The sequence below is a fragment of the Thermobia domestica genome, chromosome 7 (assembly GCF_964235325.1).
Source record: "Thermobia domestica chromosome 7, izTheDome1.hap1.1, whole genome shotgun sequence".
Taxonomy (NCBI): Eukaryota; Metazoa; Arthropoda; class Insecta; order Zygentoma; family Lepismatidae; genus Thermobia; species Thermobia domestica.
Window position 1 is genome coordinate 276344084 of NC_137460.1, and position 144179 is coordinate 276488262.

At 34.9% G+C, this 144179-nt stretch overlaps 2 protein-coding genes across 2 annotated transcripts; both read left to right on the forward strand.

Moving 5' to 3' along the window:
- The first annotated feature begins 26275 nt into the window (after positions 1-26275).
- Positions 26276-78255, forward strand: LOC145690945 (uncharacterized). The gene is made up of 2 exons (XM_081766405.1): positions 26276-26845; positions 74167-78255. Exons 1-2 carry the CDS (start codon positions 26481-26483, stop codon positions 75722-75724), a joined length of 1923 nt encoding a protein of 640 aa, XP_081622531.1. The 5' UTR covers positions 26276-26480; the 3' UTR covers positions 75725-78255.
- Positions 78256-78344: 89 nt separating this feature from the next.
- LOC145689739 (protein GVQW3-like) lies at positions 78345-78848 on the forward strand. Its single transcript, XM_081763941.1, has one exon. The coding sequence runs from the start codon at positions 78345-78347 to the stop codon at positions 78846-78848; it is 504 nt and encodes a 167-aa protein (XP_081620067.1).
- The last annotated feature ends 65331 nt before the right edge of the window (positions 78849-144179 follow it).

The following is a 144179-nucleotide window of genomic DNA, read 5'->3' on the forward strand; positions in this document are numbered from 1 at the left end:
TCTTTTAAGGCAAGTTCTGCATACAGAGGCCAATTAACCAGAATAAACACCTTTGTTCAGGCTTTTGATTCAAATGAAGGGAGAAGCCGCGGGTGCTCAGAGATAGAGCGTTCACCTCTGGTGAATGGGGTCCCTGGTTCGATCCCAACTTGCGCCATATGAACTTTGTGGTGGACAAACACAGTGTGCATGTTTTTCTCGGGGTTCTTCCACTTTCTTCATTCCACCATTTCATTCATTTCTCATCATCATCGTCTCCTTTAGCCTAACCGGCATAACCGTAGGACGTAAAACTCAAAGATTTCCAAATGAAGGCACTATCGAAGAAATGTGTGCACGCTTAAAACATCTAAATAGCATCTGGTCAAAGCAGGAGGAGGTGCAAGATACTATTGAGACTAATCAAATTGAACCCGAAGCAGAAGAAAACGTCCGTGCAGTGATTCAAAACACTGTATATATTGTATTTTTATTTAGAGACTCCAATACAAGCACTTGTTTCAAAGCATAAAAATAAATTCTACTGTTTTGCAAAATTTGATCCGCCATATTGGATCCACTATTTTGAAGATTTCAATTAGGATATCAAGTTCGTGATCAGTGAAGTCAAAAACCACAGCATGCCCATTTTTGCACACTCTGAAAGTGATTTTGAATTTTGGCCACGTTTTTAGCATTTCGTAGCACTGTGCGTCTTCGCAACACACAGGACAGCTCTTTAAAAACAGTACTGTATTGCGAAAATTAGTAGGTCTGGACACCCTATGCTAGTCAGACGAATTTCGTAACAGAGAATTTGATGCAATAATTGAAAATCAAATGTATAGACAATATATTCCAATTCGAGGTATAAATCAAGCAATATCTAATAGAAAGTCCTCTGTGACATTCATATGTTAACACATTTTCATTGAATATAAATTGTTCAGTTTTCCCTCATATTAGCGGTAAAAGTGTGCTGGAACACAGGAGGACGCCGTCCCCAACTTCCAAAAAATATGTACGGCGTCCCCCAAATTCATAAAAAATTACAATGGGCAAAGATAATCAGCGCTTGTCCATCACAAAGTTCACATGGCGATGGCTGGGATCGTACCAGGGACCCCAAGCTCAAGAGGTGGGGTCCGATAGTTATGCCTCTGGGCCTGTTCCATACATGACAAGTTAATTAAGGGACAATATTGACATATCTCAAAGTCGTACGAATAAATATAACTTCTAGGGCAACTACTAATACGGAGTTTTTTTAAACTGAAATTGGCCCACGACTCATTTTTGTTTGTGCTGTTTTGTATATGTAATATAATGAACCTGTTTGATACTTCATTAATAATTTCATGTTCGTATCGTATATGGTTGAAAAATATATTGTCTTCAATTGGATCCCCCTCGAACGGCGGGGTGCTACCCTGGGGAGAAGTTGCCCTCCTGTCCTCCACAAGTTAAGACCCTAATAGAATCCACTACTTATGAACATTGTTTCTAGCATTTTCATTTTATTTAGTGAAGATATATCGAACCAGAGAACTCTACCACTAAGCCACTGCGCTCCCTACAATCGTTATCGAGTTCTTGATATACATTAGCGGGTCGGTGAAAGTAAGCAGAAGGGTAACAAATAGAATCGAAGTTAATAAACAGGTTGGGCTAGGTAGTACCATTTAAATCACTTTCTTTGATGCCCCCTCCAAATTTTGCATGCCGGAGACGCCAGTGCGCGGGAACATACTATAACCGCATCTTTTTCGTGCGCAGCAACAATTAACAAATGTAACACAACATATAGAATTTATGACAATTTGAAATGTATATGAATAGTATTATATTAACTCGCCACATGTATATAGCTCTTCCACTTCTAAGGCCACGATTCTTCATGTTGCACATGGAATACTATTAGCTGGTTAATATTTAGTTTATTCGTCGTCTTCCCCACCATGGACACTTACAAATCATGTTTTCGTGATATTTGTAACTGTACTAGCAACTTGGTACAGTTGCCAATTAATGAATATTTTTATCACAAACATTTTCCCCACTTGTAAACTCACCTTCACTTGACTATAAGAATCAACGAACTTATTCCACATTGCATCACCATATGACAAATGAAGGACGCGAACCGAACATACATGCAGCGAGACCAGACTACGATTTCTCCAATGAGGCTCTTCATCGGCAAAGGTGGCTCGGCGTCTGCCCAAGCACCTTTCCAAGGTCGGTCCGTCCGCTTTTTTCAGACCTTCTTTCGACTCCGACACGTCGACAGCGTTTCGGCGCCTTTCCGACAACATTTGCCGAGATCGCCCGTCCGATGTTTGCCGTCTTATTCCAAAATGTTTGTCAAGGATCCTCTGGTACTTGTAATTTAATTTTAAAAATTTACTTCTCATATACCGTTTACGTGCAGTCCCTTTACTACATTTCTTTTCATACATTTACCTTTTTTATGGTCGGCACGCCGTCAACGTTTCGACGTCTTTACAACCATCATTTGTAGTGGTCGTTCCGTTCGCTGTATGCCGACTATCTGCAGACTCCGTTTTCACAATTCATATTTTATGGAATTAGTGCCCACTCAAGGGAAAAACCTTCGGACAGTTTCATTTTTTACTTCATCTTTAACATCTACGGACCAGCATTTTTCAGTGCTCGAAAAAATTATTTCTGAATATTTTCTAGTTAGTACACTGTATACTCAAAGCTGCCATATGATGGACCCAGAGTGCACTAAATCTATTCTCGAATGAGTACTTGAGTAGCAAAACTTGTAACGATGCAATTGACATGAAACGACATACGTTTACGTAATATTAAAATGAATGTACTCAAGTGAGCACTGGGGTCCGTAGAGGCTAAAGAAGATACAGGCTTTATTCATTTTCCAAAATTCGACTCGTTGCCACTTTTACCCGATATTGAAACATTCTCCGACGTCTATTTTTAAAAGAAATTGCCGGCAGTGCCTTTTTGCAGTCGTCATCCTACTGGCTGCCGACTGTTTCGAGAAAGCTTTATACGAGGGAAATATAAGCCCTAATTCGTATTTTAAAGCAACAAATTACCTTCTAACTCTCATTGTTTCTTTTGGTGAACGAATCTCTTTTTGCTCGTCGCGTTCGAAAATCGCGCGGAAAGACGCCCGTGTCCTCAGTAGGGACATGCAAGATTGAACTATCTTCTGTTAATTAATGTGAAATTTGGCGTAATTGTAGCAAAATACTATGTGCTTTTCAAATCTGAAATGTTATTTTGGTAATACACCGTCTTAGGGGGCGAAGCTCAGAAGATGGATCTTTATAAAAATTCAAAATTTTTCTCCCGAAATGCAAGTGAGCGTCAGATTATCCACAAATATCATATAATTAATATTTGAATTCTCTTTCCTGTGCCAGTGATTTATATGGGGCTATAGCCCCCTTTCAGAAATAAAAGAGTCACCATATATATCCTTAGTACGAACATACGAGAAGAATGTATTTCTTGTCAATTGATGTGAAATTTAGCGTCATTGTAACAAAAAGGATGTGCTTATCAAATCTTGAATGTTATGTCGGTAACGCACCGCCTTAGGGGGACACTGGGGGCGAAGCGTATGTTACTGGATCTTTATATAAAAAAATAAATTTTATTTTGGAAATCCAGTGAGTGTCAAGTTAATCAAAAATGATACGAAATTAACATTCTGATGCTCCTTGCATGTGCCAGTGACTGATATTGGGCTACAGCCCCCTTCAAAAATCACATTAAAATTCATGATAAATATCCTAAGCAGGGATATGCGCAAGAAGCTATTGGTTGTCAATTAATATGAAATTTGTCGTTATGTTAGTAAATATCTGGAATGTTATTTTGGTAACAGGGAGCACACAGTACGCAGGGTAAATTAGTAGAGATACCTTCGGCAATCACAGGGGGAGGGGAAATAAAAATTCCAAATTTTATTTTGGGAGTGCTCATGAGTTTCAAATTACTTGCAAGATGCGCAGAATTAATGATCCATACTATTTTATGTACCAATGACTAATATGGGACTACAGCCTCCTTCGAAGAGCATAATAAATTCAATATGATTGTTCTTACGCAAGGATTTACTGGCAGAAGCTAAATATTTTTTTATAGTTAATAGGAAATTTGTCATTATTTTTTAAAGAAAATGTTTATTTAGAAAAGAGTCTTAGTAACAATAGGATAATACCCCTGTGTTGTTCTCCTTTCAGGCCACGGACTCAGAATTTCTTTTGCCTAATGGGAGTGCCAATATGAAACGTTGGAAGTACTTTTCTCTAATTCAGTGGTTCTCAAACTTTCCAATAACGGGGACCCCTTTTCGTTTGGAAAGTGGTCTGTAGGTCCCCTTGCAACGCTATTTGGAATAGATGGAATTACCACTGAGAAGAAAAAGATCAAGAAAAATAATGCAATAATTAGTTTATTCTAAATATACATGATTGTTTCCTAGTTAACGAAATTTCAATTGAAAATACAGTAATCCTCAAGACTGAAAATCAGTCTTTTCTTCTTAAAGGATACCACTTCGTATACAATGTTCTCAAATGTGCGATCACTAATGTGAAGAATGATTTTTTTTTCATAATTTCGTTGAAATCTGGAATAGGTTTTATCACCATCAATCTTAGGTCCGATTCGACACCAAGACGATTTCATTTCTAAGTTTTAATACTGCAAAGAGCAGAAAATTTATGCTCACTTAAGTAAGTGGTAGGGGAAGCCATCAAATGTTGTGATGCCTTTTCATACAACTCTTTATACTCACAGCGCACAAGCAACCAAAAGTTACAAAGTTCATTTTTCAAAAGTTTATCCATTAATTCCCAAGATAGTTCCAATAGCTGTTCTTTTCTGTGTTCGAAACATTCATAATTTGTACGTCATGTATTTCTACTATCACCGACCCGAAGCTCATTTTGAAAATTTTAAAAAAGACATTTGGAAGAGACAGACATAATATCAAACTTTATTAACCAACCCTCGTATATAAAAGGAACAATCTCGAAGCTTTTTTCATCAGTTTTGTATTTCGTGCATCTGTGTTGGTAGGTCTCATTTTGATTTTTACGGTCATATATGGTCGAGGAACAAGGACTGTTCACGTGAGAGTTACATGCTTGGTAAATGTCCTTTTGGGTCTGATTTTGGGACAATCACTTTCAACCTACGCACTTTTAATACCAAAAGCTCATTGGACAATAATTCTGATCCCGACGCTAGGAGCGAAAACGGGATTTCCCCGTTTACCATATACAAGCTTTGGTTTGCTAAATAGAACTCTCACTGTGTGTTTAGTACGCGTGCCTGTTTGTTACTTCGAAGAGCACCCACCAAGGCGTGTGGGGTGCCGTGTTCTAAAGATAATACGCGCTCCCCTTGTATGGGTTGAGCTTCGCACGTTGAATCGCCGTTGGCATATGTGAGAGTTAATTTTCAGAATTTATCAACAGTGATATGTTACGCATCTGTACAAAAAAGGTCATTCTAACAGTGTGTCGAACTCTCATATAAAGTGACTCGTAATACGTGTTAACACTTTAACATTCGTTTGTGGCCTCAGCTCGGATGGTCGTTTTATTTCTGCCAGTAGGGAATTACATTGAACCTTCAAGACTAGTTGACGCAGCGCCGAGCTTATTTCGGCTCTAGTACAGGAACTTTTGTGGATCTTGTTTACATCCAGGGGATTTGACGCCAGGACCCGAGTTGTACACTCTAAATACAGTACCCACTATTTCAGAGGTACAAAACGGCCTTTCTGTACCCATGAATTTAGCAAGTACATGGTACCCAAGAAGTAGCAGGTACAATGTACGTCTGATTTCTTAGCTACAAATATTTTTCATAGGTACTAAAGCTCGTAATTTCATGGGTACAAAACCTAATTTCATGGGTACATGTATAGTCAGAAACAATATTAAGTATAGGTTGGAGCTATAATTTCATATACTTTCAACCTATACTAAAGTTAATATTGTTTCTGACTGTGCCTATTACATGGAGCTGCAGTGGCTCAGTGGTAGAGCGTTCACCTCTGGTGCATGGGGTCCCTGGTTCGACTCCAGGTCGTGCCAGGTGAACTTTGTGGTAGGCAAACACCGTGTGCGTGGGTTTCCTCGGGGTTCTACCATTTCCTCTCACTTTCTTTATTCTACAATTTCATTCATTTATCATCATTGCCGTCTTCTTTAGCCTTACTAGCATAAGCGTGGAACGTAAAACTCAAAGATTTCATTTCATTTTGTACCTGTTTTATTGATAAACATAAGTTGACTCAATCAATATCTAGAGTACAACCCTTAACAACATTTGCTATTATAGGTCGTAATCTAAGCATTTTCCAGTCAACATTAAAAGTCGCAATCACTCTGATTAACATAAATATGCTAAAAAAGAAATGTGATGGTTCTGTATAAAACTTAGGTGGGCTCGTGAAAACTTTCGTAACGTGAGTCTGTTGCCCATTTCATAAGTAGAAATATTGGTTTAATCTATTAAAAAAATAATGGAAACAAGGGTCATGTGATGCATCACCTTTAAGACTAGATTTCAATAGAAATTCAAAGGCAAAGTCAGATTTTCAGTATTTGTACCCTGCTACTTTTCAGAGATGACTTTATTAATGATATTGAAATTAGGAACAATATGAAACTTGGTTACATAAACAGTAATAATGAAAACTCATTTTTTCAATAAAGTTCTGATGATATACTATCACAAAATGAGGTGGGCTCCATTTTCAATTTAAGATTATTTTCAGACAAATTCAACAGGGCTGCCTCCAAAATGGCCTACAGAACACTTTATACTGCTAGAAATTTTCCGCATCCAACTAAACCAATTTACAATTATTCCTCTTTCACTTCAGAATATACGGTAATCAGGGTGGCTCTAACTTTGACTTACTTTGTACCGTATCATATATGAATATACCTTGTACTTTGTTGCTTATTATAAACACAAATATTTATTCGATTTGAAATGTTTGAATACATTTTATATTAATACTAAAGTACGGCCATTTGTCCTACTGGAAGGACGCGCCTCCTGATTAAAAAATGGAGAATCTGTCCTCCCGGAAGAATATAAAACTCCTATAAGAGGTATTCTGCAAAAGAACGAATATCAGTGTGATATTATCCATCAAACATTACCTTCGGAAAGCATCTCACTTTTAGTGAACGAACAATCGTAACTTTTTTTTTTTTTTTTTTTAAGATTGGATGCCATACAGAACTGAGACTTCTCTTTTTCCTTAGTGATGCTTTCTATGCTACCACAAATATACAAAGTCCTCTTAACTATGGGAAAATATTGTAGTACCTTTTGGACGTTCAGTCCTTCCTGAAGGATGTTTAAGTTACATGTTTTCTGATGAAAGTAATGAAAATACTTAAAAATACCATCGATTATATTTTCGACATCAAAGCTCTGCTTTTATTAACCCAAATAAAACAACATAACATCTGAGCAATGCAAATACCTTCCATTAAAAGCTAAGCTTTTAGCTTTTGATAAAACTTATTTTCTTTGTTCAGCTGTTATTTTATTTTACTTGGGGCAAAATGCCACATATTCTTCTTCAAGCTGTGGATTAGGAAAAAATGAAGAAAGAATATTTCAGTTTGCGTGTGCGGACTCACACCGATTAAAGCATCCCAAATTGAATAAAGCAGATCCGGAAGCTACGCGAAAAATTTGAAGAACAACCAAGGACGAGATTGTTTTGTTGAATTAGGGGAGGGGGCGCTGATAAAGCAAATTTGATGTTTTAACCTTTTGTTCACAATTTTTGCTGCTACATTATATAACCTTATTAAATAATAAATAAACATTCTTATTTTAAAATGAAGTGCTAAATATACTTGATATACAGGAACATAATTAAAGTAATACAAAACAAGTTTATTGCTATTGTATAATTGTTATTCTTGCAGTTGTTTTCGTTATAATATTTAGTATTTTATATGGTTTCTGCAGTACGCTGCGTTTAATATTTCTTTTTCACATGTCAAAATGTTTTTGCAAGTCCCAGAAATTGTCCAAAACATGTTGGGTATAATAAATTCTTAAAGTAATAAATACATAAGAGCAGCAGGGATGTCTCTTCGATATCACGGCTGTTTCTCCATTTCCTTTCCACAGCATTTTGGATTCGGCAGTATAGAATAGGGTTGGTCCTTGAGGCTTTTAAGGTTTCTGGAAACGATGCCTGTAATATATATATCCAAAGGAATGAGTTTAGATATGTTTAATAAAATATAAAGAACACAGTACATATTTAAATAAAGAAATAAAATCACGAAATAACAATGCTGTGCAAAATATGCAATAATTATCTTATCCAGTGTAGCTACATCTAAATTGAAAAGTTGTTTACATACTATCGTTATGTAGACGACACGTTAATTCTCTATAAAGACAACAAAAAAATAGAAGTACTCCTTAGATTGTTTAACAATATTAATTTTAAAAATGAAATATGTTATACTTTGGTACGTTGTTTTAGTGGTAACATACTACAAAAACTTATAACTTTACTTTGAAATTTGATTGTTCTTGGTAAAATTCTGTATTTTCGTCAGAGTTTGTCCATGTGGGCGCAGCTCAGCCAAAAAAGCTGGTTTTTTTTTCGGGTTGGAAAAACCTGAGAAAACCCACTTGGTTATTGAGCTTTTGATGAGTATATTAGTCATACAACTAAGCGGATCACATTGAAAGTGATTTTTACAAAATTTGGCCTTTTAGGCATACTACATCATTCAATATATACTAATTAAGTCTTTTCTAGGACCTTTGTAAAGTACTGAATGAATTTTTAAAAACTCAGCTTGAGATAATTATGGAATTAATTGAGATAATTATACAAATTAATGCACAGATTATGCTTATATTTGAAATAAATGAAGTCTTTGAGTTTTACGTCCCATGGGTATGGTATGGGTTATGGGCTAAAGGAGGCTGTGATGAAGAGAAATGAACGAAATGGTGAAATGAAGAAAGTGGGAGGAAACGGGAGAACCCCGAGAAACGGTGATTGTCCTCCACAAAGTCCACATGGCGCGAGCTGGGATCGAACCAGGGATCCCAAGAACCGGAGGTGAACGCTCTACCACTGAACCACCGAGCCCCCTTGTTGCAAATTATGACAATGAGAATCTTGAAATATAAATCACATTTTAACACTTTTACCCACTTACATTTAGATATTTTGAAAAATAAATTAAGTCCGAGAAAACCGATACAGACGTAAGTGGGTTGTTTTTTTAAACCCTGATTTTAGTAGCTCTCGACTTTGTCTGGGTACGATGCTATTAGCTGTTAAGTTCCTAAAATCCACAAACAACAAAGCTTCAGTGAGAATCGAACCTGGAACATTGAAGTAAGCGGAATGATACTTAAAAGCGCACGGCTACTGCGGTCAACTCTCGTTCTAATTTACAAAATCAAGTAAAAGGTGCTACAAGACTTTTTTCTGAACTGCAAAATTGGTTTCAAAGTACTTTTAAATTCTTATGTGCAATAGATGTAATCTGTTGGTCGTAGAAGGATGTCAGAAGGAAAAGAAAAAATGTATACAATTAAAATATATTAAAAAACTATAGTAATTCCGTGGGAAAAGAGCGGCAGATCGCCGAAAGATCTATGTAACTTTAGAAAAATATGGTTTCATGTGTTAAATTTAGAATATTTGAATCAATATACAATGAATTTTATGTTGAGCATTCACTGATAGAGCAATTCCAGCAATTTCATCAAAAGTGATGTGTGATTGGAAAACAAAACTAGTACACGTGATTAATGGCATTGGTACAGTAATTAAATAATTGGAAGTTTACTAAATGTAATAAATGTATACAGGTACCTATTTGGTCTAGGAATTAATTCGTGCGGTTGGTACGCACACATTGAAGCTGTAGTACAAACACAAAATACATAAATTCCTTAAGAAAAATATTGTCCATCGCTAGCCACCACTTTCGCACATCTGTCAGGCATTGTACGGATTCCGTGGCGAAAGAAGTCCTCATCCTTGGAAGCGATCCAGTCAGAGACCCATGTTGCGATATCTTCTGAAGAAGTAAACCGCTGTCCAATCAAATCGTTGTTCATGCAATCGAACAAGTAGTAGTCCGAAGGAGCAACGTCTGGTGAATACGGCGGGTGGGGTAAAACTTCCCATCCGACATTTTCTAAATAGGTTTTGACCGGTTTTGCGACATGTGGGCGAGCGTTATCATGTTGAACAATAAGTTTATCATGTCTGTTCTCCCATTCTGGTCGTGTTCTGGCCAGAGCTTGCTTCAAACGCACTAATTGTCGTCGATAACGTTCTCCATTCATAGTTTCACCCGGTTGCAGCAGTTCATAGTACACCACACCTTTCATATCCCACCATATGCACAGCATAACCTTTGCACAGTGAATATCTCGTTTTGGTTGTGATGGACCTGGTTCACCTGGTTTCACCCAGGCCTTTTTTCGTTTAGGGTTCTCGTAATGGATCCACTTCTCATCACCCGTAATAATTCGATGCAGAAACCCCTTTCTGCTCTGTCGTTGAAGCAGCAATTCGCAAATGGTTTTTCGTCTTTCAACGTCTCTGTCTTTCAATTCATGTGGAACCCAATGTGACATCTTTTGAATCATTCCCATGGCTTTCAAGCGTTTGGAGACTGTTGTTTGATCAACGACTAATGCTGCTGCAAGTTGTTCCTGCGTTTGACACGAATCCTGCTCGAGCAATGCTGTCAATTCTTCGTCTTGAAATTTTTTTGGCTGTCCAGCTCGCTCTTGGTCTGCCAAGCCGAAATCACCACTTCTAAACCGTGCAAACCACTTCTGACACGTTCGCTCAGCTACAGCATGGTCACCATACACTTCCAACAAAATACGATGACTTTCAGTCGCACTTTTCTGCATGTTAAAGTAATGCAGCAGGACACCCCGCAAAAACACTTTATCAGGCACAAATTGCGCCATGTTCACTTAACTACAAACTGGTGTTGTTGACGCTTTAATCCACTGCCCTATACTACGAACGATACGCGCTGACAGGGGTTTGCAACACATGTGTGGATACACGGAACTGTGGGACGCTCCGTTCGTTGCGCCATCCGCACAAATTAATTCCTAGACCAAATATAATTATTATTGCTCTTTAAAGATAGCAACACATTACCATTTTAATGGTAAGAGAACATTTACTTGATTTTTAAAATATCAAAGCGATTATTTATTAAAACATACTTCGATTTTGCTGCTATCTATGTCTCATAAAATAACGAATTATTTATTGAGATCACAACGCAAAGGCGAAGATTAATCAAATTGCGGTCCCAATTCCAAGCACTTCTATTCAAAAAAAAAAAAAAAAAAAATGAAGAATATTCTTCTGTATCCTACTGCCATATTACCAGATTTTACTACAATGCACGAGTATTGCATAAACAGGCTATTCAAAATTCCTTCTCCAATTTACTGTAATTACTGATGACGATCTTAAAGACATCCGAAACATTGATGTTGCGATTTCTAATAAATTTATTTTCAAAATAATAAAAAATTGCAAAAGATAAAAATAAATGGTTAAAATTTCGTACAATGCTATTACCTATGTTAAAGGGTTTAAAAAGTCGACACTGGCCGTATTTAAGGCACCATTACAGCATTTGCCTAGTACGACTGACAAGTAAGGTTTCCCAGGTGATACACGCCGATTTTAATCAAACTTCACAGATTTGTAGAACAGCAAAATATAAGCGACACGTATTTTTTTATAGCGGCCCATATGCATATTTAGGCGGTATAATAGGGCTGTCAAATTGAAACAACAAAGCATACTTTATGTAATAGCGCGAAAACGAGAAGAGATAGCCAAACGTTGTAAAGGAGCAAATTGTCATGACACGATAAGCATTTCAATAACACATACCGCTTCCACGGGGATAACACACAACATCCGCAAATGGACCAATCAGGGATGAAAAGCAATCACAGAGCTTTATCTATTACGCGGAATCCAAATAACGTAGGTAAGAATAAAGAATGAAAAAAATAAGTGATACGTTTTTTTTTCGTTTTTGCAAGATGAGACAAATAACGTAAATAGATGCATCGTTATCTCAATGTCGAAAGATTGGAGAACTGGGAATATGAAGATGTGAACGCCTGTATGAGAGGCAACCCGTCAATCAGTGTTGTAGAACTGGTTGCAGGTGACAGGTAGAATCCTGATCGAGAGATAAATACCAAACCTGGTCTTGTTGTTCAATGGTTTATATGTTATACTAGCAGCGTTCACCCCGCTTCGCTGCGGTCACCCCGGAACGCAATAAACTTTGTTACTTAGATAATTTTTACTTTTTCGCTTTCAAGTGATATATTATATCGCCTGTCATTTATGTTAACCCGCCGAGTAACACGGTCATGCGGGTTGCATATACATGCGGGTTGCATATAAATACGGTTAGATTTAGCTATGATGAGATGGACACTTGAATGGTCAATTATCTCAAGACACTGGTAATTGAAAATTAAAGTGATATGATAAAAACCATCTAGGGTCCAAATCCTAATAACCCCCCAAAAATGAATGAAATTGGTTCAGCCGTATTAGCGTGATGAGGGAACAAAGGATTTGTACGTTCTCTTTTATATATATAGAAGATATATTAGTAGTTAGTGATTGCGAACAGTTCAATGCTCATGATCAGTAATTTAAAAGCCAGCCAGCAGTAAACGAAATCACGCCCTCCCTGTAAGAATCGGCCGTATATGATAGTAATACAAACATTGATATTGTTTTGCAACAAGCCCCGTTGTAGGGATAAATTGGCCCTTTGTGGGATACTAAACAACATGTTGAACACAATTGAACAGGTTGACAAAAATAGACAATTCATAGTCACATGCATATGAACATGCATTTAAACCAAAACACATGAATATGTTACACAAGCACTATTTTCGGTAATATGCTGTATGTTGAACCATAGCCGGCTGCTATTTAACAGAATGTAGCGTAATGTCGAATATTGTATGGAACGAATATAAGCAATTGTAGTAAATATTCGTCATACAAATGATTCTTATTGAAATCGGACATGAGCCTAATAGAACTTTCTTGACATAAGCAGTATTAAAACGATATTAAATGATTCGAGGCTACATGTATTTGTTTCGAAATATACAAATATAAATATTATAAAGTATGGCACGTCAAACGAAAATGAAAAGTCCTACAACTAACTAACAAAACAGTTCGATATACATTTACGAAAACAGTACATAAATACCGTTCTTGGCCATTCAAATACGTTTGAATTTGCCACATGTCAATATTGGAAACCATTCCTCTGTTGTATTAATAGATAGAACTAAACGTAGCATTCCGAACACAAACATCTAGAAAACAGGTCTAGTGTCATTGACAAAGAACTGGGCATAACTAAAACCGAAGAACATAACCAGTGATGCAATTCATGTTGTTTAGTATCCCGCAAAGGGCCAATTTATCCCTACAACGGGGCTTGTTGCAAAACAATATCAATGTTTGTATTATTATCCTATACGGCCGATTCTTACAGGAAGGGCGTGATTTCGTTTACTGCTGGCTGGCTCTTAAATTACTGATCATGAGCATTGAACAACAAGACCAGGTTTGGTATTTATCTCTCGAGCAGGATTCTACCTGTCACCTGCAACCAGTTCTACAACACTGATTGACAGGTTGCCTCTCATACATGCGTTCACATCTTCATATTCCCAGTTCTCCAATCTTTCGACATTGAGATAACGATGCATCTATTTACGTTATTTGTCTCATCTTGCAAAAACGAAAAAACCCGTATCACTTATTTTTTATCATTCTTTATTCTTACCTACGTTATTTGGATTCCGCGTAATAGATAAAGCTCTGTGATTGCTTTTCATCCCTGATTGGTCCATTTGCGGATGTTGTGTGTTATCCCCGTGGAAGCGCTATGTGTTACTGAAATGCTTATCGTGTCATGACAACTTGCTCCTTTACAACGTTTTGCTACCTCTTCTTGTTTTCGTGCTATTACCTAAAGTATGCTTTGTTGTTTCAATTTGACAGCCTTATTATACCGCCTAAATATGCATATGGGCCGCTATAAAAAAATACGTGTCGCTTATTTTTTGCTGTTCTACAAATCTGTGAAGTTTGATTAAAATCGTCGTGTATCACCTGGGAAACCTTACTTGTGAGATAAACCAGGGATAAGCGGTTGCTGAGCGCGAACCCAGGAACTTCCTAAAACGAAGCCAGCGCTCTACTCAACTGCCCTACGGTCACTCGCTAATATAAAGCAAAACTTTAATATAATTACCCCTAACTCAAGTTCATTTGGAACGACATGGGTTTGTTGCTTCTCTTTTGACAACAGTTTTTGCTTCTTTCTTCCTCTGCCAATCTTCTTATGAAAATACCTTACGAAGAAGAAGAGGAGAGAACTGTCACTTTTATTTTACCAATAATAAACTAATTCTTAATTATAAATCAAAATAAAAGTTAGTGTGCTTTAAATATGAAGCAACACATTTGTATTATAATCGCGCTATTTATTCCTATTGCATCAGACAGCTAAACATTTTCCTAGTAATCGATGTCTACTTTCGGAAAAAGATCTTCTTTCATATCACTGTGTTGCATAAGGACGTTAAGGCCAAATAAAATTTTTTATATCCATATGTAATCTAAATAAATTAAGAAATTTATTTAATCCAAAACACCGCTTGAAAAGAAATATATATATATATATATATATATATATATATATATATATATATATATTTGGCTGACCATGTGTAGCAGACAGATACTGGCACCCAACAAAATATTTCCCACCAGCTGTATCGAGTAATATTATATGTTAGTAGCGTAAGTAATTTTGGGAGTCTTATAAATTACACACGAGTAGAATCACAGTATTTACAGACAAATTGTTGAGTGGGTCAGGAAAGTTTAACGAAATTATATTTGTCTGTTTGTTTAGTTTGAGATATTGCATTCCCTATTTGAGTTTGCGATATTGAGCAAGAAACACTGAAATTTCGAAGGAACCGTATATTTTATTTTTGTTTGGCCAAGTTTAAGCTATCACCGTTCATAAAAAAAGACAGAGAGAACTGTGTAAGTTGTAGGCCCAGTTGCTAAATTTTCCTTCGATCGCTTTTACGTTTTTTTTTCCTACGAACTCTTGTGTAATATCAGCTAGGGCCAGGTTAATTTAAGTCCTTTCAGTTTTCGTCGTTACTTTCGTGATATAGGCCTATGATGTGAAGGAAAGGATAACCCCTCCCCCATGATATTCGAGTTTTATTTGCCGCATTTTGATAAAACCGCCTTCTCCGTGTGCACATTGTGTATGTTTTTTGTCATGTACTTGTACAAAGACTTCGATGTATTCGTAGAAGGTAGAGGGGTGCAACGTTGTGACTGGTGTCCGAGGGAGAAGGGGGAATTTGTGTTATATAGAGATGTAAGAAAGCCGTTTTTTTTGAATCGATGGTTTTTTCACATAAATAGCCGGCTTTATTTGGGAAAAAACGAGAATTTTGGAAATTTTGGCTTTTTTCATTTTCATGATTTTTCTATCTAAATAGCTTTCTTATAGTATACTAACTAACTAACTAACTCTATGGCCTATGGAATCCGGAGGTTCAGTGCCGCGTTCACAAAAGCTCTCCACTGACTTCTATCCTTAGCTAATTGCATCCAGTTTCTACTTTGTATTCCTATCTCTGCGAGATCCATCTTAATATTATCCTCCCATCTGCGCCTAGGTCTTCCTAATGGTCGTTTTCCTATGGGTCTACCAGTCAAGACTTTGAAAGCGTTTCTACTTTCTTCCATTCTAGCTACATGACCTGCCCACCTAAGCCTCCTAGACTTGACGACCCTAACAATGTTGGATAAACCGTATAAACTATGTAGTTCCTCGTTATGAGCTTCCGCCATTCCCCATTCTCGTTCCTCTTGGGTCCGAATATTCTTCTCAGGATTCTGTTCTCAAATACTTTCAGTCTATGTTCTTCCCTCAGAGTAAGCGACCATGTTTCGCAACCATACAGAACAACAGGCATGATTATCGTTTTATATATTTTAATCTTCAAATTCCTCGACAGAATTCGCGACGACAAGAGATTTTGAACCGAATAGTAACACGAATTACATGCTTTTAGTTGACATTTAATTTCTTCGTGAATATGATTTTCGTCTGTTAATATTGATCCTAAATATTTGAAAGTATCTACTTTATCAAAAATATTATTTAATATTTTAACGCCTCCACAATTTGCAGTACTACAGACGCGACGCACTTCCATGTATTTAGTTTTCTCTGCATTTACTTCTAAACCCATGTCCCTGCAAGCGTTTAATAAGATCTCTGCATTTATTTCTACTGTTCTCCTATCATTCCCTATTAAATTTACACTGCCACTTCTATTCGATTGGGTTCTGGAATATACGGTTCTGCGGTGTGTATCTCCTTTTCTCCACGCACATTAGTTTTTGGCTGCGAGTTCAGCAAATCGTCAAAGAAATCTTTCCATCAATTTAAGAGGCTATCCGTATCAGCGAGAAATGTTCCGTCAGATTTCTTTAAAATATAAGCACGAGGTTGATAGCCTTTCTTAAATTCGCTTATCCCTTTATACATGTCCCGAATATTTTTATTTTTACTATTATCTTCAAGTTCCTTAATTTTAGCTTTCAAAAAATCGCGTTTCTTTGTACTAAAAGTTTTGGAAGTTTTCCGCCTGATATCTGCGAAATTTTGTGTAGTTATTTCATTCGGATTTTGTAGCCACCGTAATTTTGCCTGTTTTCTCTTCTCTGCTAGTTTAATTCATTCTTGGTCGAACCATGGTTTGTTCCTACGTATTTCCGCGTGTCTCAATTTTTCTATTGCTGAACTTTTAATGCTATCTCTAATTGCAATCCAAGTATCCTCAACACTAGTGCACTCCGAGACTTCCAAAACCGAGAATCTATTCGAAACTTCAATCTGGTATTTCTCTCTTACCTGGCTCTCTTCTAATTTCTTTAAATTAAATCTCTCCGTTTTCGGACATTGAGTATTACCTTTATTCAACGATAATCTTTCCTGTATTATCGCTGCTACCAGGTAGTGATCAATGTCACAATCAGCCCCTCTTAACGACCGGACGTCAATTATGCTAGATTGTCTTCTTCTATCTACTAAAACGTGATCAATTTGATTATGTGTTTTTCCGTCTGGTGATGTCCAAGTGTATTTATGAACGTCGCGATGTGGGAATTTTGTACTCTTCACAATTAGGTTTTTGGATGTTGCAAAGTTCACGAGTCTAACACCGTTGTCGTTACTTTCCTTATGTAAACTTTCGTTCCCTATAATCGGTTTGAAAATATCCTCTCGTCCTACCTTCGCATTGAAATCCCCTAATAGAATCTTCATATGGTATCGCGGGAGTTGGTCAAATATCCGTTCCACTTCTTCGTAAAAACTATCTTTTATATCGTCACCCTTATCTTCAGTTGGAGCATGTACATTTAATACAATAATATCACTCCACCGTCCCTTAAGAGTAATAAAAGAAAGTCTGTCAGTAACGAATTCAACCCGTTTAATTGCTGGTAATATTCGTTTGTGAACGAAAAACCCTGTTCCTAACTGGTGATTTTTATTTCCTTCCCCGCAAAATTTCCGGAATTATCAGATCCATTTCCTTCCCACCTAACTTCCTGAACTCCTACTAAGTCCATCCTGTATTTCTCTAACTCACTCGTTACAGATTTTAACGCGCTGGAGGACCACTCCTAGTCGTCTGTCCGCGACTGCTTATTCAGTATATTCGCAGCTAACCTCTATATCTAGAGGCCTTCTCCTCGATCCGCAACCTGAGGACGCGCCATGCCGTGGTCACAGGAACCCACGTTATTTCTTATAATATATTCTATAGTTAGTTAAGAATTCCATGACCTGAATGCAATATTTCGCTCTGAAATTCACCATCAAGATGGATGGAGCACATGTTTTACGAATTAAAGCTAACATGAAGAATGTAGTATTTGAGGGCAATTTTAGAGGCTATTTAACTTTATTTTAACTTTTGAGTTATCGACATCTTTTTTCTTCTCTAGATCATTTTAGTTTGTCATCCATGTTTCATTTCTAAGAGCTTAGTACTCTAGCTTCTAGCACAAAAGTTAAACTTGCCCGTTTATCTATTTATCCGTCAAAGCATACGTTTTTCAATATACCCGTCAAACCGTACTTCCACATTTCTGTTAAACTGTAGCTGTGAAGTGATTTAGCAATAATTTTCCGAACACAATCTTGAATACCAATTTATACAAATAATCAGAAGCGAATTTAGAAAAGTACTTTAGGAGGGGTTTTTCTGATTGTTTCGTTTTCTAAAAAGTCCTAATTTTATTTGGGAGGTGCTTGAAGTTTATGAGTACAGGCATAACTAATATTTCGTTTCGTTTATATGCTTAGCAATAATCTTCCGGATACAACCTTAAAAATAATTTTATACTGAGAATCAGAGGCGGACTTCGAAAAGTATTTTGGGAAGGGTTTTTCTTACTAATGTTTAGTTTTCTAAACAATCGTAATTTTTATTTGACGAGAGCTTAAAGTTTATGAGTAAAAGCATAACTAATATATATTTTGTTTGTTGCACACATTCCGTAACTTTGGGGAACGGGCTTCGGTCCGAAAGACCGCCCCCTAACCTTCGCAAAACCGTCATTGCTGATAATTAGTAATAATAACGATATATAAACAATAAGAAAGGAAGTCGGCCAACTCACGGTACACGGACTATTTCTACATTCACAGATGGAATGAAGAAAAGCATTGTCAGAATGGTCGAATGCTGGTTGAATCCCGGACTTCCCGATAGAAGCGTAAAAGTTAATCACTCAGTCATGTATGTCGTGCAGTTGTATTTAGCTTAACTTAAATATATTCCGTAGTCCTTTTTTGGGAAGGGGGGGGGTGATTCCGTAATGATATGTTGAATCCCTCTTGTTAAAAATTCAGAAAACTTGAGGATTGGGTAAACCGTGATGGTGGTTATATAAAACGTAACTGTAGAATTTCAAAAATATACAAAACCAAAATCTCTAGATGTGCAGCCTTTAAGTGTATCATATAAAACTAAGTATTTCTCTTATGTTTTATTCTAATTTTACCTTGTTTCAAAAAGAGGGTTTGGAATATTTTGAAGTAAAAACACTACATAATATTTTGCTAGTTATTTGTGTATTTTTTGTTTTTAAAAAGAAGTGTTTACTTTTAGGGTGGGCTGGTTTAACCAACTTTTTTTTAATAACTGGTTTAAACCATAAAAATAAAAAGAATGAAAAATGCGAATCGTGTGAACGTCATGGTGACCCTTCCAGATATCAAACCTCCTGCAATAGTTTTATTTCCTTTTCACCTTTTAATCAAGGTGTCTCATGATCAATTCTCGGTCGAACAAACCAAGTAGCGGTTTGGATGTCACTTTAAGCGAAAGTCTTCTCCTTGATAACCTCGGTATTACGTAAGGATGTTCAGCCTAAACGTACAAAACGATACCAAATTGTATATTTTTCCTTGCCTGAATGCCTGTTGTTTTATAAAGAATCCAAAATTGCTTAAATATATTGATAGAAATTGGCAAAATTTATCGATTGCCTACGTAGCTTCCAGCATTAGATTGGATTGCACTTTCAATGATATCTACGTATTAAATTTATAATTTAATACCTCAGTTTTAGCGTACTGATTATGATACGTTGACCTTTAAATTTTACATGCAAAGCAATAACAGGGATTTCTCGTTATTGTCTTACATTTCAAGTAATGACGGGATTTTCCCGATGGCTAGGGCGGGAGATTCTCAATTTAAGAAATTTACTGACCGGGCTTCTTTAAGCGTATGGGAGTTCTTCCGGCAAAATCTCGCTGTTGCATAATAACACAAAGGCGAAGCAAACTTATTTCTGTGAATATGTAATATAAATACATAAAGCAAAAAATCTAAATAAAAAACTGGTTTAAACCAAAAAAGCCTGGTTTAAACATCCCCCCAAAAACGGGTTTTTGGCATTTTCAAAAACAACCATGGTTCTTGTCAAGTCTGCTGACTTTTGTACATAGAAGGTTAAAAAATTCTTATTATATACATTGGTTAATCCTGTGGAATTCATAATGTAAATATGTTAAAGAAAAATTGTTTGAAATACCTTTAGAAATTCATAGTTTATTTTCGAGATTTTATATTATTATCAGCACCAACCACTAATTAAATGACTTTTTGTGTTATAGAGAAGCGAAACAGTCTCCTTTATCAATTTAAAGCAGAATTTTGAGAAAAAGCCCAAAATTTCCCAAGCAAAAAAGAGAAGCAGAAAAAACCGAGTTTTTTTCCAAAAACGCCGGTTTTTTCCGAGCCCTTGCTTCTCTAGCATTATATCGAGGACTACATGAAAACACAAAAAAGTACCAAAGTGTACCGCACTTGGTTAGATTACATTACGTTACTTGAGGCTAGGTCAGGTTCAGTTACCTTCAAAACAGAGCCATGCAAACTTTTAGGATTTACATGGCATAAAAAATTACTATTGCGTACAAAAACGGCGTACGGATGTATGCTACAGTGTTGGGTGCGTCCGGAGGAAGCAGGCGTGTCAGCGATGGTGGGTATGCGAGTTGGCAGTGAAACAAATGGTTTTTGGCAATGATACTAGCTTCAATAGGACTTCATATTAGTAAAGCTCCACTTGTAAACAGTATACTGTGTCTTTTACAGAATTTCAACAACTGACATTCGTTTTTTTTTGTGTAATTCTATAAAACGCAAACAAGGTATGTTAGAATCTTGACATATACGCGCTATTACCACACTGTCTTTTCCACCACTAAATCATATCAAGTGTACTTCTCCGACAAACAGTCACTTCCGCCTCCGCATACAATATCCCTTACAATATCAAACAGCCTACAGAAATCGCTATTCCCTTCACCTGACTTTCCCTTACTCTTCCTCTCGAACCAAAATAAATTCTCCAATTCACCCTGTAAATTTCCAAAAATTGGTCCGGCGATACAACACTTACACGGTAAAGTCCTTGCTCAAGCACAAGGTACAGGGATTTAGTAAACGTTACCTTGAACGTAAGCACCAGAAGCCATAAACACAACCTATAGAAACCAGTGTACTGCAAGGTGCACGTAACCATGTGTATGGAATACTTACCCTTGCACTTTCAATTCCATACTCTTGATTTTCCTACATACGTTAATGGCACCCACGGAACAGTCGGAATATTATTCAGATAAAGTCACGAAAATTAGCATGTTTTTTTTTTTTTTTAAAAAAAACTAGATTTAAAATGTACATTTTGTAATCAGCTTAACCATGAAAAATTGTTTCAAAGGAACTATGGCATAAATTACTGTTTGACTACTGAAATATAATATACATTTTAGACAAGCTAAATCATTTAAAATATCCAGATACAGTTATAAATACTAAATATTCCATTTACTTTTATATGTGACTCGTTTGATTGGTTGCTGGAATCTTTTCAATCTTCATTCAAATAATGCACAGACAACACATCAACCGAAAACACACAATATGGCGTATGTTCATGTTACCTTATTGTCATGGATACATTCTTCGGTACAAATTTACTGTACCCACAAATCTTCCATGTACCCACTAATTCATGGGTAAGAGGCTGAGATGCGTTGTGTACCCACTAAAGTCTTCGGTACATTGAATTCTCATAGGTACATTGGCGAAGTACCTTCTATTTCATGGGTACTTGTGCAAAATCATGAGTACTGTTTTTAGAGTGTTTCAGCAGTGGAACAACTGACCGGTCGAAGATTTATCGTGAGTAAGTGAAACATTAATTATTGGAGCCACCTAACCACTTTTTTATTGAAGGAAAGCAAAAAGAAATGAAATGAAAGGTTGAAACCATCAAATAAAATTGAACAAATCTACTTGACCGCTTGTAATCTCTTAATGTTCTCTTAATTTGTGTAATTCAGATTCAGCAACACATTCTTTGCACAGTTTAATTAGGTTTTTTTGAGTTGTATCGTAAAGTGGTTTCTTTATTATTCGTTAATATTTGTGTTGAAATTAATAATTTTCACATATTTCTATTTTACGGTCAACCGTATGTGCCCAGCTTCGGGTTTTCGATAAGATATAAGTTCGGATGTAATTGTGATTTGCCGTAGTAAAGTTGGGGTGAATGCTTAGTTTTATAGAGTTTTAACAACGAAAAAAAAACACGATTACAAACACATAGTGACCATGACAAGACAAAATCATCAATCTTCGGATGTAATTGTGCCCGAAGGTACTACTGATTTACTTGGTAAACACGAAAGTATTTAGAACAGGTATTGTAGTGTTTGCGTATAGAATCCAGAGTTTGAGTCACGTAGTATATGTAGCAAACTAGTTAAATTTAATTTCCTTGGAAATAGTTCAAACTTGTGAAAAAGGAAAGAGAAAATAATAAGCAGGCTTTAAAAACCATAAAGTAAATTTAATTACTATAGAAATATTACTAGTATAAGTTTTTCGTAAGACATTAAAATATAACATTTTTATCTTTGTTCGCAAAGTTTTCCAACCGTCAACTTCCAATATTACGCACATATGAATAAACACCAATCAGCTGATCACAGCCGAACACACACCAATATAGACATAACCTTCTGTTTGCACCTTTATTTATACTTATGCTAAGAATATTGTGAGGAAATAATTATAGGATACGTGTTAAGATATGTTAAAATAATTTAATAAGTTTTGAGAAGTGTCAAAAAAGAGAAGGTTTTGTGCAATTGAAATAATGACACATTAGTTTCAGAAAGTTGTTTGTTTACACTTTGTTGTTGAAGTTAGGCGTTCGTATTTTTCACTTTTATATTGTGAATTAGTTGTTTGTAACTTAAATAAATATAGAGAGTAGAATTACATTAGAACAAATTCAAGCATTGTTAGAGAAACAGTCTGCTAAATTAGAGCAGAAACTAGAAAATAACAGTGAACGTTTATAATATAAAATTGAAAGCAATAGAGAATGAGTAGATGAATTAACAGGCGAATGCAAACAGTCAATAACAGAATTAGCAAATGAATGTAAACAGTGCATAACCAAATTAGAGAAAGAGTGGACGTAGAATTGAGTTGAATTAAAAAGTAGACTTGATGGTTTGAGTAGTACGATTACTGATTACTGAATTCAATAATACGATTACTGAAATACGTTTGGAATTAGCTAGCCTAACCAAACGCGTTGAATCACTTAGGGAAGAATATAGGAAAAGTGTTGGGCAATTACGGGCATCCATACAAGCGGTAGAGATTGAGAGTAGAGAAACCACCGAGGCCCAACAGCGTGATATTGATACTTTGAAAGAGGAAGTGCAAGGGCTAAAAGGCCAAGTAGAGAAAATACAAGATCACCAGGTGCTCACAGACAGAAAATGCGAGATTGTTAGCTTGTGTGTGAATAGACAGGAAAGTGCCGTACGCGAATTAAAAGGATATGTAAGGGAAGTCGCGGAAAATAGAGGTGAGATAGGTGAAGAAGTACAAGGGCAACGGCAAATTCTAAAACTTAACAGTGAACGGTCAGATGGAACCGAACAAACCTTAGAAAGTTTTAGTGAACACCATAAAGCTACTGTTGAAATGATAATGGAGCATTTTGAGAAATTGCCCGCTTTTACCGTAAAATCCGAACATGATCAAAATATTACTCAGGAAATGCATAGATTAGAGAGAGTAGATCGTGAATTATTAGTACGACAGGAACATATTGATAAATTGCGACAATTGCATATTGATACACGTACGTCACCACGTAAAGAGAATCAGTTCGATCATGAGTACCACGGCTCACATTATCAAAGTGAAGGATTCAAATCCGACGGTCCCCTAGTGTATTTATGAATATGTAATATTTGGCATAACTTGAACGAAATTTGTCGTGACTAGTGATGGGCAGTGGGAATATTCCCGGTGGGAAAGAATTTAAAAATGGGAATATTCCCGGGTTTTTTCCCCTGGCCTATAAATTCCCGGGAAGGAATTTATTTCCATTTCTTTAAATTATCTTCCAAATTATAAGAACCAAATGACTAATTACTTTATTTTAATATATTATGATGTACTTCTAGGTTTTAAAGGATTTGGAGGTTAAAAAATTTAAAATTGACGGTACTTTATATAACTAATAATATGATTTTTTAAGTTCCATTTCCATTTGCAGTAAAACGTAAGGTAATTGTTTAGTATTGGGGGGGCCAAAACTTGCAAAAAGTAGGATGATTTAGGGAAGAAATGAGTTGATAGTGATGTTCAAGTAGTCAAGAGAGTATCGAACACATTTGTTTAGGGCAGTAACGGATTTATACAAAACGGAAAGGTAAGTGGAAGTGATTTATGTGAAAAAAGAAAATGAATTGTCGGTAACGAAGATAAAAAAAAAAACAACGTGCCATGGGGGGTTCTAACCCGCCTTCATTCGCTAGCGCTCGCTCTACAATGCTGTCTGAATTTAATGTTGGTAACGTAATTTAACGTATGAAACCATAAAACAACCGCATCGGAATAGAATATCGCAAAAAAGTAGGTGCATGAACTGGCTCTCAATGTTAAAGAACAGCCAAAATTAGCCAAAGTACTAATTTACAAATGAAGAAAATTAACCATTTTGTAAAATAATTTAGAATTATGTATAATTAGAGATTAAGTGCTCTTAATAAACCTTGAACCACCATTAGTAATAGACGTCGGTCTGTCTACTCTCTCTGACTCGAATTTGTGAAGAGGTAGGCTACTTGGACTTCTTTTACATGTGAATTAACGTATGGAATTTCAAGAAATAGATAGAATGAAAGGTCGTGTATGATGTCAAGTTGAGTAAATCCACTTACATATAAATTTAAACTGTTACTATATAATTTTTTCACACATATTTAATTGATAGAACGTATTGTAAATAAATATACATTTATGTGTACTGTCTAAAAGTAATCAAGTGGTAATAAGGTAACATAGTACCGTTCAGAATGTACATTTTAAAGAATCCTCTGAGGACAACAATAATAATATACTGTGATATAATAATTAATTGAACTTCGAAATCATAATATAGTAATGTAATGCAATTTTCTTTCTGATTTTACATAATCAGAAAGAAGGTGTATATATGAAGGTATACATATATATGAAGGTATATATATATATACCTTCTGCGCGTGTGTGCCCCTCCAAATATCCAGAGAAATGGGCGCCCTTGCCTAGTACTATATACCTAGGTACTTGCTAGAAATTACAGAAGGTTATTCGTTTTATACCCACCCATTTTCGGTTCGGTGCTGCCACCTGGCGTATCATACTGGAATTATGGTCACCTTACAAGGGTAGTGTTTGTCTGACCTGGAATACTAGCAGAAACAGTTAAAGATGCTTTTATCATGGAATCTGGAAAGTCCTCAAAACTTTCCCTTCTGTTCTTTGAGATATTTGTTAGAGATTTATGACCCCGTTACCTGAAAATCAACGTTGCTACTTCCCTCTATTGTCCCTTTCTTTTATCTACCATTCATTTTTTTTTATAATGCTGAATTTTGTTGTTTATGAAAGGTTACGGAAGTACGGCAACATTGAAGAGAAAGACAGCGCACGTGCTGCTTAAGATCAGCCCTGGGTTGTGTGGGGGGAAATGTGTAGTGTTTGGGGCAAGAGATCTCTAAGTTTGTCTCCAATAGTTACAGTAGGTGCGTGAGTGATGGTAGTGACTGTTATCAAATGGTACCGAAAATCAACGTCTTATTCCACGAGACGCTTACACATACACACAAAAGCCACAACCAGTTATTGTTCTCAAGTGAAAAAATTGTGTTAAAATATTAAATTGTTCGCACTAACTATCTTAAGTCGCGGCACAAGTCACAATCAAAAGTAGCATTTGAAGCAATAATAGCACGTGTATTAAATAAAATTAGTACCGGTATACGTAACGGGAGATCGACAGTCAGTCAAACCGCAATGGCATACAGAAATACAGGATTTGCTATTCCCGCTAAAACGATAAAGATGGATGGATAACTTCTGAAAGACGAGAACAGCGGTATGTGAGAGTGAGCTACACTAGCGACAAAAGATCTCACTTGAATGAAGTATGAACTAAAGATGTAAACATCCGGGTTCCTTTTCATTTTTCCGGCTGCTACAAACAAACAAACAATTGCCTAGAGAGCGATCGTGGCTAAGGAAATAAGGATCTGCAGAAGATGATTTTAAATATAAAGTTGCTTTTGTGAACGTTCTTGTAAATCATTTCATTAAGACTGGCAACATAAAATATAAGGGAAGTATAAGAACAGTGTTATATTCTTATTATATTTCAATTCGCAATGGCTGGTGAGGCGTCTGTTAAGTTGGAATTGATGTGCAAAGAAGAAATTCCTTATGACTTACCTCAGGAAGATCCACTCGAAGGGAAAGGGTGGACATACGAACTGATGACTAACAAGAAAGAGTTAATATTATCCACAACGGAAGGAGAGGAAACAATGGACAATGATACAGCTATGTGTTCTTTGGATGTGAAACTAAACGTTGATAGGGTGAAATCAGAATTAGCAGTAGAAGATGATCCTGAATTTGAAAGGAATATAGAAACGCCTAGAAAAATAGTGGTTCAGGGGACTTGCGCGTCGTACTCTAATAACTTCCAACAATTAACAACAAAAAGTTTAAATTCACTTCGCCCAGAAAGGTAATGTTCAATTTTTCATATACTAATTGGCTCAGATTGATAATACGGTTACATGCGTTCGAATAGTTTGTTGGCTAAAAGCAATACTTCACGAGAAATATTTAGATATGTGAGATATCTCGAACGTAAGTTAGTAACCTACAATTAGGAAATTGGAAGACACAGGTAGATAAGCTGTATACCTAATAAAAATAAGATCGATACGACTAATACAAATCTTATGTAGTTTAGATCTTGATAAACTAATTATTTCTTTATTATTGATCACACACTTCTCACTAATTGTTGCACATATTTAAAATATGGGTGCTCGACAATATTGTTTTATTTATATAGAGACTTATGTAAAATAACAAATCGTGAGAATGGTATATATCCTAATATTTTGCAAATTTAAACGTGGAATGTATTATATTGGAACAAGAACTATGGACGTTTGTGTTTTTACTTAGAATTTAGCTCAAATGTGTCTAGCCTCATTTTTCCGGAGGGCTTCGAAAGACATTAGTAAAATACAAGAGAAAGAATATTTTAACCATCAATGGATGTTCGTTAATTGTAGAGGTCCATACATCAAATCATTTCATAGCTGCACTCATTTCTTTCAAGGAAGTCGACTTTTTACATTCCCAGGAATCATTTCTAGAGTATGAACCTAAATTTCTCAATGTATAATCACTGTAGGGGCTTAGTGAACGTACATGATGTGTGAATTATTGTACAGACAACGCTAACCAGCATGTGCTAGATGGCCGGTAAAAATAAGATTGCTATGCAGATTAGAGCATTACGCAGAATGTTGGTAAACGAGGATAGCGCAAAATTCTGTATTTAGGATAAACTTACATGTCTTACGTGTTGAATGTGTTCTTGTACGTTCCTAAGTATTTTATAGGTAACATCTTGAAATGCTTTCTTTGCTTGTATATTTGTGTTCCAAACTAACGCAATATATTAGGGACGTAATTCCTTAGTTATATGAATTCCTTCCTTCCCAAAGGTTTTTCTAGTTTTGTGTCATGATTTGCCACATTGAATGTTGATATTTCGTTTCGCTTACAGTGGTAACTAGCTACCGTAACACGGGGTTACTTTGCACATTGGGCATTACTTCCTACAAAATATGAAAAGAGATTCAGTCATCCGTTAGTAAAACCCTGAACTGTAAACAGATTGGTGGTAGTTCATAGTTTTCTCACTGGGTGTCTGTACAGTCATATGGTACTATGTTACTGTGGCGCCACATATTCTGTCTGCTTGTATGTGTGGAATGCGGTGAGTGGGTAATTGAATTTTGGTTTCATGGCGACGATCGTGGTAACTATTCTACAACCAACTTTACTGAATAAATAACTTAGTTCTTTCATTTTTAGTAGTTAAGTTTAACAAATTTGGATTTGTGCTTTTTACAATTTAGAAATTTATAAGAACTCATCTAGGTGGCGAATACAAAGAAAGTTTGAATTCGTTCTATTTCAAGCGCTTTCCGATTCGATTTTTTTTTTCGCTGCTCTGAGCCTATCGTTGATGTATGTATTTGACATCTAGGTATTCCTAGTAGAAGTGGCAAGTAGCTCGCGAGTTTTGTTTTTTAATCAAGAAGGAAGTATTAATGTTTGTACTGACAAACAATGAAAGACATTTTGATCGTTGCTTTAAAGTTGTTTCAAACTTCGTGATGAGAACGGCTCCTACTCTGCGGATGGTATAATTTGAGAACGTTTCATTTCTTTTAGCCGAGTGAAATAAATTGAGATCTTATTTGAATATATAAAGGAAAGTAAGAATATCTCAGGTACAAAGCATGAAAAATTTCCCAACCATTCTATTTTTAACATCTTCCAAACTTTAACAGCTATTGCCAGTTATTTTGCTTCTAACTGCAGTGAATGTAATTTGAGATAACGTCTTTCTTATTAGGTGAGTTAAATAAATTTTGTTACTCTGCTTTTAGATTTTAGATAGAGTGAGAATGGCCATAGATACAAGTCCCGCAGGGTTTTGTGTTTTCTTATTTAAGAACAGTTTTGGAATAGAAGATTAAGAATAGATTTATCAATACAAAATAACTATGCAAAGTATCTCTTTTGACAAAGCAGAACCTTAATATGTTTTAAAAATGTGCCCGACGTCGGTTTCTTCTTTTTGGGTTCCCTTTAAAGGGGGGTGTTCATTATGACTACAAGTCGATTTCTAAGTAACGTTAGTTTCAATTTTTGTTATGGGGCAGCAGCATTTTATCAGATGATATTCTCGTTGTACTGTTGAAAATGGTATTTTATAAACGACTTTTCCTTCTTCTACATAGAAATGTAGAACTTCTGTACAGATCATCATTATTATTTAAATTCATTTCAGAACGATGTTAAATCAAATTTCATTGTGGGTTACTGAGATATACTCATAAAATACTAGGGAAGCGTTATTTATTTATTTATAAATTAGCCTGTTTAGAGTCCAGATTAAGAATATCATTAATACGATATTATTAAGTACATCCCCCCTTTCGAACAAAATTTCTTAGTATGATAGAAAACTATATCGTCTAAGCTGCATTTCATTCTTGAATGTAGGTTTACATTAGGAAAGCACAATGATGGTTGAGTCCAAGTTTTTGTGAGACAAAGATTTAAATTGCTTTAAGAAAAATTATTTTCCACTTTATTATATTTCTTACACGGGGGAATATATTCTATGATCCAATCGAAACTGCAGGAACGTGAGAGTAAAACTAACCAAGACAGACGAAAAGGTTATGGAGCTAATGGTTTATAGTTTACTTGTGTATCAGTTTTCTGATATATTTTGTGTTTCCACGTATTTTTCCTTTCTTTAATTTCCATTTTTCTCAATTTTTAAGATTTTTTCACACCATTTTAGACTAAATTCCACCAAGATATGAGTTTTCTATCATTTTTTCAGTACTTGTGTGAATTGATAGTTTTCCCATAGTTCATACTGCCTTTTTGGACAGGTCTATATTTTTGCTCTTAAAGTTGTAAACGCTGAGCTATTCCATATAAAATCAGGAAGTTCACGAGTGAAGCCTTAAAAATTAAAGTTAGATTTTATGTTTCAAATGAAATTGACGTTTGTTTGATTTGCACTTGCTGATGGCTCAAAGCTCATAGGATACAGGCTTGGGTGTCGTTTCTAAGCTTGTGCATCATCCTTTACAAGAATTTCCATTAACAAACCTGGATTTCTTTAATTTGTATTATTGTTTTCTTTTGAGATTTTAGCTTGCATTCTCCGTTTTTTGTTGACTATTTACATCTTTATCTCGGGCACTTGCGTAATGCTTTTTCATCCTTGTAAGTGTCTATTTCCTTTGTTTTTTTTTCTGGTTAGTTATAACTCAGTAGTTTACGAAAATGCATTTTAAATTTTGCATTGTCCCTGAATTTTAAACTCAATCTTTTATTCTCCTTCGTTTCCTTCTGCTTTTTAACCCTTAAGAGGAAATATGTGTATGTCAGACACCTATGTTTTTTCTTTGTATTACATTGGCAACACTGATTCACTCAATGTATCGGTTCTCTCAGTACCTTCCAATTATTTAGTTGTATGTGTGTCGCAGTAGTCCATTGTTGGCGTAATGTCTGAGTGAACATTTATCGATGATTTTAGAAAGAGGCACACATTTCCATTATTGTTTATATTTTTGCGTGATTATGGGACACACATTTCCTGAAGAGAGTTTTGCTTTCAAAAATTTTTGTGGTTTACTTTTATTTACCATGAAATAGAAGCTATTGAGCTCTTGAAACATACTACTTTGTTTGTGTGAGATTTTATGTATTTGCAAAATATAGACCTAGTACCTCGAGAAAGAAATTTAAGAATGAAACTGTAAGTACAGCAGATCCTTATTTCACGGGGAAAATTCCAAAAATGTTGAAAGTACAGAAGTAATTTATATTATTGTCTTCAGTAGATTCTGACTGAGACGCCTAATTTTTTCCTCAAATCAAGAATTACCTACTGAAAGTGAGGACGATACCAATTCTGATACAGTGCCAGGTGTGAGCTCAAGTAGTAACAGAACTGTCAATCTGAGCAGCCCTAGTGAAGTTTCATGTGATAACGAAGGCCTTAGATACAGAGGTAAAAACAAGTTTGTTTGGAATTGAAATGAACCTCTAAGAAACCGAAGGGTACTCATCAAAACATAGTCAGAGGGATTCCTGGCATAGTCACCCATGTAAGAAGTCTGGGAAAAAAATCCTGTCTTACTTATGTAATGATGATATAATTCAGGAGATTTCAATATAAAGTTGGAAGAAAATCGAAACAAATTTGAAGTAAATTAGAGCAAAGTCAAACTACAGATCTACTGACCTATCTGAAAATAAAGCCTTTATTGCTCTCCTAATATTGTATTCTATTTGTAAATCAGGCAACGAAGACATGTATTCACCATTTTCAAGACACTTTGGGACGACCTCTATTTAAAGCTAACATGTTCGTTAAACGTTTCCAAGCTTTTGGACAAATAGAACATTTGAACAGGGCAGCTACATGTGGACAAATAGCATATTTGCGGGGTAGTAATATGTAGAATTATACTAATTTAAAATTTTTCAGTTTTTAAATTTATATTCTATTTTTATTTAGATATTGAAATATTTTCCGAATTTATATTCCAATAAAACCGAATTAATATATGTAATTCTTGTTTATCTAATTTTGCTCGAAGTACAAAATATAAAGTTTCATTATTCTACATTACACATACGTTTTTTAAAAAAGATCTTACTTTATACATGTCCGTGTCCCAGAGACACGCATTTCTTGTAAGCGAACAAAAATAACTTTCCCTGTTAAGGGTTAAGATATTTTCTGACTTTAAAAATTACTCTAATAGAATACATTTTACAAAAATGGAGATCCTAAAAGAGCTGGGAGTGAATCAAAAAACTACTCTCTCTTCTTTGTCTTCAGTTAAATATAATGTTACTATTTGGATGAATCCTTCGCGATTAATTCCAATCAGTATTGTCCTAAAATCGATAAGATAAAGCGCAAGTAAAATGGAATTAAAACAAGAAGAAACAGCTGGCAATCAACAAGGATATCATCTTAAAGTTTCTTCTTGGCTTTCTTTTCATTCTTTCGAATATCTCTTTTCCATTTTGTCTATTGCCAAACAACATCTGGAATTACAAACATGTATTATAACGAACATTAACAAAACGGAAGTGATGTTCACCTGTTCCACGTTATTTCGAGAGAAGATAATTTTGTTTATAACAAGTTTTCGTCTTCGTTTATAAAGATTTATAATTTGTGCTGAAGGAATGTATGATTTTTTCTTGCTTTCCTTCTTTTTATCTTCTCCCGATATTCTTTACCATATATTGAGCTAAGTTCTGAAATTAATTTCCTATCTTACCATTTGATGTTATCCCATGCATCTCAATTAGCTTTTTCTAATAACTATATTGTTCTCGTTTCTACCAGGGTCATAATGGGAAGCTGTGAGGGGCGTAGACATAAAATCATAAATAAGGCGCACTGACTGTAACATAGGGACGTTATTTCATATGCGTATTTTTTATTAAACAGGCTTATCAACAGTTGCATATGCAGTATTATTACAAACTATCCTCGCAGACCGTTTAAACGCTCAAAATTGTAAATAAGTAATATGCAGCGAAATGATAACTATTTCATAATAAGTTACTAGGTTTGGAAACACCTGCTCGACACACAGGTACCGTAGTGAGTCATCAAAATTACCAGAATGCCATTTTAGAACATTTTATAACTTTTTCGTTTTTATAAAAAAGTTAAATCGAATATTTCTGGTTCAGGCTTACACATCCAGGATAACAATGCTACCAACTTGAAATGTACAAAATATAGCTAGAGGACCAAATATTTAAACATGTACAAATTTTGCCCTGTAATCCAAATTGAAAAGTTGAATATAATACAACTCAAAGATATGGTAGTCAAATAGATTGATTATTTGATCTCTGTGGATTCAAACTTCAGAAAAACGATCATATGGTATTTCACTATATTTGACCCAAAAGCCGTTGCTTGTGGGAAGCGCAAACCGTTGACCGCTAAGTTAGTCCGACGGTGATTTCTTCCGACTTTTGGTCTACCATGCAGTAACATGTTAAATCACATTAGGTATTTAATCTTCTAGTATAAGAATTACAGGAACCCTGACCTGTGAACCTTTTCAAAGTCTCTTTGTTTAATTCCCTTTTTTAATTTTATTAGTCGGTATATTTTTTTCAATTTGTCATCTCTTGGTTAATTTTTACCATGATATGCATTTTCTGTTGATGATTGCTTTTTGCTGCATATCCAAATATTTCTTAAATGTTCACTTATTTCCCTTTAATCCAATTTTTTATCACTTTTCCATGTCAGCTAACCACTAACATTTAAGGGGACTGGCGTTCTAAGAAATATTAGCTCCTTCCTCCAGTTTAATTCTTTCAGTTTATGTCTGATAGCTGGACACCGAACATGGCAACACGTATGCCCCGAAATATGACATGCCAGTATATTTCTCCAATTGGAGCAAGAAAGAGTGAATATTTCGCCATGACTTAGAGACGCACTAGATAGATTTGATAAACTACATTCACTTTGAATTCTAAGGTATGAAAATTAATGCAAGCAAAATGAATATAACAATATGCATCATGCTAAGACAGAAAGCATGGACACAACAACGAAATTTCAACTTTTAAGAATAGAAAGTCTGCATTCAAATCAGCCATAAAACTCCACACTGCCATATATTGCCCCCGGTTCCATTTCAATTTTTGGTTTATTTACAGTTTATAAATGTTTATGGGATAACATCTGGTCCCAAAAAAAATTGCATTTCTAGATCAAGGTCAGGCAAATTTAATCCACTATCTTCAGAAGTTACTGTTAAGTCTAAATATATGTAGGATCAATCGAGGATTTCCATTGAGAAAAGCTAAAATATCTAAGCTAGAAGCACTTTGAATGTGGTCTTGGCGCACAATGTTGCGTATATCATGGACCGAAAGAAAAAGAAATGAACAAGCACTAAGGGTTGCTAATGAAGAACAACAGATCATGAAAATAATAGGAAAAAGAAGAAACACTATGGTTTGCCATCTTATTCGGCACTCCGATGTGATCACCATGCTGATAGCGGGAAATGCAATAGAAATACCAGGAAGAAGAATACCAAGGATACAATATATAGACACTTACGAAGAAGAGACGTTATCAAGTTTTAAAACTGATCTCCCACGGTAGAGAAGAGTTTCAAAATTTCCATGTTGCCCACCTATCTATGGTTGGGGTGAACAGGATGGAATCGACGATTTAAAGATTGGTTTCCCTAATTTACTATATTCACACTAGCTCTTTAAGGATAATTAGAATGTTGATTTCATAAATCTACGAAGCCAGTTGTACCTCTTGAAGGAGGTGTACTCACCAATAATGCATGCGGGAATGACATTTCTTAGCTTTGTTATGTAATGTTCGGGCAGCGTAAATAAAACTTCGAAAATAATATTCGCAACCTCTCGCATGAATACGTCGGAACTAGGTCGTGTTATTTTTTTAAATAAACCGCGTTCAAGTATCGGCTGATACAAGCTATATTTTGCTCTCAAAACACATTATTTTGTTAATAATAATATGTTTTCTGCATTTCTTGTAGATATCTTAAATTTTATTGGCCAGTGGTTAGTGGAGGTTAGTGTTGGTGAAATATCTTTACACTTCTATTTCTTTCTTTTAACTGCGTGGATTATTCCAGTGGCCATGAAATCCTGTTTCCTGTCGTTGTTAGAATTTTGTAAATATATTCGGAAAGTTCATATAGATTTTCGCTTTTTTCCCAAAAGTTTACACATCTTTCTCTCTCTCTCTGTCACTTGTTTATTGCTTTTATCCCAACTTTGCTACGGCAAATCACGATTTCTTTCGTACCTACATTGTGTCATAAACCGAAGCTGGGGAGAACGGTAGACAAAACATAGATACCGTAAAAATTGAAAAGTGAACAAATGATCAAATTAAGCTCAGGTATTAACAAACTAAAATTATGATGTGCAAATCACAAAAGCTGTTTGAACTTTACACAAAATATGATAATACCAAATATAATTCAGACAAATTAAAGAACATCAAAAGGTTACAAATGATAAAGTAGCTTTTATTGTATATATTTTCGGCCGTTTTAACTTGTTTTATTTCCCCTTTTATCTTTTATTATTTTCGGTATTTTCGAAATATCTTTTTATTTTATTTTCGGGTTTGTCACACAAAACTGAGATTAGAAACGATTGTTAGGATTAAACAGTGGAGTGCATTGTTCTAAAGTAAACTCATGTTATACTCTTATGAGTGCTCCAATTGTACGGATTGAGCTTCGCAAGCTAAATCGCCGTTTGCATACGTGAGATCCAATTTTTTGTTTGTTTATCATCAGTGGTTGTACGATATTTTCATACGCCTCCGTGTAAAATAATTTTTTCAAATATTGTGCAGAAATCAGCGGTGAAGTGACTAGTACATATGTGTTAGCACCCTAACATTCGTTTGTAATCTCAGTTTTGTGACAAATTCTGGCTCCATATCATTGAAACGGAAGGAGTAATTGTGCCTGCTTGAACGATCGCTTATTACTATCTGCAGAGGACTCCAGCCGACCCTTGGGATAATACGACGTGGAACGCCTGAGATCCTATTAACTGCAACACCTCTGAAGGAGTTGGCCGGTCGAAGATTATTGTGATTAAGTGAAATCTTAATTTATCAATTGTGCCACACAGTACAGTATTAAAAGAAAATAAAATAAGATAAAAGGTGAAATAAAAAAAGTTAACACGGCCGAAAATATATACAGTAAAAGCTACTTTTTCATTTGTAACTTTTTGATGTTCTTTTAATTTGTGTAAATTACATTCAGTATTATCACATTTTCTGTACAGTTTAAACACGTTTTATGATTTCCACCAGAAGATAATTTTAGTTTGTTAATATCTAAGGTTAATTTGATCATTTGCTCACTTTTCCATTTTTACGGTATCTTTGTTTTGTCTACCGTTCTATCTAGCTTCGGTTTATAACACAACGTATGTACGGAAGAAATCGTGATTTGCCGTAGCAAAGCTGGGATGAACGCAACACACAAGTGAGAGAGAGAAAGGATGTGTAAACTTTTGGAAAAACAGCGAAAATCATTATGAACGTTACGGTTATATTTACAAGGTTCTAACAACGACATAAACCACGATTTTATGGCCACAGAAATAACCCACGAAGTAAAAAAAGGAAATAGAAGTGTAATGATATTTCACCAACACTAGCCTCCACTAAGCACTGGCCAATAAAATTTAAGATATCTACAAGAAAAGCAGAAAACAAATTATTATTAACAAAATAATGTGTTTTGAAAGTAAAATATAGCTTGTACCAGCCGATACTTGAACGCGTGTTCATGCGAGAGCTTGTAAATATTATTTTCGAAGATTTATTTACGCTGACAAAACATTACATAACGAAACTAAGAAAAGTCATTCCCGTCATGCTTTCTCTGTCTCAGCATGATGCATATTATTATATTAATTTTGTTTGTATTTATTTTCCTCTCTTAGAATTCAACGTGAATGTAGTTTATCAAATCTATCTAGTGCGTCTCTAAGTGATGGCGAAATATTCATTCTTTCTTGCTCCAATTGGAGAAATATACTAGCATGTCATATTTCGGGGCATGCGTGTTGCCATGTACGATGTCCAGCTATCAGACATAAACTGAAAGGATTCAACTGAAGGAAGGAGCTACTATTTCTTAGAACGCCAATCTCCTTAAATGTTAGTGGTTAGCTGACTAAGACAAGTAATAAAAAATTGGATTAAAAAGAAATAAGTAAACGTTTAAGAAATCTTGGAACAATTCCTATTATGTAGCTAAACGCAATCATCAAAAGAAAATGCATATCACGGTAAAAAATAATTATAAAAGGACAAATTGGAATAATATATACCGACCTTAAAATTAGGAAAGGGAAAAGAGATTTAAACAAAGAAACGATGGAAATGTTTATAGGTGATGGTTCCTATAATTCTTATACTAGAAGATTAAATACGGAATATGATTAAACATGTCACTGCATGGTAGACCAAACGCCAGAAGAAATCAGCGTCGCACTGACTTAGCGGCCAACGGTTTTCGCTTCCTACAAGCAACGGTTTTTGGGTCAAATATATGAAATGCCATATGATCGTTTTTCTGAAGTTTGAACCCACAGAGATCAAATAATCTATCTATGTGACTACTCTATCCTTGAATTTTTATTATATTCAACTTTTCAATTTAGATTTCAGGGTAAAATTTGTACATGTTTAAATATTTGGTCCTCTAGCTATATTTTGTACATTTCAAGTTGGTAGCATAGTTATCCCGGATGTGTAGGCCTGAATCAGAAATATTCGATTAAACTTTTCTTTACAAACGTAAAAGTTATAAAATGGCCTTCTGGCAATATTGATAACTCAATACGCTACCTGTGATTCGAGCAGGTGTGTTTCCAAACCTAGTAACTTATTATGGAATAGCTATCATTTCGCTGCGTTTAGTTATGGAGAAAGAAGTTAAGATCAATACTGTGTACAAGTTGTGCCGTATACTGTATGAATACTGTATAGAAGCTGTACCGTATAAGAGATGGAAAGAGTATTTACCAACCTTATCTTTTAAGATTTGTGTGTTTGTAAGATTGCTGAAGGCAATGGTTTCATGGTAAATTCAAGGTGAAAACAAATAGTGTCGGGAGAAATGTAAGATCATTATGTCGTTTCATTACGTTTCTGGTTTTAAGTTTGTTAACGTTGAGATCTGCGCTTAAATACAATTACTATTAATGCGAATACATTTTACTAATCCTCTGGACTTTCCTGACTTGGTATATACTATTAATTTCACTCCGTTTGCTTATTTGGAAATAGTTCCGCAGGTGTGAATTCGTTTTGCTAATGATTACACTAGGAAAGTAGTACCCAAATCATGTGCTGGCATGTGATGGTATTATTGCCACCTCGCATACTTCGTTTTGATATTTCGTGACTTTTCGCGTCACCCTCAGTTAAAATAGAAATTAATGTGTCTATTGAAGCTTTCCTGGCGACGTATTGTGAACAGGTCTTCTCGGGCTAGCAGCCAGGTGAATACTGTTATATCTTGCGACGTTTCGAGGGCTGACATCGTCCTCATCTTCAGGCGAATATGATTGTGCAATGGAGTGTATGAAATATATATACTCATGTATGTACGATTGGACTCTTCTGATTGGTGGTTGAAATGGCGGCTTCTGATTGGTGCTTGAGATGGCGGGATATGATTGGTGTCCATGTTTTACTCAGTTGGAATCCTGTGTCTCTGTTAAGGTTCGTTTTTTCTTGTATGATTGCAACGGCTTCTTTTATCCTCCTGTCCCAAACTCTTGAGCATTTTGCTATTATTTCGGCATCTGTGAACAAAATCTTATGTTGCTGTTTGATGCTATGTTCAGCCAATCCGGATTTTTCTGGTTGGTTTAGTCTGATGTAACTGTTGTGTTCTTTGCATCTGGCTTCAATGGTTCGTCCTGTTTGTCCAATATATGACTTACCACATTCACATGGAATGCGGTAAACTCCAGGAGTTCGGAGGTCCAGGTCGTCTTTGGTTGATCATATTAAGTTTTTTATTTTTGCTGGAGGCTTGTGTATTGTCCTGATGTTGTACCTGGCAAATAGTCTGCTGAGCTTTCCAGAAGTGTTCCCGGTGTATGGGAGGCAAATTGTGTTTTTCCGTTCTTCATTTACAGTTTCTTCTGCACTTTTGTCCTTGTTGTCACTGTCCTTCGTTCTATTCCTTTTCAGGGCCATATTTATATCTCGCATTGAGTATCCATTTTGTAGCATGGCGCTGCGAAGATGGTTAACTTCCTCTATTAAACAATCTTTGTCGGAGATGGAAAATGCTCTATGTGCTAAAGTGTTGAGAACTCCAAGCCGTTGAGCTTTGTGATGGAAACTGTTTGCGTTCAGATATAAATCTGTATGTGTTGGTTTCCTGTATACCCTATGGCCTAGGCTGCCATCCGTTCTTCTGTATATCATGATGTCAAGAAATGGTAGACGTCCATCTTGTTCAACTTCCATTGTGAATTTAATATTCGGATGCTGGTTATTAAGATGCTGCAGGAATTCCTGTAAGGAGCTGCGTCCATGTGGCCAGATGGTGAAGGTGTCATCAACATACCTATAGATATGTGTGGGTGCCAGTGGTGCTTTCTTCAGTGCTTCATGTTCAAAGTGCTCCATATAAAAATTGGCTACTGCAGGTGATAGTGGAGAGCCCATGGCGACGCCGTCTGTTTGCTCATAGTACTGACCACGGTATAGGAAGAACTTGCATCCACTGGCACCCACACATTTCTATAGGTATGTTGATGACACCTTCACCATCTGGCCACATGAACGCAGCTCCTTACAGGAATTCCTGCAGCATCTTAATAACCAGCATCCGAATATTAAATTTACAATGGAAGTTGAACAAGATGGACGTCTACCATTTCTTGACATCATGATATACAGAAGACCGGATGGCAGCCTAGGCCATAGGGTATACAGGAAACCAACACATACAGATTTATATCTGAACGCAGACAGTTTCCATCACAAAGCTCAACGGCTTGGAGTTCTCAACATTTTAGCACATAGAGCATTTTCCATTTCCGACAAAGATTGTTTAATAGAGGAAGTTAATCATCTTCGCAGCGCCATGCTACAGAATGGATACTTAATGCGAGATATAAATATGGCCCTGAAAAGGACCAGAACGAAGGATAGTGACAACAAGGACAAAAGTGCAGAAGAAACTGTGAATGAAGAACGGAAAAACACAATTTGCCTCCCATACACCGGGAACACTGCTGGAAAGCTCAGCAGACTATTTGCCAGGTACAACATCAGGACAATACACAAGCCTCCAGCAAAAATAAAAAACTTAATACGATCTACCAAAGACGACCTGGGCCTCCGAACTCCTGGAGTTTACCGCATTCCATGTGAATGTGGTAAGTCATATATTGGACAAACAGGACGAACCATTGAAGCCAGATGCAAAGAACACAACAGTTACATCAGACTAAACCAACCAGAAAAATCCGGATTGGCTGAACATAGCATCAAACAGCAACATAAGATTTTGTTCACAGATGCCGAAATAATAGCAAAATGCTCAAGAGTTTGGGACAGGAGGATAAAAGAAGCCGTTGCAATCATACAAGAAAAAACGAACCTTAACAGAGACACAGGATTCCAACTGAGTAAAACATGGACACCAATCATATCCCGCCATCTCAAGCACCAATCAGAAGCTGCCATTTCAACCACCAATCAGAAGAGTCCAATCGTACATACATGAGTATATATATTCCATACACTCCATTGCACAATCATATTCGCCTGAAGATGAGGACGATGTCAGCCCTCGAAACGTTGCAAGATATAACAGTATTCACCTGGCTGCTAGCCCGAGAAGACCTAAAAATTAATGGTTTAACAAATTCTTCATTCCCATAAACAAGTAATAAAAATATCATTTAAATTACTTTGACGATTCTCATAGTACTTAGATACCAAATTCATAATATATATGTTGCATCCGATAGTGCGCTCTACTTCTGAAACTGAGTTGTTGACCACGCGGAATTTAGGTGGCACTTCACACCAGGTGTTGACAATAAGGTAACACTGGTTAACAAAAAGAATGTCCTTGTAATCCACAAGGAGCGTAGCAGATTGGGTGTCGCGTAAACGGGAGGTTGTACGGGTAGTAGGGAGTTGGAGAGGGGTAGGTTCCGAAGAAACCAGCAGGAGGCATGCGTTTTGCTGTGATCAAACCATAGAATGTATTCGTTCGATTGTAACGTTATAATTAAATTTAATGTATTTTTCGTCACATTAGCCCAGTTCGAATACTAAGATAAGTTACTACTTTCAGGCACCCTCAATTTATACGTATATTTGTAATAACTAGTGATTGCATAAATTTCAAACTAGACACATCACATTGACTACAACTACTTTTTATTATGTAGTCTCCATAATTAAATACCAGTTGCCATAGCAAACCGAAACAAAAATTTTATTTTATTACTGTAACCACAAACAGAGACTATTTATCTGAAATCAACATATATTCTATATGTTTTTTCTTCTTCTTACACGAAAACCTTTACCACGACTTTGTGTGTTTCGATCCCAGGCGGATTTCTAATTTAAAAGACGTACTACCCTCAAATGCAATGAACAAAATCTGTGGCATAGATGAAGGGAAAACTATCGAAGAACTAAAATTTTATGCTGATATTTAGTCCAAGACATCGCAAGGAGATGTTGTGAGTGAATGTGATATTGAATATATAAGTAGTGAGTATGAAGAGGAAGCATGTTAAAGCGATATTGAACCAGGGATGTAGGAAATCAAAGTAAACTTGCAAGTCCATCCTTACGTGTGCGTTTAAAATTATATATGAATATCACATGTATGCCTTATGTTATACATACCTCTTTAAAATGTACAAGTTCCTCCTTACTATCCCTCTTACACATGCAGAAAGGAAGTTGTAAATATGCTTTTCTTGAAACTCAATATTATAAAATAAGGATTGAGAGCAAACCACGGGAAAGACAACCTTCAATCGTTTATGTTAATGCAGTATGAAAGGATATACTAAATAAAGTGAATAAAGATGTCTTAAATAATAAATTATGTCATGATAATGCAGAATTGAAAAATTTCTGATATAAGGTAAGGATGTCCTTCCTTCTTGTCATGAAAACAGATCAAAGTAATAAAAGTTAAATGCTATATATATATAATGCACTGCCACTTCATATATATATATATAATTATTGACAGTGCATCAATAGTAATTAAGCTGTCTGAAACCAAAGTGAACTATCATAACTCCATTTTCGAGCTGTCAACAAGTATGTGTAAAATTGGAAACCCTGGATGTCAAATACCACAAAAATTGTACATTGCCACATTTTTACATCACCTTTTCATGTGAGTTTATCCACCACTCTTTCCAATAAGTGATAATTTATCACAAATTATGAAAAACTACAAAGTTTAACCTGGTTGCTGATAGTTTGAAAATGCATTTAGTTCACTGTTTTCACTGTGTTCACTGTTTCAGACAGCTCAATTGAGGTCCCCATAATAAAAGGGATCCAAGTTATACATGATGTTTCCAATAAGTTTTATTTATAATCGGAAAACCACTCTGCGGATCACAATATGCAAACTTCGAAAACCTCATCACACTCAACTCGAGGGTCTACCAATGAGTGAATTGTGTCGTGGTTATCCTCCCAGCTTATATACAGATGATGATAAGAAAAATGAAAAAAACTGTTGTTGGCAGCACGTCAGATGTATTGGTTGGCAGTGATGTGGCACGTGCAGCGCCGGACCGCTGGTGGTGGTGTGTTAGGTCGGTCTCCATACTACGTCAGGCGCAGTGGAACAGCAGTGTCCAGTGGCTGCCTCAGACGGAGGTAGTGTAAAATGGGACACCTATCAGATTTTCAAAGAGGGCAAATTGTTGGTGCGCGGTTATTTGGAGTGAGTGTGACGGCAGTGGCCACTATGTTAGGTGTGTCCCGTAGGACAGTGTCGACAACACTCGGGAAAACCACATCGGGGAAGCGGAATAAAATCATGATTGAGAGGTCACGCCGGGTATTAAAGCGCATTGTCACCCAGAACCGTCGTGCCACTGCGGAGCAAGTGGTGGAGGAACTCAACCAGCACCCCCCCCCCCTGTTTCGACAATCACAGTCCGCCGCGAAATACATGACATGAACTTAAGGGGTCGTGTTGCACGTGCCAAACCGCTCATCAGGGACCATAACGCTTTCACACGCCGCAAATGGTGCCGCGACCATGCAGCTTGGACCGTTGAGGACTGGAAACGTGTGATATGGTCGCACGAGTCATTCTTCACCCTATTCCCAACCACGGGCCGTGTTTATGTGTGGAGAACACCCAAAGAAGCTTATGATCTGCAGTGTCTCCGCCCAACTGGGAAACATTTCGGCGGCTTGGTGATGCTGTGGGCCTATGGTCAAACTTAGCGGAAGAATCACTGCCAACGATTATGTCGCAATTCTGGAGACCACTTGCATCCTATGGTCCAGATGTTGTTCCCGGACAATGACGCCATCTTCCAGGATGATAAGGCACCCATTCACACAGTTGGAGTTGTTGCAGAGTGGTTTGAGGAACATCGGGATGACGTTCAACACCTTCCCTGGCCCGCCCAATCACCAGATTTCAACATAATTGAACATCTGTGGTCCGTCTTGGAAACAAGATTCCGGCGACGATTTCCACCTCCATCCTCTCTCACAGAACTGGCCGATGCCCTGCACGAGGAATGGTGTAAAATTCCACTTGCTACCATTCACGACCTCTATGCCTCCATCCCACGTCGCATCAACGCTGTTCTGAAGGCGAAAGGTGGCCCGACACCATATTAATCTGGTAAGTTGCAATTTCGTTCAGGTGTTTCCATTTTTCTGATCACCATCTGTATTTCACTATGGAGTGTCAATTTCCTAGATAAATTTATCTACTTCAAAAGTCACTTTTCTTGCCCTCTAAGGTGTTCACCTTGTGTTTGATGTAGATGTATTATTGAGTGGAATAACATTATGTGGTTTTGAAACTTACAATTTTGAGCGTTTAAACGGTGTGCGAGGATAGTTTGTAATAATACTCCACATACAACTGTTTATCAGCAAGTTAAATAAAAAATACGCATATGTTATAACGTCTGTATTTTACATTCAGTGCGCCTTATTAATGATTTTAAGTCTACACCCCTGACAGCTTCTCATTATGACTCTGGTAGATATAAGAACACTATTGATATTAGAAAAATCCAGAGGCCAGACTAATCCAGAGGCATGGGATAACATCAAGTGGTAAAATAGAAAATTAATTTAAGAACTTAGCCTAATATATAGTAAAGAATATCGCGAGAAGAAAGAACAACGAAAACAAGAGAAAAATCATACGTTACTTTAGCACAAATTATAAATATTTACAAACGAAGCCGAAAACTTGTTATAAACAAAATTAATTTCTCTCGAAATAACCTGAAACAGGCGAACATCACTTCCGTTTTGTTAATGTTCGTTATAATACATGTTTGTAATTCCAGATATTGTTTGGCAATAGACCAAATAGAAAAGAGAAACAAACCATAAAAAATGATACTCGGATAAATGAAAAGAAAGCCAAGAACAAACTTTTAGATGATATCCCTGTTGATTGCCAGCAGTTTCTTCTTGTTTCAATTCCATTTTACTCGCGCTTTATCCTATCGATTTTATGACAATACTGATGAGAATTAATCGCGAAGGATTCACCCAAATAGTAACATCATATTTAACTGAATACAAAGAAGAGAAAGTAGCTTCTTGACTGACTCCCTGCTCTTTAAGGATTTCCATTTTTGTAAGGTATTTGCTATAGAGTAGTTTTTAAATTCAGAAAATATCTTAAAAAACAGAACTAAACGAAGGAGAAAGGGATTGAGTTTAAACTTCAAAGACGATGCAATATTTAAAATGCATAATCGTAACCTACTGAGTTATATCCAACGAGAAAAGAGTGGCAACGAAAATAGACAATTACAAGGAAGAAAAAGGCATGAGACAATTGTCGTAAATAAGACTGTAAGTAGCCTACAAAAAACGGAGAATGCAGGCTATAATCTTAAAAGAAAACAATAGTACAAATTAAAGAAATCTGGTTTGATAATGGAAATTGTTGTGAAGGGTAATTCATAAGCTTAGAAACGACACCCAAGCCTGTATTCTATGAGCTTTGAGTCATCAGCCAGTTCTACTCGAACAAACGTCAATTTCATTTGAAATGAAAATCTAACTTTAATTTTTAAGGCTTCATTCGTGAACTTCCTGATTTTGTATGGAATAACTCCGCGTTTACAGCTTCAAATGCACAAAAAAAAGGACCTGTCCAAAAAGGCAGTATGAACTATGGGAAAAGCTATCAATTCACACAAGTACTGACAAAATGATAGAAAACTCATATCTTGGTGGAATTCAATCCAAAATAGTGTCTTAAAAATTGAGAAAAGTGCAAATTAAAGAAAGGGAAAAATACGTGGAAACACAAAATACACCAGAAAACTGATACACAAGTAAACTATAAACCATTAGCTCCATAACCTTTTCGTCTGTCTTGGTTCGTTGTACTCTCACGTTCCTGCACTTTCGATCGGATCATAGAATATATTCCCCCGTGTAAGAAATATAATAAAAGTGGAATATAATTTTTCTTAAAGCAGTTTAAATCTTTGTCTTATAAAAACTTGGATTCAGCCATCATCGTGCTCTACTAATGTAAACCTACATTCAGGAGTGAAATGTAGCTTAGACAGTACAGTTTTCTATCCTAGTAAGAAATTTTGTTCGAAAATCTGGATGTACTTAATAAATTCGTATTTAAGATAATATTCTTAATGTTGACTTTACAGGGCTAATTTATAAATAAATAAATAACACTTGGCTGGCATTTTATGCGTACATCTCAGTAACCCACAAAGAAATTTGACTTAACATCGGTCTGAAATGAACTTAATTAATAATGATGATCTACAGGAGTTCTATATAGAAGAACGAAAAGTCGCTTATAAAATACCCTTTCTAGAAGTACAACGAGAACATTATTTGTTAAAATGCTGCTGCCACATAACAGAAATTGAAACTAACGTTACTTAGAAATCGATTTGTAGTCATAATAACCACCCCCTTTAAAGGGAACCCAAAAGGAAGAAACCGTCGGGCACATTTTTTTAAATATATTAAGATACTATTTTGTCAAGAAAAGATACTTTGCATAGTTTTTTTGTATTGATAAATCTATTCTTAGTCTTCTATCCTAAATCTGTTCTTAAATAAAAAATACAAAATCCTGCGGAACTTGTATCTATGGCCATTCTCACTTATGTCTAAAATCTAAAAGCAGAGTAACAAAATTGATTTCACTCAACTAATAAGAAAGACGTTATCTCAGATTACATTCTCTCCAGCTAGAAGCAAAGTAACTGGCAATTGCTCTTAAAGTTCCAAACATGTTTCAAATAGAATGGTTGGGAAATGTTTCATGGTTTGTACCCGGGATATTCTTACATTCCTTTATATTCTCAAATAAGATCTCAATTCATTTCACTCGCCTAAAAGAAATGAAACGGTGTCAATTTATACCACCCGCAGAGTAGGAGCCGTTCTGATCACGAAGTTTGAAACAAGTTTAATACTACGACCAAAATTTCTTTCATTGTTTGTCAGCACTTACATTAATACTTCCTTCTTCATAAAAAAAATACTCACGAGTTACTTGCCTCTTCTACCAGGAATAGCAGGATGTCAAATATGCATACTTCTACGATAGGCTTAGAGCAGCGTAAACAAATATTCGAATTCGAAAGGGCTTAAAATAGAACGAATTGAAACTTTCTTTGTAGTTTCAAGCTAGGGATATTCTTACAAATTTCTAAATTGTTTAAAGCACAAACTCCTTATTTGTTAAACTTAACTACTAAAAATGAAAAGAAATAAGTTATTTATTCCGGAATGTTTGTTGTAGAATAGTTGCAAGTAAAGGGTAAAAATCCGATACAAGTTAGGAAAATATTTCCAATCCTTATTGTTGAAATATTATCAAACTTGTGGTTGGTAATAACTATTTTTCCGCTTCTCAACACAAAGGATATAAATTGGATTTGTCTTATCCGTAAAAAGTGAGGGGAAACACATTTGTTACTATGTGATACAATATGAAATATACAACTATGTCCGTAGATAACAAACTAAAATTATCCGTTTCTTCTATTCTTTACGTACTCTAAATTTTGGCCCCTCATTTACGCTCTCTGAGGAACTGACGTGGAAGTGTTTCACTTCAAATCACGTTATCGCTATTCGATGAGTGAAATAATTAGTTATCCATTAAAGGATAAGAATATATGGTAAGGTAATATGGTCAACCACTTGCACCTTCGTTACTTTCTGATTATTGCTAGTGCTCCTATGTTTGTGCTCTCAACATAGAATTTATCATAACCTGCTCTAATGCTAATCGCAAAAATCGAAATATATAGCCTACTAGGTTTGGAATTTTGCTTTTACAGAATTTTTGCAAACAATGCCTCTCGTGTGTTATTACCATCGCGAAACATTCTTCATTATTGTTTTTTACGCTAAAAGTAAAAAGGGCATGCGAAGATAAATACTACACTCTGAGTACCGAAAAAGTGAAGAAATATGTTATGCATCACATTCTAAAATACAGGGAGCTGAACTGTTTGAAATAAATATTTAATATTATAACACGATTGGTTCGTGTTTCTGTTCGGGAAGGTCATTCATATAACTTGGTGGGGTTCGATTCCTGCCTACCCCTATTTGGGAAGACATACTTATGGCCTTCTGGGTTCGTATCTTGTCCGGTACGCCTTACTAATGGTGGTTTTAGTGGTTAGAATTCGTACGAGGAACTGGACCTGCTCGCAACTTGAGATGAATCCGAACCAAGCTGGAATACGCGAGTACCCACCTTCAGTGACACGCCTACTTGGAGTCCACTCAAGATCTGTATTAGGGAGTACTGAATTCTTACTGTACCTGTAGTGATTGATGCGAGGAACATGGATAACAACTGAAAACAAAAATGTACACGAAATTGGTTTTATTCAAGCACAAAATAATATACATATCACATACATACTTACTTCTGTATTTTATTAATATTGACTTTATTTATACCTTTTGATGCTTTTGTATTTCAATTCTTTCCGTTCATTATTTTAGCGTACGAAATATAAGCCCATATATTAGTTAATAGGAGAATAAAAAAATAAAAAAAGAATTTTAACAGATTAACTCAAAAATATATGATATGACGACGAAGAAGCCGGCTTATTGCGTGATAAGAGAGATGATCATTTTACGCACGTTGCTCACTGAACACTAATTCACACAACACTTTAATTTTGGAGATTTTAAGAGAGAAAAAGGGAGGGGGGCATATAATTATTCCGAGTTAAGGAGTTCCTTATAAATTCATGTTTCCTCTTCAATGGTCGTATTTTAGGCTCTATCTCGGTCGCTTCTGTGTAACTTTGCGAATAGTCGAATGTATAACTGCATCTATCCTTTGTTCAAAAGTCGTGGTCGTTCGTCACTTCGAAAATAATGCGTTTCTTTTACATACGTTCATTCACTCTATGAAAATTTAATGCTTAAACTATTATTTTGATCATAATCCCTTTTTCACACAACTTTCTCCACTACACCTTTAAAGATGATTAAAGAAATTTTTGATTTTCGATGCACACAACATTTGCAAGACAGTCCATATTGCAATCCACGCCAATCACACCGCGCCTTCTTCTTTCAGCGTCTGTAAGATTGCGCTAGTCATGACAGAGAAAATATTTTAAGAATATCTATAAGAAGTGTTTTCTTACAAGGAATATATATACATATCGGAAAGTATTAAATGTATTCTTCATTAAAATACGATGATTAAAATATTAAAAATACTCAAAATATTCTTCTATTGCTTTAGATTTAATTGTACTATTTTTTTTATAAAGTCACGACCACATCACATTCCTTTGCCCGACGAACAAGAAGTTCAAATCACCACTCACAGTACGGCCAACTCATTGACAAAGATAAAACCATAACACAGTATGCGCCAACGTACAGTGCATAGAGCCTCATTCCAATTCAGGTAGAAACAACTGGAAAAATTAAGATGAAATGGGAGTGAGGAGGACCACACGCTCACAAATGGCGCGCGGAAGGGACGATGATCTTCTTTGAAGATTATCAGAATCCTGGAAACTTGGAATTTTCCTCTTCGTAAATTTATTTTTCCGGTTATTACTCCTCTTCATTCTTGCACTATTAATATTTGATTTACGATGGTTCACTAATACTTTACACAAACGTAGATGGGCTATTTTACTTTTATGGGCTATTCACTTTAAATGTTTTTATTTGTGCAAGTATAAGATTATATTGTTGTTCATAGCACAATGTTTCAATACAAATGGAATAACATGTTGATTATCTATTATATTTCCATTTTATATCGTATATATGTAGTTTTCATATTCTATTTATTCACATCACATAATATATTTCTTATACCATTACATAAATCGTAAAATTTTAACCTTTCCTTTTTTTCTTTCTTTGTAAGTATCTGACTCGTGTTGTTACATCTTACACTAAATATCCTTATTATACTAAACATATGAAATTTTCAATATTTTAAACAGAATAAAATATAAAATGCAAAGATAACTATTTTTATACGTATATGTACTTACTTATGGCTAATTTTCAAAATAACTTTTAATAATGTAATATTTTCATTATACAAACATTCAAAATACGACATTTAAACGACACTATATCAACTTATAAGTAATTTTTCAAACATAATGCAATAATACGATAACACGAATATATGACATAAATTCTCTCATTAGTAAATACTTTTTTGCAAAACATATTACACACTAAAACTTTATTTTCACACAATATTGAATAACATACGTTTTTTTCGAGATTTAATAAAATTTATCGGCGCCTTTAAGATTGACAGCTAAATTTTTACATAGTAATAATTCAGTTATGATTCTTTCTGACCACTCGACAAGGTCTGCCTGGCTAAATTTCAAAGATACCTACCCACAATGAATTATTTGTTTTCCACCCCGAGATGAGGCCGAAACATAGAACACAAGGTTAAAAATTTAAAATAATAAAGAATGGGACTTACCAAAATTGCTTACTCCGAGCGTTAAAGAAACATTACACAAAATATATAGGGGAGAACCTCATCTCAATGACTTGGCATATATTTTTGCTAATTTTTCCATTACTTTGGAAAAGAAAACATCAACGGACATCTGGAAGTCGCATAGCTGATCACAGATGCCTGCTTATATCGTATGAAAAAAAATTTTTTTTTCTACATTCCTTGAACTCTCTCATTCAATAACACATAAGGGTTTTGTAAATTTACCAATGCTAATTCCAACACATCGGATGAACACAAATTTTTACAGTACAGAAAATTCAAATATTTATCAACTTCCAACAATTTTCCCAAAATTTTGTGTATTCGTTGGTTATTACTTCTTGATTGAACCTTTTGAGATAAACACACTGGTGTTGTGGTTAATGCGTTGCAAAGAACAGTTTCAACACTAATTTCTAAATCTGAATTTTTAAATTCGCTTGAAATCACTTCATGGTATTTCTCAGAATTATGTTTCACAGCTAAATCTAATTAAATTTTACGAGTTTGTTTCGTAGGTTTCCACACCTTCAGTCGGTCTACTGAATGCGATCCAATTGATTTACCAGTTAAAGGATCTAACAATTCGAACACCTTTTCTGAATTTGATGGTTTATTAACACAAAGATAAGGTCCTTTGAACACATTAAAGAATTTTGAGATTTTCTTGTCAGTTGCAGAACTTAAGTTTGTCTGTTTCAAGGAAACCAGATCATTCACCTGTATTTTGTGTTTACTTTCCTGTTGAGAATTGTACCTCTCATTTCGCTTTCGGATCACTTCTTTTCTTTTGAAATCTGCCATTACCAATTTATTATCCCAACTTTCATTGTCATTTTCACTTGTATCATTTGTAAAAATGCCAAAATGTTCGAAGATGGGTTTTTCAGCATGAATGTTCAAATGTAAACTAGCTGGACTCGCGCCAAGACTACTTGATATCGAATAATTCAATAACACAACTTGCGGTATAAATTTCTCCCAGGAACCATGATCATCTTTACAAAATAGTCTGAACAACCTGTTCGTCTCCCGATGGATTCTCTCGACCGCGTTCGAGGCTGGATGGTACGGCGTGGAATAAAATATTTTAACACCATATTCTTCCATTTTTTGTTTGAAGTTTTTAGAAATAAAACAACTACCATTGTCCGCTAATATAGCTGAAGGTATTCCTAAGTGCACAAAGTACAATGATTCCAAACATTTAGCTACACACTTCGTAGTAGCGTTCCGGATCGGATAAACAACAAGGTAGCGAGTAAAAACATCCAAGACTGAAAGTATAAATTTACATTTTGAAGGAGATAGCACAAGAGGTCCGATGATATCAATTGAAATCAATCTCCTAGGGCCTTTCACCTGTATGGTTTCTAGAGATCTAGCTGGGGGTCGAGTATCAACTTTAGTTCGTTTACACTCGAGACAATCGTTAGTATAGTTCATCACGTCTCGTCGCATAGATTTCCAATAACAAATTTCGCTGATAAAACTTACAGTTCTTTCACATCCGAAATGTCCACGGTTGTTATTCATTTCTTCAATTACCAGATTTACTAAAGATGGTGGAATGCAAATTCTCCAGCTGTTAGGGAAATGAAAGTTCTTATACAACAAAATCCTGTTTTCCAATTTGTAGATTTTCTCTACATCTCTATTTTGCATCTTTGTATAAGGGTCGTTTGGTTTTTCTAAAAATTTTATAATTTTACTGTACTCAGGATATTCTTTTTGTTTTTCGGTTAACTCTCCTGGTGTGAGGTTTCTGAAAAATGATTAGAGGACTTCCAAATTGCTGATGTCCAAAATTTCACTAGGAGGGGCCAAAACTATCCTTGACAATGCATCACTGAAAACATTTTCACTCCCCGAAATGAGCTTTATTTCTAAGTTAAATCCCTGTAGTTCGAGACTCCACCGAGCCAAAGGAGAGTTCCAATGGCGAATTTTATTCAAAAACACTAATGAGTTATGGTCTGTATAAACTTTCACGTGATGTCCATAAAATAAATGTCCTCATTTACGTATAGCTGTAACAATTGCATACGCCTCTAATTCCGTGATAGTGAAATTTCGCTGTGCACTATTCAGCACACCGCGTCTTCTTCTTTCAGTGTCTGTAAGATTGCGCTAGTCATGACAGAGAAAATATTTTAAGAATATCTATAAGAAGTGTTTTCTTACAAGGAATATATATATATATCGAAAATTATTAAATGTGTTCTTCATTAAAATACGACGATTAAAATATTAAAAATAGTCAAAATATTCTTCGATTACTTTAGATTCAATTGGACTATTTTTTTTATAAAGTCACGACCACATCACATTCCTTTGTCCGACAAACAAGAAGTTCAAGTCACCACTCACATTACGGCCAACTCATTGACAAAGATAAAACCATAACACTGTATGCGTCAACGTACAGTGCATAGAGCCTCATTCAAATTCAGGTAGAAACAACTGGAAAAATTAAGAGGAAATGGGAGTGAGGGGGGCCACACGCTCACAATATGTGGAGCGTGTTCATGTATGTGGCATTTTATTGCGTTACGTTCATTCAAATGGGTATCATAAAGACGGGAACAGGATTAAAACTGTACTTCAAATATTATAATCTGAGTGGTCTCTCTTGTTAGAGAAAGGACAGTTGGCACACTAGCCTTTTTTACTTTTAAAAAAGTGTCGCCTGCAGCAGTGTTTTCGGAAATAAACATTCAAGAGAGAGAAGACGAACAATCTGCATACTATACTTCAGTACAAAAAATTCAACACCAACCTAATCTGGTATTAGCTCCAGAAATGGCTGAATCGATTGATATTAAATTTTATGTGTCAGCAGTTAGCCAGACATGTAACTCATTTAGAAAACTTTTTATTTTTTCTTACGTTACTCTCACTAGAATGAAGACCCTACGAGTAAAAGAACAGATTGAAATTTTACGCTAAAAATGGAGAGTGGATTATGCTTAGGAGGTTTCTTTACGCTATACCAGTGAGCAAGTGATCTACGACTTACGAGATGAAAACGGGCAAATTCCGCATATTCCGCCTCAATATGCATTTATGAATAACAGACAATGTTTTCTATATGGTACTAGTTTATATCTGTGGTTACTTTATATTGAAGCACTTCGCAAAGTGTAATCTGAGCTGTGAATAAAACAAGGATTGGTTGCTAATGGTCGTAATATCAAAATTCTTTGTGTTTCATGTTTTAAGTGCATGTTTCTTATTTTCGTATCAAACTGAGACATTTATATTTTTGTGCTTTGAAATAGTTGCTTTTAACTCATATCGATATGGAGGCTAGTGTTTTAGAACAATTTCAAGCAATGTTGACAGAGGAATTATAGAAACAATTAGAAACCATTGCTCAGAAAATGGAATTGAATATTGGACGTCTAGGACAAAAATAGATAAATCTGTAAGTGATTCAATTGTGAATAAAACCGCGGCCGCCAGAGGGTTAATGGTCTTTGTTAAGTATCACTGAGGAAATCACTATATTGTGGAACGTCCTATATATAGGTTCAATTTACTGGAAGTTCACCATGGAAAATGGTATATTGGTACCTCACTGTACAAAATGGATCACTTTTCACTTGTTAACTATAAGGTTATTCAACCTATAAGACGATAAGCCACCTGTTATATTTATAATCCCTCATTTAAGCCACCATTATACCACCATTAATAAAAATGTACATATTATTCATTTAAATTTGCAGTTTATAAGTCCTTTTCTTTCATTCACTTATTTATTTATTTATCTATTTATTTTTCAACTGTAGGTTTCTCACCATGAGTGGATGTTTCAATTGATTTTCCAGTCTTTTTCACTGAACATATAACATATTTGAAATCATAGTAAACACCTGAAACTAAATGAATATACTGGTAGACATTAACACAAAAATACTTAATTACTAAACCATAATAGAAAATGTGTATATTTCGGAAGCGTTGCCTAACAACGGTGTAAACGCTAAAGCCGAAATTCCTAATATGTGTATATAGTGTAGTGTAATGTGTGTATATGCACCTTTCTTTACAACAAACTTGTTCAACACTCAAACCTTTTTATTCAAAAATATTTTGTAATATTCAACTACTAAATATAAACACACAATGTAGCATTAAAATGATAATATAAATTAATATATATATTCATACACAAAAAACATTAATAAAACAAGACAATTTTGAAAACAAGCATTTCGCAAAATAGTTATAACATTACTTGTATATTGATTATTTAAAATACTGTATCACAACTTACTAAATAATAAAAATTCTAAAGGAATACAAAAACATTTAAAGTCTCAAGTTTCAATAATCATATTACTCATACGGCAAAACGAAAGACTCATTAAAATGTTTCAAATAAATTTAGAATAACAGGTCAACTCACAAAACAATCCCTCTTGTCTTGCTGTTATTTAAACACATATATATGAAAACTTACATTTTTTTAAATTATCGGTAGTACTCGCAAACAAACTTCTATTTTTACCAAATCATCAAATATAACAGGTACATAGGCATCAACACTCATGCACGGATCTTTACAACATTAGCAAGCACGCGATTTTTAGCTGATAGAATCATTACTTAATCTTATTTTCAACAAACATCTTATTGGCTATGGCAAAGTAAAACTCTACTAGCACATGCACAACAAACGGTTCCTACTCAATTATCATTCACAAGCTAGGCATTCGGGAAGCAAGAAGGAGTAACTATCTACGGAGTGATCCGCTCTCTAATGGCCATTGGCATCACGTTAAAATACGCATTCATTATAACTGTAAATTCATGTAAGGATGCCACTCTAAATCAGCCTTTTGGCATCTTGAAAATAGCCCTAAACCATTTATAATGCTCAATTGCCATTTAGTTGAACTCAAACGTGCACAGCTCTAAAACACTTTATATGCAATCATTTTGTTCGCTTGACGAACGTTATCAATTTTCACGTGCCTAGTTGGGTCATGCATTACTCCCTCAACATACCATGAACAACGGGAACTACCCATCACTAGATTCCTCAACGAATCAAAAAAAATTCTTATGTTGTTTTTCTAATATCAGAATTCTCCAATTCAATTTAAAATCCGTTACATAGTATTACTGTTGTGTGAATCATTCGAACCGTAATCAGTGAAAGATTTATGGGGTTTGTAATTTTCAGGCTGAAGGCCACCCAAAATTGCATGATTTCTTCTTTTTTTAAAAAAAAGGAAAATACTTAATTAGACTCAAACAGTGACTTTAGACGGTTCTTATCGTTTCAATCACTTCTCGGAACAGTTTCTGCGTGAGTCACTTGCTGGAAGCGTTCGTGCCTTTTGAGTGACGTCCTTTTTGGTAGTTCATATTTTTCTCACTATATGTCTCTGTACAGTCATATGGTAGTTTGTTACTGTGACGTCACATGTTCTTTCTGTTTGTATGTGTGGAATGCGGTGAGCGGGTAATTGAATTTTCGTATCATAGTGACAATCGAGTTAGCAATTGCGAATGAGAAACCGTAACATGAATTTATTACAAAGACTCTGAACTTGTGGTTTTTAAATAAGTTTGAATTAGATTCGGATATTAACTCATCGCTTTGCAGCATTGTGTGGTTTCATTGAGTTAGAGAAATCTTAATATGGTTGTGGTCGAAGGCTGAAGATATTTTCGACGTATGGTAAAAGTGGGTGTTAATGGTTAGTCTTGTTTGTAACAATAACAACTGTGCTCGCTTTAGTAAATCGACGTCTGTGCGGAAAGGAACATTTTTCAGTAATGTGAAATTGAGTATTGCGCATGTGTTCTTGCTATCTTATTTTTTCGTGAATCATCACTTGTGAGTTCATTATTCATGAATGTTCAGGTATGGGGAAACGGTGAGTGCTTTCGTTATTAATTGATATTAATTTTATTCTTGATTTGCTTTGCATTTGAGTTTTTAGCAAAGTATTTGTTTGGCTGCTGGTGGTTCCATTATCTTGGTGAGATGTAATTTATTTTTCCTCGTCATGCTGCACTAATTTATAATTAGTGATGATTCTTTTTTCTAAATTTTTCCTTCTTACGTCAGCTTTATAGTACTGGTTTGAATAAATATTGTTTTTTGGGATGTTTTTACGATACTTGAGTGGGGGGTTGAGGGAGCGGTAGTCCCCATTTAGATATCAACATTGATAGTCACCGCTTCACCTGGATTGATTAGGTATAGTGTTTAGTAACATTTTGGCCCTTGTATTTATAGCAACATTCTTTACATTGCACATTACTTTGACTCGGAAAGTGACTGTAACCGATTCATCTGATCCGGTTCCGGGAGCAATTGAGAAATGATTCGTAAACTGCTCTGGTAACCGGATCAGGTGAATCGCTTGCAGTCACTGTTTGACCGAAAGTAAAGATTTGCCGAAAAATCTATTGTTAGTGATTCCAACATGTATAAGGTACAAACCGACTCAAAAAATCTAGTGATTTCTAAAATAATAAGAAAAGGATTTTTGAATGAAGGTCCTGTCAAACTACTTTTCTGGATTCGCCGCTGTCCATAATTTTTTTCTAACAAGAAATTCATTCCGGCATCTACCTAAATAGGAAATTTACCTAACGTTAAAACACAGGAGGCTCCAGTGGTAATAATTTCCTATCTAAGCGTTATTTTGGACCGGTGCAAAATAACCGCGAGTATAGGCTGAAACCCCTTCTCCCAGTTTTACGTTTTTTATGACTAATACGTTAGACATTTCAATTTCAACTACTGCATCAAAGTCCCACTATACATGGTAGTGTACGAAACCAATTTAACCTTGACGAAAATTCTTATAAATGATATCTTTCAAATTTTATCAGCCTTTACAGTGACTGCTTTCAATACCTCTACAAAAATAAACTTTCCCTGTAAGTAGAACTGAATTTAACCACTAACATTACAGCCAAAATACAGTTACTTGTTCTATCTTACGGTAGAAGTTGAAACTTCCGGTTTACTGCTCATGGTTTTCTCGACAGAAAACTGTGAAACTCTTTTCGAATTTTGTGCAAAGTAACGCCTGATGTGCCAAGTAACCCCGTCTTATGGTACTTCAAAGTAGTTTTATGCAAGACATCATAGTTTTCAATAAAGAGTAGGTTATATATCATTATTTGGTTTAGCTTAACTGGGGAAAAGGAATTCCTATGATGATGTTATTAATTTATTTTTTTTTCTCTCTCTCTGTCATCACGTTAGGAATATAAAGCTCGATTCATATACTAATTTATAACAGCAAGTTAATATACATTTATAACTAACATTATGGAGAAGAGAACTATAGATTTGAAAGACCCCAAAATATTATGAAGAGTAGAGATGAGAAAATGATCAAATTGTGCCGCTATCAGTATCGAATCCATAGTCTTCTGGCGCAGTAAATGTTGCTTCTTGGTATTTATTTTGCTTAATTTTTATAATAATAGTTATTATTATAATTACGATAAGGAATTGCAAATGTACCAGTAAGGGACATTGAAATCGCAAGAATGTGTTTTTTTTATTTATTCTCATCCGTTTCTTATTTCAAAATTCTTTCTATATGCGTTTCTTTCCTAAAGCTAGTGCTATTTCGCCTGGCACCTGGTAAAATACAAGCTTGTACAGTATTATATTAAGAATTTTTACCTAATACTGCGCAAAAAATTCGTATTGTGTATCATTTGTTTAACAGCATACAAAAGATATAACTGAAAAATATATATTAATAATCAGTACCTGTTGAGTAATCGAGGAAATTACATAATGATTCCAATGATGTGTAAAAATATTTATAACAATCTTTGAAAAATTCACCACTCGAAATCGAAAATGGAATCAATAATCACTACAGTTTGGAAATATGTTTCAAATAAATAAAAAGCTAAGAAATTGTTTGTGATTCATATTTAGCCCCATTCGTTCTGTAAGATTCTCGAAAATTTTATGTCATTTCACTTGTCTTTTAAATGGTGTGATTTCAAATTATAACTCCTCTGGTGAAAAGCTGGACGCACGCCATTAATAGATGCAAATTCAAAACATGTTACAAATAAAACGATTGAGCATATTTTTATAGCTCTTACCTACGATATTTTTATCCTTTCCTAGATTGTAGAAAACAATTAATTATTTACTCATCGGATAGCGATAACGTGATCTGAAGTGAAACGCTTCTACGTCAGTTCCTCAGAGTGCTCTAATCAATGGAATAAATTTAGCTCTTAGAATAGACGTATCACGCAGCTACAGTTTCACTTGCAATCGATCAGGAAGGAGAAAATATCTGTTGAGCGGCTTTACAAAATTTCATCTGAACTGTGAACAATTCTACAGAAAGACCAGATTGAGAAATGGATGATCATTTCTTTTATCTCAAAAAATAGAAAGAAAGAATAGTGGTTTCGATTATCTAGTTTGATCTACTAATCCTCCTAAACATGATTTTTTTTACTATTAACGTTCGGAAAAAATTAACGTGCACAATGATGCATGTTCGGCTGGTATTGTATATATTGCTATTCTATCTACCTGCACAGTTAGAAGGTCAGGGCTGAAAGGGTAGAAATGGTTTTTAGCAATCAGCAAAAAGACCTTCAATAACTTACTTAGCGTGGGATGAAGGAAAGAATGTTTACATGTTATATATATATAGTTAACACTTACAGTAGAAACCGATATGTCTACTATAGGCGGGTCACGTCGCTTGCGTCAGTAATATGCATGTGAACTGTAAAACTTTCGTGAAAGGTTGGTGTACCAAAACGATAAGATAATATTATACAATACGATAAACTAAGAATGGGCTATAATAATAAAAGTTGGCATGGTTTAGTATAGTATGATATCCAGTTGAGAGGATAAATGTATGAGATGTGGGACTTCGGTTATGGTTAATTACTGATTGAATGAGTTTCGTATATTCTTGAATGTATACGAAACTTTAAAGTGAAGTATATATTTTATTTTTAAGATTTTAATATTTGCTGCTAAAATTACACAGGGAAAATTACTATGAAAACTTCAAATGAAGGTCACGTTTGTTCCAATCAATTGACTATTTCGGCCTTCATTCATAATTTCGCGAACGTATGCTCAGTACGTTGTACTTTCTTGTAACCAGCGAAACAAACATCTGATCACGAGGGTGCTACCTCTGCAAAAGAATGTGCAGAAAACCGATGCTTAATCTCAACTTTTAAATTTCACACATAGTACAGTAAATACAACCAGGACCAAGCTTATGCTTATTGTCCCAGGTTCAGGATATGCTTACGCTTATTGTCCCAGGTTCGATATTTTTCCCTAGAAGTATGTAGATATACTTCCCCATATAAGTAGATTGCTCAATATAAATAAAGAAGCACATTCGGAAGGAACAAATGCGTAGTTTGAAAGAGAAATGACGAAAATATGTTGTTTCCTAGTAAACAATCTTTAAGTCGTATACTACAAGCCTTTTTGCTGTTTTTGACGTTGCTCTTGTTAAGACATCTAAAGAAGTCTATAAGTTTATTTGAGGTTTACAGCTTAATTTCACAATATCCTCTTGAAAACGTAGTTCTTCTATAATTCTTTTTATGCCAACAAAATTGTGATCACTTGAGTGCATCAGCCAATGTGTGATGAAGTTCTGTACATTGCATATTAATGTTATATCATATGGTAAATTTATGTATTATGAAACCTGCGGAAATTGCCCGTTTTCTTTTGTAAGTCTTAGATCACTTGCCCACTGGTATAGTGTAAAGACACCTCTCAAGCAAAATCCACTCACCATTTTTAGCGTAAAATTTAAATCTGTTCTTTTACTGGTAGGATCTTCATTCTAGTGACAGTAACGTAAGAAAAGATTAAAAAAATTTCTAAATGAGTTACATGTGTGGCTAACCGCAGACATGTAAAATTTCATTTCAAACGGTTCAGCTATTTCTGTAGCTAATAGCAGATTAGGTTGATGTCAAATTTTTTGTACTTAGGTGTAGTATGCAGATTGTTCGTCTTCTGTCTCTTTGAATATTTATTTCCGAAAACTGCTGCACGTGACACTTTTTTAAAAGTAAAAAAGCTAGTGTGCCAGCTGTCCTTTCTCTAACAAGAGAAACCACTCAGATTATAATATTTGACGTAAAGTTTTAATCCTGTTCCCGTCTTTATGATACCCATTTGAATGAACGTAACTTAATAAAATGCCACTTAAATGAACACGCTCAACATATTAAATATTTATTTCAAACAGTTCAGCTCCCTGTATTTTATAATGTGATGTATAACATATTTCTTCAATTTTTCGGTATTCAGAGTCTAGCATTTATCTTCGCACTCCCATTTTACTTTTAGCATAAAAAAGCAATAATGACTAGAGTGTTTCACGATGCTAATAACACTCGAGGACATTGTTTGCAAAAGTCCTGTAACAGCAGAATTTCAAACCTATTATATATTTCGATTTTTGCTAATGGCATTGCAGCAGATTGCGATAAATTCTATGTTGAGAACACAAACATAAAAGCACTAGTAATAATGTAAAAGTAACGAAGGTGCTGTTGGGTGTCCATATTACCTTAACGTTGAATTCTGGAATCATTATATCATGTATTTCAAATAAGTACATAATAATAACAATAATTTACAAACTCTATGCTTCTCAAATGTATTTGTTTATTTAGAATGTATGAGATGTAACTACGTCGCTACATATCAATATAAACAAAATTTTACTATCTCAAGGTATCAGATTATATAAAGCGCAACCTTAAATTGGTATGCTTAATGAAATCACGTATCTTGTGCAAAATTTTAAAAGTTGTTATATCGTCCCTTTGTTTCTTTGTAATCATAGTGACAGTTTCTTGTAGCTGCAATTGCAAAAGTTTCATCCGATTTTTAAATTTTCTGACACAAAGAGTAATAATGTTAGTGACAACGGATCTCTATTTTCACTTATAAGAAACGTTTATTCCATATAGCACAAAATAAGTATTTTGGGATGTACCTCAGTTAACTCTGATATCGTATGTGTCGTGTCGGACATAAGTCTTTGACCAGGTAATGGCGACTGCTTTGAAACAAATGCAGAGTGTAAGAATTAAATCTGCCATGTCTGTAGTTTCGTGTGCAGAAGATACATACTTCTGGGTCATTATCGCAGTGGGTCATGGTGAGTGGTGAGTTGTAGTGGGTCGCGTGCTGTTGACCCAGTATCGACTGCCCCACCGACTCAATGACCAACTCCAGCTGTGGCACTTTCCAGAATATCCGTAGAGATTTTGGAAAAGTTCTAAAGGATATGTAATTGTTACTTGAATGGAATTACGATTCGCCATGACTTTTTCTACATATTGTTTTTGTGAGAAAACCTTAATTAGCAATAGAAAATACAACTGTTTTTCGATTCGGATTGGTTTGGGTTAACAGCTTGAAAATGAAATCACTTAATGTCCAACGCTTATGCCCGTTAGCCTAAGGAAAACTATGATTGAAGCAGGTGATGATGGATGAATTGTTGGAATGAGGAATTGCGAGTGTCCCGAGAAATCCCACGACCACTATTTTGTCCATCTCAACCTTACTTGCCTTGGAAACGAACCAGGCACCCCACCCATCTGATTGACTAGTAGGCGGGGTCTCACTTTCGATTCTCGATGGAAAACCTTTGAAATATACGATGCCCTTGGTGTATCCCTGCCCTTCCAGGTTATTGAAATTACCTGTAGAAGGAGAATAACCGAATAGAATAGAGACAAATTTCAGAGATGCTTTCAGTCTTTTTAAAATTTAATCTTGAATTCTCTGGACTGCACTATTTTATCATGACCAAAATTAGTGCTTCATGGTTAATAAAACATTGCATTTGTAAACGTTTGCATTTCCTACATAGACGAGTGATTCTTCACTCTTACATAAAAGAGCATTATTATGGTAGTGGCTTGAGTATTCGCTTTGTGTATTAGGGATCCGCGGTACGATTCTCCGTGGATATTCAGAAAAGAAATTATAATTTAGAATGATCATATTTCTGATTTGTAATAAAATGTAGAATTGTCGATTTCTCTCGTTCTTACAAATTAAAGTTGAAACGACTTCCTTCACAGGGAAAAAGTAATTACATTACGTCACAGCCTACAATCTCAAATTCTACTGTCTGAAAAAATCGCTTGTTTCGCAAACAATTCATGAATAGAAACGGGTCATTTTTCAGGCCTAGTTTGAGTCATAAATTTTCCTGGAACGTCATTGTGTAATTGTTACTACGTGTTCTTGCACTCTTACTTGAAATAATAATAATATTTTCGTTCGGCATTTACAAGAAGTTCCGTATATTCCTTCAAAAAAAATTGATAAATTAAAATTATTCCTTTTTATATATTTTGATAATATATCAATATTGCGCATACATAATCCAATGTCTAGTATTGTAATAACCTAACTTCTGGGCCAAAGCTCTGGCCAACCCATTTTGGAAATATCTTTTACCAGCACAGATTGAGTAGTGTGAGATTGAGCAGGTTGCTTTGCTCATATGCTTTTATGCCATTTAAAATCATAAAAAACTTACATCTAAAACTGCATTACACTAAACATAATTACATTTTTACTCTATCGCATAACGTCCTCCTGATTGTTTATAACTTCTAGACCATTTTTGGAGTATCTATAGCTTTCAGCACACCCGTTATCGCAAGGCTTTGACCAGAACATAAGAATAGCGTGAAATATTTAATAATTAGAATGCTAGCCTATGAAACCCGGAAATTCAATGCCGCGTTCACAAAAGCTCTCCACTGACTTCTATCCTTATCCAATTGGATCCAGTTTCTACTTTGCATTCCTATCTCTGCGAGATCCATCTTGATATTGTCCTCCCATCTGCGCCTAGGTCTTCCTAATAGTCGATTTTTGATTGGTCTTCCAGTCAAGACTTTGTAAGCGTTTCTAGTTTCTTCCATTCTAGCTACATGACCCGCCCACCTATGCCTTCTAGACTTGACAACCCTAACAATATTGGGTAAACCATATAACTTATGTAGTTCCTCATTATGAAGTTTCCGCCATTCCCCATACCCGTTCCTCTTGGGTCCGAATATTCGTCTAAGGATCTTGTTCTCAAATACCTTCAGTCTATGATCTTCCCTCAGAGTAAGTGACCATGTTTCGCAGCCATACAAAACAAGAGGCATAATAATCGTTTTGTATATTTTAAGCTTCAATTTCCTCGACATTTTCTTCAACAAGTTTTTATATATCTGATAAATTCACATGTTTTTCTTTTTTGGTCTGTGTGTGATGTATTATATAGATTGAATAGTCTTTATCATACTTTAGAAGTAAATGCAGAGAAAACTAAATACATGGAAGTGCGTCGGGACCGGAATACAGCAAATTATGGTTGCGTTAAAATATTAAATAATACTTTTGATAAAGTGGATAGTTTCAAATATCTAGGATCAATATTAACAGAGGAAAATCATATTCACGGAGAATTTAAATGTCGATTAAACGCAGCGAATTCGTGTTACTATTCGGTTCAAAATCTCTTGTCGCGAATTCTGTCGAGGAATTTGAAACTTAAAATATACAAAACGATAATATTGCATGTTGTTCTGTATGGCTGCGAAACATGGCCGCTTACTCTGAGGGAAGAACATAGACTGAAAGTATTTGAGAACAAGATCCTGAGACGAATATTCGGACCCAAGAGGAACGAGAATGGGGAATGCCGGAAACTTCATAACGAGGAACTACATAATTTATATGGTTTACCCAACATTGTGAGGGTTGTCAAGTCTAGGAGGCTTAGATGGGCGGGTCATGCAGCTAGAATGGAAGAAAGTAAAGACGCTTTCAAAGTCTTGACTGGAAGACCAATCGGAAAACGACCATTAGGAAAAGCTAGGCGCAGGTGGGAGGACAATATTAAGATGGATCTCCCAGAGATTGGAATACAGAGTAGAAACTGGATGCAGTTAAATAAGGATAGAAGACAGTGGAGAGCTTTTGTGAACGCAGCATTGAACCTCCTGGTTCCATAGGCCATAGAGAGAGAGAGAGAGAGAGAGAGAGAGTCTTTATCATTCGCATAGACATTTATAGAAATATTAACTAATTTTTCGACTCTTGGAATATCGCTTAGTTTTACAGGAAAATGAATATTTTTTAGTATGGATTCTAAGTTTGACAATAGTTCATCATCTTTTGGTACTCGTTCAGGATGTGAATTTGTAGGATATAAGGCACTTTATAATGAGTATAAGAAGCAATTTTCGTCTTCATTTTTACATTAATTACTGCCTTTTTGTTTGAATCTGTTTAGGTAATTCTATGTATGATGATCCTCTGTATGGTATATATTTAACGATTGCTAGTTCAAAAAAGTTAATGTTTATAAGAGCCCAGCCAGAACTTCAAGCTTGAAACTCATCCATTCTTGTTCTTAAGGCTTGTTTCATATTAGTTAGTGGTTCCTTTACATTGGTTGATTGATATATTACTCGGTTTTCAGTATTAAAATAAAACTCTTGCATTTCTTTTCCTTTCTTATATTTAGAACAAACATAGATTAATTTTCAATGAGCCATGTTTTTGTAAGCTGAGTTGAATTATTAATTTTCAATGAGCCATGTTTTTGTAAGCTGAGTTGTATTCTTCTTAATATAGCTTTAGATGTTTTAATATTATGTTCTAATGGATCTTCTGGTTTGTATTGTGTTGTGAATCTCCATGTTTCTAATTTTGATTTAAATGTAGTATTTTGACGATTTACATCGATTGGTATTGATTCAGATTTGATTTTTGGATCTTCAAATACTTCTTTTTTAAATGGAAACAGTTTTAAAGCTCTCTTCCTACCTAATTTCTTAGGTTTTGGTTTTTCCAATATGTCTTTTTTAAATGGGAAAGTTTTCCTAAACTTTAATCTGTTTTGTTCACCTTTATATTCTTTAATTCGGTCTATGAGTTCTGCTTTTCCTTAATCGGGAATAACTTTTGATCCCCTTTCCTTTACATAAGTTTTTTTTTAATTCCACTACTGTGCGCTTAATTAAATTCATAATTACTCTCTTGTTTTTATTATACAATAAATAATTTTTAATCATTTTCGTTATTTAATACAACAGCTAATATTCATGTGACGTAGGAAATCTCGATGTCTATTAGCATGTTGTATTAGAACATGGTTTTTATGGGAAAAACCCATGAAAGTTACTAATGATCTAATGAAAACTAATTCATTTTTGTTATTATTTTTTCAAATCTACCTCATCATGTTCAACACTATCATTTGTAGGCTCAAGTTCTTTGTCACTATCATTTGTGGGCTAAAGTTTTTTGTCGCTATCCCAATTTGATTCTGGTGTATATCTTTCTAATACTCCATTCTCTTTTTCTTTTAATAGCATTTCTTGTTCTTTTAATATTTGTTTTTCTAGTAGTACTGTTATGAGTTGAAGATTTTGATGAATAAGGTTAAGTTTATTCTGTATCCATTCATACTGCTTATCCATATTTATTAAATACAGAAATGAACAAAAATGAATACCTACTTTCTTATTATTATAAAAAAGGAGGTTATGGAAAGGAAAACTATCCCCCAACTTAAGCAATATTGTAGAGAGAACGGAGTACATGGTTATTCAAAGCTTAGAAAAGCAGAAATAATAGCCTTAATCAACGAGCACAGAAATAAGTCTCTAGCAACAACTGCTGCAAATTAACAACAACCAAGTAAACAAGATCAAACAATGATGAATAAAGATGAGCTTATAAAAGACACGATTCAAAGGTTAAACCCTGAGCATATTGTAAACTACTTTCAGAATCCGATTTGTAGAAATATAGTTATAAATGCACTAAGTAGTCGAAAATTCAAAGAATGGAAACAAATTTTAGAAATAAAGAACTTACCCGATAACTTTCTACATATCTTCAAAAACAAGATACATTTGTGTTCAGTTACATTAACCCATAAACTGTCACTTTCTTTTATAGAACGTTATGAAGAACACATCAATTGGGTCAGATTATTAAACAGAAGAGACTTAGATACGAAAACATTATTAATAAGTATAGTGATAAACTTTTCTGAGACAAATTGTGTGAACGAAGGTATGGTTCATGTTGTTATCATCATTTAAAACCAGATTTCGTACGAAACCATAAAGAACATACAAGACGACATATTCATTGGGAAGACTGCACGTATAAATACGCTCAACAAATGAGTGAAGATTATGTTAATGAATTTAAAGAAAAAGTTGATTGGCTCGTGTTTGGTGAAGAAAATAACTGGAGAAATATTCGCAAAAACAAGCTATTGAGGTTTGCACACAATTCCAAGAATACTTACTTTGGAGCATACTCTCTTGCAAAACAGATTTGCTTAAACTTACATTCCTAAAGACCTTTAAAGACAAACTCTGTTGGGATATAGTTTCTAAAAATTGTCGCATCTCAGGAAAAGAACTAACAGCCTTCTTGAGAGAATTTGATTCTATTATCGATTTGCACGATATTACACCACTGCTAGATGAAGCACATGTGAGAAATAAAATAAAGTTTACTGGTCAAATGTTAGTTTACACGATAAAAGCGAAAAATTCGTTCTCGAGTTCGAAAGCAAAGGTTTAGAGTAAAAACAGCATAATACGCACTTGTTGCGATAGGAAGTTCTCAGAAAACTTTCTAATGAAAATCACAGGTAAGATCGATATGTTTAAATTCTTAAGAGTAAATAAGCATGTCACGAGTCCCTCAGAAACAAACTAATGCTACTCTTAACAGGTTTACATTTAATAGAGAACTCAGAAGAATGCTCAATATGCAAAGAAACAAAAAACTGAATTATGTAAAATGACGTGTAAGCTTGTGTTCTGTGTTGAATATATGCTTACCTATTTAAGAATTAATAACACTTGTCCTTTCTGTAGAACAGTTATTATACTTAACAACAACAACAATGAATATCCTGAAGAAAATCCTGATTTTGATAATCCGTTTTTTTTTCTGTGCAAGATTGGAAATATCAACATCGAATATTTATGTTAAGTTTTTTTGAAATGATAATCATAAAAGTTATATCGAAAGTTTTTACAAAGAACTAGTTGTTAACCGATAATAGAAACAATCAATTTTTTTATTTCTTTAACCAAATCTACTTCTGATAGGGACGTCCAAAACTCATTACCCTTACCTTTACGAATATCTAATTCTTTTTGCACTAGGTTGAATAACTTAATACTTTTAGGATCTCGAAACTTTTCGTATATTATCTCATGGTCTGAATATTTTTCTTCTGCCTCATTAAGATGCTTATATAGACTTCTCTTTTGGCATCTGATAGCATAATAAGGGAAAGGATAATTAAGTTTGTTCTTCTTGTATATGATTAGGCAATTATCTTTTGAATCATCATCTGTATATGGTGCTGCTATTTTTTAAGCCCTTGTTCTGAAGACAACTTTTCCGTCTGTATTTCTATATCTTGCATTAGTGTTTGGAGTAATTCGTTGTTAATTCTATATTGCTTAAAGTCTTGGATGAAATAGTCTTCGATAATATCATAACACTTATTGTAAAAATCTTTAGATAACAAAAAGGCAACAGCTAGAAATATTTCTTGTGTACATAAGTTCCACATATGATTAAGGTTGCTTTTTTGTCTCCTCCTTTTATTAGGTATGTGGAAGAGCAATTCCTATAATTAGAGGATTTGGTTAATTCTAGCTCATAGTATCTTATTAACACTTGTGACTTTATTTTTTAACCAATTATCAAACCTCTTACCACCATCTTGACACAAGTTAGTAGCAATGAAGTATCTTGTACTCTTATCCACAATCAATTTAAAATCTCCAAAAATAGCATACCAATAAATGTCTTTAATCTGTTCGTAACAAATAACGTTTAAACTATCCATAGTACTCGTATTTATTGTTTAGAAAATATTTTTTAACATTATTTCGTTACCAGCTAGTTTTACTGTATAAGGTGAGTTTTTGAAGTGGCCCGAATTCGGTCCACTTAGTTTGCTATTGTAATATTCTAATATTCTAAAATTGCACACAATTTAGTAGCATTGAAGTAACCTGTGTTCTTATCTATAATCAGTTTAAAGTCACCAAAGATACCAATATCTTTAGTCTGTTCGTAACATATCTCATTCAAACTTTGATCCATACTAACCTATTATGGTTATTATTCTATAAAAATAATTTTTAAATTTATACTACAACATTACTTTTATCTATCCAGCTATTATGTGAATCATCAAATACTAACCATTTAACGTATGCTTTGTCACCTTTCTTTCTCAACACCTGCACTAAGTATTCATCTTTATGTTTCGTCTTTAATAGTTCTGGTTCGTAAAATCTACCTTGCACATCCTGTTTTCTTAAAGCTTTAATTCTATACGTAGGTGTATTAGATGGTATAACTTCGCTAATAACAAATACTTCTGTTGACCAATTAGGTGCATATCCCTTTTTCAAATAACCCTTTCGATTTCCTATTTGCTTATTTTTTATTCACTTCTATAGGCTTGAAACCAATGGTTCTTTGCATAGAATTCTTATACTTGTTAACTAGTGTTGGTAATATTTCTATCCATTTATAATCTCCTTGTGTTGTAAATTTTTCCACATGTTTTGTTTAAGAGTTCTATTGAATCTCTCAACAACAGAAGCTTTCTTACCCCTATAGGTTGAGTAATGATTAATCTTATTTTCCTCCATCACCTTCTTAAATTCTTTATTGTAAAACTCTTTGCCTTGATCAGTTTGTAAGTTACCAGGTTTTCCCGTTCTTAATATGGATTCAAATGCTTGTGTAACATTTTTACCGCTCTTATCTTTAACAGGAACAGCAAAAGCATATTTCGAAAACACATCTATAATCGTTAGCAAATACTTATATCCTTTGTTTAACTAGGAAATACCTTTTAACATGCCACTATGCATTTCCACAAGATCTGCTAGCCATAAATCATCTATACCTTTAACAATAACACTTAACCTAGGAAAATTCTTTCCGGAACGTTTGTGAATTTCTTCTATAATGTCTTCTGTAATACCTTTACCTTGTTCTAGTCAATCTTTCTTTTTAACGAATTGCGATTTAGTAACACCTCATACTGAACCAATACCTTTCTTTCTATATCTTCCCTTCTGTTTTTTTTCTATTCTAATAGTGTTTTTCTTCCTATCTGTTGATTTCTTACACTTAACACAATACATCTTGTTTATTATATAGGAATTTAAAATTCATCATTACCTAATACTACCCTCCTAACATTATCATTATCACTTAATTCGTTTTCGTATTCATCTTCATTCTCTTTTTCTACATACATAATAAGCATTAATGATTCGCCTTGTTTCAAATCAGAATTTTTGGATGGTCTAATTGTTAACTGATCATTTATATTAAAATGTAATGGAAAACTTTCAAATAGAATGTCATTTAAAAACGTGTCTATAAGTTATGAATTGAAACTTGATTCTGTATGCATTAACTACTTCTATAAAGAAAGTTGTAGTCAGCAGCTAAATTATATACAAAAATGACTGGTTTCTCAACATCATCTTTTGCCAATCGACATGGTAATTCTACAGTTTCTTTTTGTGTAAACCCTTCGTTTGCTTATTCAAGCTGCTCTAATGTTACAACATCTTGTTTATCGATAGCATTAGATACATTAACCAATCTTTTATTCTGAAAATCAACCCGGGATGTATAATTTGACATAAAAAATTCTTTTTTTCTTTTAATGTTAGATGTAAGTTTTAGATGTGAATATTTTACGATTTTAAATGTCATTAAAGCCTATGCGCAAAGCACCCTGCCCAATCTCACCCTACTCAATCTGTGCTGGTCAAAGATATTTCCAAAATGGGTTGGCCTAGAGTTTGGCCCAGGAGTTAGGTTATTACACTATTGTCCTTTACCCAAAGAAAAGGTGTTACTTCGAAAGGGTGTTGTGATTAAGACACATCCTACTTAGGTTCTGTTCGATTTTCAAATTATCCAGTATCTGACACCTTTTCCCTATCTTTTCTTTGCATAGTATCTGATAACTCAATTCATTCTTATATAGGGTTAAAAGAATTTATTTTCATTTCCGTAACTTGAGTATGTTTATTTACATTGCTGTAGGACGTAATATTGAGGTCTCAAATATTCAATAATAATAATAATAATAATAATAATAATAATAATAATAATATTAATAATAATAATATAGGTAACAATTTCCGTATGAGGACACATTGTATTAAAATCTGTAAAATAGACCGTAGCGTTAGCCAGAAGTTACAAAATAGTCGGGATTAGACAGAAGTGTCAGGATCAACAGGACATACCCTCACAAACATCAATACAACTAGCTAAATGTTATAACGGAAAGTTTCCCTAGTACTAGTTAAATGTGATAACGGAAAGTTTCGAGGCAAATTTCGTTTAGAAAGTATGAATTCCGAACTCACAAGAGCCGTAAGAAAATTTGTTTTTAAGTAATGGTTATGCCGGCTAAGCTACAGAACACGTCGATGATGAGAATGAAAGAAATATTGAAATAAAGAAAGTACGAGGAAGCAGAACACAGAGGAAACCTATACACACGTTGTTTGTTCAGCACAATGCATACTAGGCGGGAGCTAGGTGGAACAGGTTGTACCATTAAATTTACAACACTTCAATAATAATAATAATAATAATAATAATAATAATAATAATAATAATAGCAATGGTATTAAAAGTTTATAGTTGCACTAAAATTCGGCAAAACTTACTTAATCGTAGGGGTTTCGAGGAAGGGGTACAGCTACTCTAATGTAAACGAAAGCTTTCTACTAATATTTCGTGTAGAGAATATTCTACTTTACGTTTCCAGGAAAATAACTGTAATAGAAAGACATGAATTTAATTGAACACTAAAGCTTGTAATAAACTAACATGTGGAGTTTGCAGATGTAATTATAAAAGTCTTGCTACAAAAGTATATACACAGACCATAAATCAGTGAGCTCTGAAGTACAAAGTAGCAAAATAATATATAAGGTTCAGTCTACATAGCAATTGTTGCTTAAAGAGTGGCATATACTATTTCTAGAATCGAGATAAGACGAGAAATGTTTACGATACTTTTCGTCTCGTCTCGATTCTCATCTCCAAAGCATGACGATAGAGTGAGTTAGCCTTGTCCCGTCTGGAATTAAAATGTTAAGTCTCATCCCGATTTTGTTCGGTTTGTTTTTAGAATCGAGATGAGAAATTCGTCTTTTCATGGGCAACGTTACACAAAACCATTTTTTTTTATTTCTGCTTGTAATGGTATGACCTGAGCGATAATAAATTTTTAATTTTTAAATATTTTTCCGGATAATATTTATCACTAGTATTATTCCCGAAAATTTGATAGTTGAAGTGTTGAAACAAATGAGTATTTATTTATTTATGTATTTATGACTTCTTTTGCGTGGCGAAGTTAAGGATCTGCAGCCTTCTTCGAGCACTTAACCACGTGCATACATTATATATATTTAAAAAAACACCAATATATAGAAAATATTAACAATTACAAACGAAAAGTATTGAACCACATAAGAAAACAATATACTACTTAATTTAAAAAAAAATGGTTAAGCACTTCAAAAAACAAAAATTGAAAAATAATATTCAATAGGGGAATTAAAAATAACATGGAGAAACCAAAAATTGCATATTGCATATAGCAGTACTAGAGGTATGAATAAGCTGTACAAATTAACATAGGTTACCTATTGGTTGTGTGTTCATAAGTGGGTTATTAATAATCTGGTAAAACGAAGATGCCTCATGTGCTATCAGTGTCCTTATCTTTAATTAAGAGAAGGGAATATACCGATTTTTTTTTTAATTTGTCGACTGTGGAAACGTTGTGTATTAATTGAAGTAAACTGTTCCAGAGACGTGTATTACTTACTGTGAACGATTTTGAGTATGAATCAGAATTGTGACTGCGGTTGGAGAGGAAGAAATTTTCTTGTGATCTTGTGTTTCTAGTATGAAAATCTCATAAATATAAAAATCTACGGGCTAGATACGATGGTTCTGACGTAGTAAGTATTTTGTACAATAGGGTAAGATTATGTAAATTTCTTCTTCCGACTAACGTCAGGCATGACAGTTTTTTATAAAAAGATGTGAGATGTTCCCTGTAAGTTATATTGAAAATAATTCTAATGCAGGCATTTTGCACTCTTTGCAAGCACTTTGATTGATTTTCTGTTAGATCAGAATAGACTGAGTCGCAATAGTCAAGATGTAGGAACACCAGTACCTTGACAAGTTTGATCTTCAAAGATATTAGTAAGAAAATTCATAGTCAATTTAACGTATGTAGGGCACCAAATGCTTTCTTACAAACTCCATTTATTTGATCTGACCAGGAGAAATTTTGATTTATTATGACTCCGAAATTTTTGGCAGCTGTAGAGAATAGAATAACAGTATTGGACAATATTATATTTGGGAGCTGATAGATATTAATAGAAGAAAGAATTCTTCGGGAGCCAATTAAGATGCACTGCGATTTTGTTGCATTTAATTTTAACCCATGAGCCGTAGACCAGTCGCATATTTTGTTTAACTCAGTATTTTTTTTCTCAATCGCATTATTAATATATTGTTGGGGAAAAGAAGCATATAACTGAAAATCATCAGCATTAGTATGGTATTTACAATAGGTGAGAATTTTTGGGAGATCATTAATGTAAAGGGCAAAGAGAAGGGGACCTAGTATGCTACCCTGCGGCACTCCACTGTTGATACAATGCCATGTCGATATGTGATCCTGATTGATCACTACTCTTTGTTTACGTTCGTGAAGGTAAGAATGAAACCATTTAACCACTGATTCAGAAAAATTAAACAATAATGATAATTTCTGAACTAATATGTCAAAATCAAAAGTTTGAAATGCCTTACTATAGTCTAGTAGAGTAAGGAGCGTCAGGTTTCTGTTATAAATAGCCAACCTCATATCCTCCGTATGTTTACTAGTACAGTGCATGTGGTATGATTACTTCGAAAACCAGATTGAAATGTATCCAATAAATTATTTGTTGTTAAGTATTCCTGAATTTGATCATTTACAATATATTCAAAAACTTTTGAAAGCTCGGGAAGGACACTGATAGGACGATAGTCTGCAATATTATCAGCGTTGTTCTTTTTTGGAAGCGGGGGGACCTTAGCGAGTTTCAATACTGTGGGAAAAGTACCTGTGGCAAGAGAGTAATTAAAAATGTCAGTGATAGGATTAAGTACATGCAGTAGGATTTTCCTGATCATGGTTATTGAAATATCATCTGTACCAGTGGCTTTAGATTTAATTCTTTGGATCGCTCTTAATACATTTGCAGGCTGTACGTGAGAAGACGAGAACAGAGAGTTAATTTCCGAAGCTACAATATTATTCATTGTTTGCCTTTTCATGGAGGCTGGTACCATACAGGTTTGACAGAAAAAAGTGTTCAATTCGTCTGGCGTATAGTTAACAGCATTCTTGGCTATGTTTCTCCCAACACCTAATACTTTAGCCATTTCCAAAGAACTGCTCCATTATTTTGGAATTCAAGTATTTAATAGGCAAAGCGCAGTTTTGCCTTCCTTACTTCTTGAGTGCAATGGTTTCTTAACATCCTATTATTTCGAATTTCGTATTAGGATATTGTGCTATCACTGGAAGGATCACTATTTTTAACATGTCTCCTGTATGCTCGATAAGCTTTATCTCTCCGCGCCATTAACGAACGTAATTCATCGGCTTAGCATGGTGATTGGTGTTGCGAAACACGTTTCTTAACTACAGGGGCGTGTCTATCAGAAATTTATTATTAAAGAATTATTAAAGAAGTATTCGAATATTTGAATGTAATAAAGCGTGTGTTAGCGCTGGTCAACCGCCATCAACATTCCTAAAGTAAAAAAAAAAAAAAAAAATGCTCGACGTGTATTCGTCGAAAAAGTTTCAGATTACTCGCCAATCGCCTAGACCACTGAACTACAATCACTACGCTGTAAATGATTCGTACTGTTCGATTTAATTCTCGTACTGTGCATTTGTTTTAAAGCAGCCACGGTTAAAGACTTATGACAGCCACGGTATAAACGATGGCTCAATTTGATATATTGAAACAAACTACAGCCTCTTATTTTGAGAATAGAAAGATATGGAAACTACTCAGTGGTTCTCCATTTCATATTTGTACAATATTCCATGTAATATAAAAATTGAGTGTAATTTTATCATGAAATAAAGAAAATGATTATTTTTTTGTTGCTACTTATTCATTATCTCCATTCACATTTCCTTATTTGTTGAATTTGTTACAGGCGCGATAACGTATTACCATTCCACGGAGACGACGATACGTGTATTACTTTAAAGGAAACCATTTCTCATTCAGATGAGGAATCTCATACTTTGATGCAGTTTGGCAAGGAGTTTCATCCATCACTTTCGTCAAGGCATATTCTAGCTCAGGAGAGTGAAAAACTCTTTAGTCAAAGTTCAACTTTGCCAAGCATTAACTTAGTGCACACAGGTCAAAAATCCCACATATGCGGAGTATGTGGAATGGAATTTACTGTATGTTCATGTTTCGCTACGCACATGTTAAATCGTACAGGAGCAAGGTTACACACATGCCAAGAGTGTGGTAAGTCATTCACTCGACGTTCAAGTTTTGCTAGACACATGTTAATCCACGCTGGAGAAAGATGCTACACATGCCACGAGTGTGGTAAGCAATTTAATGATCGTTCAGCTTTGGTTAAACACGTGTTATTCCACACAGGAGAAAAACCACTTACGTGCCAAGAGTGTGGTAAGGGATTTACTCGACGTTCATATTTGGCTAGACACATGTTAATGCACACAGGAGAAAAACCTCACGCCTGCCAAGATTGTGGTAAGGGATTTAAACGACGTTCTGATTTGGCTGTACACACGTTAATCCACACAGGAAAAAAACCTCACACGTGCCAAGAGTGTGGTAAGGGATTTATACGACGTTATGATTTGGCTACACACACGTTAATTCACACAGGAAAAAAACCTCACACATGCCGAGAGTGTGGTAAGGGATTTAGTGTACGTTCACGTTTGGCTAGACACATGTTAATCCACACAGGAGAAAGACCTCACGTGTGCCAAGAATGTGGTAAGGGATTTAAACATCGTGCTCATTTGGCTACACACATGTTAATCCACACAGGAGAAAAACCACACACGTGCCAAGAGTGTGGTAAAGGATTTACTGCACGTTCAGATTTGGCTAGACACACGTTAATCCACGCAGGAGAAAGAAGCTACATATGCCACGAGTGTGGTAAGGGATTTAATCATCGTTCAGCTTTGGTTAAACACGTGTTACTCCACACAGGAGAAAGACCACACACGTGCCAAGACTGTGGTAAGGGATTTAGTGCACGTTCAGATTTGGCTACACATATGTTAATGCACACAAGAGAAAAACCTCACACGTGCGAAGAGTGTGGTAGGGGATTTAGTTTACGTTCACGTTTGGCTAGGCACATGTTAATCCACGCAGGAGAAAGAAGCTACACATGCCACGAGTGTGGTAAGGGATTTAATCATCGTTCAACTTTAGTTACTCACCTGTTAAACCACTCAGGAGAAAAACCACACACGTGCCAAGAGTGTGGTAAGTCGTTTACTCGACGTTCATATTTGGTTACACACATGTTAATCCACACAGGAGAAATCCCTTACACATGCAAAGAGTGTGGTGAGTCATTTAATCGACATTCCAGTTTGGCTTCACACATGTCAATCCACACAGTTGTAAAGCATCACAGGTCCCATAACATGACATATTTCTACGCGCGTTATGAAAATCGTACAATCCCAAGTCGAGTGCTTGATTAGAATGTTCGACAAAGGAATGTCATTTGTGCGTTGTTATCCCATGTTTACTGTAGATCCATATGTAAGCCCAAGATATATTCACCAAAAAGAAAAATTTCGTCACCTTGTGACAACATTTGGAAATGATTCGTGGCATGTTTCAACTAAATTTGAGGACTGTTCGTATATGGTCTGCAGAAACACCGGACGAAGTTTGTTTTGGATAGACTTATTTGGGCTCAAATAATTTCACACTCACGTACAAGATCATTCTGTGCTCTGCTGCCCTATTTATTTTAATACTACAAACAATCCTCCCATGTGGTTTTGCGGTCTTTTATCTATGTAGAGAATTGGTTGAGAAAAGGCATTCCACTCTTCCTTACCAATACTTTCAGACACCTTTCAATTACCACTAAACAGCATATTCCAGAAACAAACTAATATTCATACCACAGTCCGTAAAATTGATTATAATGCATTGTATATTTAGATAGTATGGTTTAAACGTGTTTTTTTCACTGTACTTTTGACCAGCATTCTTCTCTACATCACTCTCGTGACATTCATTGTTCCTAACCCTACAGTGGTAACGTGAAAGAAAATTTCATGAATGGTAGCACTTTGCTTCCTGGACCCAGGACCATTTTTGCCTGATAAGATGTGAACTAGGATTTAAATTTCTATTATATTTACAATATTAAATACAAACACCAGATAGTCGATACGCTTTAAACGAAACTGTACATTCACTTTATTGAAGCAATAGCTTTCTTGTTATAATTAAGTTCGATACCTATGTGACTATTTTATTGCTTAAATACCAGCACTCAAAATAAAATATTTATTAACTAGAAAGATGTAAACAAGGATTTCTCCTAATAGGGGTGTATTATACATAAGGAAACTCATTATGTTCACTGTTGACTCATTATGTTCCATATCGAAAAGACGAGACTTCACGAGAAACTAATCAATTTCTTTATATTCATAAACTATTACCATTTGGCAACCACACTCTTCAAAACGTTCATCTTTTGCACAACCATGAATATTACACGTTCAGCACGCAGCTCGCAACATTCTTCACTTCGATTTTCATGCCACTTACAATGGTTCGTACGTGCAATTTCATTTATCTTCACTCGAAACAAATATTTAACTTCATAGTGATCATATATACCTAGGTATTTGACTATGACTTTTATTTCTATTTCTCAACATTCTCTTCTACTTACTTCATAAACTCATATCTGAACAATTATTATACGAGGAACAATTTCACACATTGCTTATCAGTAAAACGCATCTCACCTCCAAATTTAATTGCAAATTTACCGGCTATCAACTCATTCGACACGATAAGATGCTTCCGACTCGACGCGCCACCAGCGCCGTGACAATAGTATTTTATCCTTACACATGGTATAGTATTGACTCTCCATCTAATATTCCAGAACATCTAATCATAACTATTTATTACAGATCTTTATGTGTCACAATGACAGTCATCTATGTTCGACCAGGTCGTCCTATTCCCCTCCCATTCCAATATATTTCTAATAATTTCCGACATTACCTGATCTCTTCCAATATTAACATCCATAGCCGCTCAGACCGAGAAGAAACAGCTTTTAACAATTTTATCCCTGCCTCCACTACATGCTTCATTCTCCCATTACCAAAACCAATCCGTTCCTGATCTAACACTACTCCTGACCTTGTGATCATATGGTCTCTCGCCCACAGTATTTTCATCTACATTCTAGATCCTCTGGGTAGTTAACATGTGCCCATTACACTCACTCAAAAAGTTTCCACTACTTCTTCCTCCGTCTGAGCACCTCCTCAGCTAATACTTCGCTACTAAACTTACTAAACTCATACACTGTCAGCGACCTATCCTCCTTTTACTAAAAATGAATTACACCTTTGAATACCAAAACTGGTTCAATTTGGCCCAGATGATCTTTTATAAAGAAATGCCACAATATCAAAAAGAGGTAGTGGGCCAATATTTTTGGTATTCTTCCATTAGCAACCATTATTACTTTTGGAAATCATTTTAGTAGAATTCATATTAAAAAAAAACAAATTACCCCCAAAAATGGCAGAAAGTGTAGCTAGGTCATCTTCACCCAGTTTTGGATACCTCGCGGCCCGGCCCACAAAAATATCATTTTATTATTATTATTATTATTATTATTATTATTATTTTGCCAATTGAAATGAAACCTGGAATAATCACTTCTCCGTTTTACCGAGCTTTGATTCGGGTAAGAGTAATAGTAAATATTATTTTATGAAACTTCTCTTTTCCCCACTCTTTCCCACGTCCACGCGTCACTACATATTTCCTTTTTCAGCATTTGTTATATTTTGGTTCAGTTCCCTAAAATATCTGGTGTTATTTTTAGCAAGACACGTGATTCTTCACCCCTTAAAAGTACATAGGTTGGATAAAAGTATTGGCAACCCTGCTGGCACGCGCCAGTCTAGTGACGGAGAACCGCGAGGTGGCAGCACCGAAGAAAACAATCTCAGTTGAGGAACTTAGGTGAGTGGGAACGCTGTTGAGTTAGTCAGTCAACGAGAGCAGTGGCGTCAAATTGGTATCGCGAGTTGAAGCGCTCTAAACACAATGTTCACTAAACATGAACAGCATTCGTGGATCAAAATTGAACTGGCACGTGGTCGTAGTGCACGAGAATGTTTTCAGGGACTGCGGGAAGCCTGTGGTGATGCAGCGTTGCCATACCGCACCGTAGCTCGATGGGTTAAAGTGTTTCGTGAAGGCAGACAGAACGTGGAAGACCGCCAATGTTCTGGACGACCTCCAGTGGACAGCATGACAATTCAGCTCCTTGCATCCTTGCTGGACGTGGATAGACGGTGGACTCCGCGTGAGTTATCGGCCGAGGTTGGGTTGTGCCATAAAACTGTGCTTCACATTTTGAACGACATCCTGGGTTTTCGCAAATTTGCAGCACGTTGGGTTCGACATGTCATTACCGAGGTGCAGAAATGGTACCGATATGCACTGGCACAAGAATTGCTCGACCGCCACCAGAGGAGGGTGACAATTGCTTGGGCAGGATCATTACCATTGATGAAACCTGGGTTCGATCCTACGAACCATGTTTGAAGCGCCAATCCAACGAATGGAAGCATCCCGGTTCCGCTCGGCCAAAGACTGTGCGCACTAGTCAGGGAGTAGTGAAGGTGATTTTGATAGTGGCGTATGATGTCCAAGGGGTTATCCTGCACCATGCTGTACCAGCAGGGCAGACTGTGAATGCGCCATATAATGTACGTACTTGAAAAACCATCTGCGTCCCACACTTCGGAAAAAGCGATCTGGTCTTTTGGCACGGACCCCAATCATTTAGCACGACAATGCACGCTGTCACACAGCTACCACCTTGACGGACCTTTTACGTGCCTGGAACTGGGAGATTCTGGAACTTCCACCATATTCGCCGGATATGAGTCCGTGCGATTTTATGAACTGTTTTCCAAGATGAAGCAACCACTTCGCGGACAACGATACAACACAAGACAGGCCATCCTCAGTGCCGTAGGGCGGTCGCTGCGAGACATAGCCAGAGTACAACGTGCTGACGGAGTACGGCGCCTTCCATATGTGTGGCAGAAGGTTGTGGACATGGGGGTGATTACATTGAAGGAATGTAGAACGTATTTTCCCTTCTAATACAGTCATTTGTATATTATAACAATTGTGCCATTACTTTTTATCCATCCCTTGTATGTAATCTGTCACAAGCTTGTTTGCAAAGCGCATTGCACCAGCAAACCGCTCTGCAAGGACTGTCAGGTGTAATCAAAATACAATGTGTGACAGAATTTATTCCTAACAAAGCGTATTTTTATGTATAAATTTCTAATGTTACAGTACTATATTTCAGGTATTGTTTGAAAGAATCAAAAGCCGCCACTGACAGTGTATACAGCGTATGAAATTTACTGTAAGAAGCACGAATGGGTCAAAATAACCCACGCTTAGTACTTTACCTAACATTTTAGGTTTGGTTCTCTAAGGGTTAATCCACTCTAATCTCTACCACCAATCATTCAACTCGCAATTGAGTTTTTATCCCTCAAACCGCATATATATCACCTCATCATCCTAAAATTCCTCCGCGCTACTTTCGTCTAGTTAAACATTCACGTCAAATCTATACAGAATATGTTTGCACTGGCAACCACGAAGCTGTTCAGCAACATAGAACCCTCCACCGAACAGTGTATAAATTACGACAGTGGATTAAATTCTGAAACACAATTTCTGCCTTATCACACCCTTCGCAATATTAGATGCGTTTCAACCCATTAGCTGGTAAATTTACCCAAACCTCTTATCCTCTCTTACATCACGATCAGGAATTGTACAGAGACCAAGGAAAAGCTAAAACCTTTGCTTCCAAATTATATTATATTATTTTTACACCTCTATCATTCACTTAGCATTTTAGGCCTAATTATCATCCTGTAGGCATTTCAACTTCAATTCACCACATATCCATTTTCAACCCAACACATATACTCACAAAGCACTCACTACCTTCATTTCTACCACTGAAATTACAAATTTCATCTATCATAAATGTTATAATGACCCGAAAATCAATAACATCTATCGACATGTAAGACAAAGTCCACGAATACTGCTAAATCTTACAAATCATCCAAATTTTTCTTGTTTTTTTAAAATCAACAATACCGTCCGATACAGTTCAACAGAATCTTCAACCAAATTCTAGGGAAAAATATCGTCAAATGACTTCATGCTCATGTTTCTCATTACTACCTTTACCACACCATCAAGCACGCTCCCGCCCACAAATTACCATCAACGATCAGCTTCTGTGTCTCCTCAGCTGCATCCATAAGCAGTATAATACCACCAAGTCATCCTGCCTGGTACTCTTTAATTTTGAAAAGGCATTTGATGACGTGTAGCGTTAGGGTTTGCCTTCAAACCTGCTACACTTTCGCCTTATCGCATATATCCCTTTTATTTAGAATTTCTTGTCTGGCCACAGTACTTACGAATACCTTAATCAACAGTCATATCAAATGATATTTGTGCACTCAGCCGTATTTAAGGCTCTTTACTATCACCCTTTTATATCTGTTTTATGTTGTTGACATGTCTCTTTCCCCACAAAATATTCAGTTATTTCCATACGCTGATGATACAGCTTTTTTTGCAATTTGCAGTATTATACACTAAGTAAACAACGCCTTACAACCAATAATACAGACGTTTGGTCTGTGGTGCAATAAATAGCTACTGAAATCCAATGCTGCTAAAACCCAAACTACAGCATTTCTGGCCCATAAGAAACGCTCCAGATTTCACAGTAATTCACTTTCATCACTGTTAACAACTGTTTTAGAATCTCCAAAACTGTTAATACTTAAGACTCACCATAGATAGACAACTCAGATGGAAGACTTATGTCCAGGACATCAATAGAAAGGCATACATTTGAATCAATATATTAAAACGACTTACTGATACAATCTGGAGTAGTTCTACTAACCTACTCTTAAACACTTATGTAGTCTTCCTTCGACCTGTGATTAGTTACGGCCATACCGTTAGGTCTCGGCAGCTACGCCCTTTTTTTATCAAAAACTTAAGGTTCTCGAACATCGCACACTCAGAATTCTATACCACATCAATCTCCTGAGCTCTATGCTCGCGTGACTTTTCCATACATATGGTTCCATGTAGAAAAGCTTTGCCTCAAATACTTCCGGAACGCTCCATCCTCATCGTCCACTCCTCTCTGATTCCATCAACGCTCATATTTATTTTTATATCGTTCACAGCATCAGTCATTCTACCTCTTCCTCCTCTTTACAATGTATCATTATTCCTTACCACCGAATCATCAAGATCTTCCCCTCAACAGAAAGTTTCTTCTCTATCACCCTCCGCACAATATCATACAATCATATTCTACACAATAATTCCTTTGTCACTAACAGAGCTACCCATCCCTTTGAATAATGCTTGAAGAAGTCCCCGAGGTATAAGAATATCCGTCATTTTACAATATATTATAGTTTGTCTCGTCCACACGCACCTCGTCTCATAGATTTCATTCAACAACGCAATATGATGAAATGTAAATCCAAATATTTTCATCATGATGTCCATAATTCATTGTACAATTTCCTTTCTCCACCATCATTATAATTACGATTGTAAAGATCGTAATGTCCTATTTACTCACGTTGTTTATGACAAAATTACAAAACATTTAAAATCCCTTAGACCATCTTTAACTCCTTTCTCGAAATACCCTTCACTTCTCTTTCCCCCATGGAGGGCATAACCCATGAGTGGGTGGTTATCTAAAACAAACGTGCGCCATACCTTTACGTTATAATTTCAATTATTATGTTATTTCTAAAGGGTGTCTTATAGGTAATTTATGTCTTGAAGCAAAGTAAAGTTCTTTGTTTATAACTTTATCACAAGACTGAAGTCGCTGTAAGACCGTAAGTAAAATTATGCCCAAATATGTACCCCGTTGGCACTTTCAGATAATGATTTTTTTTTTTAATTCCGTATCAGGGAGCCAACACAAATATAGGGAATAAGTGTGAGGTTTAGGACAGTTGGAGATGTGGGACAGTGATATACCTCTCTGGTGATTTGTGTTAAGCCATAGCGGTTGCTAGCAGATGTGGCGGCTACGTTTAAAGAGCATTGCTACCAGGTTCTGAACGTGCACAAGGTTTTAGAAGCAAAGACAGATTTTCCTTCACCGCTGACAACTATTATATCAGATGTATATTATAAACATATTTCACAATATGACGAGGTAGTAGAGGATTTGATATAAAAGTAGAGAGTTAGGTATTGAAAGTATATTTAGAACATTTTTGTATGATTCTAATACCAGAGTGCGGAGCTTTATAGTGACAGTAGTTAAAATGGGTATACAGGGAGGATTATAACATAATTAGTTGAGGAGGATTGGGACACTGTCCCACTCCTATCTGCTCACAAGTGTGAAAACGTTGGGTACATTTATTATAATTCCTGTGTTTCCGCTTGGCTAACGCTATATTTATTTAGTACTTTTTCTCATCAGTGTTTCAGAAAAATGCCAAGGAAGTGAAAGAAGATAAACATAGACTAAATGGAAACAGCAAACAGTGATATTCTGCAAGCCGTAAAGATAGTAGTAGAGAAAAAGAAGAGTGTTTGAGAGGTAGCAAGAGAACACAACATATTGAAAAATACAAGCAAGACTCAAATGGAGATGCTGTAATATTTCAAGGAAATCTCTTTGTGAGAAACTCTCGTTAGCGCAAGTAAGACGAACTATGGGCTTAGAACGAGGCACGGACGAACTTTGACTTACGCATATGAAAATGCCTTGAACAAGAATATGCCAGAATTTTAAACTGTGCAGAAAAGTGCGGGATATGGCTGGCTTAATGGTTTTATGGAGCATCCCCCTCAGTTATCTCTGCGATCCCTGGAATCAAAAGTTTATCAAAAAGTATCAGGTTCAATAAGCAGAACGTGGACGACTTTTTTGAACAATTTGAAATCAGCATATGAGAAATGAAACTTTACTCTGAAGTGTACTTTTAACTGTGATCAAACTGGATTTAGTACCATACACAGAACGCTACCTGTGATAGCTTCACGAGGACAGAATCAATTCGGACAGGTAACTTGAGCGGAACGTGCTGAACAAGTGAAAGTCCTATGTACCTTCAATGCAGTTAGGAATAGCATTCCTCCAGTTTTTCTATATTCGAGCGTAGGGTACAAGAATTTCTTTCTGACGAAAATACCACCTCATAGCTTTGTATTAACAAGGATCACTGCATGGAATAATGCTGAGGTATTTGATGTTTGTTTAGAACACATTAACCGAATTTCAAAATATTCGAAAGAAAATCCAATCATATTGCTCCTCGAACACCACGAAAACCTCGTAAACATCATTGTGGTAAAGAATGCTTACCAAAATGGCGTGTTATGAACATTTGAACCCGCATTGCAATCAAACTGCAACTGGTGGATGTTTCGCTTTATGGACCTCTGAAGACCCATTACAATCGTGTGTGCAATGACTGGCTGATTAATAACCAAAGAGAAACTATTTCTCCTCATTCTATGGATGATTATATAGGACGGGTATACCACAATATGACACAATAGAATATCATATCTCGATTTAAAAAGACTGTAATATACCCTTTCAACAGTGCTTCTTTTACAGAAGACTAATTTCTGATATCTTTAGTAAATGACCGTCCAAATCCCTCGTTGAACAGAAACGCACCGTTTCACCAGCAAAATCTATAGGCAACCTTACCACGCAGAATGTTGCTGTCATATCTGAGGGTATGGACCATGGTTCATCAGAGCTTCTGCCTCAAAGCTATATTAGCTATCCAAGAAACTACTTATGTTATATTTTGCAGCAATATCTTCCACTGCGTTAGTATTCACTCAGAATATCCGTCCTTATCCGAAGGCTGCCTACCCCTCTTAATAAAACCAACCGTGAGAAAAAGAGGAGTGGTCGAACAATAATACTAACAGCAACTCCAGGAAAGATGAAACCAAAGAAGAAGGCTTTGTACAGCAAAAGCGAAAGAGATGTCGGTATTAGAATTCATTTACAACAAGTAAGAGGAAGGTTGATACAAACTCAGAGTCCTCAATCGAAGACAGTATTTTCTCTCAAGAACAGTGTGTTGATATATCCTTTAGTAGTTCTGTTAGTGATGTAGGTCTATCAATGAACGAAATAGAATGGGAAAATGCTAATGTCAATGTTGAAAACAGTAATATTATACTTCTTAAATTTTACATCAATAATGCGTACAGTTTCTGCCAGGTTTTCCAGACCAATTACTAATGGTTGAGATCACTCAATGGTAATGGTTACTTCTTCTTTTCAAATTAAATAATATGTTTCAGAGTAACTTCCGAATTTCTTTTCATGAAGTGAGTAGTGTGTTTTCTTAGAATGTAAATAATTATAAAATGGAAGTTATTATGTATATTGTTGAAATTATTAATATGTCAGGCGATGTAATTGTAAACTTAATAAAAAAGATAAGAAATAGTTCAACTCTGCGCTGCACAGCATTATTAGTTTGATAGATATTATTATTATTATTATTATAGTTCGATGTGTCGAATTCTGCTCTGAGTTTATGGGAGTAGGTGATGGTGATGATGGACGACATAGTAGACTAAAGAACGTGAGATAAATCGGGTTCGGGACAAACCTCAGAAGTCACACGGATAGGATGTTTATCTACCTAAATGCCCACTTAACGAGAGCTAGGATCAAAACAGGAATCCTACATATCAGAACTGATCGGTCTACTACTGAGCCACTTCGAGAACCGGAAACATTCATGTTGGAAATGAACGTAATTCTTTCTACTCCATATCTTATCCTGAATTGCATCCAAAGCACCGAGAATTATCAAAAACCCTAAAGAAAATACACATATTTCATATTATGTGAAATCAAATGTACATTCTAATTCTTCATATTCTTCTCCACACCCACATTTCAAAAGCCTGCAATCTTTTATCGTCCCTTCTGCTTAAGTCCATGTTTCTGCCCCATTGAGAGAAAATGTATAAAGCAATCTAAACATCTGAAAAGAAAACAGGTTCGTAATTATAGTATCGGTCTCTAAACGTATGAACAAGTACTATGACTATGGGCTATCTAAAAGCAAATGTGATTAAGAGGTTTGGATAGTTTATCTATTCATGTTACAATGTTCAATATTAATGTTTACAGCGTTGAATATTAATGAAAAACGCAAGTGCACACAACATATTACAGTAATGCTTAAACACAGTTAGTGATGCCCACGAGACAAGATTTGAGAATGTCTAGTTTCAAAAAAGTTTCGAAAGTTCTGTCTCGTCTCGAAAACCGTATATATTTTCTCTTGAAATAGATCTATCTCGTCTCGAATCTTGTAACGAAAATTCTGTATCATCTCGTGCGTATCACTAAGTATAGTGTGTGAAATAACAAAAAATCAAAATCACGAACCTTGATCCTTCAATAAATCCCAAGTTTTAATTAACCTTTAGTCTAATTTTTGAATAGATTTTACAAATGTTAAAATAACTTATTCGTATGTTCAGTTTGGACCCTCAAAAGCTTTGGATCCCTTTGGAAATAAGTTCCTGCAGACGTGACTGAATATTAGATATTCATGATGTTTGTATATACATAGTTGGACTTCCGTTTTTGTTCAGTTTCATCCCTTAGTAATTATAATACTTCAATATGAACGACTCGATTATGTTATATACAGAAACAGTATCAATCAATATTGTATACGCTTAGTTAACTATCTACTCTCTGTATTTCGCGATTCATCGCCATATTTAATCTCGCTCTATTAATAGAAAAACTCCAATTTAATCTTTTCAGGTGGCTAAAGCGCGTAGCTCCATGGTAGATTCATAATAATTAGAGACTTGCTTTTCGAACTGACTGAAAATCTTACCTGGTGAGGGATAACGCGCTCTTTAGTGTCCGAATTCTCGTTTATATTCGCGAGATCAGACTAGTTAAAATTGTTTGCGGTGTTACCTCTTACGAGAAAATCTATCCAAGTAAAACTCTGACTTCGAGTCGAGACTATGGCCGTTAGATACCTTGTCCCAAAAGAAAATAACACGAAAAGGAATATTCTCGATCGCAACCATTGCGGAGATAAAACGTGAAAAGTTAGATATTGAGCTCCATACTATATATTACAAATTCGGATTCCGGGTCAAATTTTTCGGGAACGGTCCCGTAAGAAAACGTAGCCAATACATATCAAATTAGTGTTGGGAGCCCAGCACCTTTTGAATGAAAAATTTGTGTCACCGGGGCACTCGCAGGGTCCCATGCGAAGTCCAACTCAAAATTTGCTAATCGAACCTGGGGTCAAGTAGCATACTGTATGAGAGCTATTGTTAAATAAAATAAATCTCAACTCTCTACGATAACGCTGTGCAAATGGGCAAGTGGTCAAAATGTCAATACAACCTACATCAGAAAATCTATGGCCAAGCTTCTAAACCCGTTAAGTTGCGACTATAACAAAACAGAAAAATACGTTTAAAAGTGCAAGATATTGAAGTCAAACAAATTGCTGCAGTCTCTCACAGAGTTGCACAACGGACCTTATCCAGGTATAAGTGTGACTTCGAATGACCAATGGACCACAGAATGTCCATGGTCATTGGATTTCGTGTCCTAGAAAAGAATGGTTACATTGTTAACCGCAACCGTCGTGGAGGGTGAGAAGGTCAAAGCCAACGGTATATGCGTCGCACATCGGGACCCCAAATTCACAGATTCCACCGTGGAATTTCTATTGGAAGGTTGGAGAAAACTGGAATAATGGTGCAGAAATAAAATATATCGGAGGATGCTTTTGAGAGAGTTACTCTGCAGAAATTTCCTTTACTTCAATACCTTGCACTTTTAAATTTGTTTTTCTGTTTTGTTATTGTCGCAACTTAACGGATTTAGAAGCTTGGCTATAGATTTTCTGATGTAGGTTGCATTGACATTTTGACCACTTGCCCGTTTGCACAGGGTTATCGTAGAGAGTTGAGATTAGCTCTCTCTTATTTTATTTACATGTTAGGAGAATACATTGGGTGAGAGAGTTTAACTCATGAATAGTCTGCACCTTCGTTGAGTCTTGAAGTGCGTAGGTCTATATAGGTTTGCATTGAAATGAGTATTAATACACAATATCTGTTGAATATTTCGGAGGCTTGCGGACAGGTTTGCAGTGCATTTCACGGAGTTCGATATTGTAAGGATCCTAGCGAACTCCTGAGCCTTCCACACTGTACACCATAAGTTAAATTCGTGCTTAATTAAAAACTATTTGTTTAAATTTAACACTGTTAACCGTTATCACCTGTGCACTACGGGCAACAATCCGCTAGTACTTCTTCAGTTTTGTCCTTTGTTTTAGCGCCATAAATGTTTTTGTTCATAAATTTCTTTGTCTATGATTTTGCATATACGTAGCATGGGCATTATTATATTTTGACTTCTACTTCATATGCATCTAATTACAAACACACGTATAGAATGAACACAGTAAACTTGGAATATATAGTTTGTGTACAGAAAATCATACACGAGTCGCTGCACGGATGAGCAGTGTGCATATTTTTGGCAGTCAACTTCCTAAGAAATTTATAATAATTATAATAATAATAATAATAAACAGAAAACGAAACAGTTATTTACATAATTTATTTATTTAAGTATGTAAGTGCAATGTACTTAAGTTTTCTCTCTCTCTCTTTGAAGGCAAACACCCTTAGGGTTCCAAGACGTAGAAAAGGACTTGTGGCACTCACGACTATAGGGTGGTGTGTGTTTGGCACATCGGCTAATCTTTTTGTTAGTCCCATTTTTTGGACCGCATGAGTTATTCACGGTAGAATATACAAGAAAAGATACTTTTCTTTCACTTTTAAAGTAAATAAATACACTCATTCCCTCAATGTGATACTTGTTTGTTTAACTGTATACAGATAACTGATCCGTGGAAGAATCGTTGATAATAATAAATAAAATAAACTCGAAAAATATTCTTGTAAATAATAAGTAAAAGTTTGCGTTACACTGTTCATTTTGCTGGGCACGCCAATGTGCCGTGTTATCCGGTTGTGGCACACTGGAATATGGGGTATGGCTTTCTATTTTTTCCCAGCTATTTTAACTGCTTCAATTGAAATGAATCTATAATAATAAGAGAGTGAATTTAGTCTTCTTATCCTTCGATTTTAAAGTAAGGTCCACTAGAATTGTATATATAAAAATAATAATACTCAGAATTCTATACAGTAGTTTGTTTTATTTGAAATGACATACTCCCTGCAACTGTTTGGGTTCGAATTATTTGAAATCAAATCTTTAAATTTTACGACCTACGGTTATACCGGCTAGGCTAAAGGACACGGTGTCGATGAGAAATGAATGAAATGGTGGAATGAAGAAAGTGGAAGAAAACGGGAGAACCCCGAGAAAACCCTTGTTCATGGTGCTTCTCCGCCACAAAATTCACTTGGTGCGAGCTGGGGTCGAACCAAGGATCCCATGCACCAGAGATGAACGCTTTATCATTGAGCCACCGCGGCCCCTCTGAAATTATTTATAGGAGAGATGACTAGTTTATGAAAACTTGATATCGAACACATTTGTTTAAAAATACCAGCTTTTTGTAAAATATTGCTTTATATTCAAGAAAACCTAAGTCAATAATAATAATAATAACAATAATAATAATAATAATAATAATAAATTGAAAACTCTCTGGACCTAGTGCATTGGCACAATTCCAACAATTAAAAAGAATTTGTTTCCTTCTCGTGTAAGTGTACAAGGACTTGATCCCTGTTGCTTTCAATATACGAAGAAATTGTCCAACTGTCAAATGAGATGCTACATAAAATGCCCTATGCAACATAATGTAGTATAGAGCCATCATTTCAGGTTGTCTAAAGAACACTTTCGTTTTAGCAAGAAAAGATGAAAATAGGAAATACTCAGTTTTAACCTAGTAGAAAGTTTGCAGATTTAAGGGAAAATGCACAGAGTTGTTGGATATTAAATGTAGTTCGGATTGATGGAGTAAGACACCGTAAGTAGTTTATTGTTTGACATATACTGGGAGTGACCAAGCCATCACTTATGAAAATATCGAAAGAGATACGTTAATGGTGTTAGTTTCAAACTATTGTAGAAATGAAAAATTTAAGGAAATCTCTAAAACTCTGAAATCACAGATCCACATTGACTGACTGCTAAGTAAAACTGCTAAATCTGACTAAAGCCAAAGAAAAAGTCTTAATGACCTTTGTTACAGTTTCAGACATATCATTCTCATATCAAAAGTACGATAGAAGTAAACTATGAATAAAGGTGAATTTTGGGAAAACTTTTTATAAGGCTTTAGATTTTGTTTATTGGTTTGTTTGTTTATTAGCTTCCCCATGCCGTAAACGTCGCTAATACCTAGTGGCTCACTTGACGGTAAACGGCGATCGTCGATATAGCGACGCGTCGAAGGATTGCCGCTAGTGTGCCAAGAGTGGCAGGGATTCGTCGAGTCGAAGGAAATATCGGGGGTATTGAAGTACCACCATAGCGAGAACTTCATTTTGATCCGCGCTCCTTTGATTTGTCACGGAGAATGGCAAAGGGACAAACACGAACTATCGCCAGTCACGTGCATGCGGTTATTATTATATAATATTTTCCCTGACGAATTGTTATTATAAGGACAACACTTGAGCTCCGGCTGTCAAGAGTAACTCGTGCTTTTGCATCATGAAGTGAAAAATCTTGAGATGGGTGCGTATAATTGTATGAATTTGGTTGGCAACTGTCACCGATCACTAGCAAGTGAATATGGGAGAACTATGAAAAAAGTAAATAGACGCTTGTCATTTTGTTATAAAATTACGTGATGAGTGCATTTCATCTGATTCCAAACAGTTATTGTCAAATACACACGGTTAAAGGAGCACTCTGATTAGAAATATTAAAACGACTTCAACGAATTATCACTCTACAAGCTGTCTTCGTAATCGCCTCCATGGCGAATTCGGAAAAAACACGCAACTAGTAACCCTAAGGCTGGTGTTTCATGCCGAGCTCAGGGCACTTCTTTTACTTTTCTAAAAGTGTTTTTAGACTCACCTTGATGCAAAGAAATTACGCATATAGGCGATTTAACGTATTTTAGGGGAATAATTTTGTGGTTCGTTGGCGTTCCGTCGCTTCTCTGCCGGTAGTGGTATAATTTTCAAAACGGAAGTGGGACCAAATTTTGGCTGCGGGACCGCCAATTATTGCGGACGTGTCGCTAGTTGCTTATCGGTGGTCCACCGACGCTTACGGCATGGGGTTGTCCCCTCACAAGTGAGATAGATTGCAATCGACCAAAACTGTTTTGGAAAAATGGGAAACATCTTCCGACTTCGACTTCCGAATGATTCGTTTAGGATCAACTCGAATCAAGGCTGTGCCACGGGAAGGTAGAACAAGGGAGGCAATCGCTCCAAGCACTACGCTCTTGAGCCTCCGTCTCATTGAAGACTTAGACTCTTCAGGGAAAGTAACAAGTTTATTACTTTATTACTAATACTCAAGATTTTGATTTTGAGTATTAGATTCATAAAAACAGCAAATTGTCAGGAAATAATGATCCACGAAAAACAAATTACATAAACATTGTAGTCATTGCTTTTTAATGTAGAAATACTTATGCAACGATGGTATGATGTACGCTTTCTCTAGCAAATTGTTTCATTACAGGAAATTAAAATCAGAATTCAATTAATGTCCGATTGAAAAGAATTGGCAGAATTCGTTGTAAGTAAATTTGTAAGATGTTTGTGAACACAAGACACTCTTCTCGGGTATGTTAGAATTGCCAGGAATTGTGAGTCGAAGCATTACAAGCATTGCCAGTCGTCGACCACAATGAGCAAACCATTGCGTTTCCTAGACAAGAGCACACGCCTCTGACGTCATGCAGAAGCGGCAGATTCCAGGTCACAGGAAGTTCAACAAAAACGAGAGGACCAGAGGTCACTGGAGCAGTTGGACAGTCGAGATCAGATCAGTCAGGAGTGATCAGTCGAGATCAGTCGGAGACGGAGATTTGGAGAAACGGAACAACGATTAACGTCGGAGATTGACGTTAAAACTTCTAACTAGTAGAATGTCTAGAAACAGCTTTATTTAAGCTAAGCGAGTTAACGTTTCGCTAAGACGAACTCTGAAAGTTTATCATACGTTACGGAGGAGATATTATTATGCTGACCGTTCGCAAAACTTCGACGTAATCAAATCATATCGCAGCCCGTTCTTAGTTCGAACCTCCGTTCCATCCTTTGGAGTGACCGCCAGGGAGATACCATCCAGCCTGTGGTTTGACGATCGGAAGGAGCTTTTGGTGGACCAGCATTTGCAGGAGCAGCAGAACAGAACACCAAGAGGTATGTGCTACTTTGTAAACATTAGTCGAAGGCTCAATGTTTGGTATGCAGTGTTAGAACTGACAATTTCTAATTACCCGAATTCATACACGACACCTTACACGTACTTACACAAAGTAATGAAAATACAACAGTAATTCAATTATCGAAATCTGGAGTTGTTATTTAATTACAGAAATCCCCATAATAACATGAACCGAAATATTATCTCTCGCTTAGTTGTACATCATATTCCCACTCATTTCAGATAGTGAGTGGAAGGTAACTTCTCTGTGTTCACTCAAAACATCCCCAAGATTAGAAACGAACCAGGGAGGTTCACAAATTGTAATGTATTCTTGGAGTCAAAGTATTTTGCATAAAACATCGTTTTGTAAGATATGTATACGATTGTATACTATTAATTTCGAAAATTGTACTCATAATATAATTTCCCATCATGGATTTGAAAAACCAAAGTTCGAAGAAAGAAAGATCTCCGATCCACATATCTCTTCATGTTTGATATGGAAGTCTCATCTTCATTATTGACTCTCATCTTCATTATTGACTCCACCCCCTGACTACCAAAAATTATGAAGCCGCCACTGACTTTAACACAGAGGGATAACCCAAAGTGAGATTGAATATGCTTTTATGACATTTAAAATCATAAAAACTTACATCTAAAATATTACAATGGAATCCCACACAAAATATATTTATTGCATCTTAATCTCCAGTTTATAAGCTTTCATTTGACACTTGAATCATGAAAATCCGTTAGTAATTAGCTTTAAAAACTCAATAAGAAGGAATACATACAACTTCGGAACAGGTGATATATCACTGATTCATTTGAACGATTCCAGTACCAGCGCAGGACTGTCTAATCCGATTCTCTTTCCTTGTTCTCATATCAACATACATATATATGCATTAGCCTCTTCCTTCAACAGAGCTTCTAGCTAGCAGTGGACAGAGGGAGCTGTACAATGACGTAGTCTCCTTTGGGGAGAAAACGTAATACATGACGTCATTGAATCCGTGACGTAGTCTCCTTCGGGGAGAAAACGTAATACAATCCATTAGAGAGAGCATGAGTATAGAAGCGGTAAATTCAAAATATATAACAATAAGATTATCTATATCTTGGTTCCTATTGAATATTTTGGCAATCTGATTGCATTTTTGGATAGCCCATATATGTATTGCGGGTTGCATACTTATAGGGGCAATTGTTGCTGATTGCATAACTTCCGAAATTTCAGGGGCAAAACCGAAAAAATGCTTATACCATCCTTATTTGTTAACCGATTTTCAAAATTCAAACGGCAAATGAATACCAATAGCATAACCAATTTTCTAAAAGGCATAAATGGTTGCATAACCCACAGGATATGTTTCCGTTTTTCAATATCTCTACAAAATTTCAACAAATCGAAAAAACAAAAATACTACCATAATGACAATGAAATTCTAAGACTTTTTTTAAGAATAACATTTCCCCGAAAACTCAAAAATAAACCCGTAAAAAATTCCCGAAATTTCGAATTGGCTATAACTTCATCAAATATTAACCGATTTTCAAAATTCAAACGGTAATCAATAGACAATTTAATTTCCTATCTATCCTGTGTTCTGTATACCCAAAAGTCATAGTTTTTTATAGTCTGATACTATAAAAACACTTATACACTTAAAACATGCTTAAAATTACAAGTTCGGATACTGATAATGGAATATTCTGTTAACCTATAGGAAACAATGACTTCTTAAACTCTGTCCACTGATCATAATTCAAGCTGACTAGACAGCCGTTAATATCAAAAACTACTTGAACTTCGTTTTGCACATTTTTCACAATTACATTAAAATTATTAGTAAGAATGAACTTCTTTTGGGGATCCATTTCTAAACACTCCATTTTTTACTTCTGGCAACATATTTTTGTTCATTTTTATTATTTTTTGGATTCACATACAGATCTCAACAGTTGGATAGTTATCTTTTAGACCAGTGTATTTGATTTTTATTCCATCTTTAACGATCTCGTCAATCATTTTATCTGTTATGTGTTTTGTAAATCTAGGTGGAAGAAAGACCTTGAACTCCTCACACTCAACTAAAATGCTCTTTCCAAACTTAGTTTTAATCTTTTCCATTTTCACAATCTTGTATTCTGTATTTAATTCTAATTCTCTTAATCCAACAACTTGTTTCTGCTCAAGACTTCCAATTTTATTTAAAAGTTCAATATGACTCGCCAAGGTGTTTATTATATAGAAAATAAACTCTTCAATTTTTATCTTCACCAAAATATTTTATTCATTTTTATCAATTTCGTTTAATGGAAAAACTTCCATAAAACAATACAAACATACATTTAACTATCTAAAACTCCTCTACAACTTTCTCATTCTCAGGGTCATATGTAAAGTTCTTTCGTCCAATTAAAATCGCATAGCATAGTTCAATGTGAGTATCAGCAGCCACAGCTTCTGCAAAGTCTACGACAATCTTTATGTTTGTTCTCTCATTTACCGATACATTCTTCCTCTTACTACAATTAATCAATACATTGGTCTGTTGTCTATAAACTCTTTAGGATCACAGTACATTTTGGTATTGCCACATGTTATTCTCTTAAATGCAGTATAATCTTCGTACATCTTAAAATAATCCTTGTTAGCAATATCTAAGTTTCTTGATTCTTTTGGAAATACCTCATTCCTCCCATTCTTAAGATAGATATTCTTTACCTTACAATGATCAAACTTACTTGCATCTGCTGTTTGTTTACCACTTCTATCAGTTTGGAACATTACAACTACGAAATCAGGCATATCAAATTTTCTAGAATTAAATTGAGTAGTAACATCAAACTCCAAGAAAGAACCTGCAACAGTTTTTGAACACATTGATAAATATGGAATGAAAACATGATTTTAGGTTCTTTAAGAATATTCAACTTTAACTTGTTTTCATAATTAGATTCGTATTCAACAATAGGCATTATTATCTCCATACTTTTTATTGTTATTTTTCCATCATGAGGAGCTGCTCCTGATCCAGCCCATTTGTACAAGACATCGTTATTGTTGTTAGCTTTTGTAAATGTTATTCTCAATCCACCTTTCCACATAACCTCTTTATAATTACTTAAAAAGCCTGGAATTAATCTTAATCGATACAAAACGCTAAAGTCCTTTCTTAGACCAAGTTTATCATCTGTTTCAAATCCTGCTTGTTTTAGATATTTAACTTCTGGTTTGGAAATCTTTAATGTTCCGATAGCTGTAGATGTTATTCCAGGTAGTTCAATCTTATCTATAACAACTCCATACTTTCTAACCTCAATTTGAGAAAAGAAGAATGGGAAGAAGTTATCTACAAGTTTTATAGTATCATTTGCACCAAATGTTCCTCCAACTGATGCACCAACAACTTCAAAAGTCATATGGCAATCTGCTTTGTGTGGATGTATAAAGCCATCGCCCACATCGAGATCAAACTCAATATCTTTGTTAGCTTCATTCAAATTATTAAATGTTCTTGTGTTAGCTTTAAAACTCTGTAACTCGTAACTCTCAACACTATCCATTTATTATAAAGAAAATCTTGAAACAACGCTTTGATGGGATATACCCATAAAAGAATCATACATAATAACATTTAAAAACTTATAACCCCCATCCCAACTTAACCTTAGCATTCATAGCAGTACAAACTCCAAAAGCAGCTAATCGTTCACCAATTGATGCATCGCTGCTAAACGTTCTTTTCCATGCTTTAGTTTCTAGTTCCTTATCTGCAATATGTCTTGACTCTGTATCTTTATTGTCTCTGTAGTATATAACGTGTTCTTTACAAGCCTAATCTAATGGGTTAATACCTTTATCACCTCTTTCTAATCTTTCTTGTAGCTTAGTTCCCGGACCACAGTACGAAATCCTGGAATATGTAATTCAAATGGGAGTTTATTAATCAAATCATTTACTAATACTTTCCCCAGCTTCTCATCATTGCAGAATCGTGGTGGTAATGTATTTAAGATCTTAATCAAATACCCTATACCTTTTGGATCATTAGGAATAAAATGTAAAAGCTTATTATTAATCATACTCACTATACCTACTTTCTCATTGTAAGTTATTATTGCCAGCCTTTTCTTCTCCATCTATAACTATTAGCCGATCAATTAACTTACTCACATCATCCATCCATATATATTCTTTAGGTATCTCTGTATATTGTTTGATTCCTTCGCCAGTCCTTTTAGGTGTCGTGTTCTTTTTAGGAGTTGGAGGTAAAGTTGGTTTAATATAATTATCCTAAATAGGCTTGATAATATTAATGTACTTAGAACCTCTACTAGATACTACCTTTTTATCTCGATTATATTTTTGGAAGGCAGCATCTGATTCTATTATTATTTCTTTGTACTGTTCAAAATCATCATCATCATAATCTTCAATGGTTTTATTAGTATTCGTCGTTAACAATTCCCATAGACCTTCTGTTCCTTTACAAGTTTTACCATTAATTATCAAATCATCACCATTCACTTTAACTTCCAAATTTCCTATCTTATTTATTATTTTTCCATCTTCTTCTACAGTTCTTATTCCAAACACAGTATCATTTCTTTTACTATAATATTTCGTTGAAATCTTACCAAATGACTGTGCTGTTGCTAAAGGTTCTACTCCTTCCACTTTGTCTTTAATTTGTTTTCTCATTTGTTTTATTTCTCCCGTTATAGGCGTATCACTACTACTTGGAGAACTATCATAAGATATCTTTCTAGGTGTTTCTAGTAGACTAGGATCTATTGAAGCCGTCTTATGTGCAACTGGAACAAGTTCAGTTATTAGATTTTTATTTTGTTCTGCTACTTCTTTGATCTCACTTCCCAAGTTTTGAATAGCATCAATTACAGGTTGTTCTTGTGTCTTAAATTTATCGTATATACCTGCTCTTTCTTTCTTCCAAGATTTGAAGCCCTTTATCAAGAACTCCTTTAACTTGATATTCTTATTAATTTCTTTCTCATCCATTTATTGTATAGAAAACGAACAAACGTCAATAAACGTGAAAGAACGTCAATAAACGTGAAAAAACGTCAATAAACGTCAAAGAACGTCAAACGTTGAAACGTAAAACGTGAAAAAACATCAAACGTTTAAGAAGTGTTTTATCTTGTTCCTATACTTACCATTGTTTATCTTCCTTGTCATATCAATTACTATAAAACCATAATCTTCTTGCCAACATTTTGAACATATCTCTTTAAATTTATCATAAGACATATCTCCTCCAACAAACTCATTATACACATGTTTAAGATTAGTATCATCTTGCCTGAACATACATAGGAAGTTAACGTTATCTCTTATAAGCTGTTTAGGTACTTTTGAATATGTTTGTGCAAAATAGAAACAGTCTAAATGTCTATGCCTACCTCTTGTAAAGTAATTTCTAACAGTATCTTGATTCTCCAAAATGTAATCGTCAAACACAACAGAGTATTTTTCACATTCATCAATAGGTACAATAGAATCATTACCGCTTAAGAACGTTGCTATTTGCTTCTTAAACTTTAATTCTGCCTGTTCAAATCGATCTTTTAACTGCTCATACTTTGGCTGATTCATGCTTTTAGAATATATGTAGAAGTAATTATTGTTTAACCAACCTGGATGTAATAAGAAGTTAAATAACAAAAAAAGTTTTACCACACGCCGACGGACCCACTATAACACAACGAATATCATCAGGTATAAGTTCTCCATTTCTTTTCTTAGCTGTTGTTTCTTTTATAATCTCTTTTACATCCCAATTAATAGTTTTCTTACTCATTTATTATAGAGAAAATCGTTTCTTTTATGATTAGAGAGTACAGACCCGGTTCGTTGATGAAGGTTGTGTGAGGTTGTTCATTTGGAAGAGTGTCCGGATTACGGACGCCTTCTGAAGTGGTCGGGATTCAGGCCACTTCGAAGTTTGTTGTAGTAATCTAGGACGCTATTTGTAGCCTCCAGGTCTTCAAAGCTACTCTGAAACTTTGGTCTCACGTTGTCTTTAAGGACTTGACTTTTATTTACATAGCCTATCTTATATCTTTAAGTTGTTCTCTGATCTTAAGCAACGTATCTTTTATATATTCGCTATCCATTTCGCCATTTAATGTTATTATCATCTCTAACTATTCTTTAAATGAGTTAATACAAGTGACAATGGTTTTATATTCGTCTTTTCTTTTGCTTATGTTTAACTTAGAAGACAAACCTGTTATTATAGCACTTCCAGTTGCAAGAGACGTTGTTAATATCGAGTAAATTGTTACAGGTATAAAAATATTAATAAACCCAGTTGTTGCAGAAAGTATAACCGACAACGTGATCAAAGTGTAGTATGCATATTTAAAAATTCGCAGTTTTCTCTTTTTCTTCTTTAAGCTGTATTCTAACTTTCGAATGACATCTTCTATTAGCTTGATTACTTTCTCTCTTGGAATATCTCTAGGTAAATCAAACTCATTCATTTATTATATAATAAATGGCTAAGGTATTTAAGCTAACGAGTGATACTTCCGTTTTAAAGAAGAAACTCCATTACGAATTAGACAACAAGAGCAACTATTTAAGTATAGGACTAGTTGGGTTTTACAGTACATATCTAACTCCAAACATAACAACAAAAAAAACAGTTTCTCATATGGTGATAGACAAGATTTTATACCAGAAGGGCAATACAGCTTAAACAGTCTTAATGAATATTTAAAATCTCAATCCATCAACATAACATTATCAGAAGATCATTTAAGAAATAGAGTTAAAATTGAAACTGATAGTAATGATGTTACAATTGGGAGTATAGGCACTGTCCTCGTGTTTTTAATGTTTTTGAAGTTTTAGAAAAGAACAAAACACATATTGGAAGTAAGTTGCCAAAGTTTCATCCGTTTGATACTATAAATGTTCACTGTAATATAGCAGATGGCATGTTTGTTAAAGATACAGAATACACACATAGAGAAACAGGAATTATAGCATCATTCAAAACAGATGCTGAGTTCAAACATAGTATTATTTACGAGCCTACTTATCCATTATTTTCCCTATATCCAAAGACAAGGTTCACAATTTTGAGATAAGGATAACAGATGAGAATGATTCCTTAATTGATTTTGGTGGAGCAACAACAACTGTACTTTTGCAAACCAAGATTTTCTCTTAGATAAATAGGAAGATGTGTTCTATTAAAGGTTGTATGTTTAGTGTTCCTTATAACGAACTAAAGGATTTAAATATTGATCATGTATTAACAAAGAAACAACTTAAGGATAAAGCTAAGAAAATTAAAGAAGGCAAAGGAATGGATTTAACTTTAACTACTGCACAAATGAAAAAGATTAAGAAAGAGCATATTGGCGGTTTTATCTTTACAATTCCAGCCATTTTAGCAGCTTTAGCAGCAGTTGGCTCATTAGCAGGTGGTGCAGCAGCGATTACTAAAACTGTATTGGATGCTAAGAAGAATAAACAAGAACTTGAAGAACAAAAAAGACACAATATGGCTATGGAAGAAAAGCAGGGGGCAGGTAAACCGAAGAAGTCAAAAAACTAAAACCATTGACCAACTTCGATATAGAGAGGTTGGCTAAAGAACTAAAGATAAAACGATTTAGAGGTGTATTTATGAGTGATGAACTTCCACAAAAACCATATGTAAATGAGTGTGGTGTAGTTAACCTTGATAAATTAGAAAACATTGGTAATCATTGGATATGCTATTGGAAAGATAACAGCATAAAGTACGTGTTCGATTCTTATGGTGGTGTTCCTCCTAAACAGCTGGTACAATATCTTGGTACCGAAAACTTATTTTACAATGACGAACGAATACAAGACTTTAATTCAGTTATATGTGGTCATCTTTGTGTTAAGGTTTTAAATCTTCTAAATCAAGGGCATTCTTTTAGTGATGTTATGTATATGATTAAAAATGATTAAGTGCTTTTATGGTTTACATCCATAAAAGTTTTGTCGTTATCATGATTAAGAGCGACAACTACCGCAACGGGTTCATGAACGCAACTAAACTAAGTAAAGATGGGGAAAAGGATCTATTTAACTGGAAAAAATTTCAAGATGCGAAGGAAACAGTTGAAACGTTTGCAAGACTTTTAGGCCCTTCACATGTGAAGGGCCAAGGATGAGAGTTCTTTAACAAATCAAAAGGCACAAACAAGCTTGATCTTCTTATCTCAGACACATACTATATACCATCTTCTAAATCAAGGGTATTCCTTTAGCGATGTTATGTATATGATTAAAAATGATTAAGCGCTTTTATGGTTTGTATCCATAGTTTTGCTTTAAGATAAATATGGAAGCTATACACAATAGATTTTTAGATTATTTTGAGAAGCATGAGGGTGAGCTAGATGCGCTAGATAGATATAATTTTTATCAGTATTTTGAGTATGTTAGCGAGATAGACTTAAAAGATAAAAACAACGTATATGATGTTATTGATTTATGGAAAATGCTAATACCATAATTTTTGTACATGGAAGAAGAGCTGGAAAAGTTACGTCCAATATTTACCTTAAAGGACTTGTTGTCAAATTATAGCTCTAGACCATTAGAATGCAGTAATTGTGGTAGTAAGTCATTAACAAAAGGTATGAGTAGATACATTTGTGATGATTGTTCTGTAGAGAGTGGTTGGGTTTACAGTACTTGTGAAGTAACGAAAGCTGCTTGCGTACGAAAACCATGATATGATACTATAAAAAGATTTATGTTACAGTTATCTCGTTTGCTAGATTTACAGGATAGAATTATTCCCGAAGAGGTGCTCAAGGTGTTACATGATGAACTTAGAGATATACCAAAAAATTTAATATCAACAAAAGATGTTCTAAAAGTAATAAAGAAAAACAAATACACAAAATATTATGATGATTTCTATTTAATACACTATCACCTTACCGATCAAAAACCATTAAAATTACAACATATGGAGGAAACACTTATAAATGAGTTCGAAAACTTACACGAGGTCTTTAGGGAGCTGTACCCGGAAAGAGCATTGTTTATTAACTTAAAATGTGTATTGTACCATCTGTTGAGAAAGCACGATGCTCATGTTGATATTGATTTTAAACCTACTCACCTAGACAAATAGAGATGTTAAAGAAATGTTTTGAAAAACTAGGATGGACATTTTCTGTATAATAAATGAGTATGGACATATTCGGTAATGTTAAAGATAGGAAAGGTGATGTTGATATTAGTGAAGAAAAATTAAAATTATTGGAGAACTTAAATGATGTTGTTAGCGTAAGTCAACTTAGATCGATACAAGCCCAATTAGAGAACGATAGAAAACGATTTGAAGATGCATTAGAAACGTTACAAGACACATACGTCAAGAAAGAAGATATTGAAAAGATTAGGATGGATACTACTAAATTGGTTATGCAGAAAGAAACCATGCCTCTACTATATCGATTAAGAGCTAAAAACGTTAAGGAGCCAATCCTTAGAATATTTAATCTCTCTAATGGTTACAAATTTCTCTATAATGGGAAAATAATGCACATGGAATTAAGTTTGGATAAATACTTTCTAGATATATATTTGGGTGATACTTTGATTAAAGAGATACCTTTTAGCTTTAACAAGAACGATATAATAACGATTAAACCAACTAAAAATTCAGCTATGGAAGAAGGGCAATTATTGTTTGTTGTAATGTACATAGAAAGACAGCTTTCCTAAGGACGTTTGCTATATAATAAATATGGATATCTTTGGTAATGTTAAAATGACATCAGAGTTAGATAATACAGTTGTGAGAAAAGATATTGCCATGTTAAAAGAAGAGCTTAACTTCATCAAACGGAGTCATGTTATAGAACTTCCAAGTCGATTGATATCAAAAAATGTTGAAAATCCGTTCTTTTTAATACATAATCTATCTACCGCATACAAATTTCTTTATAAAGGTAGGGTAATGCATATAGAATCATCTTATAATACGTATTTTTTTGATATATATTTAAATGGTTCTCTAGTTGAAACTTTTCCATTGCACTTTAATACAAATGATAATTTGGCAATTAGACCATCTAAAGATTCTGGTCTGAAACATGGTAAATTACTATTGCTTCTTATGCATGTAGAAAGAGAAGACGAAGATAGTGATGATGATGGTGAGAATGTTGATAGCATAATATTAAACAGCGATAGTTATTGATTTTCTATATAATAAACAGGATGTATTGTGTTAAGTGTAAGAAATCGACAGATACGAAGAAAGATGCCATTAGAATTGAACAAACAAAGAATGGAAGATATCTAAAGAAAGGTATTTGTTCTGTATGTGGTGTTACTAAAACTCAATTCGTTAAAAAGCCTGATTGACTAGAAGAAGGTAAAGGTGTTAAAGAAGACATTATAGAAGAAATTCACAAACCATCTAGAAAAAACTTTGACAGATTAAGTGTAGTTATAAAAGGTATCGATGATCTTTGGCAAGCTGATCTTGTAGAAATGGATAGTTTAGTATTAAAAGGTGTTTCCAAATTAAATAAAAGTTATAAGTATTTGCTAACGGTTATAGATGTGTTCTCGAAATATGCGTTTGCTGTTTCTGTTAAAGATAAGAGTGGTAAGAATGTTACAGAAGCATTCGAATCCATATTAAGAACAAGAAAACCTAGTAACTAACAAACTGATCAAGGTAAAGAGTTTTACAATAAAGAATTTAAGAAGTTAATGGATGAAAATAAGATTAATCACTACTCAACCTATAGTTGCAAGAAAGCTTCTGTTGTTGAAAGATTCAATAGAACACTTAAACAGAACATGTGGAAAAGGTTCACAACACAAGGGAATTACAAATGGATAGAGATATTACCAACACTAGTTAAAGAGTATAATCATCAAATTCATAGAACAATTGGTTTAAAGCCTATAGAAGTTAATAAGAAGAATGAGCGAACAATATTGGAGAAAATGTATCAAAAAAATATAAGCGTGTTAAACCCAAATACAAGTTAGGTGATCATGTTCGTGTAAGTAAATCGAAAGGGTTATTTGAGAAGGGATATACGCCTAATTGGTCAACAGAAGTATTTCTTATTAGTGAAGTTATTCAATCCAATCCACCTACATATAGAATTAAAGATTTAGAAGAAGAGGATGTGCAAGGTAGATTTTACGAACCGGAACTATTAAAGACGAAACATAAAGATGAATACTTGGTGGAAAAGGTGTTAAGAATGAAAGGTGACAAAGTATATGTTAAATGGTTAGGGTTTGATGATTCATATAATAGTGGGGTAGATAAGAGTAATGTTATAGTGTAAATATAAATGTTGTCTTTTATGGAATAATAGCCATAAAAGGATAGTTTAAATGAGATAGGGGTAACGAAACGATACCCCTCATAGCATATATTTCCAGGGCCGGTATTCCGACCATAGAAATTATTAAAAAAAAGGCGATGGGGACGATTCTACCAACCGCTCTATATACACAATCAAAAGATGGAGAAAGGCTTGATCATTGGTTAGAAAATAAACGATCTAAGAGACGAGTTGAATATTATGAGAAAAAGCATGGCTCCCGGTATACCGGTGACCATCATCAGCTATTTTGGACCTCCGAATACAGAGGGGCTAAAAATTTTCTGAAATTTAGAGACCAAGAAACAACATCAATTATCTCAGGAACATATGTCTACAGGAAAATATTTCTTGCTATTGCTTTTTGAATTTCACAAGACTTCTATGACAAATGCTATGACTACAAGAAAATTCGAAGTCGCCGGGATTCCGGCCACTTCAAAAACTCATCTTACACAGTAAAACTAGCTGGTAACGAAAATGAAGTTAAAAATAAAGATTTTCTATATAATAAATATGAGTACTATGAATAGTTCACTTAGTTTAAACGATATTTGCTACGAACAGATTAAAGATGATTACTGGTATGGTTTGTTTGGTGACTTTAGACTGATTATAGATAAGAAGACTGGTTACTTCAATGCTACTAAACTGTGTCAAGATGGAGGAAAGAGGTTTGATCATTGGTTAAGGAACAAAGAATCAAAGGAATTGATAAAAAATTAGAAGAAAAGTATCAGTCTAAAAAAATATATTACATGATTTTAGGAGGAAGACAAAGGATAATCAGGGGTACATATGTTCATCCAGACTTGTTCCAAGAAATAAGAAGATGGTCTCAATTGAAAAAAGATAATGATAAGTCAGGTTTTGTTTATATAGCAACTACCAAACAGCACCAAGAGAAGAATATATATAAAGTGGGTTATACAAAAAACCTTGAACAACACCTAGGTCAGTTTAATGAGTTTAGACTTGACTTCGAATTATTTTATTATGAAGAAACCTATAAGACAAATGATGCTAAAATTTAGAGTCACTTGTGCATAAACAATTAGATGAATTTAAATATAAAGGTGAATTTTTCAAGTGCGAACTCAACACGATCAAAGAAGTTATAGAAGAAATTCAAGATGATGAAGTAATCGAAAAATTAAAAGGATTGGAGTTAAAAGATGACTTTAAGATTAGTAAGAAGTAAGAAACTACTTGAACATTATGATAAAAATTAGCCGGCTTACACATAAGCCAGCAAAACTCAACGTATTATATAGAGCCAAAAGGTACAAACAGTGATCAAAGATTTTCTATATAATAAATATGAGCACTAAGGATAATTCTCTTAGTTTAAACGATATTTGCTACGAACAGATTAAAGGCAATTATTGGTATGGTATTTTTGGTGATTTCAAGTTGATTATAGATAAGAGTACAGGATATTTCAATGCTACTAAGTTGTGTCAAAATGGGGGAAACAATTTAAACATTGGACAAGGTTAGATAAATCAAAAGATCTCCTGCGATATTACAAGAAATTAGGTGTGCCAGATCTGCACCACCAAAACCCAATTTACATAGTTGAGTCAAAAGGAACAAATAAACAAGATCTATTAGTACCAGGAACATATGTAAGAAAAGAATTAATATTGAGTATCTCGTTTTGGATTTCAAATGAGTTTTATGATAAGTGTTACAATATAATCGAAGATTACTTCACACAAGACTTCAAACAGATTCATGAAGACCAAAAAGAGTTGCAAAGAAGAGTAGAGGAGATAGAACAAACAATGGAGCAATTACGATTGTACAAGCAAGAACTAGAAAGCAAAGTTGATTATCTTAAAACAGTTGCAGAACCATATACAGAAGATCAAGGAAAGATACACAGGCTATTTATTATCAAGAAGAACCTTAGTATAGAACAACTTGAAAATATACTCCTTTACTATGACGAAGAAGAACAAGACCAAAAAGAAAAAATAGAACAATATAAGTATTGGGTTGGAAGAGTACAAACATGCAATTACGAAAATAGAATTAAACAACTCAAACTTAAATACCCAAGTATGAGTACTGTGCTTAACATTGATGATCCTAACTCTATAAACTTATACAACAGAGCTAAAGAAAGATATGATGATAGAATAACTTGGCACGGCTCGCATATGAACTCAGATTTAAGTGATATAGATCTTGTTGACAGGTTTATTCAGTTAAGAGACATTTAAGTATAAAAACGAGAAACTAAATATGCTATTGCTTTTATGGGTTAACCCATCAAAGTACAATTTAAGTGTTAAACAAAACCATCTGCTGCAACAGCGAATGCTACATTCAACATATCACCTAAATTGGGATTATTATGATATTTTCTTATTATAGCTCTCCAATCTATAAAATATTTATATGCATATATAAACTCTATAGATAGGTCTTGATAAGTTGAAATGTTAGTCCAATGAACTCTGCTTTCGAACTCTGCAATAAATTATTCTGTTAAATTTTGAGACATTGAAATCATTTCCCAATCTACTTTGTCAGCGTAATCTCTTATAAGGTTTTCTGATAATTGTTTAGTTCCAGATATGTACCACTAATTAACTCTATCTGCATGTTCTCGTATAAAGGCTTCAGAGAGTTCGGTTTTATAAGATATAGCATCAACATCAACTTTATCTATAAACTCATTAATAAATTCTTCAAATAGCTTTTGATTATACGATACTTCTTTCCAATCAACTCTATCTGCAAATTCTCTTATAAAGTCTTCTGATAAGTCTTGGCTTCCTGAAATAATCTCCCAATCAACTTTATCAGCTAATTCTCTTATAAACTCTTCCTATAACTTTTTCCATAAACATATTTCACTCAAATTAACTTTCAGCAGATATTTGCGTATGAAATCTTCTGTAATGTGATCATAGTTATATTCCCCCTCATAATGATCATAGCCTATAGATAGCCATTGTTCATCAGTCAGTGAATCTAATATTTCATCAGACAAATTCATAACGTTTGCATAGAGAATGGTTTGTATGAGAAATGAGTTGTTTTCTTTAGTGGCCTTCTTGAACAAATGATCTAACATACCTATGGACACGCTAAAATTTATTTTTTCTTCATCATTATAACCACCAATATCTAAATATTTACATACACAATCAAACATAAGTTTGTAAGATAATATTTCCTTAGCATTGGTCATGTTTGTTTTTATTCTTAGATTTTTTAAATTTATTTCATTTTTTGTTGGTTTTCTATATAACAAATATGGAAGCACATTTTGATTTATTACATGATAGACTTAAACTAATTCATCATGATCTTAAACTCTTAGCAACACTACTAGAGAAGCAAATACTGTTGAAGGAAAAAGAATTATTATTAATGCAACAAAAACATCTGATTTGAGTAGTGATGATGAATATAAATATGGTAGTGATGATTATGATGATGATGAGTAAGTTGCAAAAATGATTTAATTTTAATATGTGTATATGTGACTTCGATGAGGTATTCTCATCAAAGCCGTGTTCTAATACAGCGCGTAATATGTAGACAATGGCAGGAGAGTACAATGTTAAGCGTTGTATTAGGATATATGGAATTAAAAATAGCACGAAAATGAACTGAAATAATCCGGTGAAGATAAAAATTGAGTTATAGCAAGATTTTCTATATAATAAATAGGATGAATAATTATAATATATTTACCGTAGTAGAGTTAAGACGACAATGTAAAGAGAGGGGAATCAGAAGATATTCCCGATTAAGAAAAGCAGAACTGATAGACCTTCTTAAACAATATGATGATGAACAAAGCAGAAGACAGATTAGAAATATATTCCCATTAAGCAAGAAATAATTGAAGAACCGAAACCAGCACGTATACCAATTAAGATAGAATTAGAAGAAACAGCATTCAAGAAGCGTTTACAAACCATTAAAGTTGAAAACACAGGAAGATATAAAGACCCAATAAAATTTTTAGATACAAGTGGAAGAGTTGCTATTAACAAAATCAAAGAGGAATTAAAATTTCACCCTGTTAAAGTTAACCTTGTTTTCATTTGTGACTATATTAAAGATAAAGAAATACAAGAGCGCAATTTCAAAACATCAAACGAGAGAATATTAGAATCAACTGACTTAAGTGAATATATATATCATGCAAAACAAAAACTTCGTAGAGAAATGGAAGAGTTTGAAGGTAGAGGATCAGGATGGACATTACACCAAATTAAATACTTACAAATCAGATTAAACAAATATGTACCATTAAGAGCTTCTTTGTATATTGAACTTCCTAAGCCAATTAAAGATAAGAAAGCAGTGATTAATGTTAAAAATAAAGACAATAAATGTTTTTTGTATTCTATTGCAAGTTGCTTAAAACCTGTTGAAATACATCCTGAAAAACCTTCACATTATAAACAGCTTGTTAATGAATTGCAAAAGAAGTATTGTGATAACATTGGATTTCCTGTACAATTAAAAGATATTCCAAAATTTGAAAGAAGAAGAAATATCTCCATCAATGTTTACAGCTATGACAAGAACTATAATGTATATCCACTTCAAATCACAAAAAAATAAGGAGGAAACTCATGTCAATTTATTATATGTAAAAGATGAAAAAAACAATCATTTTTGTTGGATAAAAAATCTATCACGATTAATAAGAAGTCAAGTGGCAAAACATGAGGAAAAACTATACTTCAGCGACAGATGTTTAACAAGACACTTTCGAAATGAGAAACAGTTGCAAAACCATGAGCTATATTGTAAAGAGCATGAGGCTGTTAGAATAGAACTTCCTAAACCATACGACAATCAAATAAAGTTTCAAAACTATAATCGATCATTAAGAGTTCCATTTACGATAATGTCTGACTTCGAATGTATCTTATGTAAGTTAAAAATAGAGCATAATTGTAGTAAAACAGTAAAATATCAAAAGCATGAACCAATGAGTTTTTGTTACTATGTCAAATATTCAAATGGGGACTATAAAGCTCCTGTTAGTTATATAGGTCCAGATGCTGCGAAAGTATTTATTGAAATGTTATATTGAAATGAAAGAAGCAATAGAAATTATGGAAATATATAATAGGGTAGTTGATATGATCCCGCTTAGTGAGAAGGAAATAGAAGCTTATAACAGTTCGGATACTTGTCATATATGTGAGAAAAACTTGAATGACTTACCACCAGCTGTTGAGAAAAAAACAAATATACTGAAGAAGAAAATACAGTTCTACAAGGATAAAGATGATATGAGTGAAAAAATAGAAGAATGGAAGCATGACTTAAAAAATTTTTTGTTAAGATAAATAAAAATAAAGCAAAAGTAAGAGATCATGATCATTTAACTGGAAAGTTTAGAGGTGCAGCTCACAGTTATTGCAATTTAAACTATAAAAATCCCAACTTTGTTCCTGTATTTCTTCACAACTTAACTGGTTATGATACGCATTTCTTTATTAAGGAGTTAGCTTATGATACACAGAAAATTAAACTGATCGCTAATAATGAGGAAAGGTACATAACATATGAAAAATATGTAAAAGCAGGATCAGAAAAAGATGGAATAAATTTAAGATTTGTTGATTCATTTAGATTTATGCCAAAGAGTTTAGCAGAGCTAACAAAGAATTTAAAGCCAGAACAATTTCGAGAAACATTAAAGTTTTTCCCGATTGATAAACTTGATTTAGTTAATTCTAAAGGTGATTACCCATTTGATTATGTTGATTCATTTGAAAAATTGAAAGAACCTGTTCTATTATCTCCAGACAAATTTACAAACAGATTAACAGGAGAAAAAATGAGTCCTGAACGTCATAAGCTTCATGTGCGAGTTTGTAAAGAATTCAATCTAGAGTTATTGGAGGACTTAACTGAACATTATAACAAAACAGATGTCCTTCAATTAACAGATATATTTGAAAACTTTAGAGATGTGTGTTTAAAGGCATATGGATTAGATCCTGCTTGGTATTATACAGAACCAGGTCTATCGTGGGATGCAATGTTAAAGATGACTAAAATTAACTTAGAAATGTTGACTGATTATGATAAAATACTAATGCTAGAAAAGGGTATACGAGGAGGAATCTTACAATGCAGTAAACGATATATAAAAGCTAACAACAAATATATGCTAGATTATAATAAGGATGAGTGTTCAACATACCTAGCATATCTAGACGCAAACAACTTATATGGATGGGCTATGAGTCAATACATGCCTTATAAAGACTTTAAGTGGGTTAAACCTTACATAGATATAATGAACGATCCAGATGATTCAGAAACTGGCTACATATTAGAAGTAGATTTAGAATATCCGAAGTATTTACACAACAAACACTCTGATTTACCATAAGCTCCAGAAAACATGTGTCCACCAGAATCAAAACAATCGAAACTACTAGCAACATTTTATAATAAGGACAGATATGTACTTCACTATAGGAACTTAAAACTATATATGTCGCTTGGAATGAAATTAAAGAAAGTGCATAGAGTATTAGAATTCAAACAATCAGACTGGTTAAAGAAATACATTGATTTAAATACAAATATGAGAACGCAAGCTAAAAACAAGTTTGAAGAAGATTTTTATAAGCTCATGAATAACTCGGTATTTGGAAAAACAATGGAAAATATTCGAAAGAGGCAACCTATACAATTAGAATGTGATCCTGAAAGAGTAGAAAAATTAATTGCAAAACCTAATTTTGATTACAGAACAATATTTACAGAGAATTTGTGTGCTATACATATGAAAAAAGAACGATTAACATTTAATAAGCCAATATATGTTGGTATGAGTGTGTTAGAACTATCGAAGCTATTAATGTATGATTTTCACTATAACACGATGAAGCCGAAATATGGAAACAATATAGATTTATGTTATATGGATACCGATAGCTTTATATATGAGATTGAGACTGATGATTTTTATAAGGATATAGCAGAAATAGTTGACCAGTTTGATACGAGTGAATACGGGGAAAATAACATATATGAACTGCCACTAATAAACAAAAAAAGTAATAGGTAAGATGAAAGATGAGAATAAGGGAAAATAATGACGGAGTTTATTGGATTGAGATCAAAGATGTATGCTTATAGAGTAGAAAATAAAGAAGAGAAAAAAGCTAAAGGAGTAACTAAATGTGTAGTTGCCAAGGAGTTGCAGTTTGGTGATTATAAAGAAAGCTTATTTAAAATGTTAAAACGTATAAAGACATAAACCTCATTAGGAGTTATAAGCACGATATATATAGCATAACCGTTCATAAGCTAGCATTAGATTCTTCAGATGATAAGAGATATATATTACGAGATGGGTAAATACATTAGCTTGGGGTCATTATAAGATAGAAAAGAAGTAGATGTAAGTTAGTTATAAGTATTAGATGTAAGTTTTTATGATTTAAATGTCATAAAAGCATATTCAATCTCACTTTGGGTTATCCCTCTGTGTTAAAGTCAGGGGTGGGTTCATAATTTTTTGGCAGTTAGGGGGAGGAGGGGGAAAAGTGTCCTAGAACCTACATATGTACTCTACTCTTGAATAACTCTATGGTGGAAAGTAAATTAGTATTCAACACTTCTTTCAATTTTAAGCAATTCAAAGATTCTCGTAATTTAGTATCGTCCCGGATTTGCATTTCTGAAGTACGAGAACTCTATCTATATCTTAACGTGGGAATCGGTTTCGGACCATGCAATTATGCCGCTTTGCCACAAGATGCACATAGGAGTTTTTTCTTTCGATTTCCTTAGGAATATTACGAATGGTATGACTTTTAAAACTATGTTTAAAAAATAATACACACCGACACAATAAGATGATAATCTGATACTAGGAAATATATTGAATTGTTTTGAATTTGTTCTCACGCTACCAAAGCAGTACTTATGCTTTTTTATTCCAGCCTTTTAATATAAGCATTTCCCACTATTGTCTGTTCTAGGACGATACAATTCTAGTTCATTTATATGCTAGCTTTAGAAATACAGTAGGCTTTCGCTTATCCGACATAAACAGGCAGGCAGAACGCTGGATAATATGGATGTGTTAAGAGAAGACCTATTAAAAATAAAACTTATGATATAATTTTACATATTACGCCTCTAATAATAATGTTTCATAACAAAAAACTGCAGTGCACTGAATCAGGGATGTATCCAGCGTGAGGGCCTGAGGGCTGGCTCCTCCGAAATTCAAGCACTTTTTAATAAACTTGTTTTTACCCTTTTGTGGTTCTTTTATATCAGTTTACTAGTAGTCAGTGTTCAAACTTTGGGCAATGTGCTGTTGTCTTGTTATAATTCTAAGAACATATCATAATGCCATTATACCAGGTGGAATTAACCCGTAAGTACTATGGACCGTCTCTCAGACCGCTGCTGCTTTTCGTATCATTATATTTTCTACAGTCTCACTAATACAAGTGGATCTTTTCGTCTACATTCCTGTCTAGCATATGGTTACGTAGTGTGAAGTTCGTGTTATAATTGATCCCCTGTGCGCGGCGCTGGAGGGGTTGAACGGTCTATAGTAGTTACGTGAGTATTTTGCTGTTCAGTTGTCTTTTGTTATCTACTGATTATTATCAGTATTGAGTCTTACCGTGTGGCACGTCTTACACCACACATCAAATAATGACCCAGAGACTAGAAAACCTGTAATTATCATATTTTATAACATGAGTAAAGGCGGAGTGGATACTCTAGACAAAAAATGTACAGATTACACATCAAGTCGTCAAACAACACGATAGCCATTGACAATTTTCTTTTTTCTGGTGGATGTTGAGTGTGGTGTCAATGTGTATGCCTTGCCTGAAGTCTATGCTAAGTCCGAAGTGATGACAAGACTTGATTTCATGAAAAGTTTGGCAAAAGGACTTGTTAGGCCTCACATTGAACGTAGAATATTCATTGGACATCTGCCATGAGAGCTGAGTTTTTCAATCAAGAGCATACTATAACTTGAAAGTGAGTTTCCCACCATCGCGCACAAGGAGTTGAAGAGGAGAACATAGTCCGCTCTCCACTAAGTTGTAAGCGCAAAGCAATGATATTCGTGTCAGCGGTGTAGGGTGGTTTGGGTACAAAACCTCGCGGCCAGAACCTCGCGGCGACAACCTCGCGGACCAAAATCTCGCCTGGCCAAAACCTCGCCTCCCAAAACCTCGCGGCCCAAAATCTCGCCAGGCCGAAACCTCGCCTGGCCAAAACCTCGCCTCCCAAAACCTCGCGGGACAAAATCTCGCCGGGCCAAAATCCCGCCTGGCCAAAACCTCGCCACCCAAAACCTCGTGGGCCAAAATCTCGCCGGGCCAAAACCTCGCGCCCCAAAATATCGCCATACCCAAAATCTCGCCTGACCAAAATGTAAATGTTCCAACAGATGATAAGGATGACGGTATAAAAGACGCTGTTTCAGAAGAAGTATCACGGGTATTTGACCATGTCCCGCGATACCATATGAAAATTCTATTTCTGTATTAGATGATTTCAATGTGAAGGTAGGGCGACAGGATGTTTTTAAACTGGTTATAGGGAAAGAAGGTCTGCATAAGGAAAGTAATGACAACTAACGAGGTCAGTTTCGTGAACTTTGGAACATCCAAAATCTTAAAATTTTAACAAAAATCTAATAATATTTATGAAAATATGAAACAATATATGAGGTTTTACGACGTCCCTTGATTATGTCCTATAGGTTAAAGGAGACGTAGATGACTAGGATGAAGGAAATGATCGAATAAAGAAAGTGGGAGGAAACGGGAATAACCCGAGAAAGCCCACGCACACGATGTTTTGTATCTTATTATTATTATTATTATTATTATTATTATTATTATTATTATTATTATTATTATTATTATTATTATTATTATTTGTAATGTGGAATTGCATATTAGGAAACACATTAGATAAATTTTAAAGAAAAGTTTCATTCGCGGCGAGGTTTTGGCACTGCGAGATTTTGGGCGGCGAGGTTTTGGCCGGGCGAGATTTTGTCCCGCGAGGTTTTGGCCACGCGAGGTTTTGGGCGGCGAGGTTTTGGCCACGCGAGGTTTTGGCCCGGCGAGATTTTGTCCTGCGAGGTTTTGGGCGGCGAGGTTTTGGCCACGCGAGGTTTTGGCCCGGCGTGATTTTGTCCCGCGAGGTTTTGGGCGGCGAGGTTTTGGCCCGGCGAGATTTTGTCCCGCGAGGTTTTGGCCGGCGAGATTTTGGGCGGCGATGTTTCGGCCGCGAGATTTTGTCCGTACACCGTGTAGGGTACCGATTTCCATGCAGAGAAGAATAAAAAGATTGAAGTGCCTACTTGAAGAAAGTGCATGCAATCAGAACAGTTAGTGCGGTGCATTCTTTACCGGCAAAACGAATTTTCTTTACTCTCGCGATCATATAAAAGCTAAAGATAGGTGTTATTCATTACCTTTTTACTACAAAAAATATAACAGTACAACTGTAACTGTGCTTTCTTGTAAGTTTTGAAAAGCTAATATTCCATGTTTTTCCTCCGTTTTTACTGTATTTTTTATTCTCAGTGCATCTATAAGAAGAGCGTATTTTAAATTAGTGTTATTTTTACTACATAGAAACGAAGAAAAAATTGAATATTTCAACAATTACAATTTTAGAATAACAATGAAAACATTGTTGAAAATTTTAACTATATTCTTTTTCTCATTACTTTAAAAATATAAAACTTTTTCTACATCGTGAAATTACTGTTTTATTTTTCAATAAGCAACTAAGATATGTAGGATAGCATTATAAGAAAATATGCAATAAAACTGCTATTCAGAAAATGTAAAACAACAATGAGGTCTGACAGATTATGTGATTATTTTCGTCAATAGTACTTAAGGGTTAAAGAATAGTTTCAAATAGGATTAACATTTCGTTTCCGTTCTATTTTTAACTTTAGTATATTAGAACGATACACTCAATGTCTTCTTGCTATTTTTGTTATGTGATATACGTAATAGACAGTTTTCTTTAGTTACATTTCTCTCGAAAATATATTTCATTTTGTTTGTGCTTAATGCAGTTTCCAAAGTAAACCGGTTTATAAATGAAAAGTAGGAAAAAGTTTAAGAGAAGTACAGAACTGTTGCAATATTATTATTATTATTATTATTATTATTATTATTATTATTATTATTATCATTATTATTATTATTATTATTATTGATATTTTTAAAACATTAGAATTACGTGCTTACGAGGATTCGTGTTAGGCCTCCTCCGAATAGAAAACCTGGATACGTGTCTGCACAGCATGATAGACGTATGAGTCAAGGTGTAGACAGACGCGATAGGCGATAGACTCCAGAGCATGAAAAATAGATTAAGACCACAACTGGCAGTTCTTCTTGCCGATTGGTGCTATCTGCAATGATATATTGGATCATACAGTATGTGGAACAAAGGATGGTCGGATAAGCAAGACCATGGTGTATTGGTATTTAACGCACCTAAACTTGTAAAATGTTTGTATAAACAATTATCTTTCACTCTTTAGCTAAATTTGTGGGTACGATCGCAGACCTTGCCTCATAAAGTATAATTTTATAAAGAAAAAAAACTTTTTTTTACCTAAAAGCTAAAGAGAAGCCAACTTCAATAATTTAGTTTTCTTTTTTTAATAATGGCAAACTAGTCCATTTCATCACGATAAATTAGGATTGGTACTAAGATGTCTTCTTCTGTCCGTATATATCCTTCACACTTTGTTGGAGACTAAATTGTTCTCTTCCCAAGAAAACAGGATGAGAGAAGCTATACAACAGCATGAACTGAAAACAATAGCTATTACCAATAGTACTCTAATCCTTGATAAATACGTCATTACAGCAAAATATCAATAATCTGACCTTATTATATTTCTTCGGTTCTTATTAACATGAAAATTATAATGTTTTGTAAAAAAAAAAGAAAAGAATGGGATAGGATGGGATTCGTTGGTAAGATAACTACGAGTCCGCCACTGTATCCACCTAACCGCGGAGGCAACGCTGTGTTTGCTCTTTTTTCTTAAGAAATAATCTTCATAACCATGGTTCGTATCGCTTCGAACCGTAAGATAAGAGTTTTTCTGTTTAATTCTATATTTTCGTACGACATGTTAGTTACAGAATCTAATTTATATTTGGCAGGCAATCTACACACTAGGTTTTAACCAATAAATGCAACATTTTACTCCACTATCCAGTTTCTTGATCCAACTCCTTGACTCCCCTACTGAATTCCCTCCGCAAATATGCTCTGCTACTGAAAAAATCCCTAGAAAGCATCGCTGCCAGTATACACAAAACCGAGCATAATTTTGTTTTTTTGCTTATATTTTTATTATTTTATTATACTTTTTGAAAATATCTCGTTAGATGGATTGCTTTCTATTATCTCCACATAGTAATTAGTGAATTTTACCCATAAAATGGAATATATGCGAAAAAACGTGAGTTGCAGTATACGCGCAATTTTTATTTCGCATGGGAGTACGTCCGTCTGTCTGTCAACAGCGAAACGGCAAAAGCTGTCGACAAGCCGTTTTCAAGGATCGATTCAGCGTTCAAAACATATAGACCAACGGCCAAGGGGGTGATAACTCTTCCCCCTAGGAAACCTTTGCCACTATATTAGGAATGTTCCTTAATGTCTCTAGAATCAAAAAATTGTTGTTAGTAAACACATAATTGTAACACCTTGGTCCTGAGGTCCTTAACTCTTTAGCACCCGTGTATGTATACGGACATCGATGGGACCTCTCTAAATAACCGTAGATCAGACCGTTAGGGCAACACTGGAACACGTTATACCTCAATCGATTTATACGACTGTAGGCTTTCAGTTTACGTAATAAAATTGATATTTCCGTGTACAATGGAAAACTAATGGAAGGATATTTAACAAAATTTCCCCTAAAAGCGTCCCTTCTTGCCATTCTTTTAGTTACTACGTGGCAACACTGCAAACTACGTGAACAATAAAACACATTTATGGATCCCATTTCTTGCTTAACTTACACTGAAAATTTTATCTTGATCCAACAAATAGCAGCAGAGGAAAGTTTGTTCTTTTTATAGTTTTCACAAAGTTCATAACAATAGATATTCATGGAAGTACGAGTATTACTTTGTGTCAATATTCTGACCGTCGGTGCAACACTGGAACAAGTTATACCTCGATCGATTTGGAAGAGTGTAGGCTCTCAGTGTACGTAACCAACGAGACATTTCTGCTTACAAAGATAAAATAATGGAGGGATATCTAAGCAAATTTCCCTTAAAAAGTCCCTTCTCGCGATTCTTTTAGTTATTACGTGGCAACATTGCAAATTGGGGAATAAAAAATGTATTTAGGTATTCTGTTTTATGTTCAACTTAAACTGAAAATTTCGTCTTGATCCATCAAATAGCAGCAGAGGACATATGTATTTTATATTCTTCACAGGGTTCATAATAATGGATTTTCATGGAAGTATGAGTATGACTTTGTGTCAATGTACAGTTATTACGTGACAACACAGCAAACTGCGTGAATAATAAAATGTAATTATGTGTTCTATTTTATGTTCAACTGAAACTGAAACTTTTGTCTTCATTCATCAAACAGCAGCAGAGGAAATATGTATTTTAAATTCTTCACAATTTTCGTAATAATTGATTTCCATTTAGGTATGAGTATGAATTTGTGTCAATGTTCCGTTTTATTTTTCTATAGAAAACAAGTGATACAAATTATTCTATTCGATTTTCTCATTAGTTATATTACGACATATCCCAGTACCGAGAAATCCCCCAGGAAGGTTTTATTTTATGGTTTGTTGGTCCGTGGTATAATAGAAAAAAATTTCAAAGCAATAATTTTACTGTTGTTCGATTACATTATGTTCCTTTGAAAATACTTGTTGTTCTGCTATTCTACAATTAATACACTTCTAAACATGTCCGCTGATATGTGAAGTTACTAAACAGCTCTCGAACGTATTGCGTAGAGCATGTATCCTTATTGCATGTGCACATATATAATCGCACTTAATATAGCTGGAGTCACAACGTCAAAGGGAATAAGTCAAAAATGGTACTTTTCAGGAGAGCGATTTGAAAATTTTGATGAATTTTTGTATTATATTGTATCTATTCTAATTAACACATCAAGTTGATCTTTACATATATTGTCATTCATCGTCTTTTGTTAAGTATTAGCTGCAGTGCTTCGAGTTTAGTTTCAATGGGGAGTGGCAATGACGTCATTTTTGACTTATCTCCTTTTACCTTTTCAGATATTCAAATACAATGTATATATTTATTATTATTGGTCAAAGGGAATAAGTCATACATCAGTATTTATTTTAAATATGGTTCCATATTTTAAGCAAAAATAGAATAATAGAACTTTAAAAATATCCATATGTCTATTCTAGTGTTAGAAATATACCTGCATCAAGGTAATAAAATATACAATAGTGTTCACACCAACGTTCATATGTTAATCGCTGATTGTTCGTGCTCATCATCGACATCATCTATAATACTAGGGTCTGTAAAAGGAACGCCTCTGCAAGAAGTTAAACTGGTATAAAATGAATGGTAGACTGGATCCAGCAAAGGTAATAGTGAAATTATGTCTCTGTGTTTTTCCGAACTAATAGGGTTGGGTCCCAAGTAAGTTACAGGTACTGGTACGTTTCTCACTGATGCTGACCCACGGCGTCGCAAATCCATACAAAGGAACTTGTCTTTTTCATCACAAGACGTTTTGTACGGAACAAGTACACATTTTTTTACCGTATCGTAACCACCGTATGTCAAGCCATTTTACTTGTTCCCCATGTGTATTCTGATGGCGATGAACAAGACTGGTCTTCAGAACTTCGGAATAAGATCGAAAGTCTTCTCTCTTCATTTCAACTACTTTGAGTGGCTTCTTTCCTCGTGCCATACGGACCATCTGGTAATAATCTTGTGGAATCCTAATTTCTACTTGAGATGTTTTCTTTGCTCTCTCAATCCGGGCATGAACGCTATCACACTCCATATGTGTATGGCCCGGTTCAAGAAATTTGTGATCTATTAATTTCAAACTGTCCTTCTGGGTCAGAGCATAAGAACACATTGCTGCAAAATTTATGTTCCGGTTCTGTCCTCCGCAAGTGTCAGAGTAAATTATCAAATGTGTCACTGAATCTGGCAAGCTCATGATATAGGAAAACATGCATGAAGCAATTTGATCTAAACCTCTTCCAGCAATTCCTTCATGCCACATGTAACAAATCACTGTATTGTCATTGAACGCATGAACTGTCAAGTTGTAAGTCCACAAAAGTCTTTTATAAAATGCCACACTTGTATGTAGACTAGGTGTTGGAAGACACTGTTGTAAGTCAAAAGTAATTCCTACAGTCTTTCCATTATCACTTTCACATTTTAGTTTATCTTGTCTTTTTGCTTCGTAACAATTTTCAGCTTTAGATTGATGATTCAGTAGTTGTTGATTTAGAACTTCTTTTTCATCGGATGACGCGTACTTTATTTTCATTTGAAGCACATCGCATGACTTGCAAGTATCTACTTTAGGCGCTTTGACGGAAATAAAATTAAACTCTTTCTTCATGAACTTCATATAAAATGTATAACTTACTGGAGTATGATTACTTGACTTGCACTCTTCTTTGTATAATTCATATATCATTTGCTTATTGAGATAGCTTGGTAAATATTTCTTATTACTTTTTGTTCGACCATAATGAGATTCACATATGGGAAGTTTTTCGAAATGGGAACGCAGATTCGCCAAACGTTCTCCTGAAATCTTAATCGGGGGTGCTTTGAAGCCTCTTTTATCAGAAGAAATTATGCCTGATTGAGATGATCTTTTCTTCTCAATAATAACGTTAATGTATTTAACACCAATTGAGAACACTTTTACAAAACAACCTTTACAAATCTGCACAACATTTTCACCAACTGTAACAAAATATTGACACGTGATTTCTCGAGAACGTGGGTTTCGTGTCCGAGGTCTTGACAACTTTTTTGGAATTAACTTCACACAGTCTGCAAAATACTGCGATTGCACATTAAGATCTCCAAGATTCCAATATTCCCGAAAAATAGATTCAAGCTGATCTTCTGTTAGTCTTTTACTACACTTCATACGACACGAAGAAAGAGGTTTTGTTTTCCTTTCTGGCATAACATTTCCTTTTCTAGAAACATATTCTTCTCCGAGGTCCTTTCGTCTTTTAGCTTCTGTTCTAGTCATTTTTGGTCCTTCACTGACTTCAGTCTCAAATTGATCTTTGTTCCGGACACTATAAGAAAAGCAGCTTTCGGAAACATAGTTATCATTAAAAACAGGTGACACAATTTCCTCTTTCCTGCTTTTGGATGCAACACTCATAGGTTTAGATACATTCCTTCGTCTTTTAACTTCAGAAAATGTTGATTTTTTCAGTCTCTTCTTTGCTCGAATTTCACAAAGTTTTTCATCACAGTTTCTAGAAGAATCAGATGAAAGTTCAGTTTCATCAGGATGGTAACTTGATCCAGAAAGAGAAATATCGTCCAAACTTGATTCCGACGCCTCGTTAAGAGCATCAAAAATGGAACCTTCATCCATTTTACACTAGGTCTCAACTAAAGATATACACACAAGGTGCTTAAGTACAATACTACGTTCTGTGGGGAAAAAACTGAAATGATTCGATCGCATTAAATACAATAAAAGTTACACTGATTTTTTCTTTCCTTCCTCTTTGCGGCAAGAAAATAAATATAGTATTTTTCCTTATGCGATTATTGTTATGGGAAATACAGTGACTAGCAGAATTATTCCGACACTATAGTGTTTGAACAAAAGATGGGATTTATTTCAAAGAAAAAACAAATGTAAGTAATATGCTATCATTTTCTTTGACTTCCAACAAACACAAACAATTTTACACTTCAAAAATAAAATAACTTAACAATCAATGTAAAGTAGTGAGATCAAAACCAATACAATACGAATTCGGGTGTTGTAAAATTATTCGGACACCTGACCAGAAATCACACTTATCGAATAAAAAATATAAAACTCAATATCTAGCAGGCAGTCCTTTATGCTCAAGAACTGCATGTAGTCTATTTGACATACCGTTCACAAGTTTGCGAGTGTGTTCAACAATAATCTTGGCCCATTCTTGACGAAGCACGTCCTTCAGATGCGCATTTGAGGTTATGCATATTTTTCGAACTTGTTTCTCTAGTTTATCACACAGTTCGAACTTGTTTCTGTAGTTTATCACACATTTCGAACTTGTTTCTCTAGTTTATCCCACAAATTTTCAATGGGGTTCATATCTGGAGACTGGAGAGGGGGATGGAATGTCTTTGGGCAATTGTATAGTAACCACAGATTTACAATGAGCTGTGTTTCAGGTTGCTGTCTTGGTAGAATTTGAATGTATCTAATATCCCCGTTTTTCTGCCTTCTTCTTTAAATTATCTTTGAGACTTTGCAGGTAGAAGTGTTTGTTCATTGACTGTTCAATGAACACCAACTCCCCTACTCCAGACGCTGACATGCAGCCCCATACCATTACGCTCCCTCCTCCGTATGTTACTGACAGCTGCAAAGTTTGTTCCTCGAGCTCGGTATTGTTTCTTCTCCACGCCATTACCTTCCCATCAGAACAGAAGATATTGAACTTACTTTCATGAGAAAAAAAAATCACGTGGTTCCACCAGTTGGCACCCATATACTGGTATTATTTCGCAAAACTAGTCTTTTCCTCCTGTTTATTTTGTTAATATGAGGCTTTCTGCATGCTGCGCGGCCATAAAAACTAGTTCCTATCAGGACTCTTTTAATTGTATCGGGACTCACGTCGATCTCCATTTATTCTCCAACCTCAGCAGCGATTTTTGAAGCAGTTATTCGTTGATCCTTTTTGACTTTCCGGACTATTGCAGATTCCTGTCTGTCCGAAAATGTCTTTGGACATCCCGTGTTAGTGAGGAAATCAACTCTAATTTTCAACCGTGTATCCCTTGATAATATCACATATTATACTTCTTTCATTTGCGAATCTCTGCAATTTTTATTCAGCTTTTACTTTTTCCATAATGAAAAATTGCTAATTGCCGCTTTTAAAATGTCGTGTTCTTTCCTCTTTGACCCGTTCTTCGTGTTGACAACGAATTGTTGTATCTAACTGCCACGATAACGACTGTAGTACTTAACAGAACTCTCAACACTAGCGCCACCTACATAGTGCTCACATTATCTCACAGATGTCGTATTGTCCGAATAATTTTGCTGGGAAAAATTTGGGCATGGATTTCATTGCGATTAATTAGATCCGTACTGTTGACAGCAACTACACGCTTCATTGTGTTTTTCAGGTATGCGTATATAGCTCCTTTTTCTTATGTATTGTTGTATACAAAATATGTTTTCATTTCGGAGCCATAGCCCCTTATATGTATTTCATTGGATCTGTCCGAATAATTCTGCTAGTCACTGTATATTTCTGGCGTTTTACGCATTAAACAAACATCAAAGACTCGCCGCCAGTATTGCTTTAAACTTGAAACAAACCGAAAACGAAACATACATTTTGACTAATTTCCTTATACTGAGTTGTGTTTTGAAAGTAAATATACACACTTCTGCCTCTATAAGGGAATAAGTCTGACTTATCCTCTTTTACCAACAGAAGAAGTACATGATTATGACTTGTCCCGAAGAGTTGTTACGTCATAACTCCCAAACTAAGAGCGATAAAGCCATCTCGTTTCTACCAGAGGAAGCTCTTGTTATATGATATCGAATAGTGAAATTTAAAAAAATTACATTTTTGACTCATTCCCTTTGACGTTGTGACTCCAGATAGTATGCAATATGTAGTTTTTTAACTGCCGTAATATTAAATAATTTGTTATATTCTTTGTGTTCTTGTCTGTCTGTAAGTTGATAATAGTAGCACATTCGCCCTGAAATAACGTGTTCTCAGTTATTCTGAAAAGAATGACAAACAAAAAGAAGCCAGTCAGACAGACGACAATTTCAACAAGAAAAATGATTACTGTAATGAAAAAGTGAAAATCCTGTGTAATACACTACGCATAAAACGAAACTGGCACGAGGACTATAAATTTCATTAAAAAACCTTCCGTATGAACTTTCAGGTCAAAGTACTGCGGCAAGAGACTGACACTGCAAAGCTGCATCGCTCAACATCAAATTGCATCCAAATTCCTACAAAACACGACACAAACAAACATGGTCTATCCCTGGGACTACCAAAATTTCACAAAATTACCACGATTGCTAAGTCAATCTGCTAAATCCTGTGTAGCGAAAAGTTGTACACTCTTAGTGGATAATTCACCATATTTATAGAGTACTGCTATACGGCAATATGTAGCAGACATCGTGTTTAACGAGGAGCAGTGCGTATTTGGCCAGAATTAGAGCTAAAATGGTAATGACGAAAAAAGAGAAAGGATGTTTCATGGGAAACTCTGTTGACATGTGTTACTAGAATAGTTGAATGTGTCATTAAAGAAACACCTATTCGATAGGAAGACGAATCATTAGTGTTACAGATTCAAGAAGTGGATTTCATAGCAGCCGAAATGATGTACCGTAACTTGTACCAGATCGTCGAGCTGAAAGTGTTCATGGAAGAAACATTCCTAATGATAAATTCATTGAAGACGCAATGCTAAGAGGAAGATCTCTTTATGCTATTCGAATGAAACTATCAATGATAAACATGAAATCAGAGCAAACAAAATATACACCTGCGTTTCAAAGAAGCTAAGCAACATTTTCAGAAACACAAACTTTATTGTGAAACTACTTTTTTAAAGAAACCTGCATTCATTGTTTAATTGTAAATTTGGTGATTCTGTGGAAACTGAAATTGTTTAAATTTTTCTTCAACAGAAATCATGTGAGGCACGCACGTACGCAGGAAGGGTATGTGCCCCTGGTTCGATTTCACGCCATGTGAATTTGTGGTGATCAGCATTACGTTTTTGTATTTTTTCTGGGTTTTCCTATTTCCTTTCATATTCTTATTTCACGATGTCATTGAAAACCATTTACTATCATGGATTATCTATCTCTTTTAACTTCTACAGGGCATACAGTAATCGTCGTTCATAAAAGTAGGAATTTAATTTTCTACAATAGAATGTACAATAATAAGTGAAAAATAAAAAGCCGAAACGAAAGTGTATAACTATTCCCACGATTTTTTCCCTCAGAATTTGTTTCGAGATTACCGAAACGATACCGAAAGAAGATCAAGAATAATATTCTGAACGAGACGCTTTTCGACTCTAGACGAGACTAAAACCGCTGTTGTTTTGACTTGTCTTGTTTTGTTTTCATCCCTGGCTATTTACCTTCGCCTACTCGCTAGTCTTATTATTTTAAAAACAGTTGGAATGTAGGAAAATATTATTGTAAAATATCATCTAGAATGTATGCTAATATGTGTAACTAATAATCATAGGCGTAGCTATAGAGTGTGCTGAATGTGCCTTTACACACACACAAATAAAATGGTTTGAACCTATTATCTTCAAAGGTCATGTAAACTAAAACGCTTTTTTTAATTCGTCAATTCATTATGTTTTATTTTATTATTTCTAATGCATTTAAAATTCAATAAAAATAGCACGTGGAAATGTTATGGTAAGATACGGTCGAGTTTAGTTACCTTTGTACAAATCCATTGAAAAAGTTATTTTAATTTGTCACGCGCACACCCCTATGAAAAGTTATGCTTTGTCTTTGATCCACCCATATGAAAGATTCTGGTTTAATTACCTTTGGTAGACCCGTATAAAAATTCTGCTTTAATTAACTCTGCGCACACCCAAATAAAAAGTTCCGGCTACTCCTATGTAATAATGTAATTTATTAGAAGTTTCAGTACATACAAAACAAAACACTTCAATTGATTTTGCGCACCAGTACATCCGTATTCCACAACTCAGAAACTTCAAGGTCAACGTCCATTTACAAGCAGTGTATCGTACTAATGTTTAGGTCTAATAACTCATACTTTTACTTCATGTGTCTACACACAAAACTCATTTACGGCTAGTGATACGTTAGTTTGTGTGAGATCGAGCTATTATATATTAAAATATTAAATACCACATAAAACAAACTAACTTCGATGCACTATAGGCGTTAAAGATTTGCAATGAAGATGTTTCTGGTTTGAATTCTGCGATAAATTATCTCGAGTTCTATTTTCTGGTTTTACGCGGTTCCGCAAGCGCTATTTATGGACCTTAAATACATAGCCACCAGAAGAAGCGACTTTCCTCCACATACTGAATACTTAATATATTAATCAAGAAGAATGTACTAAAAATTCGGTGAAAACTGGAAATATCAACATATTTTCCTTTTCTTGCATTAATATATGCATCGCGGGTGCTTTATTTGAACCTGCCGTAGAACATCATATTGCTGTTATTATGTTTCATTACAGGTTAGCGTGATCCTTTTCAATACTGAGATTACATCAGATAAGATCTACATAAATAGGGATCCGAATCATTACTCAAGATTCTATCTAAGTCAAGTACTCTCACGAGAATCGAAACTGGAACGATGTAGAAACATAAGCGCTAGCGACTTGGTCTATGTAGCACCGTCTTACTGTATTCAGAATGAAAAGACATACGTGATCTTAATAAATATTTAGTATTAAGTTTTCTATATTTATTTTGGTTTACCAAAACTCCTTTATATATTTACCGTGTGTGTGTTCGGGAAACAAAATTATCAAGAACTTTTTGATGGATCATCACCAAATTTAGTCAAAATATAAAGGGTCAAAAATTAGGAGTTTGGTTTGTTATTATAACCATCTACTCAAATCGGAAGTGGTTTAAATAATCTATTTTCGGTTTGATCATTGATCACCATAGATAAAAAATAGTAATATATAACGAAATGCGGTTGTCTGCAATGGATTAAGCGTCCTAAGAACATATTTTGTCTTCATCCTTAACTCTTTACTGAAATAGTAAGTGGTTCAAATTAATTATAACTTCTGGCTTCAATAAATTTTCATCTATATAGAACAAAAACTGTTAAAGGTAGATGAAATTCTTTTTCTGCAATCGATGGCTTTCATTTCCTCCGTTAATCTTCAATTGAAACCAGAAGTCACAAAAATTAATCTCTTCCGGTTTGAATAGTGATCTTCATAGAACAGGAGAATGATAACAGCGAGAAGCAGTTTTTACATTCAATTTAGAGTTCTTAAAATACCTATCATATTCTGCCTTTTGATTTTGCATATTGGAACTGTGCACGAGGTGCGCAATCAATATTAATCTAAAAAAAAAAGTAGTTTGATTTTGTTGTTACAGTTTCACATCGCTCGGATGACAGTACGATTTGTAGCTAGTGTCTATATAAAGAACGGCGGGAACATGCAATTCCCTGTGTATAGACCGGCGGGAATTGTGACGGATCTAGGCTCACTTCTTCGCACTTCGAAAAACAAACTCGGTTGTTTATCTTATGTGTCTGACATATGACAAACGTTCTGTGTCTGACATATGACTGCCTAGCGTTCAGTGTGGCTTCATGGATGAGTGAGTAGAGTCGTTGCTTAGTAATCAGAAGGTCCCTGGTTCGAGTCCTGCTCAGAGCAGTCCAATTTTTTCATTATTTGTTTCCTATATCTGAAGATGTTTCTCCCCCTCCGTAATCATCTGATGCTCTCAACTGAGTGCTTCACTTGAATTTAACAATTGGTAGTGGGATGCTCTCAGGTTTGGGTGAGTTTTTACATGTCTACTTCCATAATCAAAATTTTCGACAAAATATGGAAGCTATCTGATAATTTTGTCTCAAATTCTAAATTTGCGCATGTGACTGTATCTCTCTTTCATCATATTTGCATCTGTCGTTTTCCAAGGTCATCAGCTATGACATAAGATGGCTTGGGAGCAAAGATTGAAATCATAAAAGTGCTATACCAATGGGCTCACTCTCACTAAGCATTTGATTAAATGTATGTGTTTTCACACTGATGGAGGGGGGTATCCGCTCTTCCTACCCTCCTGAAGTGACAGAATATTTATTCAGACTCTGCAAAGTCATTTCAGATCAAACGACAGAAAGAGTGTTCATTCCAACAGCAACAGGATTGGACTTCAATTTTTTGTTTCAATTTATCTCCACGAATAGAACAAATATCAAGTAATATGTTTGCCATAAGAAGTAGATTCGTTTTATTTGGAGAAAAGATGCTGTAGACGATAGTGGGAACTTCGCCCAAGTGTACGGGAATTTTCAGTGCCTGGTGTTAATGCCACCCGCCTTCTTTTAAAAGTTAAATTCGGTTGCAATACTTCCCGGCAAATGCTTCGGACTCAACTGGTGGAGCACTTTAGCCGTACACCTCCATATGGCTGTACCATTTAGAATTGTCCCATGCTGTACCACATTCCATAGTCAATTGGATATCTACGACTTGAGGAATAAAAATCAGGTTGGATAAGGCTATACTATAAATCTGAGAAAACATATTATTCCCTCTTAAAACCTATAATGAATTCGACATTCAGTTCTCGAGTTATGTCTGTTTCCGCATTTCTCCGACAATTTTTCTATTGGCCATAAAGGTTTAGCAGGGTCCGGTGGTGGATCTCACCCTGGGGCCGGGAGACCTAGGCGCATAGTTTTTAGTGATAAAAACAATTTAAGGTATTATTTATATAGATTTTAAGGGGTATAGTAAACTCATGATATACCTATCATAGTCTGAGATCTGGTTGCCCCTCCCCAGTTTTTACCTTCTAGATCCTTCTCCTTCAAGGACGTACGGGAAGAAGATAAATATGCTTGACAATTTATGTGCAATTTGTCATTATTGTAGAGGAATGTTTTGATGTGTTTTTTTTTTAGAAAATCTAGGATCTAGTGTACATGAATATCGTCTGTCAGTGTACCGGATTAAGGATATAGCTTCGTTGGTTTGGCTTCACTGAAATATAACCAAAGACTTTTACGTTTTTAAAAATCAAATTCAACACTTCTCATGGCACAAAATCACATACATAAGCCACCAGCACATTTTCTGCACACTTAAAGCAAACCAGGTCGAAATAGAACACAAAATGACAATGGAAAATGTCGCAGGTACACCTTGTCTCAAAAAGGTTGAGCGCATTCTTTATTGCTGTTTCGAGGCAAAAATTTTCTAAGTCCAACTTCGGGTATCTTCGGAAAAAAGGAAACCAGGTTCGAACCTCGAAGCCAACCTTTGCAATGGGGAAAAAGTTTGCAGATGTGTTTTTCTTCTTTTAAATGTAATAAGACTTGTTACCAATTATATATAAAAAAGCAATATTCATTGAAATACTTAACGATACAGTATTTCGAAATTTTGTATTAATGTCATTACATGCTTGTTTGTCATTTTGCTCTCCATACTTAAAAGAACATTTAGATACGTAAACGAATCTTTCCATATGTAAAAGAATGGTGAAAATTAGGACATAGAACATAATTATCGCCTGAGTACTAAAATAAAAGTCAAAGTAGTACAGAAACAGCGTTTCCAGTGGATACAAATGTCATAATTATCTTAAATACAGCTATATATGGCTAGAAGTATATTCCGACTAGCGCTTGTGTTAGCTCAGTGGTAAGCCGTTGCATTTCAAATTGCAGCGTTGTGAGTTCGATTCCCATCTGGGTGAATGCCATTTTTTATGAAATTCTATTTTCCGCAATGCATGAAAAATTATATAAAATAAATACATTAAAATACATCAGTTGTATATATATATAACATATAATCAATCCAGAACATAATGATTATTATGTTTAAAATATATCAGGTGTTCACAGTACGTTGGTATTCTATATCACTATATGTGAATATTAAATACAAATTAAGAAAATAATATCATCGCAAGAAATAAAGTAGTGTATTTATTTGGAGCTATTTGACATATAGAGGTTACTTCTCAACATTCGTATTACAATTTGTCATTGATGTTCTTGAAAAATTATCCGAGGCATTAAAATAGGGTATAAACAGAGAATCCTAAGTCGGAACGCTCGCAAGAAATTCATGAACCCCATGAAGGTCACGTGAGCAGACTGGAATTGTTCTTATGAAGCATGCCACATAAGAAAGTCTTTACATAGATTTTCAACTCAATACGTGATGTATGCTGAAGTGGTGATGCAATGTTAAAGTGGTGATGCTTTTGGTCGGTCTCTTTCACTTTCTCGCTCGCTCACTCTGTATTTATATATATATAAAAGTGGATGTATGTGTGCGTTTCAACATAATTCTGATATGTCTAGAGCAATTTTAACCATATTTCTTACAATCTGGAAAAGAGTACTTTTGGGATACATATCAAAAATGCTAGAAAAGGATCGATATTAGTATCGAATCCATAGTTTCGTGGTCGCTTAGGTAAACAATTCTACTTTTAATTCAAGTCCAATTAAGCTCCCATTAGCACCCAGGGTGGTTACGTAGCGACATAAAAATATCAAAATAAACCAATATTAGAGTCGAATCGTTAGTTTTCAGTGCCGCTAACAGTGCCGCATTTCCCATTAGTCCAACTAGGCCCGTTTGAAGAGCGCAAAGTTTAAAATTTTAATTTTTTTTTCGTATGAAAAAGTGAAAAATCAAGAACAAATATACTATTTCATGAGCAATTCTCTTTTACTATCCTAATATATTTAATGATGGTGTAAGAAATCTAAAAATAATTCAGAACATGTTTCCCATTTATTGTTAGGCAGTCAATCAATGGAATTTATTGTTAGGCAGTTGTAGGTGTAGCATCTAGTCAGTGGTATTTAACTCCAATAAATTCACTAATTAAGCATATTCGAATTAAGTTTTATTTGTAAGTTAGGGATAAAGGGCCAGAGAAATATGTAGTTATTGGGTGCGCCGAGAGTAAAAGTGCGTGAGGACGCCGAGCTTCTAAATGCAGCACTGGTCGCTAAATTTATTGGTAGAAATTTTAATGCCGTTTAAGACCAAATTTAGTCCTAGTAGTGGCACTATCCGTTTGCTGTCCTATGAGGAATGAAAGGGGCTGACATCAAAATTATAAAAAAATGACCGACATTAGTGTCGAATCTATAACTTTGGAGGTTGCTTAGATAAAGAGTGGCACTCCGGATGCCATGTAATTTAAGCCCCTGTTAGCACCCTGAAGGAGTGTGTGAAATTTGTGACATGTAGAAGTAATTGAAAATGACCAATGTTAGTATTCAATCCATATCTTTCGTGGTCCCCAAGTTCATTGGGAGCAGTTCTGATGACCTTTAAGTTTAAGTTCAACTTCCAGTAGAAGTAAGATCCCCCAGCACATCTAATAAGGAGAGTCGAAGGGAGTAACATAAACAATGATTCAAAACGACCGATATTAGTGTAGAGTCCATAGTTTTGTTATCCCCGAGATAAATAGCAACAATTCTGAACGAACATGTCAGCTGGATTTTGAAGTTACAGGGGCAGAATCAATTGCATTGCTCGCACACCTCTAAGTATTTTAATGTTTCTGTATAAATGGATATTCCAGCGTATTTCTGGAATGTCTGGGACCACCTTTACCAAACTTGGAAGACATATTACTTTCAACCTAAGAAGAAAATATTGTAGTAGTATGAAGTGATGGAAGTTGGGAGATGTGACATATAAACATAATGTAAAACGACTGATCTGAGTGTTTTATCCACAATTTTCTCGGTCGTTGAGATGGATAGTGATGCCCCGAATGGAGTTTACATCCAAATTCATCCCCATCTTCACAGGATGATGGCCTGGGAGAGCTAAAAATAAAATCTAAAAAAATTACTGAAATATTTGTCGAATTCATAGTTTTCGGAGTGAGAAAGCGTTTCTAATAACTTTGGAAGGTAATTTGTACCCACTTCAAGATGGGCTTTTTAATCATATCAATTTCTCATCTTAAGAAGAAATTACCATTTCAACTATGATATTAAGCCAACCTTCGCACTCAATGAAAAAATTGTGTGGATGTATGTTTCGTCTTTTAAATGAAATAAAACATGTTAAAATAAAAGATGAGATGGGTCAATGGGTCGGTTGGTAAGTGGGTGAAATGGGTCAAGATTTGTGAGTAAGTCAGTGGATCGTGGGTCAAAAGGACGTGACCTACTGCGAAATACCACTCACCGTGACTCACATTGACCCACCAGCTCACCACCCTTTTCGTCCAAAGAAGATTCGTTCAGAGACATTTAATCCAAATACATTTGGTCCAGGTACATTTGGTTCAAAGGACAATTCGTCCAAATGACATTTCGTCCAAAAGACAATTGGTCCAAAGGGCATTTCGTCCAAAGGAAAATTGGTCCAAAGGACATTTCGTCCAAAATACAATTGGTCCAAAGGACATTTCGTCCAAAAGATAATTGGTCCAAAGGAATTTTGTTTCTATTAGAAGAGTAAAATTGATGTATATAACATTATGACTCAGTAGCTTCTTATTTCTAAAGGAAATTTGAAATAGAGATTTATTCCGCAATTTTCAATTCGATAGAACAAATATATTTATTTATTTATTTATTTATTTATTTATTTCCTCCAACAGAGAGATCTCTCCAATTATAGAAGGTGTACACAATTGATTACATTATTATATAATAATAATAAGTAAAACAAATTTATAAATGAAAATAGTAAAAGTGAAAATATTAAGAATATTAAGATAGCAATAAGCAAATACAATATATAACGTTGTATACGAACATTCCACAGACAATGCATACATTTTATGAAGCACGAACTCATGCTCTCATTCTAGAAATAGGCATACATACATAATACATATATACACTTACATATACATATATAAACATATACATACACCAATATTTATATATGCAAATATATATGGACGAACACACACACATATCTCGCACATTTCACATGCACACATTCATGTGCTCACCATTGATATTGTACATTACAACAACATGAAAATAGAAAATAATCAAATTTCATTACCGTAGTTAATATAGTAATATCATATTAATTACGTTTTCCATTTAACTTAATTTCACACAAATATCTGTTATATAATTTTTTAAATATTTTTACTTTCAAACTTAAGTCAATGTAATCGATACTCTCAGCTATATTATTATATAATGAACATAATCTTATTAAAGGTGAGTTGTTGTATGTGTTGGTTTTCACAGTTGCATACCATAATAATTTCCTCGTTCTTAAAGTTCTTGATTTTATATTGAATTTGATATACTGCAAAAACTCACTGTTATCGAATTTACCATTTACTATTTTAAATAAACACATTTCTTGTAGAATAACTGATCTATCCGAAAAAGTTGAGTAATTAAATTCACCTAGTAGTCTGGAATACGAAATTTTATTAGTAATTGCAGATTGTCCAGTCTTCTTGTAGTATAGATACCTTAGAAACCTTTTCTGAATTGCTTCTAATTGATTGTTTTGAGTTAGGTATTTCGTAGTCCAGATCACCAAGGCGTACTCCATCTTTGATCCTACAATACTTTTAAAAATAGTTCCTATAACATCAATGTTAGTAAACATTTTCGTGTTTCTTATTATAAATCCTAATTGCTTAGAAGCGTTATGTGTTAGCAACAATGTATGTTTATTAAAAGACATATCACAACTGAAAGTAATACCCAAATCTTTATATGTATATACACGTTCTAATACTTTGTTATCTATCTTATAGGGATTAATTTTAGTTAACGTTCTTTGCTTTGAAAACATCATGAATTTACACTTGTTAGTATTAAAATATAATTTATTTTCTATACTCCACTGATATATGTTATTTAGATCCTCATTCAGTTTTAATACATCCTGATTTTCCTGTATATCTTTGTATAATTTTAAATCGTCAGCATATAATAAACATTTGGAATATTTAACGTATGTTGGGAGGTCATTTATAAAAAGTAGAAACGATAAGAGTCCTAAGTTTAAGCCCTGCGGGACACCGGAATTAATATTATAACTGAATGATCTTGTGTGATTGAAGTATACATACTGTTTTCTATGATACAGGTATCATTTAAACAATTTTAGTAAATTTGATGAGAATCCAAACCTTGAGAGTTTTCTAAGTAGTATGTCATGATTAATTGTGTCAAATGCCTTTGCAAAATCAATATATATTGTGTCTACTCGTTTGCGATCATGAATAGCTTCATGAACGAATTGAGTGAAATTAAGCAAATTTGTTACCGTCGATCGTCCAGGGTAAAATCCATGCTGGTTTTCACAAATATAGTTCTTTACATGGTTAAAAACACGATCATATAATATTTGTTCAAAAACTTTTACTGGTGCACAAATTATGGCTATCGGTCTATAATATTCTATTTTACTCTTATCCCTATTTTTAAAGATTGGTGATACTTTAGTAATTTTCAAGATTTCAGGAAACGTTTGGGTTTTAAGTATTAAATTGAAAAGTATAGACAGTGGTTCTAGTAGTATTTCCGAGCATGCTTTTATCACATATGGAGGAATACCATCCGGTCCACATGCTTTTTTAGGTTTTAACTTCTTAATAGCTTTCCTATACTCTTCATTCGACACTCTATCAATTTCTAAACAGTTGCTTACCTCCATATGTTCTTCCTCAGGAGGGTTGTATGATGATATATTTTTATCATATACTGATTTAAAATAATTTGCAAAACCATCAACAATTAGTTTGTTTATGTTCAATGTATTACCGTTTAACGTCATACTACCACTTTCACTATTATTGTTCTTCTGTTTACATTTTATATATGACCAGAAAGGTTTTACATCCTTTTTAACCTCCATTTCGCTTTCCCTAATATAGTGTTCATACGCCTTACGAATAATTTTCTCTGTATCCTTTCTTATCTCCTTATACATATGTTTATTATATTCTGAATATTTCATGTGCTTCCTATAATGTTCTTTTAATTTTAACTTGTTTATTATATCTTTTGTAAACCAGCACGGATATTTTCTCAGACTACATTTTCGTGTTTTAGGTACTGTATCAATGATTATTTTATTTATTATATCATAAAATGCGTTAGTTGCATCATCAATATTACTAAATTGTTTTAAAACCGACCAGTCAACTTCTCGAATTAATTGATATAGTTTTAAAAAATTAGCTTTCTGGAAGTTGAAAACAATTTTGTTTCATTTTTTAGAGGATAATTTTGCCCTTTAAACGGAATAGTGATTTCTAGTGCAGGATGATGGTTATCTTCATTTATAATCGGCAATTCACTTCTTTGTACAACAATACCATTCGAAATATTACTAAACACTAAGTCTAAAGTTCTACAATAATAATTTTTTGCTAAGATATTCAGAAAAACACGAATGCCTGAAAACAAAACGGCCGAACAACAGGAATGAGGGAAAGGTTGCAGTGTGAAGTATGTTGCTGTAATAAGTGCTAACATGACATCTAAAATTTTCATGTTGTGAATGAAATAGTTCTAAAATAAGTACCGGTAACTAAAATTAATGGAGTTTAAGTTTGAGTAAGTAAAATATTAGGCATTTAAACCTCTGTGTTAGAAAAAGTGAAAAATAATGTATCAAGTATATGAAGAAATACTGAGAATAGAAAAATACACATGTGTGAAACATATTCTTAGTGACCAAATACAATACTCTTAAACAGTCACATTCTTGGCTGCAACATTGAGAAACGTGATGGACAAATATAAGATGAAAGTTGGAACATTTCGTGTAGATTATACGTATCTTTACAGGATAACTACAAGTCTTGTTTCTATTCGTACACTATTGATAGTGTGTAACTTCGGCAGACGTTTCTATATAATTAGTGAGTTGTATGACAAACTAGAATTGTTAACTTTTCTTGTATTTTTATTTCAGTGTTACTCCTTATGAAAATACAGTATATACTTTGGCTTTCATATTGACTTTCCCGGTACAGTACAGTACATTTAAGATATCCATTGCAAAGTCTCAAACCAAATACAAGATTCTCATGATCATGCGGAGGCAATGTTGTCCTCAAATGAAAAGGGAGTTTGCTCTTCAAAGGGTTGTTTATTATTTCGGGTGGAGATGAATTCCTTAACCAACGAAGCTACAACTGTATTTTTGTAAAATTATTAATGAAAACAAAGAAAGGTAGCCATTTAGTTTTCAGCGTTTACGTTCTTCTGAATATCTCAGCATATATTTGTTCTATTGAAATGAAAATTGCGGAATAAATCTCTATTTCAAAATTTCCTTTAGAAATAAGAAGCTACTGACAAGTAACACTTCTTTTCTTTCTAGAAAAGAAAAAAACTGTTGAGCGGACCGAGGTGTTGAGTGGCGGAAGGTGTGGACCGAAGCGAATGAAATTGTATTTAGATATTGATACGTAAAATAAGGCCTTTCGTGTTTCACAAGTGTCTCCATCCGATTTCTTCAAATTTGGCATATCAACAAAAAGCATAAACAATATAGTGTATTTTATAGCGTTTCAGGAGGCACCTTTAACCCTTACAATGTTTTTCCGCAAAAACAAAAACAAGTGTCGATTAATTTCCTGTTTGCTGTTGATGTGCAAAATTTGAAGCAAAACGGATAGGGACACTTGAGAAACAAGAAAGGCGTTATTTTACATAGGATCTCTAAAATATCTACCCATAATTTCATTTGCTTTGATCCATTACTTCCTGCGCTATTACGGTAATATTTACTTTTTTTCGGAGGAGGCTTAGGCCCCAACACTGTTTTTCCTCCCAAATTAAAACACGTTTCGTTTATTGTTTTGCGAATTGTCCCTATACGAAGTTTCGTTGCAGTTCTCCATACTCTTTAATAACTTCTGATGTATAATTATTTGCACTTTTGACATTTCGTAATCAACGGTTTAAAAGGTCCGTGATATACACAACCGTTTTTTTCAGGAAACTACCAAACCCAATTACCTCAATTTACGTCTACAATATCTGTGCACACTTTCATTAAATTCTGTGCACTTCTTCTTGCCTTTTAGGCCTCAGATTTCAAAATTTTGAATGGGGGATTTTGCCCCTTAAAACCGTTCTTCCGCAGAAAATAAAAAACCCGTATTTGTTTATTTTTTGCGTATTGTCCCTTCTCAAAATTTCGTTGCAATTCTTCATGTCCTTTACACACATCTGACATAGTTATTAGCACTTTTGATATTTCGTGATCAAAGGTTTGGAGGGGCCCGTGCCCCACGTAACCATTTTTTCCAGGAAAATACGAAACATGTATTCCCTCATTTTACGTCTGCAATATCTGTGCACAATTTCGTTCACTTGCTCCACTTCTTCTTGCCTTTCTGGTGCCAACTTTCAAAATTTTGAGTGGGAATTTTGCAATCCTGAAACCATTTTTCTGCAGAAAGAAACATATATTCGTTTATTTTATGTGTAGTATCAATCTGCCAAATTTTATCAAAATTGGAGTGTTACACTTGGGAAGTATTACTCGTGAGTCATAATGTTATATGCATCACTTTTACTCTTCTAATAGGAACAAACCCCGGACCCCCAAGCGTTACCGGACCAAATGTTCTTTGGACGAAATTTGCTTTGAACTAAACATCCCTGGACGAAATGTCCCTTGGACCAATTGTCTTTTGGACGAAATGTCCTTTCGACCAAATGTCTTCTGGACGAAATGTCCTTTGGACCAATTCTCTTTTGAACGAAATGTTCTTTGGACCAATTCTCTTTTGGACGAAATATCCTTTGGACCAAATGTCTTTTGGATGAAAAGTCCTTTGGATCAATTGTGTTTTGGACGAAATGTCGCGGTCATCGAAATGTCAAATTACAAAGTCAAATGAAATGACATATGGTATATAATCAGGCCCCAATCCCAACTGGGAAGTTATCATAGACGTATCACTTTCATTATAACACATATCCTTAGGGGGGGTCCGAATTTTTGCGAAAAATATAGTATCTTACAAACCGTTGAACTTAGAGAGCTGAAATTCAGGATATAGCTCTTTATTAAAAATAAACACAAGGTGTCCTGGCATTTTTTAAAATGTCATTTATGAACGGGGGAATTGTCTATTATTGGAAATTGGTAGTGGGTTGATTTGTAAAAATAATCAAAAACGATTTAGCTTTTTTTACGTTGATCTACTTTATCTTGATTTGAGGCTTTCAAATTTTATCATGTTTTCTACTGAAATGTATCTGTAAGCCAACAAAGAAATAATTATATATGATAAATTTAAATTCAACTTAATTTGCAAGATGAGAAACACTTTACCATTGTATATCCTAAAGGTCAGATCCACTGGTGTTGTAACTAAGCGGTGCTTGAGCGATTGACGGTAGGAACTCAAACTACGATAAGTGATAATATCACCGTCTTGTTTTATTTCAAGTGTAACCACTTTAGTCAATGGAGAGAAAGACGTGGATCATGGGTCAGAGTTGATGACGATGAGTTTTGGTGGGTTGGAGTTTGTCACAATGGTTCAGAGTGGTTCATAGTTTGTAGTGGGTCCATTCTGTATTCTACCATTAATTTCATAATTCACAATCACCCTGTCCTTTAGCTTAAAGACACAATCGTGGAACGAAGAATTTAACATTAGTGATGTAATAAACCCATAATGGGGAACTTCTTGCTTTACTCTGGCGCATTATACTTTTGCAGTGGTAAGACAAATGTTTACCTCTTCTGGGTAGTTTCACAGTTTTACATTTCTAGAGGGGGTCACGAAGTTTTCAATGAAGGACTTATTACCATCTTGAACGCTCACTATTTTGCACAAGTTAGCATAAAGACTCGAGACTCTTACCATTTTTTTTAAAGTTTAGCAATAGTTTTAAATGACACACTACTTGATTCCTCTTGCCACTTTAAAATTTTGAGTTGCACCCCTCCGGAGACCCTCCGGGGAACCTTGGAGAAATCTTTTTCCTTGACACGGGGTACTTTTGAAATTATAAAATACGTGTTTTCCGGTTTTGACATCTGTTTTATCGTTTCAAACTTTTATTAGTGCCAACGGGCTTCGTGGATACCATGATTCTTTATTCTCTTAGTTTTCAGATACAAGCCCCCAAGCCGTAAACGTCAGTGGACCACCGATGAGCAACTGGCAACCTTTCGCCAAAAGTTGGTGATCCCGTAGCTACGATCCGTGGTGGTCCCACTTCCGTTTTGAAAATTATACTACCAGCTTCAGAGACTCGACGAAAAACCAACAAAGCACAAAAAACCTCCCCCAAAATATGTTAAATCGCCTATATGCCTTATTTGTTTATATTCAGGCCAGTGCAAAAAACACTAGGAAAAAAACAAGTATCCCGAGGTGGGCGAACTTTCAACCTTAAGTTTACTTGCCGCATATTCTTGTGACCTCGCCACGGAAACGATGAAGAAAATCTCGTTTGTAGAAGGATAAATTATTGAGGTCTTAATTTAGCCAATCAAACAAATCCCTCTATCTCGAGTTCTGTGAGATGGTACTGTGAACCGTTTCGAGATTTATTGTTTTCTGGTGGGGTACTATCTATGTGCAAAATTTGAGAAAATCGCCGACGCGCACCTTCGGAGCGTCTCCTCTTTAATGCAATGTTGCCCAGAGATGGTGCGGGTCAATGAAATCTTGATCCACATTATACTGTCCCACCACACATCGTGACCGACGGCCACCGTGACCCAAAATGACTAAGGACACAACCAGACCCATTCACCCACCATGACCCACTCTAACCCACCACCAACTATAAACAACTCACAATCATTCTTACCAATTCCGACCTACTAAAATACATCGTCATTAACTTGATCCATGATCCACGCCATTCTCTCTACAAGAGGTTACATTTGTAATAAACCGATTTTTACCAGTAGTTAGCTCCTCTAAAATCTCACAGCCTGCATCTCAAAAACCAACTAGTAAGTCCTATTGTCATTGTTACAATTGGAAATATCAAAATCCAAAAGAGCCTGAACTTCTTTCTTCATTACAACCAAATGAAAAAAAGAAGAAAAATGGAGGTCTTGAAAGTTAAACGTAGACAAACTTACAGGTGTTCAGAATATGATATCTAGAAGGCACTTAGCAGAATGGGTCGGTGAGTCAATGGGTCAGTATGAGTCACGGTAAGTGGTGTTTTGCAGTGGGTCACGCCTTGTTGACCTACAATCCACTGACCCATTCACAAATCTTGACCCATTTGACCCACCGACCCACTCAATCTCTGATTTAACATGTAGTATATAATTAAAAAGACGAAACATACATCTACACAATTTTTTCTAGAATTGCGAAGGCTAGCTTGATACATATACTAGTTGAGATGGTAATTTCTTCTTGGTTGAGGTGAGAAATTGATACGATTAAAAAGACCATCTTGAAGTGGGTACAAACTACACTTTGAAGTTATTAGAAACGTTTTCGCGACCCCAGAAAACTATTACTTCGACAAATATTTAAGTAAGTTTTTACATTTTATTAATCATATCTCCAAGCCCCTTATCCTGTGAAGATGGGTATGAATTTGGATATAACGCCATTGAGTGCCTCACTACTCATCTCAACGACCCAGAAAACAATGGATAACACTCTACAATCAGTCGTTTTACACTATTTTCACATGTCACTCCTCCCAACTTCCATCCCTTGAGGTATCTGACTTCCACAATATTTTTTTTTCTTAGATTGAAAGTAATATGTCTCCCATGTTAGGTAAAAGTTGCGCCGGACATTCTGGAGTTTCGCTGGAATATACACGTATACATACATGAAAACATTGAGAGCTGTGTGAGTAACGCTTTCGATGTTGCTCCTGTAAATTCAAAATCCAGGTGGCATAATCGCTCATTCCAAAACGTGACATTAAATACATTGTGTTTGTAATAACTCACGAACTCAAACTATGGATTTGACACTAATCTCAGTTACTTGAGGCATTTTATTTTTCATCCTTTATCACCTGCCATGATTGTGGGTTTTGAATCGATTGAGTTGATTTTGAGTTTAACGTCCCGTTCAGCAGTGAGGCTATATGAGACGTAGACCTACTAATTAACGTAGAATCCGAACTACATGAGCTCTCGCTTGAGGGCCGAATCTGGTTATCCCACACCGGAACTTTACGATGAGAGTTAAATTTGGACTTTAACGCTATCGGAGTTGTAATTATTAATATTTGCAACAACGAGAACTATGGATTCGACACTAATATCGATCACTTATACTTTATATATATCCCCCTTCCAACTGCCAGTAGCTTACCCCGAGAGCACTCTTTTTTAGACTGTAAGTACTACATGTAGAAAGTTTGTTTACATGATGGAACATACACACCCAATATATATGTCGGAGTCGGAGTTGGACCGGTCGGAGTTGGTCACAATGGTTCAGAGTGGTTCATAATTGGTGGTGGGTCCATTCTGTATTCTACCATTAATTTCATAATTCATAATCACCCTGTCCTTTAGCTTAAAGACACAATCGTGGAACGAAGAATTTAACATTAGTGATGTAATAAACCCATAATGGGGCACTTCTTGTTTTACCTTGGTGCATTATACTTTTGCAATGGTAAGACAAATGTTTACCTCTTCTGGGTAGTTTCACAGTTTTACATTTCTAGAGGTGGTCACGAAGTTTTCAATGAAGCACTTATTACCATCTTGAACGCTCGCTATTTTGCACAAGTTAGCATAAAGACTCGAGACCCTTACCATTTTTTTAAAGTTTAGCAATAGTTTTAAATGACACACTACTTGATTCCCCTTGCCACTTTCAAATTTTGAGTTGCACCCCTCCTGAGACCCTCCGGGGAACCTTAGAGGAAATCTTTTTCCTTGACACGGGGTACCTTTGAAATTATAAAATACGTGTTTTCCGGTTTTGACATCTGTTTTATCGTTTCAAATTTTTATTAGTGCCAACGGGCTTCGTGGATACCATGCTTCTTTATTCTCTTAGTTTTCAGATACAAGCCCCCATGCCGTAAGCGTCAGTGGACCACCGATGAGCAACTGGCAACCTTTTGCCAAAAGTTGGTGATCCCGTAGCTACGATCCGTGGTGGTCCCACTTCCGTTTTGAAAATTATACTACCAGCTTCAGAGACTCGACGAAAAGCCAAGTACCTCCCCCAAAATATGTTAAATCGTCTATATGCCTGATTCGTTTATATTCAGGTCAGTGTAAAAAACACTAGGGAAAAAACAAGTATCCCGATGTGGGCGAACTTTCAACCTTAAGTTTACTTGCCGCATATTCTTCTGACTTCGCCACGGAAACGATGAAGAAAATCTCGCTTGTAGAAGGATAAATTATTGAGGTCTTAATTTAGGCAATCAAACAAAACCCTCTATCTCGAGTTCTGTAAGATGGTATTGTGAACCGTTTCGAGATTTATTGCTTTCTGGTGGGGTACTATCTATGTGCAAAATTTGAGAAAATCGCCGACGCTCACCTTCGGAGTGTCTCCTCTTTAATGCAATGTTGCCCAGAGATGGTGCGGGTCAATGAAATATTGATCCACATTATACTGACTCACCACACATCGTGACCGACGGCCACCGTGACCCAAAATGACTAAGGACCCAACGAGACCCATTCACCCACCATGACTAGTGATGGATAAATTCCCGGGAAGATATTTTTCGGGAATATTCCCTGGGAATATTCCCGGTAAGATTCCCAAAATTGGAATTTATCCGGGAATTTATGTTCAATCAGAAAGAAAATTGCATTCTATTACTATATTATGATTTCAAAGGTGAATTGATTTTTATATCACAGCATATTATTACTTTTATCCACAGAGTATTCTTTAAAATATATAATCTGAACGGTACTATGTTACTTTATTAACACTTTATTATATTTAGAGGGTACGCATAAATGTATATTTATTTACAATGTGTTCTATCAATTAATTATGTGTGAAAAATTAATACTTTTAAACCACTAAACAGTTTAAATTTATATGTAAGTGGATTTGCTCAACTTGAGTTTATTACTGATATTATAAACACATTAAATTTATAAATGTTATAAACAAATTAGATTGGGTAAATGCTAGAAGTTACATGTCTTATGAATTTATCAACATTTGTGCATACAGATTTATGTTCACAAAAGTTTCAAGATACTAACTTGTCTTTATATTTTAGCACGTAACGTTGCCAAACACGACTTTTCATTCTACTTATTTCTCGAAATTCCGTACGTTAATTCGGGTTAAAAGAAGTCCGGGTACCTCTTCAGAAATTCGAGTCAGAGAGAGGAGACAGAAAGAGGTCTATTACTAATGGTGGTTCAGGGTTTATTAATAGTACTTCATCTCTATTTCTACATAATTCTAAATTACTTTACAAAATGGTTCCTTTTCATCATTTGTAAATTAGTACTTTGCTAATTTTGGCTGTTCTTTAGCATTGAGAATCAGCTTTTGCACCTACTTTTTTTTTGCGATATTCTATTCCGATGCGGTTGTTTTATGGTTTCATACGTTAAATTACGTTACCAACATTAAATTCAGACAGCATTGCAGAGCGAGCGTTAGCGAATGAAGGCGGGTTAGAGCCCCGCATGGCACGTTGTTTTCTATCTTCTTTACCTTTAATTCACTTTCTTTTCTCACATAAATCACTTCTACTTACCTTTCCGTTTTGTATAAATGCCCTACTGCTCTAAACAAATTGTGTTCGATACTTTCTTGACTACTTGAACATCACTATCAACTCATTTCTTCCGTAAATCATTTTACTTTTTGCTAGTTTTGGCCTCCCAATACTAAACAATTATCTTACTTTTTAGTACAAATGGAAATGGAACTTAAAAACTCATATTATTAGTTATATAAAGTACCTTCAAATAATTTTAAATTTTTTATCCTCCAAATTCTTTAAAACCTAGAAGTAAATCATAATATATTAAAATAAAGTAATTAGTTATATGGTTCTTATAATTTTGAAGATAAAGTAGGGAAATGGAAATACATTCCTTCCCGGGAATTTATAGGTCAGTGAAAAAAACCGGGAATATTCCCATTTTTAAATTCCTTCCCACCGGGAATATTCCCAATGCACATCACTAACCATGACCCACTCTGACCCACCACCAACTATAAACAACTCTCAATCATTCTTACCAATTCCGACCTACTAAAATACATCGTCATTAACTTGATCCATGATCCACGCCATCCTCTTTACAAGAGGTTGCATTTGTAATAAACCGATTTTTTCCAGTAGTTAGCTCCTCTAAAAACTCACAGCCTGCATCTCAAAAACCAACTAGTAAGTCCTATTGCCATTGTTACAATTGGAAATATCAAAATCCAAAAGAGCCTGAACTTCTTTCTTTATTACAACCAAATGAAAAGAAGAAAAATGGAGGTCTTGAAAGTAAAACGTAGACAAACTTACAGGTGTTCAGAATATGATATCTAGAAGGCACTTAGCAGAATGGGTCGGTGAGTCAATGGGTCAGTATGAGTCACGGTAAGTGGTGTTTTGCAGTGGGTCACGCCTTGTTGACCTACAATCCACTGACCCACTCACAAATCTTGACCCATTTGACCCACCGACCCACTCAATCTCTGATTTAACATGTAGTATATCATTTAAAAGATGAAACATACATCTACACAATTTTAAGTTTTTACATTTTATTAATCATATCTCCAAGCCCCTTATCCTGTGAAGATGGGGATGCATTTGGATATAACGTCATTGAGTGCCTCACTACTCATCTCAACGACCCAGAAAACAATGGATAACACTCTACAATCAGTCGTTTTACACTATTTTTACATGTCACTCCTCCCAACTTCCATCCCTTGAGGTATCTGACTTCCACAATATTTTTTTTTCTTAGATTGAAAGTAATATGTCTCCCATGTTAGGTAAAAGTTGCGCCGGACATTCTGGAGTTTCGATGGAATATACACGTATACTTACATCAAAACATTGAGAGCTGTGTGAGTAACGCTTTCGATGTTGCTCCTGTAAATTCAAAATCCAGGTGGCATAATCGCTCATTCCAAAACGTGACATTAAAAAACATTGTGTTTGTAATAACTCACGAACTCAAACTATGGATTTGACACTAATCTCAGTTACTTGAGGCATTTTATTTTTCATCCTTTATCGCCCGCCATGATTATGGGTTTTGAATCGATTGAGTTGATTTTGAGTTTAACGTCCCGTTCAGCAGTGAGGCTATATGAGACGTAGACCTACTAATTAACGTAGAATCCGAACTACATGAGCTCTCGCTTGAGGGCCGAATCTAGTTATCCCACACCGGAGCTTTACGATGAGAGTTATATTTGGACTTTAACGCTATCGGAGTTGTAATTATTAATATTTGCAACAACGCGAACTATGGATTCGACACTAATATCGAACGCATTTAATTTATGTATATCCCCCTTCCAACTGCCAATAGCTTACCCCGAGAGTACTCGTTTGTAGACTGTAAGTACTACATGTAGGAAGTTTATTTACATGATGGAACATACACACCCAATATATATATATATATTGTTATGTGTTTTTTGTTGTGTGTTATATTGTTATACACTTTCTTTTGCGTAATCGTATTTGATATCACTCCTCTACTCTCCACCCAGTATGTCAAGGTTGGTTCTGAGTCCAACTCCCTTTAAACCTCAGTATCGAAACGTCTTTGGCTTACTGGTTCGAAGATGATGAGAAAGTGCACTAAAAGTCTCAATAGTGGGGGGGAGACTCGTATTTCAGTGGTAGAGCTTGTACTGGAAATCGAAACCCAGGTAACATATGAAGACTGTGAACTGAATCTAGATAGGGAGGGATAGCTTGACTAAATTAAAGAGACTATTTCCATTGTACGGTTTATTTATAAGAATAAAAAAAAATAAAAATGAAAATACAAAGAATCT

Bases quoted from the DNA above. Each gene is read 5' to 3' on its own strand.
- LOC145689739 (XM_081763941.1), top strand. From the start codon at position 78,345: ATGTTCACTAAACATGAACAGCATTCGTGGATCAAAATTGAACTGGCA.
- LOC145690945 (XM_081766405.1), top strand. From the start codon at position 26,481: ATGGCTGGTGAGGCGTCTGTTAAGTTGGAATTGATGTGCAAAGAAGAA. The intron at 26,846-74,166 runs GTAATGTTCAAT...AATTTGTTACAG, and splicing joins AATTCACTTCGCCCAGAAAG to GCGCGATAACGTATTACCAT.